At 36.2% G+C, this 144,179-nt stretch overlaps 1 protein-coding gene across 1 annotated transcript; it reads right to left on the minus strand.

Annotated features, from left to right (window-relative positions):
• Window positions 1-16,127: 16,127 nt before the first annotated feature.
• On the minus strand, window positions 16,128-104,039 carry LOC127801680 (uncharacterized). Its single transcript, XM_052337016.1, has 14 exons — window positions 103,781-104,039; window positions 101,170-101,886; window positions 99,818-100,024; window positions 99,390-99,701; window positions 67,133-67,251; window positions 65,736-66,923; window positions 52,376-52,517; window positions 52,106-52,271; window positions 51,821-51,984; window positions 43,442-43,527; window positions 31,397-31,496; window positions 26,701-26,762; window positions 18,205-18,361; window positions 16,128-16,696 (listed from the first exon to the last, which is right to left on the minus strand). The coding sequence occupies exons 1-14, from the start codon at window positions 103,943-103,945 to the stop codon at window positions 16,523-16,525; spliced, it is 3,759 nt and encodes a 1,252-aa protein (XP_052192976.1). The 5' UTR covers window positions 103,946-104,039; the 3' UTR covers window positions 16,128-16,522.
• Between the last annotated feature and the right edge of the window lie 40,140 nt (window positions 104,040-144,179).

Below are 144,179 nucleotides of genomic sequence, written 5' to 3' on the forward strand. Positions count from 1 at the left end.
GCATAAAGCATATTGGGCAATTCATAAGATCAACAAGAGTCTAACTGAAGCAGGCTTATCCAGGAAGCTCCAATTGAATGAACTTGAGGAAATTCGGAATGAAGCATTTGAAAATGCACGATTGGCCAAGGTTCGCATGAAAGAGTTACATGATCGGCACATCATTCGAAAAAGCTTTCAGGTAGGGTAACTGGTACTCTTGTATGATTCTCGATTGCATCTATTCCCAGGAAAATTGAAGTCTCGATGGGTCAGCCCCTTTGTAATCAAGTCCATCTCAGGATATGGGGCATTTGAGATAGAAAATCCGGAGTCAGGACAGCTTCTAACAGTCAATGGTCATAGGTTGAAACCATACCAGGGTAGTGTTAAGGAGAATGAAGGAGTTGTGGATTTGGATGATCCATCATCATCTGATGAGTATGGAAAGTTTCCTATCGTCTGGGAATCTGACGTTAAAAGACCACCTTTCCATTTAGGTTAAATGGATGTTTATAGATCTGAAAAAAAAAAAATAAAAAAAAAATAAAAAAATTAAAAAAAAAAAGGAAAAAAAAAAATAAAAATAAAATAAAATAATAAAGAATTATATATATAAGTTGTTCATTTTCTGCATTACTTAATTAACTTTGATTCAAATAGTGTTTCTCTGTGTACAGTCTAAATAAAAATTTTTTTGCATACGAGTTCATGCATTGAAGACCACCAGGTATGCCTATCTTCTATCATTTTATTGTCGATTGAGGACAATGTAAGGTGTACTTGATTTTATTGGTGTTTGAAACTAATCCATTGTGCAAATAATTTTGTTAGACTCGATAATATTGTCTTGTGTGGTATGTATGATTTTATTGGGCCCCTAAAACAAAACATTTATTAAAAAAAAAAAATCAAAAAAAAAATAATTAATAATAATAAGAATAAGAATACAAAAATAAAAAAAAATAAAAAAATAATAATATAAAAAAAATTTGAATTGAGAGAGACAGAATTGACGCTGGTGGTAGCTATCTTTTCTTGGGCAGTGCAATCACACTGCCCTATAAAGGATAAGGCACACTGCCAAATGTTGAAAAATGAGGCACCAAGCGTTGAAAAAGAGACGCCAAGCCTGACCCTGTAATTATGGCATGCCTCGAGCCGAGTGTAAAATAGTGATGGTCATTGCTCTATAAGAGACTCTATATCTGTATAAGGCAAGCCACCTTTCTTGAGCTCAGTCTTCTCTCCTTTGTGTTATTCTCCGATCAGGTACTCTCATCCCTTTTGTAAAGTTTATAGTTCTTTACTTTCTTCTTAGTATAGTTAAAAAAAAAAAAAATGGATCTTTATCTCTCAAAAATTCATAAGTACTATCCATCTCTCCCGCAGAATGATTTGAAAAAAATTTATGTTGCTAGGTGTGAAAGACTTAGGATGTTGATGCTTAATAACATCCCTGAAGATATTCGTTGGCTGATCGAAGCAAAAGTTCGATTAGCTGGTGAAACTTCACCTAGTTTTAAGCATTTTCCAGGCTTAGGGAAGAGTAGTTTTGCGAAGAAAAGAAGAGCGAAAAGAGTGAATGGTTGTTACAAATGTGCTCGATGGACCTGTAACACACGATGCAAATCTGTGGGGTTTACGTCCATAAATCGAGAAGATAAAATTAGTTTCATAAAGGATGGACTGAGTAAGGAGTCTCTGGATGATATCCGATTGACTCTTGAGACGCATCCATGTGGAATAGTGCAAAGAGAACTTCTTGCTTTATGGACCCAGTTCAGAAGTGACCACCAACGCTATAGTCTTGGGAATCTGACTAAAAACGACCCTGTTTGCCAATCTATAAGAAAATTGGATGGGAAGCTTATCCCCGCTTCATAGAAAGTGTTTAAGCCATTTCTGGACGTAAAACCAGAGGAAGATGTGAGCCACAATCACAACTACTTATACATACGCATGATTTTTGTTTGTATTTATTTCTTGTTGAATTGTTGTATAGCTACTTTTGATCGCCAAACTTCTTTTCAGGACATACAAAAGGAACAAACATGGAAGGCCAGTTAGTTCGTCGAATCAATACCATATGTGTACTTTGTGGCTCTCAACTTGGGAGCGATATTTGTTACGCACTTGCAGCGAGCGAACTTGGTAAAAAATTAGGAGAGAAAAAAATTAATTTGGTATATGGAGGGGGAAGTCGTGGATTGAATGGTTATGTTTCACAAGCTGTACATCTTGGAAATTCATCTGTGGTAGGTATAATGCCAATCCCTTTAGCTGAACCACATATTTCCGGGATTACACGCGGTCAACTTATAGAAACGACTTCTATGTCTGAGCGCATGGCTTGTAAGATTTATCAGTCAGATGCCTTCATTACTTTACCAGGAGGTTTTGGAACACTTGAAGAAATCTTTTGTATAATCTCCTGGGCCAAGAGTAATCTCCATACCAAACCTATTGGACTTTTAAATGTTAACCATTTTTTCGATGGGTTACTCTCTTTTCTTGATCAGGCTGTGGACCAACAGTTCATTTCTCGTTCAGCAAGAAAGATTCTCATTTCTGCATCCACCATTGATAAGCTGCTAGAGAAATTACATGCTTATGTTCCACAGTACGATCCTCATGAGCCTCGGATAGACTGGTCTAAGGCAATTAGTAACAAGCGCCAAAGGGGTCCGATTAATTTAGATTTATCACTGTGAGAAATGCTCTTTATTAAGATGGCTGAGTAAGGAGTACTTTTTGTACTCTTGAGACGCATCTAGTTATTGTACAACTTGCAGAATTTTTCTTGGTTGTGTTTTTTAAAAAAAAAAAAAAACAAAACAAAACAAAACTGTGGAATGTTGTTAGCAAAGTCTTTGATAAGATGGCTGAGTAAGGAGTACTTTTTGTACTCTTGAGACGCATTTTGCTTATCTTATGACTTGCATGAAATTTTTATTTTGGTGTGAAAATATAAATATATATATATATATGGTGTGCTCATTTGTTGTTTAAGTTTTAGCAGTTCACAGCAAATCTATGGACTTGTGGAGTTACAGGTATTCCTAACAACCCTGATTTATTACTGCAATTCAAGTTGGGGGGTGTAAGGTCTAGTCATGAATCATCTGATTTATATTTAACTGTGAGTTTGTAATTACTAGTTTGTAGTCTTGTGGGAATTGATTATCTTTATCTGCTCTTATAAAAAAAAAAAATTATTATGTGTTTTAAATAATGCTATTCCTAAAGCTTTAAAGTTATGCACTGATAGCCGGTTAAGTTTGCAATACAAAACATGAATGCATTGATTTCTCATTTGAAAACGTTTATGCATGAGAATAAGTAATTTACATTAATCAGGGATTCAAAATTTAGAAATTGGTTATCGGTCATAAAGTCAAAGGTAACAGTAATTAGCTGATTAGTACACTGTATGATCCCTCAACAGAAGTGGAGACTATTACCCAAGTGAGTGTTTGAGCCTAATAACCGTTAATTCTGAGTGAAATAACACTTACTCTAAATATGCTCTCTTGTTTATCTTATCTTTTCAATGGCTTCAAAATATCAATTCGCTTTGAATGTCTAGTATGATAGCGGATGAATTTGACTGGTTTCAAACTATGAATTAGATGACTGAGAAGCATGATAGGGGGATCAATTTCTTTCATTTTGAGCCTATTTTTTTCTTTAAATCAACATCTTGTTAGCCCATTTGAGCCATTTGTAGTACAACTTCTTTCGTTACCCTTGTTTAACCCATAACCATATGAATTTTATCCAACCTGGTGTGATTTTGGGAATTAGTCTGTTTATCTATTGTCATATTTAAAAAGAAAAAGAAAAAAAAAGAAAAAAAAAGAGAAAAAAAAAAGAAGAAAAAAAAAAGTGAAAAAAAAGGGGGCAAATTCTCTTAGTTATTCAGCATAACTGTTTCAAAATAAATGCTAAAAAAAAAAAAAAATCCCGACACACCCTTTGCACACTCTACCTTTTCTTTGACAATCCGTATTAACCTTATAGCCCCATTACAACCCAGTCTGGTCCTTTTTTATGCTATAAATCAAGTGATCTCAGAATTCGAGTTTGGAGTAGGGAATCATGTTTAAATTCAGAAGTTACTCATCTAGAGCATTATTCCAATCATGAAGCTATGTCAATTTCCTTGTTCTTTCATGAAAATACGTTCCTTGTATTTGGGATGGCACCGAGTTTTGAACTTGTTCTGTATTTACTCTTATAACGGTGCACCCTCTTGTGTGTACACCTGAGGAATCCTTTTTATTGAAGAGAAAATCCATAGTAAGATTTGAAGTCAAAACTTCGAGGGAGTAAGTCTGTGTGTTGGTTATCCTAATTTCCATTCCTGAGATTGTATGACCTTTAACCAAAAATCTGATTTAGAATGCTAAATTATTTATTTAATTTTATGCATTTCGGTTTCGAATTTGAAATTTTTACATTCATACAGTTATTGTGAATAAAGTTTGGCAGGTGTATAATCTGATTGCTAAGGGACTAGCAATGTTTAAGTTGGGGGGTATGTTTAGTGGTTAATTTTATAAAAATTTTGTTATAATTATACCCTTCTTTTGATCTTAAAAATAGTTTAAATTAGATATTAATATATATTTTATGGTTATATGCAAGTTTAAATTGAAAAATGAATGAAATGAAATTTTAAAGTAAAATTTAATAATAATAATAATAATATATAAAATTATATATAATACATATACATCATTATATACATTCATGTAATATATATATAATATAATATAATATAATATATATATGTGCCATGTGTAATACATATATATAATATATAATTTATTAATAACATTAAATTATTTTTATTTTTTTTTTATCCATGAAGAATTCAAGCCCATGGAGAAATCAAGCCCATGAAGAATTCAAGTCCATGAAGAAATCAAGCCCATGAAAAATTAAAGTCCATGAAGAATTCAAGCCCATGAAGAATTAAGACCCAATTTGAGCAACCCATGGAAGATATTATTTGGAGAAGGCCCAAGGATTATTTTTAATCCTAATGAAGATTAAAAACCAATTTATAGAAATCTATTTTTATTTTTTTCATGTGAGAGCTTTATTAGGTGTGTTTTTTAGCTAAAATCCATTTAACTATTAGGTGGATATTATAGCTAAAATCCATTTAACTTTATGAATGCTTTATTAGGTATGTATTTTAGCTAAAATCCATTTAATATTAGGTGTGTATTATAGCTAAAATCCATTTAACTTTAAGTGTGTGAGTGCCCATTAGATATAATTATGTCTAGTTGAATAATTGAAATTGTGTGGTTTGTATTGCATCTTGTGGCCTATAAATAGATCACTTGATTGTATTTGTAAGTGTGATTATTATTCTTGAATCAAAGTTTAGTTGTTTCCTTATAATTATCTCTTTGAGAATTGTTCTTGTTCTTTCCCCTTTTCTTTAGTATTCTCTCTTGTGATCTTACTTCATTCCTTTCTTCTTTTAAATTCTTATGTCATTTATTATTACTTTATTATTCACCGCCTAAATGGCCGGTTAATTTGTGCATTTAAATTTCTGCAATTTTAATTCTTGTTATTTAATTATTCACCGCCTAAATGGACTGTTAGTTTATGCCTTTAAATTACTGTAATTTTAATTCTTGTTATTTAATTATCCACCGCCTAAATGGCCGGTTAGTTTATGCCTTTAAAATTTCTTGTCATTCTGTTATTTAAATTACGTCGTTTAAATTCATGTCAATTAATTTTTAAATGGAAATGAGTAGCTAAATCTAATCTTGGGTTAAGGCAAGGACAGTGTCCAACGCCAATGATTCCCAAAGAAAGCTGCGCTTTAAATAAGTAACATTAATTTAAATTTCAGTATGAGTGTATCTTAATTATTGAGAAATCACTAGGTTTGGATTAGAGCGTAAGCCTAACTTAGAGCTTTCAGGCCATGTATGAGAGTTACTAGAACTGGAAACGCTATCATACCCAAACCCGGATGATTAATTTAGTTATTTTGTGTATTAATTGCAATTGAATTTATGGTGGTTGCTTAAATTAGAATCCCGCATATCATGTATGGGGATTGCTTAACCTAGAACTATCATCATCTCTAATTGCATTTAATAACAAACCCTCATATCTGAAATTAAATCAATGTTGCTAATCTTTTATGCTAAAATTTGGGAATCAACGGGTTGGCACTGAAATTGTCTTAACTCAAGTACTATCCAATTTTATATTCTCACTTAAAGTATTTATTTCAATTACTGCCTTAATTTATTTCCTAGTATCTGTTGTTTAAAAAAACCATAAAAAACCTTGTTGCCAATTTATCCAAATGCGTGTGTGCTTGTGTGACATTTTTTTTATTTTGCCATAAATAAATCTCTCAGTGGACGACCTGGACTCATTCAGAAAATATAAATTTAAATTTGGACTACAACTGCACTCGTACACTGACGAGTATAAACCTCTCACCTAAACAAAGAAAAAAATATAAAATTTTTATTGTGTTTTGTTTTGTGTTTTAATTGCAGGGTGGGAGTGCAGTCAGTAGGCGTGGTCACGGTAAGACCTTGGGGTGAGACCCATGGCGGCGTGATCCACAATGTGGCCACGGTAAGACCTTGGGGTGAGACCTACGGCGGTGTGGTTCACGATAAGACCTTGGGGTGAGACCCACGGTAACATAAAGACCTTGGGGTGAGACCCACGGCAACAAATTATGATGTGAGTGACAGGAATGAGCATGTAAAGGAAATGGTATGGGAGTAGCTTATAAAAGGCTGCCAACAGGTATGTATGTTGGACTTGGGTGCCAGTATGTGTTTTATGTAGGCCCAAGGATCATTTATGTGAGATTTATTAGATGTTTGTGCATCTAGAAATAAGGAAGGTATTGGGCATGGCATGATATGACGTTGCATTGGCATGATTTGCATGGGGTGTCATGGGAAGAGTCATATCCTAAACCTATAGCCTTTATTTCATGAGCTTGTTGAGTCTTCGACTCATGTTTGCTTTTCATTATTCCAGGTTAGGGATTCACCTGAGATAGCAGGTACGTTCAACGGGGTTTGGGTCCAGGCCATCGTGTCACGGTAGCAGGTACAGAGCTCTCCCGAAACTAGATCCTTGGTGTCTTTGTGCCTATGTTAAGGTTAATGTTTACTTTTTTGAGATTGATGTATGTTATGTAAGCGCAGGTGAGCCCAAGTGATGAATGGTTTTTGTAAAGATGATTATAAGATGTTATAATAAAAAAAAAAGATTATGATTTAAATAAGGATTGTGTTATTGTTTAGTATCATATTAGTAATGACCCTATCACGGATCCTCTTTGTGCACGAGGAGGCTCCGGGAGGTGGGCCGTTACAAAAAACAACTCTAGTCAATTAATAATTGACTAGCACTTTACATTTACATTGTCATCAAAAAAAGATATCTATCAATTTACAATCACATTGTCATAAAAAAAACACATCTAGCACTTTAGATAAAAAAAAAAAAACATCAAACAATTAAGTCTAGTTAATTGTTATTTCTAATCCTTCATGCCTTAACATCTTCCATAAAATCTTCAAAAATTGATTACCTTTCTTTGACTTGGTCCAATTCTGTCGACAACGCTTCATTTTCTCTTTCAAAAGTTGCATTTCATTTTTCAAACCATTATTATGTTGTCGCATTTGTTATAGTTCTGTAACAAGCTCATGACAAGATGGAATCTTTCCAAGGACAGAAGAATGAGTTGGTCCGAATCCATACCCACGAACATGTCCATGTCTTTCTCTTCCCATTACTTTAGAAAAAATTTCATTTTCATCAATAGTTTGAGAAGATTCTTCCTTAGCTCTTTGGGTTACTAAAGATTGAATTTTTTCCTAAAATTTGATAATAAATAAAATAGATATGTTATAACATAATACTAAAATATATATCACAATAACAACATAAACTGTTTATATTTTGAAATAAAAAAATAAAAAAAATATCTTTTTCTGTTTTTGTAAATTTTAGATATTTTTTAAACTTTTGTTTATATTTTAAAGAAAAAGAAAAATAAATAAAATACCTTTTTATTTTTTTGTAAATTTTTTAGTAGTAAAAAATATACTTTTTAAAAATATTGAAAGAAGAATGAAATAAAAATATACTTTGTTTTTAATTATTAATTATATTTTATATTTTTAGAATATAAAAAAATACTTTTTCAGAATAAGTATATTATTAATAATTAATTATAAAAATATATTAAAATAAAAATATACTTTTTAAGAATATCAAAAGAAAAATGTTATTAAAAAATTAAAACATAATAGAAGAATGTTATTAAAAATGAAAATATTTTTTTATTAATTATATTTTATATTATTATAATTTTTTATATTAATAATTTACTTTTAGTAACTATCAAGCTAAGTATATTATGCCAAAAGTTTTTAGTGGCCACCATGTTTGGTTGTCATAAATAATTCACTTTTAGTAGCTATCACATTATGCCGTCACAAATAGTCATCTTTTAGTGGCCACAAGTCTTGTCCCTCACAAATAAGCATAATGACTTAAACCCTTTATGAAACTTTTAGTGACGGCCACTTTTAGTCATCACAAATAATATATTTTTAGTGACCGCCAACTCTGACTGTCACAAATAATGAACCTTTAATGGCGGCCTTCATCGGCCGTCACAAATAAGCTTGTCAGAGTGTGGTCACCATCCCCAAACTTTTAGTGGCCTCCATGTTAGGCTGTCGCAAATACTCCACTTTTAGTGGCCCCCATTCGTGGTGATCACTAATAATGTACTGACCCTCATAAATAATCTTATTTTTTGTTAGAAATAATCCACTTTTAGTGGCCACCACACATGGCCGTCACAAATAATCCACTTTTAGTGGCCGCCACACATGACCCTCACAAATAATCTTATTTTTTGTTAGAAATAATCCACTTTTAGTGGCCGCCACACATGTCCATCACAAATAATCCACTTTTAGTGGCCGTCACAAATAATCTTCTTTTAGCGATTGTAAATTCCACCCCTCACAATTGACTGTCACAATAATGCACTTTTAGTGACCATAAGTCGTGGCTGTCACAAATAATGAGCTCTTTAGTGACCAATTTTTTTGGTCGCCACTAAACATGCTTTTTTACTGACAAACAGTTTATGATCGCCACTAATAGTTTTATTTATGACAAATATCTTTTGGCCGTCACTAAAAGTGGTCATTAAAAACTAATTTTCTTATGGTGAATCAAACTTCTTATAGTTTGGGTCATTTGCATGGATACTTCATATGGTTTAAAAATAGTTTTGAAGGTCTTTCCGGTGTAAATGTTTTGCATGAAAATCCATTCTATTATAAGCGACCTCAATTAAACACTAATTAAATTAGATTTATTTAATTAAAAATAAATTAAATTAAATTAAGCTAAGCTAACTAAACTAAAATTAACTAATAATAAAATTAAAAAAAAAAAACTTGTTTGGCTGTCGAAAGGAACCCATAGGCTGGTGGGGTACTTCCAACTGTCGAAAATTTTCTTGAAGAAGAAAATTTAACAAGAGTAAAAGAATATTCCAACAAAATGTCACTTCACACTTAAATTTGACACTTGAGAGATGATATTTTGTATGAATGTATTGTATATCTGCATTCATATGACATACAATACAATATATTTATTATTGATAAAATATAATAATAAATTTATTTTACATGAAATGTCATCGTCTATCTGCTTGAGTCTGCAAGAAAAGAAATAGTTAGAGAGCGCAGAGAGGTCTCGCGCAAACACTTTGATGCTTAAGTCAAACACTATAAGTGTCGAATGAGTGTTTGTTTTTTTATAGAGGAATTTGGAGTAATCAGAATTGGTTTAAGATTAGGATTATTAATCCTGCTAGGATTAGGATTTTTACAAATAACGTATTTATTAACTTTTTCTAATCCTAATAGGATGAAGATTCTTTCGAATAATGCTATTTTTTATAGATGATGTTTATCTTTTCAGAAATTTTTTTGAATGTCAGAGTTATTTAAGTTTGTTCGTTGCGTAGGACTCCTGTTGCGTATGAGAAAAATTTACACCTTTTAGCCAAAAAAATTATTTTGTGCTTTTAGACTTTTTTTAATGGGGTTTTACCACAATAATATTAATACACGAATGTCACCTTAAATATTAAAATTAAGTGTACAAATAACATTTCTCATAATCTAATAAAATAGAGTCCAATGTAGATAATCCTAGAAGATTTGGTAACAAATAATCTTGCAATATATTAAACAAAATCTTAGAATATATAGTGAAGATATTTTAAATAATTACTTCCCTTCTTCACTATTAAATAACATGCAGTGACTATTAAAGTTGGAGTCTACCCACTCCCTCTTATAACAAATGTGGAAATATATTTGTGTTTTATTTTGTTATTTTTAAATATTTAAAAATAAAACACAAACAAACAATCTATCACTATCCTATCTTTTCTTTTTATTACCAAAATAATAAAAGTCAATGAAATGAGCATATAAGGCCAAGCATTTTTGTCAAATCTTTCAAATTGTGCAAGCAATGAAGTCATATTGAAAGCAATCATCAAATGAACCCTCTACCCTTTAGGTCACAAAAATTAGGATGTTATTCATAGAAGATTTGATTATCGAATCGATCAAATTGTTTAACTCATAAATAAAATATTTTTTAAAAAGTTGAACTGAAATGATCGAATAGTTGCTCAAATAAAAAAAATTAAAAAAACAAAAAAAATATTGAAAAAATAAAAAATAACAAAGTGCAAGCATATAAAAGTAATTTAAAAAATAAATATTACTGGAGTAATAATAAGTATTACTCAAGTAAAAAAAATATTACTCGATTAATAATAACTTTTACTTGATTAACTTTTAAGAACATATTTTCGTTCAGAAATATTACTCAATTAAAAAATTGAATACTTGAGTAAAAATAAGTGTTATTAGAGTAAAAAAAAATATTATTCGATTAAAAATAACTTTTATTCTATTAAACTTTGTGAACATATTTTAGTTTAAAAATATTGTTCAATTAAGAAGATTTATTACTTCAGTAAAAATAAGTGTTACTCGAGTAAAAAGAATAAATTACTCGATTAACTTTTGTGAACAGATTTTGATTGATTCGATTTTTTTCAATAAATAAATCGAATTGAATGGAAATAACTGAAAGACTCAAATTTAAAAACCAAACTAAATCGATCTACAAAATGAACGAATTGAACTGTCAATTTCGACCAATTCAATTCGGTTATTTCAATTTAACCAAAATTTTGTTTATCCCTAATTATTTTGCCTATATTCATGTAATATGGGAAGTTCAAAAGCCTTTCTCCTATATTGATTTGATTTTATTGACAATGGAATATGCGTATAATTAAGTATTTCACTAAAATAGTGAAATTTTAGTTTTGGTTTCAATATTAAAATAAAGTTTTGACAAAATATTCAAAGTCTTTTTATATTTTGATTACTTATTTCTTTTGTTATTAAAACACTGAAAAGTAGGTCAAATGTTCAACCAATAGAGTTTTAGAGATATTATTTAAACATATTTTTCATACAAAAATTCTATTTAAAAATTGTGGCATTAATATAATACATACATTCATAATGAAAATCTTATTAAAATAAATTATAATGAAATAATATAACTATTTGATTATTTTTGAAATTTTATATCTAAAGCTATATAAAATAATATTTTTAAATAAAAAGACAAAAATATAAATGCTATCTTAGTACTCTTTGTCAAAATAGAACAATGGTGTCGAATATATAATGAATAATAAGAACACTTCTATGATAACCAAAGGATACCGATATTTTGAGGGTTATTTAACTATTGGATTAGTTTTAGGGTGCCTTTGATAGGAGTAGAAAATGAAGATGAAATTCATTTTTATCCAAATTCTAAGAAATTACATCAAACAACTTTTTTTTTCTATGGAATTTGAATTCCATCTTAGTTCAAAAGTGAGAATTTTTCTTGAAATTAAGAAATTAGAATTCCTAGAGGGTAGGGTGAGAATTGAAATTCCATGAAATTGAAATTTCACCCCATTTTCCACCTTCCAATCAAACACCCTTAATGAATCTTGGTCTTTAAATTATATAAGAGGTTCGACTGGTCAAAATTATAAATTTTAAAAAACTTGATAAAAGTTAAGTAAATCACAATATATAATTATCCTTAAAGTTTGATTTAATTGCAAGAAGTAGTCTCCATATTTTAGAATAACAAAGATTACTCTTGTTGTTAATAACCAATGCAAATTGACAATTACACATATAATTCTCTCCCTCTCTCTCTAATTCTTACATTCGACGAAATCTTACCTTTTTGCTCTTTTCTTTTCGTATTTGTTCTTGTGCGAGTTGTATGTTTTCTCATTCTTTTTGAAGTTCTATCAGTTTTCTTGACCTTTTTATTTTTTTTTCAGTTACGTGACTCTTTATCCATTTATAATATTTTTAAGAATAATTCATAAGAGCAAAGTACATTTCCACTTTCGTCGATGAAGACTTCAATAATTTATTGATTATTAATACTTAATTTCACGCTTTTCGCTTTATCTATAGGTAAGTAATATTTGTTACTCTTTTTATTTGTTTTTTAAATGGATTTGCATTCAACTTCTCTCTTATTTATAATTTAGCAATCGGACACACGATGCATATGCAAATCATGTATCAACGTATGTAATTATTGTTTAGCAAAATTTAATTGTAGTTACCTTATTATTAATCTTTTACTATTCACCACAATTAAATATTGAATATTTGTTCTCTTTACAACTTTTCAATCAATAATGGAAGGTATTACATATATAGTTCTCATTTACATGTAAAATGGAAGATGCCAATTTTTAATTTCTTTCATTTTTTTTAATTCTATTTTATTTTTATTCTAATACTTTAAATGTTAATCAAAATTGATGCGCCCAAAAAGTGAACCCAATCCCAAGACGAATAGAAGAGGAAGAAGCTCAAAGAGGGAGGCTAGGAAGACTTTCTTAACAAAGCAATTCCTAGGAGATCCTCTTGGAAGCCTTTCTTGGGTACTCCCGGGAGCCTTTTCCAAATCTCAAAGATACAGTTTTTAGGGGATCTTCCAGATTATGTCCCATTAAGAATGCGTCAATTCATCTTCTAGATCTTTACTTAGAAATTAAGAATAAACAATTTTGGAAGACGCAAATGCTCCTTTACTTGTAAATTTTAACTTCTATAAATAGGAATTCATCATTCTAATTAAAGTATGCAAGAATTTCTACACAAGTTACCTGAATATTTTTTTTTTCGAGATACGCAAGAATTTCTACACGAGTTACTTGAATATTTTTTTTTTTACTGACTAAAACTAATTTAAGCATTAGAGGATCAGCATGAAAAACACTCTATGCCTTTAACTGTCTTTTATTTTACAGGTCTTTCGTACACTAAAGGTCCAAGACAACCACTCTTTCATAATCATAAATTTATTATTATATTTTGATAAAAACAAATTTTTTTAATAATACTTCTTCTCTATTTATGCAAAGTGGAAGATCAATCTATTTTACCTATACATAAAGTATGTTTTACCATTTTTTATATTTACAAATTTCAAGTGCATATAGTTTTCCAGTTATTTTGTGTACTACATCCCTTCTATTTTTTGAATTTATTTATTAATCTCTTATTCTCAACTTATTTAACTATTAAATTATATTTCTTGTTCTTTCAACAAATAATTAAATGGGTGATTGGTATGAAATTTTTATAAAATTTATTGTCTTGTCCAAAAAAAAAAAAAAAAAAATTAGATAGAGGAACAAGATAAGAAAAAGTTAAATATAAATATATATTCAAAAATATTTATTACACACCATTCCACGTGCTTGATTGTTAGTAGAAATATTTTTAAGAGCCAGAAGGGCTTATTGAGAGACTTATCGAATGGAAACAAAAAGACTAAAATTCCTTCGTCCACCTTGCAAATTTGCAAAGTGGGCCTCCGTCTTGTTCTCTCCTCTCTCTTTTCATGGCCGTTGTCTTCGCCTCGCCGACTATTGTTGCATCTTCAAGATGTAGCAACGGTCGGCGAGGCAAGGCAATAGCAAAGAGGTGAAAGCAACAACCACGGGAAAAGAGAGGAGAGAGCAGGGCAGTGGCTCACTTTGCAAATTTGGAAAATGAATGAGGGCATTTTGATATTTTTATCCCCATTTGATAAGCCTCTCTGTTACTCTATCTGGTCCTACCAAAGAACTCTTGTTAGTATATATAACTTTTATTATTTTTCTGAAATGACATGCAAACATTTGAAACAGTATAGACATATGAGAGAGAGAGAGAGAATCCTTTGCAACTTGGTGTGAGCAATCAATGACAAAATTGTCAATATAATCTGACTCAGCATTACCTTAAAAGCCAAAGACTCCATCATCCATCTCTTATAATTGAAACCAATCCAATGATGCATCAAAACAATGATCAATGATCCCTCTTTTTTAAGTGACAAAACGTCCAAAGACTCTTTCCACTATTATTTTGTCTTCCTCCATGCATGTAGACGTAAGATAGGAAGTTCAAAATTTATGGTCAATGGAAGCTAGCCAGCCAGCTAGCTACCTACTCACTAACCATCTCTCTCTCCATGGCTCTGTTGTTTGTGAGAGACCAATGAAATTATATTAAATGAAAAATCATAACAGTAATATGTTTTTTAAAGATAGATGAAGTTAAAAACTTTGATGATGATCGAGATAAAAACATACTATTTGAACTTGAGACTGACTCTGAGTATTAACTCTAGAAAATTAATATTATGAACCAATCTTATTCTATATATATATATATATATTCCTTGAATATTTAATAACAATAATACTAATTTGTGTTCTTCCCAACATAAATAAATGTAATTAAATTTCAACTAAATTGTTATGTTTAGTGTTACATATTGTGGGTGGGTGACGTGGTCTGTCCTGACTTGAGAAAGTTTGGACATACAACAAGGAAGGGAAGAGAGTTGATGGAATGTCAATATCAACATATAAAAAGCAAAACTAGTCCCTCGGGGGCACAGCTGCGTTGGCAAAGGCTGGGGGGGGGGGGGGGGGGGGCGCGAATCTTGCCAGGCTGATGGCTATCTTCTGGGTTGAGTCTTGGTAAGCGTAAGTGCGTGCAACACTTTAGACTCTGATTGGTTCGGATATATTCCGTAATTTATCTCTACAGTGTTGTTTCAAGAGCGAGGTGGCTGCGGACGCATGCGATGGTGCAAAAACCAATAAAAAGCAAAACTATAATACATATAATAAATTGCACTTGTTTATTGGTATGATGATGTTACCATCCATCAGTACTGCTGCAAACTGAAGGGTTCAAATCAACAAAAACATATAATCATTTCTTGTTTGTCTGCTTGCTAAGGAAAACGATTCGATTCGGGTGGAATGGCCATAATAAATTGTACTTGACAATGACAATAATAATAAAATAAAATAAAAATACTTTTCATCTATTCCCCTTTAATTTTCTTATTTTTTTTTGACATCCCAATCGAAAGAGATAACGGGAACAGGAACGAGGACAAAAATTTATACAATTCAATTTTTTTTTTAGCACACCGACAACTTCCGAGTGGGAGTTAACATAACATAGAGGTAAAATAATTATTTTGCTTATTTTTTCACCAATTTAATCCAATAACTAGAATTAAAAAACATTATCTCACCTTATAAACCAAGCTAATATATATATGTGTGACCATGAAATATAAATTAAAAAATAAAAAAAAACTAAATCTAAGGTTATAAATGAACAAGTCACTCATGAATAATTCAATATTCAATTTGTGTTATAAACAAGTAAAAATTGACCTTTAATTTGAAACTCAACTCATAAACTAGTCATGTTTGAACAAAGACAAATCTTAACTATTCAATTGACAAACAAAACTTGTGTTATTATTATTTAATATTTTATTATTTATCCTTATATTTATTTGAACAATATTACTCATTGATTTTGATAATTTATGCTTATATTTGTTATATAAAAATAAATTTTAATGACTAATTAAAAAATAACTCTAATAAACTCGAATGCATTTAACATGATAAATAAATTTCCATTGAGCTGAACTCATTAAGGATTTCGAACATATTGTAAACTCGAGCTCACCAAAATCCTATAAACTAAGAAGTCAAAAGAAAAAAACATAGCTCGAATAAAAGAAAAGTGGTATAATCACGTTTTATACAAACTATATTCCAAATATTTCATTCAAAATACAGTACTTCCCTTGAGAGCTCCAAGGACCAGTCATCAACCTGCCTGCTGCATATATATGCTCAAAATTATATTACAATAAATACATAACAGACGTCCAACATAACTAACCTTTAGGGCTGCAGCCCACCCCTATCAGTTAACGATGAAATATAAATCTTATCTCAGACGCATGTCAATTAGCCACCATCACTCGAGTGGCACGCACATCATACCTTGAAAGCATAGTGGCTAATTCCATCACTAGCATCTGAATAGTACTCATTGTAATTGAGATAACGCCAGAAATGTGAAAGACCAAACTCAATGTGTTTTGGTGTCTTGAGATAACATGCATGCAGTTCTTTGACATTCTTATCGAAAGTTTGCTTTATCGCAAGCACCTGTAAGTCATGAACAATATAACGGTTAAAATTTGGTTTCTCTATTCAGGTTATACCCTGTAAGCCTAAAAAGAAAGCCAGAATAAATTGAAGCCATCCTAATCAAGTTGAAAATTTAATGATGAAGGCATTCAAAAGTTGTAGATACATAGATTGATCCATGGTCAATATATTTTGTCTTTGTTATTCATTCAGACCTATTCTTACCTATCATATTACACATGCAACACAATAAAAAGAAAAGATTCCTGCTCCTTCCAAAATATTGTATATTTTCTTAACAATAATATTCATGGAAAACAAGACATACAACTTATTGAAATAATCCAAGTGTTCATTAAAGCTCCTTACAAAGATATCAATATAACTACAAGATCCCACTCAAATTGCTAACGTCCCTAGTGAGTAGTGACCTTTTCACTATTAACTTACCAACATGTTTCATTCTCCTCTGAGAATTAGCCATCTTGAAGAATTTACCATTCCATTAAAAGATCATCCCCGATTTTTGTTTCTAGTACAGTTCTCCCTAAAGCAGGTCTCCAAGTTTGCTTCTCTTGCTAGCTCTATGCAACTTCTCATCAATAAAGGGACCTGCCCTTCTGTACCATCAAGGATCCTAATATCCTCCAACAGTTTGTAAATCATATTATCCAGACATTAATAAAGCTCCACATTCCACATCCTAATATCCTCCTTGAACAATTTAAGCTTCTTGGCTAAGAGAAGGAAACAAAAAAAAAAAAAAAAAAGAGCAGGAGAGCCAGAAATCTTATACCCCATCCAATAGTGTTCCTAACCAACTTTGTTTATTGGGGACTAGGTAATTGCTATTTAATTTGATAAACACTCTTACAAACCTCACACTCAAGAAGAACGGGAATATGATCAAACAAAAATCTGGGAAGGCAAGCCCAAAAGGCATCAGGAAAATTCATGCATCTTTAGATTCTAGTCCCAATAAGAACTTATTGAGTCCTTCTCAAATCCCTTGCATGAAATTCTAAGGAATCACCAAATCTTTTTCTTCCCTGACAAGAAAGAATAATTTACTACTTACTAAAAGAAATACATCTTTAAAGCCCAACCAAGTTAATGAATTACTTAAGTTCATCAAACATATCCAGTAAGGATTGGGGTCTGAAACTAGCTGAATACTAGCTTGGCCTGATTGTACTTGCATCAATTCTTCAGAAATTGGCAGCAAAGTATGCATGAAATAACACAGCAACAATGACAAATCAATACAAAAGCAATATAGTGGTGGCAAATACAATATAATTGGTAACAATAGAAAAAATATAAAATAATTTCCAGTAGTATATCCATGATCATCTCCCTAATTCTAATTCCTTTTTTGATTGTCAACCACTTGGAATAATTAGTTTCAAAACTCAAGATGTTTTAATAATAACAAACATGACCCTTGTGTCTATTGGCAAAAGCAAAGTCATATACTAAATGAAGTGAGGTAATTTCTAAGCGGACAATCAAGATGGGACAACCACCTGGGAAATGTTGATTTGAGAAAGCTTATCTGACAAACCTCCATCAAGTTCAGCTGCACAAGGGATTCCAACTAGACAAGACTTAAAGTCTAGCGCACACTGCAAAATGCTTTCAATAATGCTGGATATGGACTGCATTTCATCAGATAAGAAGCATCTGAAAAGAAAATATTAAGTGTCAACATATGAAAATAACAGCAATGAACAGTAAACATGCTAGCTTAGAGGGATAAAGAGACCAAGTTGTAGAAGAGGACATACTGCAAGTGCAATAATAAATATAAAAACACTTGTAAATTATATTGAAAATTAAATGTTACCAATATTAACATAAATTAAATGACACTTGATATAACAATGATGGTGATGCTACTGATGATGATAACAAGAAAAATAGTTATGCCAACAATAGCTATTTTAGTTGGGCAAGAAAATCGTATCTGCTGATCTAGTATTTCCCTCATCCTTGTTTTAATTTTCACATCCCCTCTTTATTTTATTCTTTTTATCTAAAGCAATGCCCTTTCATTGTTCAGCAATTAATGTTTCTGAAAAGCAACCAACAAGAACATGAGTTAACTATTTGTATGAGCATCAGCATGATTTCAGTAAATCAATACAAAGTCCATAGCCAGGCAGTTTGATTCATACCGAAAAGTATATAATATTTACCATCTATGATCAATTCAATATCAAACTGTCAGGAACCAGTCCTGACCTAGGGTTTGATTAAAAACAGAAATGAGAATGAGAGAGGAAAAGAGAAAGAAGAGGGAGAAAATCACAGAGAAATTAGGAAGAGAATTGAAGAGAGAGAAAGAATTCAGTTTCTTATTTCTCAACAGTCTCAATACAGTTCTCTGAGTAGCTTTATATAGCTATTCCTTGTGCAGTTTTTCAGTTATAACAAAAATAACTGCTACCCATTAATACTCCTAAGAACTAATCTGCTACAACCACTGCTCTCTTGTAAGTATACGCACACGGTCTTGACATTTCCCCCCTCAAGAATTTTCTTGTCCTCAAGGAATAAAAGGAATTGGGAAGCCCGAGGGAATTGGTTGAGTAGATCCGGCAAATACTCACAAGTGGTGTGATCTAGATGCAAATGAGACCATTGGACTAACACCTGTGTAAGAGGCAGATTATCTTTATAAAGCACCCTTTTGTCCAATAAAGCCAGTGGTTCAATCTTAACCTGAATATCATCTTCTATAGGAGGCAAAGCAGTGCTAGATAGATCCTGTTGACCAATTGTCTTCTGAAGTAAAGAAACATGGAAGATTGGATGTATCTTAGTGGTAGATGGCAGTTGCAATCTGTAAGCAACAGGTCCCACTTTGGCTACAATAGGAAAAGAACCATAATACTTAGGACCATAATACTCCCGTTCACTCCTCCTATCGGCACATTGCTTCATTCGATTTTGTGCAGCAGCCAAATCCCTCTTAATCTACCGCAGCATTTCTTGCCTCTGCTGCAAATATTGGTCCACCCTTGCAATTGATGTAGTAGTCCATAATAGAAGGTAGGATTGGGGGTTTAAAACCGAAAAGTGCCTCAAAAGGAGACATCTTTAAATAGCTGTGTGTCACAACCCCAAGGGTATAGTAGTAAATGAAATAGTAGTTGTAGCATAATGCATTTACTGTATTGTACCTTAAGCTACTGATTCATGTTGTACTTTTCAGTTAATTACTAACTGAAAGATAGAACATCCTATAAATAGGCTAGATTAGGTAGTGTAGAATGATAATATGAATTTCAGTCATCTTTCTACATTTCTCTCTTGATCTCCTCTGTTCTCTCTCTTTTTGTTCTGTTTCTCGCTCCATTTTTGTTCTCTCTCCCTCAGTTTCTTCCAAATTCCTTTCTAAGTCCTAAGTTAACCCTAGGTGCATGACATCGTGGTAGCTGGAATTGTACCACCACTGGGCAAGAGATAATCATTTATACCGGCTCTTTGGTTTTAGAAAACAAATACATCTCAAATAAGCTTCCACACATTGGTTTACTTTCTTAGTTTGTCTATCCGTTTCAGCATGATAAGCTGTAGACATATGCAAACCATCCCCCAAACTCTTGAAAAGTTCTTGCCAAAGATCACCGGTAAAAATCTTGTCTCTATCAAAAACAATAGACGGTGGCACTCCATGCAACTTAATCACTGAGTCCACAAATACTCTTGCCACTTCCCGAGTGAATGGATGAAGGAGGTGTCAATGTCCTAGGGTTATAATAGTAATTACAGCTTGTTGCAATTATTGTATTGTACTTTTTGTTTGCTGTTGTTACAATTTGTTTCTTTCAATTAACAGTTGTAACTACTGAAAGAAACTTGTATCTTTCTATTAACAGTTACAACTGAAAGCTAGAAGGCCTATAAATAGGCCACTACTTGGAGGATGGGAGATCATGACATGAAATAATAGATATCGCCCCCCCCCCCCTTCTCTCTCTCTCTCTATTCCTTCCTAAAAAACCTAAGAAATAGGTTAGGTCTAGGAACTTGACATTTGGTATCATACTAGTCGATCTTTGATTGCTGAATTCAGATCCAGGCAATTCTTGGAGGTTGTTTTGGAGGCAAAATTTTGAAGAATTAAATTGTGGAGATGGCAGAAGGCATTCGGATGAAACAATTGGAAGCATGGCTGGAAACTCTAGAGCTCAGTTTGTGCCAGACTTAGGAGGAGGTGAATCGAGGCAAGGCCGAGAATGCCACAACTCATGAGATTGTGCAAACGCTAGAGAGAGGAGTTAAGGAAGAATTCTCTAGTTTTGGCCAAAGGCTGGATGGATTCCTCAAAATGTTTTCAAAGATGACTCAGGCCAGCCTACCAAAGGATTTTCCTCCAAGATCCCCTGCAGAACAAATTCAAGCAGGAGCTAGAATCCTACTTGATACCTCTAGTTTTCAAGATGCTGATGAATTACCTATATTGGATCAGGCAATTTAGGATGCCAAGAAAGGAATGACAGTTGCCGGAAAAGTCAATGTGACACCATTGGAGGAGAAATCTGTTGAAGATGAACCTTTGGTGTACGCTAGCAACCAAGAAGCAAAAGATGTTTTTAAAGCATTGTCGGAGTCTATAAATGCTGAATCCAAATGGACCTTGGAGTAGAGGAGGATGTAGAAGGAACAATTGAAGCAGGCTGAACAGAAGAACAATGATGCGTTTCGGAAGATGATGGAAGATCATGTTGCTGCCGGAATACTTACTCACTAGTATGATTATTGCATGAAGGTCAAAGAGTCTGCACCCTATCAAGCTGATAGGCCTCCGGTGCATCGGACCTACTAGAGACACATCAAGCATCAAGGGTAGAATAGTGATTTGGCATGTGCTAGTGTAACAATCAGCATGTGCACGAGGGGTGGAATAGTAATATAGCTGGTTGGTGTAACAATCAGCATGTGCGCAACCAATTCTGTTATAGAGAGCAGGAGAGGGGTAGGAACAACATATAAATAGGAGGAGAAGGAGAGAGAAGGTAGGTAGAAATTGAGTGGAAATCAAGGAGAGTTCTAGGCCTCTTGAATGCCCTTTTCTTTATTTCGTTCAATTTCAATACATTAACAATTTGAATCCATACTCAATCAGTGTTTCATCTATATACAATCGGTGGTTCAAATTTCGATGGTCCTACCATTGTGGTATCAGAGCCCAACAATCCAAATGGTGAATTTAACAGATAGAGTCATGGATTTGGAGGCGAAGATGGAGGGTATGTAGAAAGGAGTCGAAGCCATGAGAGGGGAGGTGCAGATGATGGAAAAGAATGTTGCAATCATGCTGGACCAGTTTGCATACATGAGAAGTAGAAGAGAGGAACAAGAATGGGGAAGGAAGAACAAGGGGAAAGAGTTGAAGTGACCATTGAAATTCACCCAGAATTTCGAGGTATCACCGGGAATCGAAGTGAGCAAGGAGTTTGGGGGAGGCTTTGGAGGAAATTGGTGGACAGAGGTTCGTTGTAGAAGGCTAGAGATGTAGATCTTTGAGGGGGAGAACCCAAACGAATGGATTTTCAGCGCCAAATAGTAATTTACAGTAAATTAGCTAACAAAGGAGATGGTGGAGACGACTGCGCTGTGTTTCGAAGCCAATGCATTTGCATGGTTCCAATGGGAGACACAGAGGAAGGGGGTTAGGAGCTGCGAAGAACTCAAACAAGGGATCTGAAGCAAGTTTCGTTCCACCCAAGAAGGGACATTAGAGGAGCGTTTTTTGTCCCTCCATTAAGAAAGGTCCATCAGGAAGTACTGCTTTCTGTTTGAGACATTGGCCGTGCTGGTTGTCAATGTTTCCGACACATTTTTGGAAGACCTTTTCTTCAACAGAGTCGAGCCCGAGATACGGGTACTACAACCCAAAGGGTTGGAGCAAATCATGACAATGGCCCAACATATTAAAGATAAGAACACTACAAAACAACTATGTCTCTCTCGGGCTAACTAAGGGTAAGAACATCCCAACCCATTTTCTGCTCTCTTTGTGACGAGCCCAAATTTCCTCCCCAAAATTACGTCTTTGCCAAGTCCCAGGCCGCCAGAGGTGTAGGAAATCCACCTTTTAAGCGGCTTAGCGAAGCTGAATGGAGAGCCAAGCATGAGAAGGGCCTTTGCTTTCGCTGTGATGAGAAGTACTCTATAGGTCACAAGTGTAAAAACAAGGAGCTCCAGGTAATGATGATATATGATGAAAAGGTAAGAGAGGTGGGGGTTGAGGAGGAAGCATTGGAGGCTGAAGAGAGGGAGCTAGTGCGAGTGGGCGAGATCATTGAACTCTATGAATTTTGTAGTGGGTTTGACTTCGCCACAAACGATGAAGATTAAGGCGCAAATTAGGGGGCAGCCAATAGTGGTTCTTATTGATGGAGGGGCAACACACAATTTTATAACGTTCGAGTTTGTGCAATAGTTGGGCTTACCAAGGACTGAAACGGTAGGTTATGGAGTGATAATGGGGACGGGAATGATAGTGCAAGGGGCAGAAATTTGCAAAGAAGTGCAGTTGACCCTCAACAATCTGCAGGTAGTGGAAGATTTTCTTCCATTTGAATTGGGGAGTTTCGATGTGATTCTTGGAATAAGTGGCCAGCTTTTGTGGGGAAGATGAATGTGGATTGGAGAACATTGACTATGAAATTTTAGGTGGGCAGGAATGACAGTAACCTTGCACAGAAACCCCAGCTTGAGCAAGACTTTGGTCTCCTTGAAGGCGATGATGAAGGCCTTTAGGGAAAATGGAGAGGGAGTGCTGCTGGAATTAGGAATGTTGGCTGCCGAATTCAATGAATTCCAAGTAGAAACGCCATTCTTCCTTGAGGAGGTGTTGGCTGAATTTGAGGGGGTGTTTACAAATCCGGAAGGACAACCTCCTCCCAGGAATAAAGACCACTCCATCAACTTGTTGCCCGGCACTGCTTCGATCAGTGTTCGGCCCTATCGTTACCCTTACCTTCAAAAAAATGAAATTGAAAAGATGGTATGAGAAATGTTAGCAGCAGGGATCATACAATCGAGCTCCAACCCTTTCTCTAGCCCTATGCTGCTTGTTAATAAGAAGGATGGGGGGTGGTGTTTTTGTGTAGATTATAGGGCCTTGAACAAGGTGATGGTTCTCGACAAATTCCCAATTCTGATAATTGAGGAACTACTAGATGAATTACACGGGGCCACAGTTTTCTCCAAACTCGATCTCAAATCGGGTTATCATCAGATTCAGGTTAAAGCATAAGATGGCTTTCCAAACACATGAGAATCACTATGAATTTCTCGTCATGCCCTTCAGTTTGAGATCCAATATCGTCTTGGATTGAAAAATAAAGCAGCAGATAGCCTCTCCAGAATCAGTCATTCCACAGCCCTGTTAGCCTTAACAGTCCCTAAAGTAATTCAACTAGACCAACTAGCCTGCAAAGTAGAAAAAGACGACCGTCTACAAGGGGTTATCTGGGATCTCTAGCATGACCCTTCTTCTCGACTAGACTTCCAACTAGTGAACAACCAATTCATTTACAGAGGGTGGTTGTTTTTACCTAAAGGTTATTCTCTAATCTCTCTACTACTTCATGATGGGAATGTGGGAGGGCACTCTGGATTTTTGAAAACATATAAGAGGATTGTAACTAATGTCTATTGGCCCGAAATGAAACGTGACATTCATTAGCATGTGAGTAGTTGTGTTGTCTGTCAACAAAACAAGTATTTGGCCCTAACTCTGGGAGGACTTCTACAACCCCTTCCTATCCTAAATCAAATTTGAGACGACATTGCCATGGATTTTATTGAGAACTTACCAAGGTCAGGCCATATGGACTCAATCTTAGTTGTGGTGGACAGACTCAGTAAGTATGGACACTTTATCAGCCTCAAACATCCTTTCACAGCAGGAGGAGTGGCAAGAGTTTTTATCAAAGAGGTTGTAAGGCTTCACAGCATGCCTCGCTCCATTGTCCCTGATAGGGATAAAGTTTTCATGAGCAAATTTTGGAGAAAATGTTTTGCCTCCAAGGCACGAAACTCAATTGCAGCACGGCATACCACCCGCAGACAGATGGCCAAACGGAGACGGATGGCCAAACGAAGGTCCTTAATAGAACCCTAGAAACCTACCTACGCTGTTTTGCTTCATCCAAACCTAAGTCGTGGTATATGTGGCTACCTTGGTCTGAATTGTGGTACAACACTTCATACCACACAACTTCGAGGCTAACTCCATTTCAAGCAGTATATGGGCAAGAACCACCAACTTTATTGAGGTTTGAAAAGGGATCTACTCTCGTTTTTGCAGTTGAACAACAATTGGTTGAAAGGGATCAAATTCTAGAAGAACTAAAAACACAATTGTTAAGGGCACAAGCTGTTATGAAGAAAGGGGTAGATAGGAAAAGACGAGATGTGAAGTTTGAGGTTGGTGACTTAGTCTATTTGAAGCTAAGGCCTTATCGCCGAAAGACATTGGCTACTTGCCCAAACGAGAAACTGGCTCCTAGGTTCTATGGACCATTCGCAATTGAGCAGAAGATCAAACTAGTGGTCTACAAATTAACAATGTTGTCACACTGCAATATCCACCCCATTTTCCATGTGTCACAGCTACGTGAGGCAAAAGAAGCGTTGAAAGTCAATATGGAAATTCCTAGTCATCTTAGTGCAGACTTGGAGGTGATAGTTGAACTAGAGGTGGTGCTAGGAGTTCGGCCAAGAACATGTAATATCCTGCATGGTTTAGATGTTTTAATCCAATGGAGAGGTTTACCCTCGTTGGAAGCAAATTGGGAGCCCTACAGCATGGTTCAACAACAATTTCCCACTTTTCACCTTGAGGACAAGGTGAAAGTTCGGGAGGGGAGTGATGATAGGCCTCCAGTGCATCGGACCTACCAGATACGCATCAAGCATCAAGCATCAAGGGTAGAATAGTGATTTGGCATGTGCTAGTGTAACAATCAGCATGTGTGCGAGGGGTGGAATAGTAATATAGCTGGTTGGTGTAACAATCAGCATGTGCGCAACCAATTCTGTTATAGAGAGCAGGAGAGGGGTAGGAACAACATATAATTAGGAGGAGAAGGAGAGAGAAGGTATGCAGAAATTGAGTGGCAAGGAGAGTTCTGGGCCTCTCGAATGCCCTGTTGTTTTCTTTATTTCGTTCAATTTCAATACATTAGTAGTTTGAATCCATACTCAATTAGTGTTTCATCTATATACAATCGGTGGTTCAGTCAAATTTCGGTGGTCCTACCACAAGCTGCTGCATTGAATATATCTGGTTCTACACCAAAAGATTTATTTGAAGATGTTGCTGAAGAGTTAGAGAAATAGTATCATGATGACAAAACTCAAATAAATTACGATCACATAAACTTTGGATTTTGAAGATTTTAAGTCTGCTATTCTTGAGGGAATAGGTACCCCTCCAATACCTGATGTCAATGCAAAGCTAGTATTTGAGGATCCACTTGAGAGAACCAGAGAGGAGGAGGAAAAAGATGAATTAACATGGGAGATTATGATGTGAAATAACAGAATTCATTCTCTCCAAAACTTCTCTCTCTCTCTCTCTCGCTCGCTCGCTCTCTCTCGATTCCTTCCTAAGAAACCTAAGAAACCCTAGGTTAGGTTTCGGAACCTGACAGGAAGCTCAAAAAATGAGCAAACTTGGTGAGTCCGTCCATCACCGCTAGAATAACATTCTTTCCTTCAGATTTATGCAACTATTCAATGAAATCCATGGAAATACCTACCCAAGCCTGTTCAGGAATGTCCAGTGGCTGCAGCAGTCCAGGATAATATGCTCAGAACCATTCAATATGGAATGACCATATAGTTTTTAAGCAGCTGATGCCAATTAATAGAAACAAAATTGAGCAAACAATTTAATGCCTAAATCACTTTTAATGGAAGATATATTGCAGAAGGAGGGCCAAAAATCATGCTATAAAGTAACTGAAGCCTTAAGAAAGATCAAAATATGAACTTACATGCGCAGGGAATCAGTTAGATATACCATGTGAACGGACTCAAAATCCATCATATCTTTGACCTTCAAAAGCCAAAGGTCAAAAGGGAGAATAAGATTACATGTACAGAGAATCCATATAACAAATGCTGAACTTGACAATGATAATAGCATATCAATATGAAAAGAATTCAGATTAGCACATAAATTGTAGCATGTCAGTTTATGTCATCAAGTTCAATGCATATTTTTAAAGGATCAATCCACCAAGATTCCTAAATTTATTGGTGAGCTCCAGGAAAAGTCAGGGGTCTTCTTAAGACGGAGAATTGGGTGAGGATTTTAAATTTTATAGCTTCAACGTTTCCAATGGGAGAAACTCTCAAAATAAAGGGAAATCCCCATTAATGTAGCTAAACAGTAGCAGAATAGGTCTTACAAATGACAAGGATGGACACAGGGATCAAATGATGGATCAAAAAGTGGTTGGGCATTGCCTAGCAGCCAGGATGTTAGCAATAGCTATTGTTCAGCGATCTAATGTAGGAGGATGATTGCATCCTGACGGAATTAAGCTTAGATCTTTCGTCATTCTCTAGGAGCAGTTACTCACAGGACCTACCACTAGAGCAGAGTTTTAAGCACAAAATGCATGAGAAAAGCAATTATCATGCTCGTACAAGGGTGGTCATAAAAGTCCAAATATAACTGTCAATATAATAAAGGTAATGCAAATCATGATCTGATGTAAGTGCCACACATACAGTAAGGTTCCATTAAAGCAAAAAGGAAAATATTATAAGACAGTTATAAGACCAATTTTGTTGTATGGCACAAAATGTTAGCCAGTAAAGCACCAACATGTGTAAAATATGAGCATGGTGAAGATGATGATATTAAGATTGGATGTGCATCCATAAAAAAACTAATAAATTAGAAATTAGGTTATTCATAATAAGGTTGGAGTTGCTCCTATTGAAGATAAGATGTGTGAGATACAATTAAGATGGCTTGGTCACATGAGAAGCAGACCATTAGGGGCTCTTGTGAGAGACTGAATGGAATGAAATGGAACAAATATCTAGCAAAAGAGATAAAGAAAGACCAAGAAAAACTTGGTAGGAGACACTTAGGTATAATGAGTTAAATGGGCATTACAAAAGACTAGGCCATAAATAGAAATAATTTGTGACCGTCTTAGCACTGTTTTCTATTGTCTAAATATAGTTACAAATGGGCTTGCCTAGCTACATTAGCGTTTGGATGCATTAAATTTCTAAAGGTTGACAAATATGAATAAATAAGTTAATATAGGCTAAAAGCTCAAGATTATATCATAGGACATTGGAACCCAGAAGAAATCTATGGGGGTGGTAAATATGATGATTAGGAGAAGAATAAATATTATTTGCCTCCAAGAGACAGAATGGGTCATAAGATGGATAAAATGTTGGATTGGTCAGGATATCAACTTTGGCATGCAAAGCATGAAATGGGGATTATTATGGATAAGACTTCAAAGAATTAGTAGTAAAAGTAAACAGGTTGGGACTTGGGAGACAATTTTTGCTGTTGTTCTAGGAGAAGAGAGGATATTCTCACTGCATATGCATCACAAGTTAGACCAAAAGGAGATAAAAGAAAAATTTTGGACGGATTTAAAGAGGTTGTTGCAAAGAATACCTAGACTAGAGAAATAGATATAGAAAGTGACTTGAATAGTCATCTAGGTAGAGTGAATGGGTATATAGAGATATACATGGATGTAATGACTTTGGGGAAAGAAATAATGAGAAAAAAGCTATTTTGGATTTTGCTATGGTATGATCTCATATAACAAGAACTATTTTCAAAAAAAGGGATCAGCATTTGACCACATATGCAAGTGGTTTAACAACAATTCCAATATCCTTATTTCTTATGAGGTAAAAGGATTGCTTGCCTTGTAAGAATTGAAAAATTATATTGGAACACTGCCTAACTACTCAACATAGACTTATTATCCTCGAGTTCTATATCAAAAAGGGAAGGACAAAAGATGATAAAAAACAAATCCCAAGAATCAAATGGTGGGATTTAAAAGGTGGAAATAAGTTATTTTCAAGAAAAAAAAGTGCAGCAAAAGAGAATTGATTGTGAAATGTACTAGTATGATTCAAAACAGAACAAAATCATTCAAGGAGAATCAAAAAGAAAAGCTCCAAATTGAAAGAAGCCAGTGGTGGAGTGAAAAGGTACAAGAAAAAATGAAGACTAAGAGAACTAGCTACAAGACTTTTGCATACATGCCTTGTAACAACAACAATCACATGCATTAATCTCCCTATGGAGAGTCTATTACACATATGCCTTAACGATAAAATTTTGAAAATATATATTTTTGCTAAAACAGAAGCAAAGGTGTTCATAAAAATCAAGGAAGTTTAAAGACATAAAAAATTGTACAACATACTTGACACAAAAGATGGAGAAAAACATTGCAAGTGAAGTGCATAAAAGAAGACCAAGAGATACTGGTAATGAGGGTCCAATCAAGGAGAGATGAAAAGAGTATTTATCAACACAATTCAATGAATGTGGAGAAAAAAATATTACATAGGAAAATCTTATTAATAAAAGAAATTATATTCTATAGGCATATTTGTTCGAAAGAAGTGAAGCAAGCAATGTATAAGATTGGGAATGATAAAGCGATTGGACAGGATACCATTGATAAAGTATTACAATATGACTAGACAAGATAATATCCTGATAGAAACATGAAAAATGCATGGGAGAAGAAGGTATTTTATGATTAATGAAGCTCTTCAATGTGATCTTAAATGGAAGAGGATATATGATGAATGAATAAAGAGCACTCTAGTGCCTATTACAAGAACAACAAAAGAGATGGTTCAAAGTTATGAAAATTAAAGAGGGATCAAGCCAACGAGCCATATATAAAACTTTAGAAACAGGTGATTCAGAAAAGTTGAAAAGAGAAATCAAGCTGCTTGAAAGTCAATTTGATTTCATACCAGATAGGTCAATGATAGGAGCAATATTCTTGATGAGGTGCCTGATAAAGTTCTAGAGATAAACAAAAGAGATTTAGATAATATTGATAGTTTCTTAGGAAAAAATATGAAAAATTCACGGAGAAATCTTATGGAAAGTTTTAAAGAAGAAGGAAATCCAAGTTGTTTATATACAGGTCAACAAAGACATGCATCGTGGAACAGAAACATGTGCTTTAACTTGTGGAGAAGATGCTAAAGTTTTTTCAATTACAGTTGGATAACTCTCAAGCACTGGCACTGAGCTCTTATCTTGTTGGCCTAGTGAGTGATAATACTAAGCTCAAGGTGGGGGCACCTTAAATTCAAAAGCTTCAAGTTGAATAGATCAAAAATTGAAAATACAGAATGTAAGTCTAGTAAAAATAGAAGTGTGAATGATATAATGGTGACACTTCAAGATCAAGTCAATCTAAGAAAGAATCAATTCAAATATCTTGAATCAATTATTCAAGAAGATAAAGAAATTATTAAGGATGCTACAAAATTATAGCAGGATGGCAAAGATGAAAAAATGCTTTGAACGTTTTATGTAATTGTAAGATCCTTTTAGAGATTTAAAAGAAAAAAAAGAAAAAAAAGAAAGACTTATTTTATTGGGTAACTGTATGACCAACCCTATTGTATGACACAGGATGTCAGATAATGAAGTACCAGAATGTGCAACATATGAGCATAGCTGAAACAAGAATGTTATATTGAATGTGCAGCAGTACAAATAAGGACAGGATAAAAAATAAGATTATCTGTAATAAAATTGGAGTGGCACCTATTGGGGATAAACCTGTGAGATGTGATTAAGATGTTTTGATCATTGAGAAGAAAATCAGTAGTTGCTCCAGTGAGGAGCATGGATAGGATGGATGAAATTTATAGCAAAAGTAGTAGAGGAAGCCCAAAAAAGTTGGTACAGAGCTATTATGTAAGGCATGATTACAATAATCATACAAAAGACATGGTCACAAACAAAAATGATTGATAAGCTAGAATTCATATAACTGATTCCAATTACTAAGATTAAGACTACTATGTTGTTGTAAAACCTAAAACTCCTTAAACACTTGGAGGACACACGTCCAGTGTGGGGGCAAACATGTCCACTGCTTAATACAACATCAAAAGCATTGATATTTTGGAGAAGGTACCTTACAATTTAATAGCAGAATAAGAACATAGAAATTAACGTCCATTAATTCCCTTGCTTTGAACTTCTAAAATTTGATAATTCTAAAACTGATACATTCAAATTTTTTTATGGACAGAAGTCTTTGAACAAGATATGGAGATTTATATGTTCACACTTTTTTCAAGTAGATGAAATGAAGAAAAAAAAAAGAGAGATTATCTTGTTATTTTTATATAAAAAGTAAAGAAATTGCTAGTTTTTCATATATCTATATTTAAAGAAATATATTTATATTTCCTAACATGTCCTAAATTTGTAAAAGCACTTTATCAGCGTGCTTTGTCTGTCACACGCTTATAAATGCATCTCAGATTGTCATCTAGACATACACATCCTCCAAATTTGCATGGAAAGCAATTGGAAGAATTCCAAAATCCACATTTCAAAACACAGAACTTAAAATCAATGCTGGTTTTTATATGCATGAAGCTAGGAAGGAAAATCAGAGACAAATTATAAGGAATGTTTGCCCAAACCTTATGCTTAAGACAGTCTAGAAACCTGCACCAGGATACATGGGATAACTGCGACTGGACATACTGCTGCAACGTAGACACAAAATGATTAACCTGGTGCCTGCAAATTAAACGGAGCAATAATATGTTACTTTGAAGCATACATTTCAGAGCTGTTATCAAATAAAATATCAAAGCTTCAACTTGAAATCTCTTTCCCTCACCTAGCTAAAAAATAAATAAATAAATAAATAAATCCAAAAAAAAAACTGAGCAAAAGAAATCTCCCTGCTTCCCTCCCTCTCTCCTCATGTAATAACAGTACTAAGAACAACCTTATGACAATGTACTTAGTTATTCCTCCTACAGGCCCATTAAATAGATCTCTAAATTAAGACATCAGATGAACCATCCTCTGCAGTATCTCTAGTGACAAACTCCAAAGGCACCATCTAAAAACCCAATGGGAGCCATGGCCAGTCAAGAAGCCACCTGAAAACCTATGTGTGTAACAGAAATTTCTGTTGATTGCTTGGAGCAATACTCCTAGCTGTCCATCCAACAGATAACTTCTTGGGTTGTCAGATGAACCATCTATTACCCAATTTCAAATGACAAAACTCAAAGCCACCATTTCAAAATCCAATAGGAATTGTAACAGAACAAAAGATACTCAGGACCCATAAATCCTCTCCCCATGCTTATTATCAACAAAGACAGATCCAATATTTATTATCAACCAAGTAACACAAATCAACACAACCATGCAGCAAAGCAAATAATATTGGCTTTCTTTGTGAAATCCCCGAAGTAATGTCCAAGACAAATAATAACACTAGAGGTACACCCCATTCATTTTGTAGCTGGACACCAAAAAGCATAAGGAGCAGTCATGTACTGTACATGCTTAAGGACATAAGGTCCTCAAGTCTGCAAATCTCCTTCGTGTGGACATTGTTTTTGGGTGGGTGGGGAAGGGGATGGAAGCACTAAGTTGAAGCCTTGAACTATGAAGGAAAATGAGAGAACAACTATCTTTCCTTGAGGAGAAGAAGAGGATATAAAAAGTTGATGAAACATTGGTATGCAAGGATGACTTTTTTCATAAGGAGAATAAGGCAAAGGGAAACACCATGATGAACAATCACTACTGGGAGCAAGATTTCTGAAGCACAAGTAGCGACTCTGCAAAGTTCCAGGAACCACATTGAGGAAATTGGAATCAACCCCACTCCATTCTCATGAATGCAACTTACAGGAGAAGGATTTGAAAAATCAGCAGAACTTTTCAGACATAAAATTAGTTCCCTAGAGAGCATAATTTTGACGATTTTGATTTACTAGTAACTTTCTTGTTCTTAGTAGAACCGCCACAGCCCCTTATATAAATATGCATTTTTAACAATACTAAATAGTATCTCCACTCTACCTAGACCTCAATTATTTAGGGCATGTTCTCCTTTCTGTTTTCAGACTATTTTGAGTTTTCAGTTTTTCAAAACATTAAAAATGTGTTTACTTTTATATTTTCAAAAACAAGGAAAAAATTTGTAAAGAAAACTTAAAGCAATAAAAAGTTGTTTCGAGTATTTTCAGCCAAAACACTCCTAAAATCTAAAAACGCAGAAAACAACACTCCCCTCCAACCCGAGCGTCCATCTCGCAACCTCTCCATGGCAGCTATGAGAAAATAATTATGACAAAAAACCTAAGAGACTAGCCTTTCTTAGCTTGTTATTTATAATAAGCATAATGGGCCTTAAACCTATGGGCTTAATCAAATTACAAATAAAACACACACATATAATAATTATAATATATACTAATAATTCTAACACTCCCCCTCAAGCTGGAGCATAGATATCATATGCACTAAACTTGTTACAAATATATTCCACTCGAGCACCCTTTAGAGACTTGGTGAAGACATCTATAAGTTGATCATTGGAGTTAACAAACTTTGTAACAATAACACCTTCAACCAGCTTTTCTTTAACAAAGTGATAGTCGATTTCAATATGTTTAATCCGCTCATGGAACACTAGATTGGAAGCAATGTGTAAGGCAGCCTGATTATCACAAATAAGATTCATAGGAGACACTTCACAGAACTTGAGTTCCTGCAGAAGTTGTTTAAGCTAGATGAGTTCACAAGTTGCATTAGCCATAGCCTGATACTCTGCCTCTGCACTAGATCTGCTACTACATTTTGTTTTTTACTTTTCCAAGAAACCAAATTTCCTCCCACAAGAACACAATACCCAAAAGTTGACTGACGATCAGAAGTAGATCTTGCCCAATATGTATCTGCATAACAACAAATATCTGTGTGTCCCTTATCCTCATAGCGTAACCATTTACCTAGCGCTTTTTTGATATATCTCAGAATCCGGATAACAGCATCCCAATGAGAATCACATGGAGAACTAAAAAACTGGCTAACTACACTCACGGCAAAAGCAATGTTAGGACGAGTGACTGTGAGATAGTTTAACTTGCCTAAGTCTCCTATACCTTCTAGGGTCTAAATAAAGCTCCCCCTGTCCCGGAAAGAGTCGGACGTTCGGATCCATTGGGGTGTCAACTGGTTTGCAATTCACCATACCAGTTTCTTCTAAGATATCAAGTGCATACTTCCTCTGAGAAATTGAGATATCATCTCCTGATTGAGCAACTTCAATACCCAAGAAATACCGAAGTCAGCCTAGGTCTTTGGTCTGAAAGTGCTGATGTAGATGTTCCTTCAGCTTTTGTATTCTATCCTGATCACTTTCTGTGATAACAATGTCATCTACATAAACAACAAGATAGATACATAAGGAAGTAGAATGGCAATAGAAAACCGAATGATTAGCCTTACTTCGAGTGAGACCAAAGGCTTGAACCATAGTGCTAAACCTGCCAAACCACGCCCGTAGAGATTGTTTCAAACCATAGAAAGACTTCTTTAGTTTGCAAACTACATTGGACTCCTCCTGAGCAACAAAACCAAGTGGTTGCTCCATATATACCTCTTCTTGCAAATCACCATGAAGAAAGGCATTTTTAATATCAAGCTGATAGAGTGGCCAATGACCCGTAGCAGCCAGAGAGAGAAAGAGGCGAACAGAGGCCATTTTCGCAATAGGAGAGAAAGTATCGTTGTAATCCAGCCCATAGATCTGTGTAAAGCCTTTGGCAACCAAGCGGGCCTTAAGACGTTCCACCTAGCCATCAGGACCCACTTTGGGAGTGAATACCCAACTGCAACCAGTGGGAGTCTTTCCTGGTGGTAAAGACACCAAATCCCAAGTACCATTTGAATGTAAGACATCAATCTCATCTAACATAGCCTGGCGCCAACCAAGATGAGACAGAGCTTCACCTGTGGTTTTAGGAATAGAAACAGAGGAAATACTCGAAACAAAGGCACTATAAGAATGAGACAAACGGTCATAGCATTAAAAGTTATAAATAGGATGGGGATTACGAGTAGACCGTGTACCTTTGCGAAGAGTAACAGAGAGATTGTCGAGCTCAGGATCTGGGGCAGAAGGGACCACAGGCGAAGAGAGCGAGTCAGGAGAGTCCTAGGCAGGACGAATGCTAGTGCCGATAGCAGGATGAGGACGACCATGATATGTAAGAAGTGGAGGAGACGTGAAAGGTGGACCGGAAAATAGTAGGGTAGGCGCCACAAAGGAGACAGATGGACCCGAGGAGGACAGCGGAAGAAAATAAAAAGGAACAGGCAAAACTTGGTGAAGACACTGTGAATAAGCCTGAGCAACCAAAAAAAAAGACTAATGTTCAAAGAATGTGACATCAGTAGACAAAAAATAGCGATGTAGCTCATGAGAGTAACACTTATAGCCTTTTTGCAACCGGGAATAGCCGAGGAAGATACACTTGAAAGATATGGTAGCAAGCTTATCCTATCCAGGTGAAAAAGAATGCACAAAACAGATGCATCCAAAAACAAAGTGGTTGTGTAAGGAACAAAAGGGAATAAGGAATTTGCTCCTGTAACACTAAAAATGGCATGCGATTGATTAGATAACATGCAGTAAGAATAGCATCACCCAAAAATTTGGTGGGAAGATTGGCATGTAAAAGGAGTGTCTGTGCAGTCTCAATAAGATGGCGATTCTTAAGCTCAGCAACACCATTTTGTTGAGGTGTGTAAGGACAAGATGATTGATGCAGGATGCCATTAGGAGTCATAAAGGTAGTAAATGGAGAAGAAAAATACTCAAGGGCATTATCACTACGTAAGGTACGTATAGAAATTCCAAACTGTGTTTTTATTTCAGTAGTAAATGTCTGAAAAATAGAAAACAACTCGGATCGACTCTTCATAAGAAACAACCAAGTGCAACAAGAAAAATCATCAATGAAAGTAACAAAATATGAAAAACCAAGAGTAGAATTGATGCGACTGGGCTCCCATACATCAAAGTGCACAAGGGAAAAGGGAGCCTCAGCCCTATTATTGACCCGACGAGAAAAAGAATGATGAGCGTGTTTACCACACTGACACGACTCACAATTAAACAAGGACAATGATGACAAACTAGGAATTAATTTCTTCAGTTTGGAGAGGCTGGGATGACCGAGACGATAATGGAGATGATCTGGGGAAGCGGCACTAGTGCAAGCTACCGGCAAACTAGGCACAACAAGATAATAGTGATCCTGTGACTCATGCCCGACGCCAATCGTCCGCCCTGTACCTTGGTCCTTAACACATACAGAGGTAGGAGTAAAGATAACAGAATAGTTAAGGGTTTTGGTAAGTTGGCTACCTGAAATCAAATTAAAAGGACTATCAGGAATATATAAAACAAAATTTAATGACAAAGACGAGGTGGGTGTGATTTGGCCAATTCTTTTAATTGCAATTTTGGTACCATCAGCTTGGGTAACAGTAGGAAAGGTATCAGAATAGGTAAGTAAGGAGAAAAGAAGTTCATTACCACACATATGGTTAGTGGCACCAGAATCTATAATCCAAGGACTAACAGATGAGACTTGAGCAACACAAGCAATGGAATTACCAGGATGAGATGACTGGGTGGCCTGGAACTTCAGGAAGGCATCATACTTAGCTGCAAAGATAGGTACCAATTGCGAATCTGGTGGAGATTGAGCAGGAGTAGGATCGCTCTGAAATACATGAGTTGCACTGGTAGATGATATAGGTGGAGCAGCTGGCCGACCATGTTTCTTCCAGCATTTGTCCTCAAGATGACCCAATTTCTTACAAAAGGTATACTGTGGACGTGAGCGATGATTATTGTGTCCTCAATTTCCTCCAACGGTGGAAGCCTAAGACACAAAAGCTGAAGATTCGGTTGGAGGAACATCAGAAGAAGAGGACATACCATGTGCACCTGTCATATTCAACAACCTTTTGAAAGAGTCCTTCATGGTAGGGCTAGCGGAGCTGGACAAGATCTGATGCTTGATGGCGTCAAACTCCGGTTTCAGACCGGAGAAAGCAATAACCATAAAAAACTTCTCTCGTTGAGCAATCTGTTTAGTGTGGGTCGTAGTGAGAGGAAGAAGAGCATCAAATTCTTGCATGAGAGCCCGAACCTGCCCCAGATAAGATTCCGTGGACGACTCTTGCCTGAGATTCATGATATTAGAAACCACAGTATACAAACGTTGGATATCGTTTGTATAACACTCTTCAGCTTCCTTCCACACATCAACACAAGTTTCAAAGGGGCAAAAGAGCTACATGATAGAAGGATCAATAGACTGCCATAGGAGATTACATAACTGGGCATCAACTTGTTCCCATTTAGTCCGATTCGCTTCTGACACAGTTTTAGCCTTTGTGGTAAGATGATCTGCTTGGCCTTGCCCTTTGAACCACATTTTGACAGAGGCTGCCCATGAGAGATAATTGGCCGACCCTATCAACTTCATAGTGGTAATATTGGCTATCCCAAGATTGGAGACAGTAAAGGATTGGACGGCAACAAGTGGCGGTAGCGAGTCTTCGGCGATCGGCCGATCTAGGGGAGGCGAACCCGATGATGGTGGCAGTGTTATCTGATGGTGGCTAGACAATAGGGTTCTGGTATTGGGCAGTGATGGTTAGGGTTTGACGGCTAGGGTTTCAGTCGCTGGAAAAAAATACACAGCGATAGTTAGGGTTTTTTTTTTTCACTGGTGGCTTTGATACCATGTGAGAAAATAATTATGAGAAAAAAACCTAAGAGACTAGCCTCTCTTAACTTGTTATTTATAATAAGCATAATAAGCCTTAAACCTATAGGCTTAATCTAATTACAAATAAAACACACACATATAATAATTATAATATATACTCATAATTCTAACAGCAACAACCCACTTTTCTCTTCCTTCCCCTTCATTCTCACACCAAGCCATTGATCAAAGCCCTGATTCCCTCTAAACCTACTTTTCTTTGCCGAAGACTGCCTCCAAGAAGAAGAAGATGAAGCAGAAACAAAGGAGGAAGAAGACAAAGAAGATGTAGTAGCAGAAGACGAAAAAGTCGAAGTAAAAACATAGGAAAAAGAAGATGAAGAAGACAAAGCAGAAGAGCGGAATTAGATCTGGTATCCGAGAGTCCCAAAGACAAGTCTGAACCGAATGAGGGCAAGGGGAATAGAGTATGAGAAGGGAAAGCTCTAGGAAATTGTTGCATAGAGGAGAGATGAAGCTTGGAGTTTGCAGAGAGGGGGAGAAAGCTTGGAGCCCTAGGGCTCTCTTTGTGTCACATGGACATGGCTCATCAAGGGCCTCTAAAGAGTAACCAAAATTGGGCCTTACAGAAATACTCACGAACTGCATGAATCGTTTCCACAAGTTCAGTAGCAAGAGGTTGAAGTACAAAATGCATACTCATTTATATATATGTAAGATAGGGGACTGATTTCTTGTAACAGAAAAAAATATTGCAAGATTTATCAACTTTCAAATGTATATATTTTTTAATAATATATTAGCATTAAATAGTTCTAATTTACTGAATAATCAAATTCATTGAATAGAATAACATAAAAAAATTATTCTCAAAATTTCAAACATAACTCATTTTTTAATTTTTTGTTTTGAGAAATAGTTTTTCAGAATGACAAACTAAACACGTTTTCAATTTTCTGAAAATAGACTACCAATATAGAAAATTGAAAATGAATTCAAAACTCAAAACTGAAAATTGAAATGCAAAGAGAACGGGCCCTTACATTTTCAAGTCATCCAAAGAAATGATCAATCTAGATAAGTCAGATAGATTGTTTAAAAAGAATGTAAGATTATAGAGGATGCTACTCGAAGAATCATCCAAGATAGTTATAGTAGAAAATTGCATCTGGCATTTTTTGCAACCTTAAAATCTAGCAAAAGTTAAAAGCAAAGTTTTATAAGATAACTATAACACCATCTTTGCTATATCGCTCAACATGTTGGCAATTAAACTCCAACATATGAAGACTATAAATATTAACTGAGGTGAGAATGTTACAATGGATGTGCAACCATACAAAAGATTATACAAAAGGGAAAAATGCACTATGCATGCCTGAGGTTTGCCCTAAATGCTGGTGGCACCCCTAAGGTTCTCAAGATGGCAATTACCTCCCTTAACTTTACAAAACTTATCACGCTAAAAACCCCTTACCATTACTCAACCCCAGCTAAATTTTCAAAAATTCCCAAACTATCCTCATTCTTCCTTTCTCTCCCCTTCTTCCTTCTTGACAATGGCAGCAACAACAAGTTCCCTCCCTCCCTCCTTCTGCATTTTCCAACAAAAAAACACCACAAAACTAGAAAGAGGATCGGGCACATGGAAACCTATACCAAATCACCATTGTTGAAGTCATTAGCTAATCTTGGAAAATGGACAAAGAAATAACTGTCACATTCCCAAGGGCTTATTAGTAATAGTAGATTACATGTATTTGCTATTTGCTAGGTGTTGTACTTTTCAGCTAGACAACCTATAAATAGGCTAGAGTATGTAGAGAATGGTATTATTGTGAAATGATATATTGAATTCAAACTTCCCTCCTCTCTCTCTCTCTCTCTCTCTCTCTCGTATTCTTCTCGACTATTAATTTCTGATGATACTTAGCAGTTGCTTCCCAACGCTTCTCAGCGAGTAATTTCCAGTTGAGAATCTCTCTCTCATATTCTTCTTGACTATTAATTTCTGAGGTACTTAGTAGTTGCTTCCCAACGCTTCTCAGCGAGTAATTTCCAATCGATCCTCGACTGTGAGTCAAGCGATCTATAAGCAACCTTCAGGCTTGGGATAAATTTAGGTGGGGGCAAATTACTATCAAGAAGAATGAGCCGCAATCAAAAAAGGACTCGAGGAAGAATGCGTTGCAACAAGAAAAGAATTCCTAGAAGGATGCAATCAACTCATTGACCTCAAACGCAAGCTACATGACTTACTAATTCTGTTTTCACAGAAGTTCCAAGTTAGTATTCTAGCTGAATGTTTTTTACAGGGAACATTCTGATTCCTTAAAAAGAAAAGTTTCGAAAGGTAGTTTGTCTATTCAGAATTTTTCTATTGTAGCTAAGGAAAGACCTGAATTGGAGCAGACAATTCAAGATGACAAAGAAGGAATGGCAACTATTAGAGACGTTATTGAGGCTCCATTGGGGAAGAAATTTGTTGAAATGAATTTGGTTACAATTGTTAATAAACTAGAGAAAGAGCTAATAAATCAAGATGTGCCAATTGAGAGGTTACAGGAGAAAAATGAGGAATTATTCGATGAATAGACAAAGGAAGCAAAGCCCAATGCAGTACCCTGGGTGCCTAGTCCAATATCTGAAGAATTGGCTAATATTTAGGAATGGAACCTTGGGAGGCTTGGTCCTGCAAATGAAGGTTCTAGGCATGCTGCTCCCTTGCTCTTGGCTTCGAAAAGGGCTAATGAGTCCATGACTTTGGTTAAATCAGGCATCAAGATGACGACGACAATTCCAATAGGAAAATATCTCATTGTTGTTATGAATATGTTTTATCCCGAGCATACTGATAGTCTTGCGGTCATTTCAGTTAGAGTAGACCAATTTTTGGTCTTGGTCCTAACAAAGGAAGAGCAAGAGAACAAGAACGTAAAAGAAAAGAGGAAAAAGCCTAGAAGGAGAAAGAAAGAAAGAAGAATAAAACAGATAGAGAAAGTTGGGATTGAATGAATAATAGTGGTCAATCAAATAGGATTGGCATTGTACTTTGCTGCTTTACCGCTGTACCTTTCATCTAGCCAGTCAAGAAATAGGCTAGAGTATGTAGAGAATGGGATTATTGTGAAATGATATATTGAATTCAGACTTCCCTCTTTACGTTTCTCTTTTTTGTAATAAGTAAGCGCAGATATGTTATTAATGTCCTTACATCTCTCTCTCTCTCCACCTTTATTCTCCCCACTCTCTCTCGTTTTCTTCTCAATTTCCTTTCTAAGCCCTAGCCCAACCCTAGGGTGTGACAATAACTCTGAATTAATCACCAAAATATTGTATCGTCTTTACAACATCTTGACATAAGCCACCTTCTTCACCCAATTTACACTTGATTATTTACATTTGTGTTGCAATAGCAGGCAATTAGGCTAATTTGAAAGGGTAGAAAAAGACACCCCACCTCTTGGCAATCCTCTAATTTATAACATTGGTATTTACAGATTATGAGTCTAGAGAAGGAAACTATATACAAGGAAATAATCTTCTAATTACAGCCTATATACAAGATATAACTTCCAATCAAAATTGTTGTCTTCCTTGATTTCCTCCATAGAATCAGTCTTCCACAATCCTGTACCAGTTGTAAGCAAAATTGTTCACTTACAGTTGTAACAATTGTATGTAGTAATATGAGACTTCCAACACTGCCCCTGAAGGTGGTGTATCAATGTCCTTCATGCCCATCTTGTAGATTATGGAAAGGAAGTCCTTGCCATGTAATGCTTTAGTGAAAGTGTCCACCAATGGATGCTTAAACTGAACAAATGGGATGCATAACTGGCCATTAGTGACCTTCTCCTTTATAAAATGTTGATCAATCCCTATATTTTGGTTCTATCATGTTGAACAGGGTTACCAGCAATGTTTATTGCAACTTTACTCTCACTGTACAATAATAGTTGCCTTTTTCTATAAAAATCCAGTTCTTCCATGACTTTATTCACCCATAATAGCTCACATATATCTAGGGCCATTGCCCTATACTTAACTTCAGCACTAGATCTAGCTGATTGTTTTTTACTTCTCTTTGTAACTAAGTTACCTCCAACAAAGGTGCAGAAGCCTGAGGTTGACCTTCTATCATCTAGGGAACCAACCCAATCTGCATCTGTATACCCCTCAATGTTCAAATGGCTTTGATTAGAAAACAATAGACCTTTCCAAGGAGCTATTTTTAGATATCTTAAGATTCTGTTTATAGCTTCCATGTGAACAAATTCAGGATTCTGCATAAATTGACTCACAACTCCAACAGCATAAGCAATATTATGTCCAGTATGAGACAAGTATATTAGTTTCCCCCAACTAATATTTGATACTTGCCTTTATCCACAATTTCACCTTCATCATCCTTGAGCCAGTGGTTGACTTCAATAGGAGAACCAACTAGCCTACACCCTAACATACCAGTTTCTTCCAGTAGATCTAGGGCATACTTTCTTTGGGAAATAAACATGCCTTGTTTGATCTAGCAACTTCAATTCCCCAAAAATATCTCAGCTTACCAAGATCTTTGATTTCAAATTCTTCTCCCAAATATTTTTTCAATTGTTGTATCCCATCAGTCATTTCCTGTCACCACTGTGTCATCAACATACACAATGAGAACAGTTATCTTGTTTCCTTCCCTCTTAAAGAACATAGTATGATCGGCATTGCTTTGCTGATATCCGAATCTGATCACAGCCTTACTAAATCTCTCAAACCAGGCTTTACGAGACTGTTTTAGACATTACAATGCCTTCTCTAATCTGCAGACCTTCCCAAGTTTTTCTGGATTGTTGAAAGCTAGTGGAACCTCCATACACACTTCCTCTTCCAATTATCCATATAAAAAGGCATTTTTGACATCAAGTTGGTGTAAATCCCAGACCAATATGGCTGCACAGGACAGTAGGATTCGCATTGTGTTCATCTTTGCCACCAGTGCAAAGGTCTACACATAGTCCACTCCGTAGGTTTGAGTGAACCCTTTAGCCACCAATCTTGTCTTATATCTTTCTACTGTCACATCAGCTTTATATTTAACTGTAAGTATCCACTTACAGCCTATTAGCTTTTTTACCAACTAGCAGTACAGTGAGTTCCCACGTTTTATTTTTCACCAAGGCTCTCATTTCCTCCACCATAGCATCTCCCCATTGTGGCTCGTTTATAGCTTGTTTCCAGATAACAGGAATCTTGTAACCTTTCTTTCTTACCATCTGAATCTGAATCATAATCATCAACTACACCTTATCCCAACTAAGTTCACATCCATAATGTCAATTGACTTCTAAAAGTCACATTGACTACTATCTGAATCTGGATGCTTGGACTTTTTCAATTATGGCATCCCAGACTCCTGAAGGTAGCCCAAAAATACACATGTGGCTTGCAACAATTCCACATCCTAAAGACAAAGTAGGCATCCACCAGCCATTTTGATTGTTCAAAGACTAAGCATATAGGTATTAAATTGAATCACAAAAGGATATAGAAAAGGCACGCAAAGTCCTCAAGAGTACAATAAAACAACAAAGAAATATATGCAACAATTCTTTAACAATTGGCAATTAGGGATGCCTTCTCCTGTTCCTAGAAGTCTTGGCAAATATCCAATAACTGCTGGCTGAGAACAAAAATAACTGTCTTATACAGATTCAACAAGGATCAAAAATGCATGTGTGCCATCAGCGTGAACCACACAACCAAGATATATGACAACTGTAGCACCTTGAGAGTTGATTCATCAACTAAAATCAAGTGCAATTAAAAGGAAAGAATTATGCTACAGGCTTAAAAATGTCATCATGGATGCACGGCATAAGATAAAACATTCTCAGAGCAAATTATGCAGCATACCTCAATCTTACTAAGATGTTGAAATGACGCATTTCAGGTTTGCGTACTTCAGAATGGCGATTTTGATTTGTCAAATGCAGTAGATCCTGTTAATCAACATTTGCAGCATATTCAAAATCATGTACAACTATTCAATGTGACAAAACTTCCATGAGATAGTTTACCTAAATTTTGAAGTTTAGAGATAAAACTTCAGGAAAAGAATGACAAGAAGAATTATCATATGATAAAAGCACAAATGCACTTCTGTACTCAGAGCACATGCAGAGGGCATGATGGAATAGTTAATTGGCAATGTTCCATTATTTGACTAGGCTAGTGAATACAACAAACTATATCCAGTTATGCCTTCCAAGGTAGTTGAAATTATTTGAAGTTTATTAAATTTAAGCAAAAGTACAAGGTACTTCGAAATACATTAGCACCTGAGCTCTTAATTTCAAAATAGCGAGCTTCATTTTGCCATATGAAGATGGTGTTGAAACTTCATTTCATCATTACTCCGCCAGGGAATGTTATCCACTGCCGGTCCCAATCTCGGATAAAGGAGGAGAGTTGCGTTAGGTAGCCGACAGCCAGCGTAAAACTTAGTCGGATCCAAATATGAATTCTAGACAAACTATCTGTTGGGGTGTAACCCACATAGAAGTCTAGAATTCATGTAGCCGACCCCACATAGTGGGATAAAGGCTGGATATGTTGTTGTTGTTGTTGAATGGAAGAAAAAACAGGCAAGAAGAAAGATTGTGGGGTGCTAGCTAATAAATTCACATCTAGAACTTGGCACACTATGAAAGAAAAGGACAATAGCTAGGTTAAAATGCACTCAATTTTTTACTAGAAAATTGTAAAAGAATCAAACTAGTAGTCAATCTGATATAGCAACAAAACAAGCCTTGATTCCACTAAGTGTGATTGGGTTCATTAATTCTAAATCTCCAAACATTTTTATCCATAGCCATATCCTTTGTAGGACCATTATATCCCATGTTATTTTTAAAGGCTTGCCATCAAATTTTCTTGGGTCTACCTCTCCCTCTCCCTCTTGTTCTATAAACTTCTTCCATTTCATCCACTTGCCTTACAAGAATGTCTATTGGTATTTTTCTCACATATCCAAACTATTTTAACCATGCCTCCTACATCTTGTCTCTAATAGATGCCACTAAAAGCTTATAAAGTATGATTTAATTACTCATTTTGTCGTTTTTTATATAGTTGCATGTCTTTTGTAACGCTCCCATCTCAATTACACTCATATTTTGTACACGTTGGCACTTAACTACCAACATTCTAAGCCATAAAAAAAGATGGTCTTATAGTCTTTCAATAAAACTCCTCTTTTAGCTTTAAAGGGATTTTACGATCACATAAAATATAGGGTAGACTTTGTAATGCCCCATATAAAACTTCCCTTTTAGCTTTAAAGGGATTTTATGATTGTATAAAATATAGGGCAGACTTTGTAAGATCTGATATCTGAATGATGTGAGTTTTTAGGATAAAGAGGTCAATTGTTGGCTTGATATGTTGATTTGATCCTGCTGTGAGGATGTAAAATCAAAACTGTTGAGTGAGAAGCTTATGCTGTCAAAAGATAGCAAATTGTCGATAGGAAAAGGAGGCATTTGAAAGATTTAAAGAACTGTCAACATACAAGAAAGAGACATTGAAAGAAGCTTTTAAATGTGGACAGTTTTGGTCAACCAGTCAAAAGTTAGATGAGGATTTCGATAAGTTGTTGAGTTGTGATGACTTTACTTGTTGAATGCTGTATTTATTGTAGCTGATTAGCTGATTTAAAGGCTGATATATAGCTGATTTGATAGACTGATTTATAGGTTGATTTGACAGGCTGTATTCAGGCATAATTCCTTGCCTAATTTTCTTCTTTAAATATGTTCCACATTATTATAAATATAAGAATAAAACTCAGACTCTTGCTCTCAGGCATTCAACCAATTCTCTCCTCACATGGTATCAGAGCAAGTGTGAGAAAATTCTTTCCCGCTGTGTTATCCCTCCAACGGTGCCTTTCTTCTCTTTCCCACTGTGCTATCCCTCTTGCGGTGCCTTTCTTCTCTTTCCCACTGTGCTATCCCTCTTGCGGTGCCTTTCTTCTCTTTCCTGTTGTGCTCCACCAACCGTGCTTCCCTCTTGAGAATCTTAATTCCAGTGTGCATCCAGAGAACTTCACATGCACTCCACGTGCCATCACATCCTTCACTGGACAACACCAAACCTTCCAGTCTGATCTCTCATTATGACATCCACAACAGTTACTTCTGACATGGCAACAAATTCCCCCACTTTTACCTCTGTTTGTATTACCCCTATCATTACTTCTGAAAAATTATTGGGTGCTGCTAATTATCTATCATGGGCTGCTACTGTTGAGTTGTGGTTCATAGGCCAGCGACATGAAGATCACTTGACTAGCACGCTGAAAATATACCTGCTGATGCAGTGTCCAAAAGGGAAGAAGAATGAAGCTTAATTATGTGGAGCTCTCTCGCATTCTATTAACCACTCACTTGCAGTCCAATACCGGGTGTAAAAAACCTGTTCTTATGTTTGGGAGAAAGCCTAAAAATTATATACCAATGATGTCTCTTGTTTCTATACAATTGTCTCCAACATGATTACCTTGAAGAAGCAGGACATGGATAAGCAAACCTATAGGTAATCTTGAAACTTTTATGCAGGAATTCAATGAAATGATGCTTGTCTCTCCACCAGTGCAGAGGGAAAATTAGCACAAAGGGGGAAGCTATTTATGGTTCTAGCACTCTTTGGTTTACCCAGAGCTTAAGCCTGGTTGAAATCAAATTTTAGCTAGTTCCCTCATTCAGACCTTTGATGATGTATCCTCACAGCTACTCTATCTGCACATGTTGTCCCTCTAACTAAGACCACTTCTGTCAACTCCTCTGTTCTAGCATCTCCAACAAATGATAGACGAGGTTGTGGGGGTGGTTGTGGCAGAAAGTGCAATCGTGGCCCTCATCCTCAATGTACTTATTGCAACAAAATTGGTCAAACTAAAGAACGGTGTTATTCCTTACATGAGAGACCTCCACGTACTACAAGTGTCGCTCACACTGAGGGATATGGTTCTGAATCATCAAGAAGTCATACCCCTAATACAATGTCCATATCAGCAGCTGATTATAATGCATTTCCACAATTTCTCCCTCCAATTCTGCTCTCTCTTCCCTAAATTCTTCTCAATTTCCTTTCTAAACCCTAGCTCAACCCTAGGGTGTGACACATGGGTACTTGACTCTAGTGCCTTTGACCACATCCATGGTAATAAAAACCTTTTCTCTTCTATTCTCTCTTCCTTCATTATCCTTAAACTTCGTACTCTTTGTTCCTAATAGTGTTATTAAAGATACACTTAGGTACAAGGCGCACGTTTGGTGCCTGGAAAGCTACTAGGCAGCGTAGACCAACCAAGTGCACCTAGGCCCTCAGGAGAAGCCTTGAGCTTAGGCGCGCCTGGCTTTTTTTTAACTATTTTTACTGTTTAAGTGTTTATTGCAATAATTGTAGTAGTCGTTAGTTGTTAACTAGCTAGGGGGTTAAGAGGTTAGGGAGTTAACTAACTATGCAGCAGCTTTTGTTTTGTTGTTATGTTAGCTAGTTGTGCTGTTACAATGTTATACTTGTTATGGTTGCAAGTGGATCTATAAGAATCCTACGACAATAAGAGGAAGTCATCATTGATAATAATAACAAGCTCCTTACTTTCAATCCTCTCTCTGATCTTCCTCTCATTCTTTCTCCCTTCCCTCATTCTATCTGTTTCTTCCTAAAATCATATCTTCGTTATCGGAATTCAACTCGAATTCCCTCAATTGCCTAGCCCTCAATCTAAGTGCTTGACATAACTAAATACTAATTGGAATTGGTATTTAGTTATTGGAATCGGCACTTTCTTTATTGTTTTAATTTTTAATAGAATCCTAATAGAAAAGGAAACTTTTCAGATTCCAATTTCAATTATAACTAAATACTAATTGGAATTGGTATTTTGTTTATTGCTGTAATTTTAGATGAAACTTTTTAGATTTCAATTCCAATTATAACTAAATACTAATCGGAATTGGTATTTTGTTTAATGTTGTGATTTTTAATAGAATCCTGTGTTGAAGACACTAAGGCAGCCGATCAATTGTAGTTGTCTTTATATTGTTTATCATTCTGTATGTTGTGTTTGTAATTGGTTGAGTGTATTATTAGGTTGTGGCTTCGGTTGTAGAGGATTGCCATTTATATTTGTAGTTGCGGTAGTTAAGGCTATATATATAACGTAGCCTTTCTATTGTAATTGTATTGAGAATTATTCTGATATTCTCAATCAAAGTTTGGACGAGGTTCTATTTCTCTCTCTTGAGTTCTCTCTCGAACTTTCATTTACGTTCTATTACATAGTATCAGAGCCAACGCGACTAGCATCCATGGCCTCTCGTGATTCAACCTCGTCTACTTCCTCCTTGTCCTCTACTGCTTTGTCAGATTTTGCTTCTGTCACTAAAGCCTTTAGTTTCATCCCTACGAAACTTGTTTCGAATAATTACCTATATTGGAAGGCATAGGTCCTAGCCACAGTTAGGGCTTTTGATATGCTACCATTCATAAACGAGATAGATCTTCCACTGAAATGCATTCAATTGGAAGAGAATGAGCCAATTGTCAATCCTGATTTTCTAAATTGGATGTGATCAGATCAACTTCTGCTAGGGTGGCTATTTTCGACTATAAACAAGGACGTAATTGGTTAAGTTATACATTGTGAGTCTGCAATAGAGGTATGGTCTACACTTGACAGTTTGTTTTCTCGTCAAACAGTTGCTTGTTCATTTTAGTTAAAACAACAACTTTGATCTATTAAGAAATGTGATATGACTGTGAATGATTATGTTTTACAAGTCAAAACTATTAATCATGTGAGTCTTATCAACTTGGAAAACAGTCTCGCACTTCTTTTCCAAAGCGTGTCAATAATCGAGTTGTGTCCCCGTTTGCTTTAGTTCATTCTGATGTCTGAGGTCCTAGTCGTGTCGTGTCTGTTTTGGGTTTTCAATATTTTGTAACGTTTATCGACGATTATTCTAGTTGCACATAGTTATATTTAATGAAAAATCGTTCTAAGTTATTCTCAATTTTTGAATCCTTTTGTGCTGAAATCAAAACGCAATTTCATACCTCTGTCCAAGTATTGCGCAGTGACAATGCCCCTGAATCTTTTTCTATTCCCTTTACTACTTTTATGTCTTCTCAGGGGATCTTGCATCAGTCATCTTGTGCATATACACTATAGCAGAATGGAGTTGCTGAGCGTAAAAACAGACATTTGCCCTCATCGGTTCTTCAGCACCAGATTCCTCACTCTCTATTGTTTCCTGATCAACCATTATATATTCTTCCTCCACGTGTCTTTGGTTGCATCTGTTTTGTCCATAATCTGTCTCCCAGTCATGATAAATTGTCTGCCCGGTCCATCAAGTGCATTTTTCTTGGTTACTCTCGCCTTCAAAAGGGTTATCGGTGTTATTCTCCTGACACTCGCCACTATTTTCTTTCGGCAGATGTTACCTTTTTTGAGTCGTCTCCTTTCTACTCTTCGCCTCATTCCGAGTGTCAACCCATTTCTGAGGCCATCCCTCTTCTCGCGAGTCCTCTTGCTCCTATTCTCTCTGTTCCTTCTTCTACCCCATTGCAGGTTTATCATCGGCGTCATCAACCTCGGTCTCCTCCCAGTGGAGATGTTGCTCTTGCACCTTCTCCCGCATCTCCTACTACTTCAGCGACTCCTACTGCCTCACATCCTGCTCCAGTCTCTCCACCTGTCGCGGTCTTGCCTTCTGAGGATTTGCTTCCTATTGCCCTTCGGAAAGGTACCTGTTCTTATCGCAATCCTCACCCCATTTATAATTTTCTTAGCTATCACTGTCTTTCGTCTCCTTTTTGTGCTTTTGTGTCTTCCTTATCCTCTATTTCAGTACCTAAGACTGTTAGTGAGGCACTTTCTAATCCGGGGTGACGACAAGCAATGGTGGATGAGATGACTGCTTTGCATTCCAATGGTACTTGGGATTTGGTTCCTTTACCCCCAGGGAAATCTCTTGTCGACTGTCGGTGGATCTATACTGTCAAGGTGGGTCCTGATGGGCAAGTTGATCGCCTCAAGGCTTGTTTGGTTGCCAAAGGGTATACTCAGGTTTATGGCCTTGACTATGGTGACACTTTTTCCCCTGTTGCTAAGATGTCATCTGTGAGTTTGTTTCTCTCTATAACAGCTATGCGTCACTGGCCGTTGTATCAACTGGACATTAAGAATGCCTTCTTACATGGTGAGCATCAGGAGGAGATTTATATAGAGCAACCTCCTGGGTTTGTTGCTCAAGGGGAGTCTGGGCAGGTTTGTAAAATCCGTTGCTCACTATATGGGTTGAAGCAGTCTCCTCAAGTCTGGTTTGGTCGTTTCAATGCTGTCATTCAAGACTTTGGTATGACTCGTAGGTAGTCTGATCATTCAGTTTTTTATAAACACACATCACAAGGGAGGTGTATATATTTGGTTGTCTATGTGGATGATATTGTTATTACCGGTGATGATCAGGATGGTATTATTCAGTTGAAGAAACATCTTTTCCATCATTTTCAGACTAAGGACTTGGGGTTACTTAAATACTTTCTTGGCATAAAAGTTGCTCAGTCCAATTGTGGTATTGTTATCTCTCAACGGAAGTATGTGTTAGATATTCTGGAAGAAACTGGGATGCTTGATTGTAAACCTATAAATTCTCCTATGGACCCTAATGTAAAGCTCTTACCAGGACAGAGGGAGCCTCTTGCTGATCCTGGAAGATACCACAGGCTAGTCAGAAAACTTAATTATCTCACTATCACTCGCCCAGTTATTTCTTTCTCAGTCAGTGTTATCAGTCAGTTTTTACGGTCTCCTTGTGATAGCCACTGGGATGCGGTAGTCCGGATTCTCAGGTATATTAAGGGAGCTCCAAGTAGAGGACTATTGTATAAGGACAGAGACCATACTCGAGTAGTTGGATATTCTGATGTTGATTGGGCAGGTTCTCTTTCTGACAGACGGTCTACTTTAGGATATTGTGTTCTGGTTGGAGGAAACCTAGTATCTTGGAAAAGTAAGAAGCAAGAGGTTGTTGCTAGGTCGAGTGCCGAAGCAGAATATCGTGCTATGGCCTTGGCAATGTGTGAATTTATCTAGTTAAAACAATTGCTTTAGGAGCTCAAGTTTGGGGAGATACCACAAATGAGATTAATTTGCGACAATCAAGCTGCATTACATATTACTTCCAATCCAGTCTTTTATGAGAGAACCAAACATATCGAGATAGATTGTTACTTCATTCGAGAGAAGATTTTATCTGGCTGTATTACCACAGATTTTGTCAATTCCAATGACCAATTAGCAGATGTCTTCACTAAGTCTCTCAGGGGTCCTCGAATTGAGTATATTTGTAGCAAACTTGGCGCATATGATATATATGGTCCAACTTGAGAGGGAGTGTTGAGTTATATGGTTATAGTCTAGGGTTAATCCTATGATAGAGCCCATGGCCCATGGCCCATTGTATTTGTATATATATATATAGGTGTATAGTCTATGGATTGAATAAAGTGGTTATATACATATTAAAAGCTAGGTTTATTTCCTAAGCTTCACAATAATGACAGGTTTTACTGCCAGCAAGAGCTCATAGAAGTACCGACTATTGGCAAAAACTCATTGGAAGTAAAAGGAAAAAAAAAAAGAAAAGAGGGCACCAGTCAGTTGCTCAAAAGCATTTAGTGCATAAACCACAAACTATTATTATCAGAAAACTTCAATCAATAATCTAACTACAGAACACAGCAATGAAAATAATAAATATAGTTCTGATTCCAGTAAGAGCTCATAGAAGCATCTGTCATTGGCAAAAAACTTTCATTTGTGCATTCAATTATTTTATTTCCCATTTGCGCAAAAGTGGACTCCCTTTGTCATTTTTTGGTTCAGCATTTTGTGTTGGCTTAATCCAACCAATTGTCCTTGATGTGGTAAACTTGGGGAGGACACGAGATATTTACAGCAGAAGCGGTCCCCATACTTAAACTCAAAGACTGCACTTTGTATCTTTTATATAGTAGGTCTACATGTATAGCCCATAGCCCTCTTTTTCTTTTTCTTTTTTTACTTTTTGTGTTTTCTAGATCTTTCCCGAGTAATTGCTCTAAAAGGGCAGCATCCCTTTTGTGTCCTTATTTTACCCTTGCTTATGAAATAAAAAATATCGTATGCCCATGACAAGTGTTGAGATAATATAATAGCATGCCGATAGGAATCAATACCTTAAATGAGCACCATATGTCACTTAATGAGAAAGCAGCAAGCTTGACTCGAATTAGAAAATTAAATATCTGTGCATATATTTCCAATGCACCAGGGGTTAAAATGATGCTGACTGGCCAATCCACTCTGTAACCCAGACCTAAAAGATCAAATGAATTGACTCCTGCCATACATGCAACAAATTGGATGAAGAAACACCAAGCCAAACCCACAAAGAAAGAAAATAAATAAAGGAGGAAACCAAACAAACAAACAGAGCTTGTTGCAACTACAACAGGAGTTACCTATTCTACATGTTGACAAAGGCATCATTCTGTTTCCCTGTCTCTTCATGTAAACAAACAATCGATCCTTAAAAGGATCTCTTTCACATGAAGACCTCTGAACCGATAGCTCAAGTAACCCCTGAATTTCTGATACTTTCATATCTGCCTCTGTTAGATACAATTTCTGGTTTCAAGATGCAAAAAAGAAAAATCAAAATGGAATATGGTTTCATCAAACCAAATAAAACAAAGGGAGAATATATTAAAATGACTAGTCAAACAAAATACACGATGCCAAAGAGACATGATAAACAAATCTGCCCAGTCCGCTAATTCCATGAAATGATACCGCCGCAATGCCAGCAAATGTTCTTGCAAAGCAAATCCTTCTTCAAGTAATTTAATTGTCAACTTGCTCACATACCAATACCTAGTGTTATTAAGGAAGAGAAAAACTAGTACAAACTGTGTCAACTACAATAATTTGATCATCAAAACAACAATGTTTTAACTGCAAATAAATATATTTACAGAAAATAAGGCAAACAAGCAAGAACCATTTTTAATGTGAAGAAAAAGGACACAAAAAAGCAGAGAGATAAGTGGGCTTCAGTGGTCTGGAAGTCCAACCTTATCCCCAAGCATGCCTTCATTTTGTGGCTGTGTGCCAAGGTGAAAATCCTCACGAAGGATAAGCTTTTGTTCCTTGATATTGATCGCCTATGCCCTATGTGTGGTGACGCTGATGAGTCCATGGGTCATCTTTTCCTTCAGTGTCGGATCAGCACAGTCATATGGAGCTCAATTAGGACTTGGCTAGGCCTTGCTCATGCTATGTATTTGCTGCCGAGGGCGCTTAAGTGTATCCAGCATCAAGCTAGAGGTTCTTGGCTGAGCCAGGTTAAAAGGATGGCTTTGGCAGCCACGGTCTACCACATTTGGGTCACTAGAAATCATGTTGTTTTTGAGAATGTTAAACCTTGTTGCGAGAGCATTTCTTATAGGATTAAAAACCTTTGTATACAAAGCTATGTTTTCTTTGTATCCCCATGTTTTAATCCAGTACGAATCTCTTGCTCAAGGGCTTTAGTTTTTTATTGGTTCTCTTTGTCCTGGGTATGCTCAGTGTATACTGTACATTTTGATCTTTATACATATTTACATTTTGATCAAAAAACAAAGGACGCACAAAAATTACAAGGGTACAAGGTTGGGAAGTGCTTAAAGTAACATTAGAGGGCTAACCAACAGCATGACCAATATAGATGTACCAAACAGCAACTCCGGTCACTGAACAAATAAACGCTCATTTAAAACATGAGAACTGCCATCAGCCTCTATATGAAAATATCTATCAGCAATCTCATCATGAGAAGGAGAGATAGTTATCTTTTCTTTATTATTCTATGGTAACATTGGGTGTTCAAACCTTTGGCCTGACTAGTTCTCACAGGGCCATGCAAACCTCCCTGTCCACATGCATTGGTTAAGACTCCATCCTAAGCAGGCATGTCCCCAAAGGAAAGAAACTAGTAGTTCTCAAAACAATTCAACCTTGTGTTCTTGCTACTTCCTTACCAGTTGTGCTAACGCTTGGGGTTGAAGGAGAAATAGTTATCATCCTTTTAGTGAGTGAGCGAGTGAGTCAGTGTGTGTGTGTGAACGAACCTGTGCGCGTGTTTGTTTTGACCTCTACAAAGTGCTTAAGAAGGCCCCCAATCTGAGAGAGCTGTACAGGCTTTTTTGTATTTTTTTTTCTATTTGATAAGTGAAGGTAACTTTAAGAAAGGCACCCAAAAAATCTGCAAAAGAATAAAGAATTTCATTCTTCAACCTACAAATAGCCCCTCTTCAAGTCAAACTCAAAAGTCTTCTTATCCTCATGCCAAACAGAACACATGAAGAAATGCAAAACTAAAAATCCAAGATCCCCCACTTTGTCTTACTATAGAGCCCCTCCTAGCTGCGAAGATCTGCAACATGTTCCTGGGAATACCCATGACAAATCAAAATGATTGAAGCATTAGTGACCACAATTCTCTTGCCACCTCATAATGAACTAGGAGATGATTAACCGAGTTCCAACCCAACTTAATGCACATCACAAATTGAGTTGTCACCTCTAGAACAAATTGTCATGCCAAGTATATTTACTTGCACAAAAAGAAATAAAGAATCTCACCCTTTAACCTAGCCAAAAGTCCTTTTATTCTCACGCCAAATTGACCACATGACAACATCAAATCACAAGCCTTTGTCCCACTAGTGGGGCCAGCTACATGAACTATAACACTCCATCCATCTCCATCCATAGCCATGTCTTTCGTATAGATGTTATATCCCATATCATATCTAAAGGTTTTTCGCCAAGTTTTCTTTGGTATTCCTAAACCTTTCTTGCTACAAACTTCTTCCATTCACTTGCCTCACAAGTCCATCTACTAGTCTTCTTTGAACATTTCCAAACCAACTTGTTGGAGAGAGTCATAGCCCATGAAGAAGTCACGGGAAGCAAGATAAAGAGGCTGATTCAGTAGATAAGCCACCAGCAGTTCAAAAGAAAGAAGATAAAGAAGCAGCTAGATAAGTTCCTAAAATTTAGGAAAAATAATAGGAGAAGATAGAAATATTCTTATCTTATTTTCTGTTATATATTAGCTCCTAATTTATAAGATTAGATAGCAATAGAATCTTGTATAAATAGGTTTCCTATCTATTGAATCAAAGTAAGCGAGTTCTTTGATCTAAACTTGACTTGAATTCGAGTTCCCTACTCTAGGGACCAAATCTGTTCATGGTATCAGAGCTCGGTCTTTATAGCTGAGCATCTCGATCAAGATGGCTAGCACTAATCCAACAGCCATTCCAGCGACTGAGGAGTCTTCCCTCGGATCAGCGTCTCGGCAGTCTAGCATGCAGCCCACCAGCACCTTCTCCATGGATAGCCAAACTCTGCAAATCACACAGCACAAGTTAAACGGCAGAAATTTTCGGGAATGGTCTCAGTCCGTGGCTTTGGTGATTAAGGGCAAAGGAAAATTCGGCTACCTTTCTGGAACCGTCCCAACACCTCAAGAAGAGTCCAAGGATTACCAGCGATGGGAAGTAGAAAACTCTATTTTCATGGCATGGCTAATCAACTCGATGGAAGCAAAGATAGGCCGAACCTATCTGTTTTATAAAACTGCAAAAGAAGTGTGGAGTGCAGTCCATGAGCTATATTCCGACCTTGAGAATACTGCTCAATGTTTCGAGATTAGAGCAGCCATTCGGACTACAAAACAAGGTGGACTCTCGGTTACTGAATATTACAACAATCTAGTAGAGTTGTGGCAAGAAATGGATTTGTACTATGACCCGAAGTGGGAATGCTCAAGTGACAGCCAGAAATATAACAAGATGCAGGAGAAGGAGTGAGTTTTCGACTTTCTTCAAGGCCTCAATTCAGACTTGGATGAGGTTCGAGGACGCCTCCTAGGCATCAAGCCTCTACCAACACTTAGAGAAGCATTCGCGGAAGTTAGACGTGAGGAGAGCAGAAGAAGAGTCATGCTTGTTTCAGCAAAACCCAACACTGGATCTGCCCTTGCTACAACAAGAAAAGAAGAAAATTTGAAGGCTAAACAGTGGTGTGAACACTGTAATAAGCCCTACCACACAAAAAACAACTGCTGGAAACTCCATGGAAAGCCACCAAATTGGCAACCAAGAAACAAGAAGGAGAAGGGGAGGGAAAGACCAGCCTATACAGCTACAAGTATGCCTGCAACTGCAAGTCCTCTCAACAACGAAAGAGGTATGGGATTGAATCTAACAGTAGATCAAGTAGATTTCTTGCAGAAATTACTGAATGGAGCACATGTTCAAAAGGAATTAGATGGACCAGCAGCAACAACTCCAGCACCATCCTTCACCCAAAGAGGTAACACAGTTTTTTCCTTAACTACTAGGAGGATAAGCAACAACAGTTGGGTTGTGGATACAAGAGCATCCGATCATATGACCGGTTCCATGGCAATGTTTGAAAATTTTCAGTTGGAAAATAGGGATCTAACTGTGTTAATGGCAGATGAAACAATATTTTCAGTTAAAGGAAAAGGGAAAGTATGTGTGGCTGGTTTAGTACTTGAATCTGTCTTATATGTGCCAAATTTGAAGTGTAGCTTGTTATCTGAGTAAACTCACTAATGACCTGAATTGCACCATGACATTCTCTTCCTCACATTGTATTTTTCAGGATCGATCCACGGGGAAGATGATTGGCAGTGTTGAGGAGAAGAATGGGCTTTATTGGGTATTGGACAACAAGACTTTTCTTAGTCAGTTGACTTGTAGTTTTTCTTTTTCGATTAGTGTGAATTCAGAAATTTTGTTATGGCATAAACGTCTTGGTCATCCTAGTTTTCAGTATTTGAAACATTTGTTTCCCGATTTATTCATCAATAAAGCTAATTTGGAGCTCAAATGTGACCATTGCATTCTTGCCAAACAAACTCACAGTTCATATTCTCAAAAGGCATATAATCCTTCCAAACCATTTCATTTGATCCATAGTGATATATGGGGTCCAGCTAGGGTTTCAAACTTGAATGGTACCAGATGGTTTGTGACATTCATTGATGATCACACAAGGGTATGTTGGGTATATCTAATGAAAGAAAAATCTGAGGCATGTGCAATTTTTCAGAATTTCCATAAGCTTGTTCTAAATGTCTTTCAGTCCTCTATTTGCATCCTTAGGACTGATAATGGCCGAGAATACTTCTCTTACCCATTTACCCAATATCTCACTACAAATGGAATATTTCATCAAAGCACATGCCCCTACACTCCCCAACAAAATGGGGTAGCTGAAAGAAAAAACCGCCATTTACTTGAAGTGGCTAGATCTTTGATGTTCACAAGTTCTACTCCTAATAGGTATTGGGGGGAGGCAATTCTAACAGCTGCTTACTTGATTAATAGGCTCCCAACCAAAGTTCTGAAATACCAAACACCCTTGAACAACCTGATGACTACATTTCCTTATGTTCGGATTCTCAATACTCTTACCCCAAAGGTGTTTGGATGTGTAGCCTATGTCTATCAAACCAGCCCAAATCGTCACAAACTAGAACCAAAGTCATTCAAGTGTATTTTCATTGGTTACTCTCCTACCCAAAAAGGATATAAATGTTATTGTCTCACATCAGAAAAATTCTTTGTTTCTTGTGATGCAATATTTAATGAAACAACCTTTTATCACACCGGTACTGCATCTCAAGTGGAAGAAAGTCATTGGGATCCTACAATTTCAATGCCGATTACACTACCTACGTCTCCCACTACTACTTGTGATGATCCTGCAGCTGTTTGTTCACAGCCTGCAATGATTGAACCTAGTAATATCCAACCATCAGCTGCTACAAACCCAAAATTTGATCACAGTCCAAATGAACTAGAGGAGACTGACCTAAGGGAAGAATTGAGTCCAGAAAAACAACTTAAAGTGTATTCAAGAAAGCAAAAAAACCCTGCTCCTCAAATCAGCCAGTTGTTGGAACCTAAGATCGATCCAGAAAATGAAAAAAACAGTGCAGCAGCTAAAGATGATTTGGATCTACCTATTGCAGTCAGAAAAGGAGTAAGGTCTTGTGTGAAATATCCCATATCAAATGATCTAAATTACTCTAAATTATCCCCACAGTTTAGGGCGTTCACTGTAACTATGGATGAAGCTTCCATTCCCAGCAATATACATGAAGCTTTGGGTGATACAAACTGGAAGAATGCTATGATGGAAGAAATGAAGGCTTTGGACAGCAACAATACATGGGAACTGGTGGACAGACCGAAGAACAAAAAGGTAGTAGGCTGCAAATGGGTTTTTACTGTTAAATATAAATCAGATGGAAGTATAGATCAGTATAAAGCCAGGTTGGTAGCCCAAGGATACTCTCAAACCTATGGTATAGATTATGAAGAGGCATTTGCTCCGGTTGCAAAGTTAAATTCCATTAGAGTACTTCTATCCATTGCTGTTAATTTAGATTGGGAGCTACTTCAGTTTGACATTAAGAATGCTTTTCTAAATGGAGAGCTGGAAGAAGAGGTATATATGAAGATTCCACCCGGATTTGAAAATGAAGAAAAAATTGGGAAGGTATGCAAACTACACAAATCTCTTTATGGTTTGAAACAATCCCCTAGAGCATGGTTTAAAAGGTTTAGCTCAACTTTAACAAAATTTGGTTACAAGCAAGGTGAGGCTGATCATACTCTATTTATTAAACACTCAAATGGAAAAAGGTGCATATTGATCGTGTACGTGGATGATATAATTGTTACAGGGGATGATGCCAATGAAATTATAGCTCTAAAACAAAGATTGAAAAAAGAGTTTGTGGTAAAAGACTTGGGAAATATTAAGTATTTTCTGGGAATGGAAGTAGCAAGAAGTAAAAAAGGTATTCTAATATCTCAACGAAAATATACTCTTGATCTTCTAAAAGAAACAGGAATGCTTGCGTGCAAACCAAAACAAACTCCACTTGAGAGGAATTGGAAGTATATGAAGAAGGATGATGATCCACCAATAGACAGAGAGAGGTATCAAAGGTTAGTTGGAAGATTGATTTATCTGTCTTTAACACGCCCAGACATAGCCTATTCGGTGAGCATCATAAGTCAATTTATGCATGCCCCAACTCAACAACATTTGATTGCCGTATATCACATTCTGGGATACTTAAAAGGCACACCAGGTAAGGGACTGTTGTTTAGAAAGACTGATGAAAGAGGGGTAGAAGGTTTTTCTGATGCAGATTAGGCAGGGTCAGTGATTGATAGTAGGTCTACATCAGGCTTTTGCACAAAGCTATGGGGTAACTTAGTCACCTGGAGAAGTAAAAAACAGTCTGTTGTAGCAAGAAGTAGTGCTGAAGCAGAATTTAGGGCAATTGCCCAAGGAGTTTGTGAACTAATTTGGGTAGCAAGATTGATGGAAGATTTACAAATGCCATTAACTAAACCAACATGGCTCTACAGTGATAGCAAGTCAGCTATAAGCATTGTTAACAACCCCGTACAGCATGATAGAATGAAACATGTCAGAATTGATCGACACTTCATCCAAAGAGAGATAGAAGATGGAGGTATAAAACTTACCTATGTTCCCACGGCAGATCAAGAGGCAGATATATTCACTAAATCCATGGCTAAACCAGGGTTTGAAACTCTCATCGACAAGCTAGGAATGAGAAATATCTATTCCTTAGCTTGAGGGGGGGTGTTGGAGAGAGTCATAGCCCATGAAGAAGTCACGGGAAGCAAGATAAAGAGGCTGATTCAGTAGATAAGCCACCAGCAGTTCAAAAGAAAGAAGATAAAGAAGCAGCTAGATAAGTTCCTAAAATTTAGGAAAAATAATAGGAGAAGATAGAAATATTCTTATCTTATTTTCTGTTGTATATTAGCTCCTAATTTATAGGATTAGATAGCAATAGAATCTTGTATAAATAGTTTTCCTATCTATTGAATCAAAGTAAGCGAGTTCTTTGATCTAAACTCGACTTGAATTCGAGTTCCCTACTCTAGGGACCAAATCTGTTCACAACTTAATCATTTATCTTCAGCAGGCATCACTCCAACTCAATTATGTATATTTTAATTGTGTCTATTTTTTGGCTGCCACACATCTATCATAACATTCTTATCGAAGCTAAGCTAATATTTTGCACATGTTATAACTTAATTTCTCAACATTTTGAGCCTATATTACAGTTTGTAGTTGTCTAATAAAACTTCCCTCTTAGCCAAAGGGATTTTTTTTTTTTTTATCCAAGGTAAATATGTATAGATAAAAAATGAACAAGATACCATTGGGCATTCGCAGGATGATACAATGATAAGACCCAACGCAAAAGGCCAATGGCCTGCGAGACACAATGAATTAGAACATACAATACAAAGAAACAATGACTTTGCAAATATGCTAAAATTCGCCAAACAGCAACCACCAAATCGAATTGGAGCAGGACCCACGAGAATGAAACAACCAGCAAAGGGATTTTGCAATCACGTAAAATACTAGACATACTTCTCCATTTTAACTATCTAGTATCTAAAATGATCTTTTCTAGGAACAACTTGATCTCAATGTTGCATCACAACATCAACACTTCTAGTTTTACCAAACTTATGCTCCATTTATTCAGCTTTCATCTTGTTCAATTTGAAAATTTTGGATTCTAAGTATTCCTTCACAATTTAAGTTTAATATTCACACCTTATGCGATCTCATTCATCAAGACAAACTCATCCACAAAAAAAAGGCAACTCTTCTTGGATGTGATTTGTGAGTTCATCAATCAAAAGGGCTAAGAGGGTAAGGATTTGATGTAATCTAGTTTTAATTGTAAAAACCTTAGTACTTAGTACTTAGTACCTTCCCAAAAGTCTTAATACACTTATGCATGATGATATCATGTCCTTAACATCTTATATAAAACCAACATGAACATCTTTCTTTTCTAAAATCCTCCAGCATACTCTATTTTCTCTTACTAATTTAGAAGCCTCTCCAAGTTGTCAAGAGCTCCAACTTGCTCCTAGGGAACACCAATGATAGATTGAAACAATCATGACACCAGTTCTCTTGCCACCTCACAATGAATCAGAAGATTATTAACCAAGTTCCAACCCTAGCTCTACAACAATAACTTAGGATAAGGCTGCCATTTTAGGACCTAGTTTCCAATGCTAGAAAGCTTTGCCCGTTCCATAATCCAAACAAAAGCATCAAATTATGAGGGGATCTATCCATCCACACCCTGATAAGTCTTTCAATCCAAAAAAAGCACCATAAAATGACTTTGCCTCAAAGTAAACTTCCTCATCTTTCAGCCACAAAAAAGGAAGCAAATTCAATAAGTTCCAATTCCACCAATTCCCAACATTCTCATGCCCACAGTCAATATTCCAAAAAAGATTTGAGCTATCAACCATAAAACTTTAAAAATATTTTTGCCCTTGCATCTCAGGCCACTTAAGTAGCATAGGAAAAGAATTCATCGACTCCAATTTGGAATTTATCACCCTTACCAACCAAAAACCAAAGTGAGACTGAGGTATAAACTGCTCCCACTTAAGTGAAATCCTCTTCCACAACCCTAGACCATAGGAAGTCAAAATAGGTGCACAAATCCGATCACCCTGTTGTCAGCCATATTTCCACAATGCCACCCTTCCTCCAATATATATCACATTTTTGTGTAATCTCAACTACCCAAAAGAGCATGATTGGAAAATCTGGAGAGTCCATTTCCTGCATGTTGCAATTGGAGTGCAAACTGCATAACAATCTATCAAACAATACTTAAAATTCATCACATACCCCACTCAAGAAGTCTCTTTACGGAGTCCTCAATCCCTTTGACCACTAACCCTAGAATGGTGAATAATGACATGTAATCAGCAGAAAGGCTGGGGGGGATACTCTCCCTCACAACTTGCACGTGGACAAGTGCACTAACACGCGCAAAGAGAACGTTCACAACAAACACATAAAACTTGAATCTAGGACCTCCACAATTCTTATAGCATGTTAAGTTACCACTAGCCCAACAACAACATATCAAGCATTTATCAAATTATGTGGGGTATGCTACTTGAATTCTATCTTTCCATTCATTTCTATCAACGGTCATATCTTTTATAAGGCCCAAATAATTAATATCAAATCTAAGTGTCTCCTACCAAAGTTTTTCTTCATCTTCCTCCATCTCGTTTGCTAAAAACTTGATCCATTATATCCACTCTCCACAGGTGAGTCTCTGTTCATCTTTTTCTCACATTAACAAACCACCTTAATTGTATCTTACACATATTATCTTCAATATAAGCCACTCTCACCAAATTATGAATAACCTTATTTCTAGATTTTATCTTTCCTTTAATAGCTGCACATCCATCCTAGCATCCCCATCTCAATTACACTCATATTTTGAACATGTTGATGCTTTATTGCCAAACATTTATCTCATACAACAAAATTGGTCTTATAACTATCTTACAAAATTTTCTTTTTAACTTTAATGGAATCTTAGCATCACATAAAATGCCAAATGCATTTTTCCATTTTAACCATCCTGCCTTAATTCTTTGGATAACATCCTTGTCAATCTCCCCATTTTTTTGGATGATTAATTCAAGATATTTGAACTGATCTTTTCTCAGTATGATTTGATTTTTCACAATGTTCTAAAATGCAATAGGCGCTAGTCAGGCACCAGCTTGGGGCCTAGTGCCTAGGCATGTCTGGGGTAACTGTAGAGAATGGCTTAGAATGCATAGGAGTATGCTACTTGTAGAGAATGGCTTAGAGAAGGGTTTACTGAAAATTTTATTTTATTTATTTTTTTATTTTTATTTTTTTCATTCTTTTCTTAATATTATTTTCTCTCTCTCTCTCTCAAACCCACCTCCGTCAATCGCACCGCCGCCCCCTGCCAACGCAGATCACACTGTTGTCTCCCCCGCCAAAGCTGCTTGGACTACTGTTGCCCCACCCAGTCAACTATAGAAACCCACTGCCGTGAGAGAGAAATCGAAGAGACGATTGGCGGCGGCAATGACAATGACAAGAGAGATAAATTGAGGCCAAGGGAAAATATCGAACACAAATCCAAACACACAAATCGAGGCCAAGAGAGAAATCGAGGCCAAGGGAAGTTTTTAAGTCTTCGAAAATTAGGTGCCCCAGTATGCTAGGCATCAATTGGGCCCGACACCCAAGGTGCCGATTTTCCTATATTCGCGGTGGCCTAACGCCTCAGCGACTGGCTTTTAGAACATTGATTTTTTAGCTTATTATAACATCACACATGGTGTTTCTATGTTGCACAGTTTGGTTTTAGAGTATCAACTACGAGATGGAACATGACCTTATCACTTATCTTCATTCACCACCACCTCATGAAACTTTTTCATATGAAGATGGTGTTGGAAATTTATCTCATCATCCCCTCACTAGAGGGTTGCATCAATAAGGGCATTCAAAGTAAAATTTTGCCTTATTGTTCTTTTGCAAAGATTTGTATTGTCAATGTGACTTTCAAAAGTCCATTGACATTATGAATGTCATCCCATCAATTCTAAAACGTAGTTAGGACAAGGTGCAGTTAATGGTGATGATGATGAGCATAACATCATCCACATTTATATTTTTAAAAAACTTACATTCCATATATTCAGTTTTCACTCTATTTAATTTAAAACCTTTAGATTCTAAAGTGTTTTCCATATTACGAGCTTAGTATTCATGCATTCTTTTGTCTTACCCATCAACACAATGTCATCTACAAATAACATACACCACAACGCCTTTGCCTAAACATGTTGATGGAGGATGCTAAAAGAAACCTCTAAAGACATATGAGAAAAAACTTAAAATTGGTTCTAAGGCCCAAGATTAATTTCAGAATGTTTTGGATGAAGAAAACCTCCAAGAAGCTTTGTTAGGCTTAATTTTGATATTTTATTCAAAGGTATTTTTGTCAGTTTACATTATGTTTCCTAAAGTCCTTTTGGTAACCCTACTTATGTGTTTAGGTTTTATTTATATTCTTTTCCTAGTCTTATTACTAATAGGTGTAGATTTCATTTAGTTTCCTCATAGGAAAAAGATTTCTAATCCTAGTAGGAATATAATAACTAGAACTCTACAAAGAAAGTATTGATGCTCCCTTTGAATAATATGATGCAATTCTAACCCTAGGTGTGACATCTAGATGATATTTCTCTCTTGCTCCCTAATATTTCAATTCCAAATTCTGATTTTCGTAACCCTAGTTTCAGACTAATTTTCAGCCCTGAAATCCATCTTTTCAGCCTCCTTTTTACCTCTAAATTTTCCCCCCAACTCGTTACATATCAAACCCTAGCCTTTTCAATAATTTTCCCTAGCATCCTAACCCTAAATAAGCCTCTAATTAGTCAGTATTATCAAAATACTAGATTTGTCCTACATCACACGTCTAGTGAGTTCATCCATTACTAGGGGCAAATAACTAAGGACTTAAAGCAGATCCTTGATTGAGTCCATTATAATTGGAAAAGCCTTAATATTTCCTCCATATGTTCTAGCACATGTTTCTACATCATGATACATGTCTAAAATAACTTGCATATAAGCAATTCTTACTAATTTCTTCTCTAAAACATTCCAAAAGACTTCTCTACGAACTTTGTCATAAACTTTTTCTAGATCTATAATTATATGCAAATCCTTTTGTTCATCTCTATACCTCTCCCTTAGGCACCTTTCAACAGATATATAGCTTTCGTTGTTGACTTACTAGGCATGAGACCAAGCCGGTTTTCTGACATCTTCGTTTCTCTTCTTAATTTTTGCTCAACCATTCTCTCACAAGGTTCCATAGTGTCACTCGCCAACTTAATTTCTCTATAGTTCCCACAATTTTGAACACCTCCCTTATTTTTTTGTAAATAGGCACTAAAAGGCTCTTCATGCACTCATTTGGCATCATTTTTGATTTAAGGATCACATTAAACAATTTTGTTAACCAAAACCATCTTCATCTAAGTTACCAATAGTCCCAAAACTTAAAACTTCCTACACACCAGGATAAACACATGCAACAATTTAATTATCAGGTTGATGGCAAGATTTGAACCCAAGACCTTTGCCTGCTCTAAAACCATCTCAATTTTTTTACCACCAAACTTATCCAAAAAGTTTTCAACTATTAGGAAGGGGCCCAACAACCCATATCAAGCTTTCCAACAGAGAGTAAGCCTTTTTCTTTGAACAAAATCTGCCTCCTTCAAGCTGAAAAGTTTTCATGGAAACCTTCCCACCAGTGCATTCCAAACCTGTATTGCTTTTAGAGGAAGAACACAAAGGAAGGCATGGGTACTTGAGACGCAAAGACTTAACCTTATAGTGCACAAGAATTGCAACTTGCAGCAATCAAAAAATACATTATGTTAATAATTGCAAAATGTTAATTCCCTATCTTATTTTTTCTCTTCCCACATGGGGAAAGAAAGGTATTTTAATTAAGAAATCATAACGGAATCTAAGGATAAAATACTTCAAATATACCAGTGTCTTTGTAGGTCATAAACTACTGAAGTTTAGGAAATATTACCAACGTTATAAAACATTCATTGACAAAGGTAACTGAAGTGGCCCCTAAAATCATTGGTAAGGCATCTTGGTCATGCTTCATGCTTATTTGTGTACAAACAACCCAAGAACTGAAAGAATCTTCCAACACTCAATCATACTTTCATTTTCTTATACATTTTATTGAAAAGTAAATACATTTTCTTGTAATTATAATTTAGTTTCAAAATGTTTCCCAGTCACATATTTTTAGGAACATGTCAGAAAAACCTGGTCAAGTTACCACTTCATGTCAGACAATCCAGCATAAACTGATGCCTGATTGACACCAAGGACAGACTATGAAGTTTGTTTCCCTCTTTTCTTAGAAAAGAGAAAAATTAAAAAAAAAATAGAGTTCGCAGAACAAAAGGAGAGGACAAGAAAGTTTAAAGAAAAAACTAAATATAAAAGTGAAAGAAAAAAAAAAAGGTTACAGTTAATAAGTCTACATTTTGCTCACACAAATTATAAGGATACTGAAGCAAGATTTCCTGCAAGAGGCATTTATCAATAATGTAATCAAGTGGCATCTCAAATACAGCTGCCAAATTCTTCATGCAATCTCCAGTGCTAAAATTGGCATTATTATCTGAACTGAGCATACTCTGCCAACCACTTCCACCTCGAACATTTGCCAGAGGCACTTCTTCTTTCTCATCATTCCTCAAGTCCAGAGTTTTAACATGAGAAGACTCATTTTTCTCAACCAAGATCTCTTGACTATCATTGCACTCTTTACTGTGATAATTACTTAGACCAATTGCAGCAGATGGATTAGGGTTACTGAGAATTGGAAGATCAGCTCCAAATTGATTCTTGGAACTGGCAGTTAAATTTTCCGCATATACCTTGCAAGGTTCCTTCACAGATGAAAAGTCGAAACAAGGAAAAGGTTCTGCAGTGTCTGCATGGCCTCTCTCTCCCTGCTTTCTCATCAGGTCATTTCTAGACAATACTGGGTTCATGCTGAGAAGATTGGAATCATATTTGACCTTCCCTTGTTGCCGAGTAAATAGCTTTGGTGAAGCCCAGCATCTGCTTGAAAGTTGATCGTTGTTATTAATTTCGTCTGTCATATAATTTTCAGTAAGAATCATATTGCTCAAATGGAGATTAACCTTTTCCAATACTCCAGTATTTCCAGTGAGCATCTTCAACCCACATTCAGAAGTGTGGGAAGTTACATCATGTCCAGACCTTGTGTCTGGATGACAATGACATCCACAACTACTCAGCCAGCCTTTGTCATACTGACTATCAAAGTCTTGAGTTTCAGAAAAGCGTGACCAGTTAGGCTGCCCTGAATCAGAGCACCAAAGATAGTCACTCAAATTTGGTTCTCTAGGATAAGGATGTTCCAAAAGGCTATCTAGATCTTTTCTGTCATAAATTTCACAATAATCCCCATCTATGAGATTTGATGGGTCACCTATGGAAGGTTTCCATGATGAATTATCGATGAAAATACCTGATAATAAGGTTAAATCAGATAAGCATGTCTGCTCAGATGTAACCAAATTATTAGGAAGATCCCACAACTTAAGAGACTCATTTTTCTCTTCAGAACCACTTTGAGATGAACATTCTGATGATGCTGACTGATCATCAGCAGTAAAAACATCATGTACCGTGCTAGATGCCAGAGACTCCATTTCATCAACATCACTGTAGGATAAGATGTTCCATGTGCAACCATAAAATATGTGAGAAGGTTAGAAAAGATCCTAAAGGCATGATGAAGAAATGGATCCAAGAAAAAAAAAAGCATAAGCGACAGTGAAATCCAAGTTATAGCATAAATGGATTTAGAAAAAGTTGGAGATGCAAGTCAAACAAACATATTATGTAAACAAAATGAGGGTGGGAGAGCTTACGTATTCAAATCTTTTTCATCTGTCAAAGGAGAAACAAAATAGGCATCCTTTAGCAATGAAACTGTGTTGCTTAGATTCCCTCCGTTTGTAAAGATTGTTTTATTGTCATATGAAACCACCTGAGAAAGCAAATATTTTCAAGGAGGATAGATATCAGATAAATGCCTGCAACAGATCGTGTGAAAAAATAGAAGGTACAAAGAATAATTGAATGAAAATAGCACAAAATTTTGCCCTCATTTTCAAGGGGGGGAACATATATATACCTAAAGTTAGCAGGTGAAAGAGTAATTGATTGAAAATAAAATAAAGTTTTGCTCATTGTCAGCGGAGAAAAAACCTATAAACACATATAAAAAGCATCCAACCTTCCAAGTTTCTTTTTTCTTGGACAAACAGCACCAACTAACTAGCACATGTTATATTCTTGTCAAATTATCAAGGGTGGCAATCATCTCATGGGCGCTGCTTACACCCACACAAACAAGAAATGGAAAAGGAAAACAGGGAATAAAAAAAAAGCAACTTACGAGAAAACACAAAATACCAGTCCCCTTTTCCAGAAAAATGGTTTCCAAACTCCCATAAAAGCACCATACACTTCACCATAGAAGTTCCTACAGCTTGGCCCTCTTAATGAATCCTTTCTTGTGCCTAGCACCTTAGAAGATGAACCAACATCAAGAGACCCAATCATTTGGAAAACAAGTGAAAACTGAATTAGGTTGTGAAATAAGTTACAACCTAGCTGGATTTAGGAAACTAAAAAAGCAAGGAGGAAAAAACTTGATCCTGGTCCAGTGGTAGATCTTTTATTCATATCCCTAGTTAAAGTTTCTTTTAGATCCTTTGACTAGGATAGTTAAGCCATTACAGAGCGCATAAAGTCCTGTTAATTAGTATTGAAATTGATATACACTTTGTTAGAGAGAAGGTGGAGAAGAATGAAGTAGAATTCAGATATGTACCTACTACTCATCAGGTGGCAGATATATTTACTAAAGGGTTACCAAGAAGCAGATTCAAGTATCTGTGTGACAAATTACACATGCGAAAGTCTCCTATTGTTGCTGATTCATGCAGCTTATCAAACAGGAAGATGTCCAAAGGGAAGTCTGATTTGAGGGGGAATGTGGAAGAACTTAACTGAGTTCATCTCAGTTTTTCATTATCTATTGTGTTGTTGTTAGTTAGCTATTGTGTCTTGATATATATATGCTGCATGTATTGATAGCTAATTAGTTTGGCAGTGATTAGCTTAGGCTCAGCAGTATCTCTCTCTTGTATTTTGAGTTTTCATTTTTCATTCTCTCAATTGAAAAGTTCTCGAAAGCATTTCTTCTTCCTCTCTCATTTCAGTATTTTGTGCCCTATTGCCCTAATTGCTTTTACAATTAGAAATTTTTATTTCAAGGAACTCCTAAGGCTTTTTTAGTTACCAAAAAAGAAAGAAGAAAAAATTTTCGGCTTTTCATCTCCAATTTTTCACTTCACCTCCAGTTATCCTTTCCCATACAAAATTTGAAAAACTTGTTCAAATTTTGAATACTGAAAATTAGCATATTATGTTGAAAGATAAAAAATGTATTGGAAATAGTTACAGAAATTGTGTTCACTAATAATATTATTGTCATATTAAATATTGATAATCATATTATTATTGTTGCAAATTTAATACTATCAATAAAGTATTCATGATTTTGCCAATATTGTAACTTTAGTGATAATAATTTGTTAGCGACATGATTACATTAAAATCATGAATAGTTTAAATTGAGAAGGTTATAAGATTAACAAAATCAGATTGATAAGGCTATAGGATTAATATTACCAATGCAGTATTCATTACACATGTGACATCCCATGAGTCAATATGACATAGAGAGAGAGAGAGAGACTCAGGAGTTCACTAAATAGTCAAATGTGGTGGTCTGCTACATGGTCGATGAGAACAGTAGGCTACTGGGGTCAGCTGTTGCAAGCAGGTTAGAACTAAAGTAAACAACTGACTTTTTATAGCTGATTTTGGGGGCTTAAATGAAAAAGATAACCAAGTGCATTTAAAATATGCTACGAAGCATGGTGAGAGGATTACAATGCTATAAAAAATTATTAATTTTTAGTTGAGATTTGTGAAAGTGGGACTAACAGCCTAACTAAGGAATTAAGTTAAGATTATGCAAACATCATTTGTGTGAAAACTTAAGCTAGGGCAGAACCAAACAAGATAGTTGAGAGAAAACAAAATGTATCGTGTATCTTCAATAGCAAGAATGAATACCACCGCACATAACAAATAAACAGTTGAGCTATTTATATCAATAGCTCAACATACACGGAAAGCAAACAACATAAAATAAAGTAAAGACAGAAACATACAGCTATAAACTAACAACTGAAACAACTTAAAACTGCCTCAATTATCTAACACTTCCACACTCCCCTTCAGTTTAGACTCCGAATCCTTCAACATTCTTGCACTGGTCTTTACTTCTAAGCAACCTGGTATTTCTGTGAGGCCTAACTTCTTGCACAGAAGTTCAAATCGATCTCTAGTCAGCCCCTTAGTAAACACATCAGCAACTTGCTCAGCAGTGGAAACATACCGGATTTCCACCTCACCATTTTCTACTTTTTCGAGAACAAAATGCACATCAACACCAATATGCTTCGTACGAGAGTGATACACTGGATTTTCTGCCATGCTTTTGGCAACTAAATTGTCACACCACACAACTTGAGTATTTACACAAGGATAACCCAACTCCAATAGTAACTGCTTAAGCGGTTAAGCCACAAAAGCTCAATCACTCCCAAGGCAATTGCGCGGTACTCAGCCTCCCCAACAGACCTAGCCACAATTGATTGCTTCTTAAATCCCTGCACAACCAAGTTTGGACCAATGTAGACTCAATAACTACTGGTAGATCGACGAGTAACCCGACAACCAGCATGGTTTGCATCAGTGTAGGACACTAAAGAAAGATCTTTTGGTGAGGAAGTAAACACTAACCCCAAACCAATCGTGCCCTTAATATATCTCAGCAACCTCTTACACACCTGCCAGTGTTGCAATTTAGGAGCTGCCATAAACTGACTCAATTTATTCACAGGGTAAGCAATATCAAGGCGAGTGTAGGTGAGATATTGTAGTACACCAATCAGTGTACGATACAAACTAGGCTGAGAAAACAATTCTCCATCATCAGTCAAAGAAGTGCCAGCAGCCATAGGAGAACTACAGGGCTTGCAATCCTGCATAGATGCTTTAAACAACCAATCACGAACGTATTTTGATTGATTAAGATAAAGACCGATGTGATCTCTATATGCTTCAAACCCCAAAAAATAATTCACTGCTCCTAGAGTCTTTAGTGCAAAAGCACGACCAAGATCTGCCATACAAGCATGCAAAGCGACTGAACTGGAGCCAGTAAGCAAAATGTCATCAACATAAACTAATACAAACAACACATACGTAGTAGTCCGTTTGATGAATAATGAGGCATCAGACACTGATCGAACAAATCCCTAACACTGAAGTGTTGCCTTCAGCTTGGTATACCAGGCTCGAGGAGCCTGCTTTAGACTATAAAGGGATTTCCTAAGCTGACAAAAATGTTGAGGAAATTTAGAACTCACAAACCCCTCCGACTGTACCATATACACTGTCTCACTCAAATCACCATTGAAAAACGCATTATTCACGACTACTTGTTGTATTTTCCAACCAAATTGAACAACCAATGAAAACAAAACACGAATAGTAAGAGCCTTAACCACAAGGCTGAAGGTATCACCATAATCAACTCCTGGATTTTGAAGAAACCCCTTTGCCACTAATCGAGCCTTATACTTAAGGATGAACCCGTCGAAATTATATTTAATCCAGAAAATCCACTTATTTCCAATCAGATTCATGTCACTTGAAAAAGGAACCAACTCCCAGGTGTGATTCCTCTCCAAGGCCTGATACTCATCCTCCATAGCCTTAACCCATCGTGAATCTAAAAGAGTTTCACTCACTGAACTAGGTTCCAAAGAACTCACTAAGGCTTGTGAAGGAGACAAGGCAAGAGACTTGGCTCGAAGCCTAGTGAGCATAGGATGAACAAAGGGTGCTGGGATAGGCTTAACAGGCTTGGGTTTAGAAGCAATAGGCTGAGCAATAGGCACAAGAACACCAGAGGTAGGAGATGTGGCTGATACAGATGTGCCAGAAGATGACACAAAAGGAGGATCAGGGAATCCTGAGGACACAGACTGAGCTGCTCTAGGACAAAACAAAGAAGATGATGAAGAAGAGACAATAGGATGAAGAAAAGAAGTGGAATGACCCCGTGAACTTGACTATGAGAATGAGGAAGAGGAAGCGGAAAACAACTGAAGAAAGGGGAATTCAGAAGGATTAAACTCAACATTACGAGAGACATAAACTTTGCTTGAAGGATGGAGACACCAATACCAAGCTTGGTTTTGACTGTAGCCAATAAAGACATATTTCGTAGAATGGAAATCAAATTTATGTTTGTTATATGGTCATAAAAGAGAGAAACAAGTACAGCCAAACGGTTGCAACAAGTTGTAGTTAGGTGTGCGATTATATAACCTTTCAAAAGGAATTTGAAACTGTATGGATGAAGAGGGAAGCAAATTGATAAGATACATAGCTGTCTGAAAAGACTCAACCCAGAACTTTAAGGGTAAACAAGCATGAGACAACATGGTAAGGCCCATGTCAGCAATATGTCGATGCTGTTGGGTTTTTGCATGTAAGATTATTGTCTAGAAGTTGAAGAGAAGAATCTGTTAGAATGAAGAATGAAGTCCGACTGGTTTTTTGTTCTAAGTTAGATTAAGTTAACTTAGTTATTTTATTATGAAGGGTATGTTAGTCTTTTGTATAGGCTAAGTTCTAAACCTTTGTAATTTCCGCCCCTATAGTTTATAAATAGGAGGCGAGAGGCTTGCAATCGGTCATAACTCATAAATCATTATGATTATTCTCTGAATACAAGTGATACTGCCGAGAGTGAGAGAGAGAGAGGCTTAGAGATAAAGTTAGTCCTTGTATTCTCTTGAGAGAGCAGTGAACTTGTGTGAGGGAGAGAAAGAAGGTTCTTGTATCTTGTTTCAAAGCGGTTTCTAGTGGATTTATCTCTTGGAGAGAAGGCTGGATGTAGGATTGCACTTTGCAGTCCGAACCAGGATAATTCTGTGCTTCTTGGATGGTTTGATTGTTCTTTTCTCTCATTTCTTTGCAGTTTTCATTATCTGTTATCTCTATTCTGTTATGGTTTGATTTCCAGGTGAGGAGTGCAGAGAGATTGGCAAAACCTAAAGTCTTGAATTGGTTTTAAGAGCTCCTAATCATAATAGATTGGTATCAGAGCCAAGAACCCTTTCAAGAATTGCCAAGAACCCTCGAAATCTTTAGTTTTAATCCCCGTTATGGCTTCTGCACCTTCTTCTGCTAGGTATGACATAGAGAAGTTTGATGGATCAAATGACTTCGGTCTATGGAAAATTAAAATGAGGGCACTGTTGGGAAACTTGGGATTAGAAGAAGCTTTAGAGGCAGATCAAAAACTGCCCAATAATGCTTCTGAAGAACAGAAAAAGGATTTCAGTGAGCGTAGGAAGGAAATCAACAAGAGGGCCTATAACACTCTAATTCTAAGTTTAGGAGATAAAGTTCTTACTGAGGCTTTATGGTCTAAATTAGAGAGTCTTTACATGACAAAAACCCTGTCAAATAGGCTGTATCTAAAGGCAAAGTTTTTCACATTCAAAATGCAAGAAGGGCAGAAACTGAATAATCACATAGATGAGTTCAATAAAATATGTCTTGATTAAGAGAACATAGATATTAACTATGATGAGGAAGATAAATCCCTTGTATTATTGCATTCTTTGCCAAAAACATATGAAACCTTTGTTGATATATTAAAACATGGTAGGGAAAAGTTATCCTTAGAAGATGTTTTTGGAGCATTAAACTCTAAGGAGTTGCAACAGAAAGTAGAAGGAAAATCTGCTGGAGATGTCCTTACTGCTAGAAGTAGGACTGAAAAGAGAGAGTTTAAATCAAAGGGGAAGTCAAGAAGCAAGTCTAAGAATGGCAAGAAACAGTTTAAATGTTTTCACTGCCATGAGGAGGGCCACATCAAGAGAAACTGCCCAAACAAGAAGAAAGAAACCCAGGAGAAATCTAGCCCCGAATGCTCAAGCACCATGTGTGGCTTTGGTTATGAGAGTGAGGATGTCCTATAGTTTCCCTAGGTATGCAAGTAAAGTATCATAGGTTCTAGGTTTAGGGTGTTATTCTCATAGGAAAAGGGTTTTTTACCCATAGAGTCATGGTGGAGGGGGGAATGGTTTGTCTAGGCAAGGTTAAGGGATTTGGAGATGGGAGAAATTAGGAAGCATGGTGGAGCTGTTCTAGAATATTAGAAGCTGTAAAATATGTCCCTGTTTTAATAGAAAGCCTAATGTCCTTAGGAATAATTAGATAGTGAGAATTGGAGTCCTAAGAAGTTGCAAGGATCTCTTAGAGAGATGGTAGCAACCCTCAAGAATGGAGGTTATGTGGTGCATGCTTGCATTTATATGTGGATAAGCTGTAGTCACTAAAGGATAGCCTATGATAAGATTAGGCTGTGTCATTTGTTGAGGATGGCTCACAATGGTGAGCAAGGGCTAGGAAAGGTATCTAAGGCTAGGGATATTAGGGGAAGGGAAAATTGCAGGTGTATAGGAATAGAAACCATGTAGTTTGGTAAGGTCACCAAAGTAGAAATCTCCAAATCAGACCTTGTATATGTTAAAAGCCCATTATAGATCAGTTCTAGGATCTAGGGTGACCTATGTAGGCTTTGTCTCATGGTGGAGCTAGGTGAAGTGTATCTAGTGAAGATGGTGTGTTCCTAAGGAATTCCCAACCGTATATGAGCTTGCTGGAATTTAGGAAGTTTGCTGGAAATTGCTTCTGGTGTGAAGGGTTAGGTGTGTGGAGTTGTGTAATAGGTATACCTAGGTCTCCTAAAGCTAGGGTTCTTACCTATGAGGGAAAACTCTACTAATAGGACATGGAATTAGTTGATTCCAAGGCCAAGGGATGGAATTTGGAATGCTGGCCAGCAAGGAGAATCCTTTGGGATGTCCTAAACTAACCTATGAACCAGGGTATAGCAATAGGGAAATCTGGAAAATGTTTTGATCAGATTCATTGTGTAAGCTTGGGTTGAATTGTGAGAGGGAGGAAGCTAGTGTTTAAGATAGCTTTGGCTCTTGCAGTAAGGGTCCTTGTGAACAGTGAGGGGAAAAGGGTGTGTGCAAGGGTTGTCTTGTATGGTGAAGCCCTTGGTTGATCAAAATCTGGTTTAAGCAATGAAAGGAAAGGAGAGTTTTCTTGTAGGTAATGAGCAAGGGAATAGAAGGTCTAGTGTTGCCTAGGATGGGTAAAAGATAGAACCTCAAGTAATCTACCAGTGAGGTATGGAATGTTGGGTTTGAAGGATACTTAGGCTCGGGTTTGAGTGCTAAGGAGCAGGCCGGAAAATAGAATCTCTTGTATAAGAAGAGGTAATGCACTCTTGTCCAAATAAATGGCATGGAGCCATGTAAATTTGGGGAGAATCTTGGACTTAAATGGTATATCCCTTAGGTTAAAGGGGTGGAGTGCTGTTGTAGTGTCTATTTGTAAATTAAGGAAGTGCTGGGAAATGGGAAAAGTCTAGGGAAATGGCTAGACATGGCCATTGGTTATAGCAGCACATGAAGGCTTAATTTGGGTCAAATAGGTGTCACTAATCAGCTAGTATCCATGGAAAATTAAGAGAGAAATTGGTCTTATAAGAGTAGCCTAAGGAATTAGAGGTTAGAGGGAAAGGTAAGCAAGGTTTATTGCTTAGAAGGTCTCTCTATGAGTTAAGTAATTCCTAAGCCAAAATATTATAAGAATTGGAGTCTCTTATGATGGTCCAAGGGGTTAAAATTGAGTGCATAAGAGTAGCTGTGTCAATTGCAATGGTATGCCTAGGAAGAGTGAGGCAGCTTCATTGATAATTATCCAATGGGAATCTCAAGGTGTAGCTGAGGTGTTAAGTCAGTGTTTGAGATTATTGGAAGGAGGAGAAGCTGGAATGATGAGGCATAGAGATTGGAATAGGGTTTTGGACAGCTTATGGCAGCCTAGGTTACCCTAGTCTTAAGCATATCTTGGTAGACTGGTAGGTAGATAGAGCAGTCCTTTGTCTGTTGAAGCAAACATAAGAAGGGAAGACAGTGATAAAGCCTAAAAGACCAGTTTTGGGAAGCTAGGTGTAAGTCTAGCAATGCTAAGGCCAATCCGGGTATGGTGCATTGTTGATGTGATGCTGTGTAAGAAGTTTGGACCCTTTGGGATTAAGAAATAACATCATGTATGGATTTGGTTTATGGTGGAGTGTGCCTAGCTGGAAATTATGCATTTAGGGTGTATATGTTGCATTTTGTATGCAGCAGGAACCCTAAAATATAGTCTAGGTAGGAGGAGTTGAAACAGCCAATGGGCAGTCCATTTGGCTTAGTCTTTAGTCCCTCCATGGAGTATATCAATCATATTGATGTTAGGAAAAGTTATTCATTAGGAAATTCCTCGAGGAGGATAATATCTAATGAGAGTTGCAGGTTTAGTTATTGCAGCTGGAATTTATCCAAAGGTGATCCATTGTTATGTTTTACAGCATTGATTTGTTTTCTTTGATGTGTTTGTTTTGAAGTGATCAGGTTGTAGCAGGTCCAAGAAGAGGTCAGATTTATGGAGCCGGATTCTAGAAGATAATCATGCAAAATGGTGGAGATTTGTTGGGTTTTTGCATGTAAGATTATTGTCTAGAAGTTGAAGAGAAGAATCTATTAGAATGAAGAATGAAGTCCGACTGGTTTTTTGTTCCAAGTTAGATTAACTTAACTTAGTTATTTCATTATGAAGGGTATGTTAGTCTTTTGTATAGGCTAAGTTCTAAACCTTTGTAATTTCCGCCCTTATAGTTTATAAATAGGAGGCGAGAGGCTTGCAATCGGTCATAACTCATAAATCACTATGATTATTCTCTGAATACAAGTGATACTACCGAGAGTGAAAGAGAGAAAGGCTTAGAGATAAAGTTAGTCCTTGTATTCTCTTGAGAGAGCAGTGAACTTGTGTGAGGGAGAGAAAGAAGGTTCTTGTATCTTGTTTCAAAGCGGTTTCTAGTGGATTTATCTCTTGGAGAGAAGGCTAGATGTAGGATTGCACTTTGCAGTCCGAACCAGGATAATTTTGTACTTCTTGGATGGTTTGATTGTTCTTTTCTCTCGTTTCTTTGCAGTTTTCATTATCTGTTATCTCTATTCTGTTGTGGTTTGATTTCCGGGTGAGGAGTGCAGAGAGATTGGCAAAACCTAAAGTCTTGAATTGGTTTTAAGAGCTCCTAATCATAACAGATGCTTCCTTTCCACCTCACCATTCTGTTGATGAGTGTGAGAACAAGTAAATCTAGAATGAATAACATGAGATTGAAGATAAGGAACAAAAGCCTTAAACTCCCCCCCATTATCTGTTTGAAACGCACAAAGTTTGGTTTTATACTAGATTTCAGCAAGTTTATGAAATGCCATGAATGCTGATAAAGTATCGGATTTTAGTCTAAGAGGATAGAACCATGTATAACGGGTATAGGCATCCACAAAGATAACATAGTATCGAAAACCCTCTATGGACAAAACAGGGGTAGGACCCCAAAGATCTGAATAGACTAGTTCAAGAGGTGCTTTAACTGTGATATCGCGCCTTGAAAATGGAAGTTGACTTAGTTTTCCAACTTTGCAAGCATCACAAAAAGACGACACATCATTAATAGAACAGGGTACTCCAATTTTATTCAGCACCAAACATAACACATGTAGAGAGGGATGACCTAATCAATCATGCCACTATTTACAAACAATTGTTCTGGGTTTGATCTGAGTTACATTGCCAGCTTAGAGAGCAGTGTCTATTACATTGTTGGCTAGTACAATTATTATCACTAGTACACAAAGAAAGGTAAGACACTAAAGGAATTGAAACGCATGCTAGAGAATGGGCAGACTTGCTATCAACAGCAGACTTAGAAGCTAGTTCCAGCCGATATAGCCCATCCCCTTAAGGTGTCCCTGGAGCAACACATGTCCGGTAATTTTGTCCTTGATAAAACAAACATTAGAGTGAAATTCAGTTATCACATTATGTTCTCGAGTAAGCTGAGACACACTAAGAAGATTTTTCTTCATACTTGGAACATGAAGAATATTTGGAACACATAAAACAGAATTTGAGTGAGGAAAGGTTTGTAAAGAACCTGTGCCGACATGTTTTATAGGTAATTGCTTACCATTGCCTATAGTAACTTTATCTCCACCATAATATGGAGAGTGAACTGACAGATTGTTCAGACTTGAGGTAATGTGATTCGTGGCACCAAAATCCATGAACCAGGACTGATCTAGAAGAACAGACGAAGAAGTAAATTGATCAGAAGGCTGCAAATTAGGTTTAGACTGGTTACCATAGTGAGAACCCTAGGTTGAACCATAGTCAGGCATGAAAACTCCGTTAGATTCACTAAAGGAGGCAACATAAGCACGAGCATCCAATTAAGGACCATAATCACAAGCATCCACTTGAGGAACACTCCTGTTACCTCCTTGTGATCTGCCATTATTACTATAACCAGTCACTCTTTGAAAATTCTTATCAAACCTGTAGTAAAACCGATCTGCAAAATGACCAGCCTTACCACACAACTGATAGTAAATACGTCTGTTAGAATTTCTGCCACGACCTCTACCACCTCTAAAACCATTACCACCGCCTCGATTAACAAATCCTCCTCTATTATTATTATTAGATCCTCCACTACTCTGAGCAATATAGTATGATGCCACATCTGCACTCAAAGGTGCAGAAACATCAAAATTAAGAGTTGTTAAAGGCTGATTCTTAGCAGACAATCGTTGTTCGTGCATCAAAAGTAGATATTGGACCTTTTCCAAGTCTATCTCGTCCATTTGATAGGTTACGAGACTTACAACAATCTCATAATCCTGATCTAAACCATTTAGAATGGCCAGCAATAATTCATTATCATTCACAGGTTCTCCTATGGCTGCAAGTGCATGGCCTATGGTTTTGATCTTCAAAACATAGTCATTAATAGACATACTATCCTTCTTAACAGACCTTAATAAATGTTTGAGTTGAAAGGATTTGGCTAGTGTCTACCTAGCATATAAATTCTCCAACAAAATCCATACCTCAGCCGATGACTCTAAATGTATCACCTGAGCGAGCACCTCTTCACTGATTGTAGAGAACAACCAGCCAAGCAAGAGTTGATCAGAACGGAGCCAATTCATGTACTCCGGATTCACCACAATCTCACCATCAGGAGCAGTCACATTCTTCGAAGGAGTTGTCTTGTTCAGAAACGAAACAAGATTGAAGGCGCAAATGTTGCGAGAATTTGCGTCTTCCAGAAAATGTAATTTCTAGTGTCTAATTTCAGAGGAATATAGCTAAAAGCCTTCGCAACAGAAGATAAATCAGATTGCGATGTAGCTGAAAGAGTCGAGTTAGATTGACGAGAAAGAGGAGAAGAAGAAGGGGTGCCAACAATTCGATTGGAAGCCATTAACGTGACTCTGATACCATGTGAAAAATTAAGCTAGGGCAGAACCAAACAAGATAGTTGAGAGAAAACAAAATGTATCGTGTATCTTCAATAACAAGAATGAATACCACCGCACATAACAAATAAACAGTTGAGCTTTTATATGAATAACTCACATACACGGAAAGCAAACAATATAAAACAAAGTAAAGACAGCAACATACAGCTATAAACTAACAACTGAAACAACTTAAAACTGCCTCAATTATCTAACACTTCCTCAAGCTGTAGGAGCATGCTGGAAAGTGCAAGGAGGGAGTAGAGGCTTCTAGAATAAGGGTGACTCACCTCTTTGAGCTGAAGCATGCGGGTGAGGTGTTGATTGTTGAATGCAAGTGAAAGGTGCATTTAGGCTAAGTAGCAAGCTTGGAGAATGGCAAGTGTCCAGCTATTTAAGCAGCTGGTCAGCTGCTTCTCCTCGCCCATACATAGGTCATTCTCCATTCATTTTCCTAGCACAAATATCTTAGAGTGAGAGGCCCTCCAAGAAAAAGAGTTTAGACTGAGAAGTCTTCGACAAAGAGAGTCAAAGGGTGGAGAAAGGCTTAAGGGAGGAGAAAATTCTGCTAATGTTGATATTTTAAGTGCATGGTTATGGCTCTGACATAATGGTATGATGCAAGTAATATTTCAATGGCAGCTAATGTGCAATGTGACATGTTGAACGCAATATATGTGTGCATAATGTGAGCATGTTGCTGCTAAAGATACTTTCCAACAATTAGTATAAATGTGAAAACTCAAAATATAACTTCCTATTTTATATTTGAAAATTTCTCAGTTGAATACAATTTTCTGTTATTTGTTTTCTGTGAAAATTTTTCCCAAAAATAGGACATGTTTTTCACCTCTGAGCGGGCACTCTGTGTCTTTACATTTTTCCTTTATATCCATATAATGGGAGTGAAACTCTTCCAAAGTTGGGGAAGATTTGAAACCATCTTGGAGTAGTTCTTACTTCTTCCATTTTGTGGTTGTATTGGCTAAAAGATTTGTACTTTAAATCTGCTTGCAGAACTTATAGTTAGGACCTGGGGCATGATTATAATAAAGGCTCGGGTAGTTAAATAACTAATGGGCAGGGAGTTGTAATTGGGGGGAAGGCACTAGGAGAGCTACACCTAATAAGTAGGCTGTTGTAGAAGAAGTAATCAGTTTTTGATTGAATAACAAACTCTCCTGCCTCTTTGTTTTCTCTCTCTCTCTCTCTCTCTCTCTCTCTCTCTCTCTCTCTCTCTCCTTCTCTTCTTATCTTTCTGTTCTAGATGGAATTTCCTTTCGGAATTTCAGCCATTGTCAAACCCTACTTCAAGGGCTTGACAATTTGGTATCAGAGCGGTGGGGTCCTTGGCGGCTCTCTGGTGAGGGAATTGTGGGTGGAAGTTCGACGTGCGGCATGGCGGAAGGCACTCATCTCAAACAAATGGAGGCACGTATGGAGGCCTTGGAGGCGAAAGTGACACCCGTACAGGAGGATGCGGAGGCATCGCGGCCATTCGAGACAACATCAAAGAGCTGGAACGAGGCCAAGAAAGGGCCGATTTTTACAACCAAAAGATCGACAGCATGTTTAGTATGCTATCGGTGTTACCACAGTTCAAATTAGCCAGAGAATTTCCTCCAAGATCGGGAACCGAGTCAATCTTGGAGAGGGATGGAATCTTGCTTAGGCCAGAGGGAATTAGAATGTCGAACGAGCAAGGAGATTATGAACATGAATCGCAAGGCAGGAACATGGGGTTGGCAAACCACAGCCACACGCTCGTGCCAAGATTGGATATTCCGATCTTCGAAGGGGAGAAGCCGAGGTGGTGGGTTCGCCGCTGTGAGCAGTTCTTTGAATTGTACCGTGTAGGGGAGGATCAAAAGGTGGTGATGGCGGCTGTAATACCCGAGAAATTTTAAATGACTCAAGGGTAATTTATCTTGGGCAAAAATGGAATTTAAGGATAAATGAAGGGTATAACGGTAATTTATTACCGTATAGATGACCGAATCAACTGTCGGGAATGCCCTGGAGCCAAAACGGCGTGGCATTAACGAGCACCCCGAGATAGGATTTATTGTGCCGAAAGAAATCGGATCGGGAACAATTTTCGGTACAGCTAAAATACAGCTACCAATTGTTGAAGATAATGTTGCTGTTTTAGTTGCTGTTTTAATTGTTGCTGTTTTCAGTTAGTTGTGTAGCAATTAATTGTTAGTTAGCTGTTAAGTGTTAGGCGCGGTTTATGTGCTGACAGTATATAAGTCAGCCTTTGCCTTTATTATTCAGTGTGTTCAGTTTTCTGATTAATTAAAAGAACACTCGAGGTATTCTTATCTCTGTTTTCTCATTCCTCCATTTAGAAGCTTTCACTTCATGGTATCAGAGCCAAAGACCTACGTCGATGGCGTCACACAATTCAGCCTCATCCAATCCTCCTCAGTCTGCATCAACCTTGTCTGTTGCTACTCAGTCGGATTTTACGACTGTAGCGAAGGCGTTCAGTTTCGTGCCAACGAAACTTGATTCCAGTAATTATCTTTACTGGAAGGCGCAGATCATGGCGACAATTCGTGCGTTTGATCTAATGCAGTTCATTGATAAAACTGCTCCACCGCCTAAGTATCAGTATTCCGATCAAGGAGAACAGGAATCGGTCAATCCAAGTTATCTTAGCTGGATCAGATCTGATCAGCTTTTGTTAGGCTGGCTATTTTCAACCATTGACAAGGAAGTCCTAGGTCAGGTCATACATTGTGAGAGCTCACCAGAGGTGTGGTCGTTTCTGGAGAATTTATATTCTCAACAAACGGTTGCTCGCTCGTTTCAGCTGAAGCAACAACTTAGATCAGTAAAGAAGAATGATCTCTCCGTGAATGACTACCTTCTGAAAATCAAGACTATAGGACATTCCTTAGCTGCTATCGGTGATCCGATTAGTGACAAGGATCTGTTGATGGCGATACTGAATGGATTAGATGATGACTATGACAATGTCATAGGTCTAATTACATATCAGATGGACGAGATCAACATAGATAAGGTGCAATATCTTTTGTTGATGCATGAGCAGCGGTTGTCAACCAAGAACATTCCTCCTCCGGTGTCAACTGGCAGTAATTTTGAGAATGCTACAATGTCAGTGAATTATGCATCTCAAACTTCCAGAGGAGGTAGAAATTCTACTGGATTTCGAGGAGGAGGAAATTATAGAGGAGGACATAATCGAGGTCGAGGCAGATCGACTGGTAAACGATTTTATTGTCAGTTGTGTGGCAAACCAGGACATTTCGCAGATCACTGCTATCATAGGTTCGATAGAAACTTTCAGCGAACTTTCAACTCGATTGGCAAAGATAGTAGCAGCATGTCTCAGTTCGACTCTCAGGCTTTCATAGCTTCTTCTAAGGAGTCTAATCGAGGTTACTTGAACGATTTAGAGTTTCCAAATGGGACCTCATATGGACAACCTTCCTTTGATTCTCGTTCTCCTTTTGACTCCAGTCATCAGTACTCTCAGCATTCTCAACACTATCCAAATTCAAATCAATTTGGTGATCAATCTTGGTGTGTAGACTCAGGAGCTACAAACCATATCACTTCCAGTTTGAACAACCTTTCTCTTCATTCTCCCTACAATGGAACAGACAAGGTAGCTGTTGGTAATGGTAAGACTCTTCCAATTTCAAATGTTGGTCTAACTCAAATGCTTACACATTCAACTCCTATTTCTGTTCTTTCCTTACCAAATGTCCTACATGTGCCTACCATGACTAAAAATCTCATTAGTGTGTCTCAACTTACTAATGAAAATAATGTCATTGCTGAATTTCATTCCACCTTTTGTTTGATCAAGGACAAGGAAACGAGTCGAGTGCTATTCCGCGGTGTTCTTAAAGATGGTCTGTACCAACTTGCTCCAGCACTTGCTCGTGCTCAGCATCACAGTGTTTCTTCTTCCACAATCAGCAATTGTCCTGCTGTTCCTCCTAAGCAGTCTCCTACCTCATTTGTATCTGAAGGTCCTGTTCATTGCTGTAATAGACAACGTTTGTCCTTGTCTAGCTTACAATCCTCTTGTAATAACAATAGAGTGTGCAAGCAGTGGCATGATAGGCTGGGTCATCCTTCTTTCAATGTATTGAAACACGTTCTTAATAAAATTCATGTTTCCTGCAATTCTACAAATCTGGATTTCTGTGATTCGTGCAAGTTGTGTAAATTATATCAACTTCCTTTTTCTTTTGGTCAAATTTCAGCTAAGCATCCTCTAGAAATTGTCTATTCAGATCTGTGGGGTCCATCCCCAGTTTTGTCCACTGAGGGGTATCGATATTACATAGTCTTTGTGGATGCTTTTACTCGTTATACTTGGCTGTATCCTATTCGACAAAAGTCTGACACGTTAAGTGTCTTCAAGACCTTTCATACATTTGCTGAGTTGCAGTATCGGTTTAAACTTCGTGCTCTTCATACAGATAATGGGGGAGAATTTAAAGCATTACTTCCCTATCTTGCCTCCTGTGGCATTCAACCTAGGTTTTCTTGTCCTTATACACACCAACAAAATGGTGTTGCTGAAAGAAAACATAGGCATATTGCTGAAGTCGGTCTCACTCTTTTATCTCATGCTCACATGCCTCTCAAATTCTGGGTTGAAGCATTTCAAACAGCAGTTTTTACTATCAACTTGTTACCTGTTGCTCCATTAAATTTTCAAAGTCCTTTTGAGAAGCTTTATCATAAACCTCCTAACTATCTTCAGCTGCAACCTTTTGGTTGCGCATGCTTTCCATATCTTCGTCCTTATAGTAAGCACAAATTTAATTTTCATTCCACTAAGTGTGTGCTTCTAGGCTACAGTCAGGTGCATGCTGGGTATAGATGCATGGATTCATCAGGTAGAGTGTATATCACACGTCATATTGTTTTTAATCCTGATGAGTTTCCATATCCTCAATTGTTTTCCAGAACAGCTTCCTCCAATTCTTCCTCTCAGCATGCTTCTTGTTCAGGTGTGTCTACTGATGTCCTTAATTTTCTCAAACATTCGTCTGTTTCTTCCTGTTCATCTTCTCAAGCAGCACCTATTCCTTCTTCTGTTTACCCTAATGATACTTCTCATCCACCTTTTCAGCCTTCTCATTTGTCTTCTAGTTCAACTTCCCATTCTTCATCCAGTCCTGCTCGTACTCGTCTTCAATCTGCACCTACACCAGCATTCTCTATTCATCCTATGATCACTCGTTCCAAAGCCAGACAGTTAAATCATTCTTCTCCTCAAGTCCTACTGAGTTCTCTAGAACCTAATACTGTTCAAGAGGCTCTTTTAGACTCCAATTGGGCTCAAGCTATGCAAGATGAATATACTGCTCTTCAACATAATAATACATGGGATCTTGTGCCTCCTTCCTCTGATATGAATCTGATTACTTGTAAGTGGATTTTCCGGGTTAAATACAAGCCTGATGGATCTATTCTTAAGTATAAAGCTCGACTCGTTGCAAGAGGTTTTCTTCAAACTCCTGGTATCGACTATGCTGAAACCTTTAGCCCTGTGGTTAAAGCTCCTACTATAAGAGTGTTATTTTCTTTGGCAGTCCAATTTGGTTGGGATGTTCAGCAAGTTGACATTAACAATGCTTTTCTCAATGGAGATCTGCAAGAAGCTGTTTTTATGATGCAGCCTGAAGGATTTGTCAGTGCAGAGTTTCCTTCACATGTGTGTAGGCTGAAGAAGTCTCTTTCTGGTCTCAAACAAGCTCCACGAGCTTGGTACACCAAATTACGTGCTGCTCTACAAGATTGGGGTTTTGTGCGTGCTGTCTCAGATGCCTCCTTGTTTATCAAAAGAGAGTCTACATATGTGTTGTTTGTTTTGGTGTACGTTGATGACATTCTCATCACCGGTTCTGATACAGCAGCTTTACAAGCTTGTATCAAAGATTTAGACACCTATTTTGCTCTCAAGACTCTTGGGTCTGTTAACTATTTTCTTGGTTTTGAAGCTTATCGAGATGCTACTGGTCTCTATTTGACTCAGTCCAAATATACATTGGACTTACTTCAGAAAGCTTCTATGACTGGCTGTAAACCTTGTACAACTCCTATGAGTTCTGGCTGTTCCTTCACTGCTGATGGTGCTGATTTCTCTAATCCAGACCTTTACCGAACCATTGTTGGCTCTCTTCAATATCTTACTTACACCCGTCCAGATGTTGCATTCACTGTTAATAAGCTGAGTCAGTTCTCAGCTGCTCCAAAGGTCCAACATTGGCTGGCATGTAAACGTTTACTTCGCTATCTAAAGGGCACAATTGGTTTTGGTTTGAAGTTCGCTCCTTCTTCTACTGGTTTGGTTCTTTCTGTATTTACTGATGCTGACCATGCTGGTTGTAAAGTAACCAGACGGTCCACCAGTGGTGTTTGTGTGTTTCTTGGCAATAATCTCTTGGTTTGGAGCTCTAAGAAGCAAACTGTGGTTGCTCGTTCGGTTGGTGAAGCAGAATATCGGGCTATGGCGCAAGGTGTTGCTGAAATCTTGTGGTTGAAGACATTACTAACTGAATTGGGTTATCCTTTTACTGCTACACCTATTCTATGGTGTGACAATCTTGCTGCTAAGTCTATTGCTGAGAACCCTGTGTTTCACTCTCGAACTAAGCACATTGAAGTTGATGTGCATTTTGTTCGTGAGAAGGTTGAATCTGGAGATGTGGAAATTCGGTATGTTCCTTCTCAGCATCAAGTTGCTGACATTTTTACCAAGGGCTTGCCTACGGATCGGTTCCTGTTTCTATGTAACAAACTTCGACTCCACATGACACCTACTGGTCATTGTTCAGCCGTGTCTTCTCTCAGCTGAGTATGGAGTCTCGTTTGAGGGGGCATGTTGAAGATAATGTTGTTGTTTTAGTTGCTGTTTTAATTGTTGTTGTTTTCAGTTAGTTATGTAGCAGTTAATTGTTAGTTAGCTGTTAAGTGTTAGGCGCGGTTTATGTGCTGACAGTATATAAGTCAGCCTTTGCCTTTATTATTCAGTGTGTTCAGTTTTCTGATTAATTAAAAGAACACTCGAGGTATTCTTATCTCTGTTTTCTCATTCCTCCATTTAGAAGCTTTCGTTTCACCAATTAGGCTGCAATACCGAATTGTTATAAACGACTTCCGGGAAGTCAACGGAAGCTTGAAGGGGCTTCGATTTTTCATAAGGAATAACCCTTCAGTGGTTTCAAGAAGAAACAAAGAGGTTTAGGGCCAAAACGAAAATTCGGGCCTAAGTGTAATTTTTGAAAATTGCTAGAGAGAGGCCGAAACGATATTTTTTCGGAATCCTCAGGGGTCAAATGGATGTCTTAGGACTTAAGGGTCCTAAAGGCAATTATGAAAAGTTGAGGGGTTAAGTGAAAAGGGCCAAGGTCAGATAGCCTAAAAGTTGAGGGGCCAAACTGCAATTTTTCAAACTTAGCCAAAGGCAAATCCGACCAGCTATTTTTCGATCGCCAAACGTCGCTTTCAAGCATGGGGATCACACGGGCAGTGGTCGGGAAAGGCCAAGGAATCATCATGAGTCGTCGTTGGGCGTCGGGGTGGCCGGATTTTCAAGAAATTCGACCAAGAAAAGCTGGCCGCGATGTCGGCCCTGCAACTTGGTTTTGTGGTCGGCTAAAGCTCGCCCGAGGTCAATCCAGGGGAGGTCGAGCCTCCTAAGGTGATGGGTAAGGTGGCCAAGGGCATTTGGTCGTTCGATTTCGCCTATAAATAGGCGTTAGCGAAGGCCGAAAATAAGGGAGAAAGAAGCTACAAATCGACCGTGTTTTTGAATAAATTGGGAGTTCAAAGCATGGGGCTTTTGTTGCCCATAGCTTGAAGATCATTTCTGGAGAAAATGGGCCATTTTGGTCAAGGTTTAATGGCCGTTCGAGGGCTCGCCGGAAAAAGAGGCGAACGGCCAAGCTGAAGCTTTGGCCATCCGGTTGAGGGTCTTCGGGTTGTTCTTTCAGGCCATGGGATATGCCAAAGGGATCGACTTGAAGAGGGCTTTCAACTGGTGGAGTCAACTCAGATCGCCGACACGGCCGTTACCGGAGAAGATGACCGGCGCGTGCCGGTCACGCGCGGTCTTTCACGCGCGCCCAATTGCCTTAGCGGGTGCATGCGCGTGCGGACGCGTGGGCAGTCCAAAAATTTTGCGAAAAATTGCTAAAAATCCAGAAAATTATTTTACGGGACTCTATGCAAAAAGTTTTGAAGTTGGGATTCCCGATGTCTTGATTTTAACACCAAAGAGCCTCGTTTTGCATGAAAACGCAACATCCGGGTAAGTCCAGTATTTTTCCCTTGAAGTTCATAGCCTATAATGAATTGTTGTGAAATTAGATTTGAGAAAATAGTCCAGAGGTATTTATTGGAATTTTTGAAAAGGAAAAATGAGAGAAAATGAAGGAAAAATGAAATAAATAGAATATTGAGGATATTTAGTGATTAAATATTATTTTTATGATTGAGGTGATCGAGATGATGTAATTGGTGCAACTTTTGAGAGTTGGCACGAGAATCGAGGTCAAGCACGCATATTGAGGCGATGCGCACTTTTTGAGGTGTCTTGATCTTTAAACAAAGGTGAGTTGTTCTATCCTATATGATATAACTATGCATAATATTTATGAAAGATATGATTGCTTATACATGTACGATAATTATAAAAGATATGATTCATTTAGTCATATTGCATGAAAAATTGTGATATTTACATGACATGATTGTCACATTGATATTTGTGCGTGGGAATGGGATGTCAACCCCAGATTATAGCCATAATTCCCCTAGGGCAATGATGGAATAACATTAGGCTTATCCTGCAGAGGTTCGGGATTTGCCTAGGATTCCGTGCAGGGCTAGTAGGCCTGGGAAGTTACATTAAGGGCAAATGTTATTCATATTATTGCATTATGCATTCGTATATATATGTTTTTGGACCCTCACTAGAAGTTTCATCTTCTAATGGGTTATGTCCCTGGAACATTCCACGTTCCAGTTTAGACTTGCAGCTCAAGCAAGGAGCAGGTTGAGATATGACAGCACGTGATGGCGTGGCTGATGGATTCGGCGAGCTGACTCGAATATGGTTTAGTTGATGCTTTATTGATGATTAGCCTTGTTAGAATATTATGAAATCTCCATGTATTTATGTATTTCAATATTGAGGATATGATGTTAAACATGGTACAGATTCTTATGTTATAAAGTAAACTGATTACGTACCATATCAGGTTTCGATTATTGCTTCCGCATCTTTAATGTTTTGCTGGGGGTTTTGTTTGGAATTCGATACTTAAGGTTAAGTTATGTACCGAGAAAGAAAGAAAAAAATGATTTATGTATATTTTGGGCCCCAGCATAGTGACATGCTCTATAAGAGAAAAGTGGGGTGTTACAACGGCGGCATACCTTAACGATGTTGCCGACGCCTGGAATCAAAATTGGAGGTAGTCAAAAGGGCCACAGGTGTAGTGGGGAACTTTTGCGGAGGAATTGTGTGGCCGGTTCAGAGAAAAGAATATGACCGACACGATAGAAGAATTCAATAAGCTGCGGCAACAAGGGTCGGTAGAGGAGTACTTGAGAAGGTTTAAGGAATTAAGGGCAGTGATCAGAATTGCCCATCACAGCTTGTCAGAGTGGCCTACTTCGTTTCAAGTTTTATCAGCGGCCTAAGGGATGACCTGCGATCAGTAGTGAAAATGTTGGCACCGACAATAGTTAAACAAGCGGCGGAGAAGGCCCGCTTGCAGGAACTAACCTGGGAAGAAGTGTTCAAGAAGAACAGGTTGTGGAATCATTAAGGAGCACAGCAGGGAAAGGGTACAAGCTTTCCTGCGGGGGAACATTCGAGGTCGGCAATGGGAGTGGTTGGCCAAGGAGGACCCAAGAATGGTATGAATGCAGGAAGTAATAAGAATGCAACAATGGAACAAAGGAGGCAACTGGGTTTATGCTTCAAGTGCGGTGAAAAATACGGCCCTAGACATCAGTGCCGAAGATTGATGTTGAAGATGGAAGGGTCGAGTGAGGACAATGAAGCAGAGGAGGAGCTGTTGAAAGAAGTCATGGAGAAGGAGCATATAGGAGAAGAAGGTCATGGAGATGAAGGCGGCCAGATCTCCTTTCATGCCTTAAAAGGTGGCTCCATTGGAAGGATTATCCAGGTGAAAGGCCAAGTGGGAAAGAAGAGATTGGCGGTGTTAATTGACAGCAGCAGCACTCATAGCTTCCTAAGTAAAGCTACTGCCGTAAGCCTCAATTGTAAGATGACAAAGACGATTCCCCTATCGGTGGCAGTAGCAAATGGTAATAAGATGTATAGCCACCACAAGTGTTGTAATTTTACTTGGGTCATGCAAGGAGTGGAGTTTGTGGCCGATCTTAGAGTGCTAGAGTTAGGGGGGTGTGACAGTCTTCGGGATCAATTGGATGAAAACTATCAGCCCGTTAACATTTGACTTTAATAAGTTGGACGTTACCGTGGAGGTTGAGGGAAGAAAGCTGACTTTGATAGGGAATTTGGAACAAGGAGAATGCAAGCTAATTTCAGGAAGGAGATTACAGAAATTGATACAAAAGGACAATGGGCAAATCACCCATCTATACTCTCTAAGAAGTGTGTAGGTGGAGGATCAAGCAGCCAATGTGGAGGCCGAATTGAACTTACTACTGAATATGGTAACCACTTGTTACAATTTGCACTTATTATTGACTGAATTTAAGGACTTATTCCTGGAACCTACATCCCTACCACCCCAAAGACCTTTTGACCATTCCATACACATTAAACACAATGTTGAACCTGTAAATGTCCAATCCTATCATTATGCACCAGTGCAGAAGACCGAAATTGAGAACCAAGCCACAGTCCCTATGCTTCACCCGTGCTCTTTGTTAAGAAAAAGGATGGCACTTGGCGTTTCTGTGTAGACCATAGACAATTAAATTCCATCACCATTAAAAACAAATTTCCTATTCCCATCATTGAGGATTTGCTTGATAAACTCAATGATGCAGTTATCTTTTTGAAATTAGACCTTTGAGCTGGGTATCATCAAATCAGGATGCACCCATCCGGCATACCTAAGATAGCATTTCGCATACATCAAGGCCTTTATGAATTCACTATTATGCCTTTCGGCGTCACTAACGCTCCCGCCACATTCCAATCCTTAATGAACCACATATTCAACCCTTATTTGAGAAAATTTATACTGGTTTTCTTTGACGATATACTTGTCTATAGCCCAAATTTGGACCAACACTTAGCCCACCTTCGAACAGCCTTTGAAATCCTTAGGTTTAATCAATTATATGTCAAGTTGTCTAAGTGTACATTTGCTAAGAAAGAGGTGGAATACTTGGGCCATATTATTTCTGAACAGGGAGTCAGCACTGACGTGAAGAAGATAGAAGCAATGGTGAGCTGGCAAAGACCTGTAACTGCTAAGGAGTTGAGGGGATTTCTAGAACTGCCTGGTTATTACAGATCCAAAATTATGGGATAATCAATCAACCTTTAACGGAGTTGTTGCGTAAAGATAATTTCCATTGGAATCCTAGAGCTGAGGTAGTTTTTGGAGCTCTTAAAAAAGCCATGACTCAATCTCCAATGTTGCCATTACTAGATTTCTCGAAGACCTTTGTGGTGGAAACTGATGCATCTGACAGTGGGGTGGGGGTCGTGCTGATGCAAGAGGGGCGGCCATTGGCTTACATTCGTCAAGGGCTGGCTCCTAAGCATTTGGGGTTGAGTATATATGATAAGAAGTTAATTGCAGTGTTGGTGGCAGTGGATAGGTGGAGACACTACTTGGAAAACAATCCTTTTATAATTCGCACCAACCATGAGAGTCTACAGTTCTTACTTCAACAAAGAATGCACACCCATTTGCAAAGGAAATAGGTCTTAAGCTCCTAGGATTGGACGATACAATTCAGTACATGAAAGGGAAGGAGAATATGGTGGCGGATGCCCTATCAAGAAGAGAAGAAAAGGGGTCTTGTAAGGCTGTCACAGCTATAACTCCGAAGTGGATTAAAGAGGTTGTGGACAGCTACGTTAATACAGCCTTGTTACAGGAGTTACTGCCTCAATTAGCTGTCCATCCCCATAATCAAAATGGTTATACACTAACCAATGGAGTAATTCACTACAAGGACAGAATTGTGATTGGAAATGATGAGCAGCTAAAATCAAGAATCATGCAAGCCATGCATGATTCAGCAGTAGGTGGGCATTCAGGAGTGCAGGCAACTTATCATTGGATTAGGGGGTTTTTCTATTGGTCGGGGTTGAAAAGGGAGGTGGTAAGGTATTGTCACAACTATGGAATGTGACGATAATTAACCTTCTAGTTCGATGGGTATTGGATGAGGAAGCTAGAGAATTGAGGGAGGAAGGGAAGAGATTGAAAGAGAACGAGAGAAAGAGAGAGTGAGAGAAATTGAGAGAGAATAAGGACTGTATTCTTCTATTGATAATCGATAGTGTCATATAGGGAAAGATTGAGATTATATAGCTGTCCTAGGGTCCTGCCACAGTGGATTACAACCCTCATAACCAACTATTTTGTCTTATCCTAGCCATCCTTACAGCTGGATATTCTCTATAACTAACTAACAGCTGGGAAAAAGAGAATTACAATCGAACAATAAAGAGAAACAACGAAGTAAATAAATCCGCAACAAAATTAGCCCTGGCCGGCCTTGGTTCTGTGATAATACCCCTCTCTTCAGCAATTTCTTGTCCTCGAGAAATGTTTAAAAGGCTGGCGATTCAGGGAAATTGTTGTAGTAGTTGGGGAAGGTACTCCCAGGTGTCCTCTCTCATGGATCCTCCATGCCATCTGACCAACACCTGAATAAGAGGGCCCCTTGGTGGTAGATGACTCTTTTGTCCATTATAGCCTCTAGCTCCTTCGTGACTGCCTTCTCCCTGGGCAAAACGGGTAATCTTGGGTTCACTCGTTCCTGTCCCATTGACTTCTTTAGTAGGGAAACATGGAAGACCAGATGGATGTTGGATCCTTCGGGAAGTTGCAAACGGTAAGCCACCTTGCCTACCCTAGCTGTTATGGGGAAGGGCCCGAAGTATTTAGGGCTGAGTTTAGAGACTGGTCCTTGAGAGATGGACTTAAGATGGGGGTACCTCAGTCATAGATAAACATTCTCCCCTACTTCAAATTCTCAGTCAGTCCTCCTCCTATCAGCCTGATGCTTCATTTGGTTTTAGGCTAATGCCAACTCCTGCTTGAGTTGTTGTATCACCCCTCTCCTTTGCTGGAAATACTCCTCAACTGCGGCAGCTGAGGTGCACTCTTCAGTGGCTGGTAGAATTGGAGGTTTAAACCCGACTACAGCTTCAAAGGGCGACATCTTTATAGATGCATGGTGGTTGGAATTGCACCACCATTGTGCTAGAGCTAACCACCTATGCCAACTCTTAGGTTGCAGCAAACACACGCAGCGAAGGTAGGTTTCGAGGCTTTGGTTCACCCTTTCTGTCTGCCCATCAGATTGAGGGTGATAGGCAGTTGATAGGTTGAGTTTCGTACCCATGTTTTTCATTAACTCCCTCCAAAAGTGGCTAGTAAAGATCTTATCCCGATCTGATATGATTGCCTTAGGTACCCCATGCATTACTACTACCCAGTCCGTGAACACCCTAGCCACTTCTTGGGCTGTGTAAGGGTGTGCTAGCCCCACAAAGTGTGCAAACTTGGGCAGCCTGTCGACAATCACCATTACACAATCCTTGCCCTCGGATCGTGGCAGTCCTTCGATGAAATCCATGGACACACTTGTCTATGACTGTTCTGGAATGGGCAGTGGCTGCAGAAGTCCTAGATACGCCACATTCTCATGTTTGCACCTCTTACATGTATCACACCCCAAAACAAAGTCCTTAACCGTCACCCTAAGCCCCGGCCAGTGGAATAGCTATCGCAACCTCAAGTAGGTGTTTTGGATGCCCGAATGTCCCCCTAAAGGAGACTCATGAAGTGACTGCAAAATTTTCCTCTTAAGCTCCTCCTTGTGGCCTATTACTATCCTGCCTTTATATCTCAACAATCCATCTACCATCATATATCCTTCTGCCTCCCTACTTCCCAGAGCCAATTTTTCCAGCAAGCCTTTAATATGGGCATCTCCCTCATAGCTGTGGCCTTACACCATTCGGGAATTACCAGAGTCAAGGCGGCTGCATTTGCTTCCTCTTGGCACCTGGATAATGCATCTGCTGCTAGGTTCTCCTTCCCTTTCTTATATTGAATAGAGTAGTCCAACCCCATTAGTTTGGCCATCCCCTTCTTTTGAAGTTGAGTTTGAAGCTTTTGTTAGTGCAAGAACTTCAAAGACTCGTGATCCATCTTGATTATAAACCTTCCCGCCTCCAAATAATGGCGCCATTTTTCCACAGCCAAGAACTCATTCTCATAAACGCTCAGTCCAAGGTGTTTAGGACTGAGGGCTTGGCTTAGAAAAGCCAATGGCCTTCCATCTTGCATCAGAACTGCGCCTATCCCAACTCCACAAGCATCCGTCTCAAGCACAAAAGGCTTCTTGAAGTCCGGCAATCCTAGTGTGGGTACCCTGCTCATTGCCACCTTCAGCTCTTTGAAAGCAGAATCTGCCTCCGATCCCCACCGGAAGTTTCCCTTCTTTAACAAGTTTGTAAGTGGTTTGCTCATGACCCCATACCCTTTAACAAACCTGCGGTAGTAACCAGTAAGCCCTAAAAATCCCCTCAAAGCTCTTATTGTAGTGGGTTTTGGCCAACTGAGCATAGCCTCCACCTTTCTTGGATCGGTGCTGATTCCCTCCTCTAAAATTAAGTGTCCCAAGTATTCCACTTGGTTCTAGCAAAATGCACATTTAGATCTTTTGATGAATAGCTGGTTTCTTCTAAGGACCTCAAGAGTGGTTCTTAGGTGGATGAGGCGTTGGTCTAAGGTGGGGCTATATACAAGGATGTCATCAAAGAACACAAGGATGAACTTTCTTAGATAGGGTTCAAATATCCGGTTCATTAGAGATTGGAAAGTGGCTGGGGCGTTGGTGAGCCCAAAGGGCATCACCAAGAACTCAAAATGACCATGGTGTGTTCGGAAGGCCGTTTTGTGGATGTCCTTGGGCTTCATCCTTATTTAGTGATAGCCCGAATGCAAATCCAGCTTGGAAAAGAACTTGGCTTGGTGTAGCTCATCCATAAGGTCTTCAACAAGGGGTATGGGGAACTTATCTTTGATGGTTAGAGAGTTAAGTTGGCGATAATCTACACAAAAGCACCAAGTGCCATCTTTTTTCTTTACCAATAGGACGGGGGAAGCAAAGGGGCTTTGGCTTAGTCTAATGAAGAATTGGCTCATCATCTCTTTTACCATCCTTTCGATTTCAGTTTTTTGAACGGGGGCATAATGGTATGACCTAACATTGACTGGCTCTACATTCAGTTTTAGGTTAATGGCATGGTCCAAAGTTCGGTTAGGAGGAAGGGTCTTTGGTTCCACAAAGAGGTCCTTAAAGTCTACCAACAATTCATCAATAAAGGGTAGTGTGCATACCTGGTCAGCACCCTCTTGCTAGTGGCTGACAGTGAGTTGTAGCTCCCCCAACCCTTCCCTATTAGGATTCTCCTCCACTTCCACAATGGAAAACAACTGTGTGAACTGACTCCATTTGCTCTTGAGGACCCTTTGCAGCCTCTTACCTGTAATCATCTTGCAAGTAGCAACCTCTTGCCCACTTGTAAGCATCATCCTTCTCCCTTATTTTTCAAAGGAGACTTCCATTTGGTTGAAATCAAAGCTTATGGGACTCACCCCCTTCATCCAATCCACTCCTAACACCACATCGCACTCTCCTAGTTGCAACAATCGAAGGTCTGCCTCAAATTTTTCTTCCTACATTTCCCATATGAAACCCAGGCAGGCAGAATCACTCAACACCCGATTTCCATTAGCAACGACCACACTCAAGGGCAGTGTCCCAGTGAGTTGGCACTTTAGCTTCCTAGCGGTGCTATCGTCAAGGAAATTATGTGTGCTCCCACTGTCAATCAAAATTGACAAGCTACCTTCCTTCACCTTCCCTTCAACCTTAATTATCTTGTTGTTGGTGATCCCCTTGAGGGCATGGAGGGATATTTCTCCATCATTCTCCCCTCTAGGTTCCCTGAAGTCTTCTTCTTCTGCTACTTCTTTCGCCTCTAGTTCACCATCCCTATCTCCTTCCAGCAGTAACAGTTGGCGTTTGCATTGGTACCCGGGATAGTACCTATCACCACACCTGTAACATGTGTCGGGTTGCCTCTTAGGCTCCTCCAACCGTCCCCTTTGATACGGACCACTAACATTTCTTCCCCCTGTAGTTCCTTTCATCGGGTCTCTATAAGTCCCTTGCTGCCAATTTCCCCCGGACGTCACTTTATGTTGTTGTCTCTGCTTTTTCATAAGGGCTTCAACCACCAGCTCCTGCAACTTGGCACTCTCCGCAGCTTGTTCCACTGTCCAAGGCCTTATCATTTTTACCATTGGCCGCAAATCCTCATTGAGGCCGCTAAGGAAGCTAGAAACAAAGTAAGCTTTCGACAGATGGGGGTCATTGTTACTCATTAAGGACCTCAACTCCTCAAAACATCTCAAGTAAGACCCCACATTCCCCACTTGTCTTAACTTATTGAATTCCTCTATAGTGTCCGACATGGTCCTCTCCCCGAACCTTTCACATAGCTTTTTTGAAAATTCCCTCCAAGTATAATTCTCCCTCGTTTAGGTCCACCCAAGGAACCATGCATCCACCATATCGTCAAAGTAAGAAGCAGCCAAGGCCACCCTTCTTTCTGCAGGCACATTATACCATTTGAACATCCGCTCACACTTCCTAATCCACCACCTAGGATTAGTTCCCTCAAATACCGGGATCTCCATTCGAGGCATGGGGAATCTTGGTTGAGGTGGAGCAAGCCTGTCCTCCATTCCTCTCCTTGTTTCAATTTCGATCTCATCGTCCTTCTCAACCTCAACCTCTGAAGCACCATTTCCTTGGTTCATCCTTTCATTATGTAAAATAGGTTTTGTTTTAGTTCTAAGAGGGAAGTCAGGGGCTATTCTTACCTAGTTTTGCTGGGTGAACATCAGCATGAATCGCTGAAGTTGATTCCCCATCTCTTCTCTCATCTGGTTGATATCTTCCCTCATCTGATTCAAACCACCTTTGAGCCTACGCTCCAGTCCTCCGATAGCCTCGTAATTCTTCTCAGATCCTAGTTCCAAACAATCCACGCAATGTTGGAACTCCCCCATGGTCGAAGTGACTTGCTAGAGTTGTGACTCCATATTCTTCATGCAAGTTCCTTTGGCCATTTCTCTCGTGAGGTTACTCCGCTGCCAAAATCGATGCTCTGATACCAAATGTCACAGCTATGAAATGTGACGATAATTAACCTTCTAGTTTGATGGGTATTGGATGAGGAAGCTAGAGAATTGAGGGAGGAAGGGAAGAGATTGAAAGAGAACAAGAGAAAGAAAGAGTGAGAGAAGTTGAGAGAGAATAAGAACTGTATTCTTCTTTTGATAATCGATAGTGTCATACAGGGAAAGATTGAGCTTATATAGCTATCCTAGGGTGCTGCCACAGCGGATCACAGCCCTCATAACCAACTATTTTGTCTTATCCTAGCCATCCTTACAACTGGGTATTCTCTATAACTAACTAACAGCTGGGAAAAAAAGAATTACAATCGAACAATAAAGAGAAACAACAAAGTAAATAAATCCGCAACAAAATTGGCCTTGGTCGGCCTTGGTTCTGTGACAGGTAGGTATTGTAGTGTGAATTTGCCAGTGTTGTAAACATGAAACAGTGGTCGTGCCAAGGTTGTTACAGCCACTTCCCATACTGGAGCAAGCGTGGGAAGATATTTCGATGGATTTCATCGAAGGGTTGCCTAAATCTAAGGGTAAGGATACAATTTTGGTGATTATCGATAGGTTAACTAAATTTGCCCATTTCATTAGCCTCACACACCCTTTTTCAGCTTCAAAGGTGGCCAGGGTGTTCTTGGATTCAGTAGGGAAGTTCCATGGAATTCCCAAGAGGGTGGTGTCGGATAGGGATAAAATATTTACAAGCTCCTTTTGGCAAGAATTGTTCAGGAGTATGGGCGTGGGGCTGCACTTCTCAATTGCCTATCACCTAGAGACAGATGAGCAAACGAAATGTGTGAATCAATATTTGGAAGGTTATCTTCAATGCATGTGTTTTGTGAGGCCTAGGAGCTGGCATAAGTGGTTGTCTCTAGCCCAGTGGTGGTATAATTCCACCTATCATACAGCTATTAAGCACTGCCCTTTTGAATCTTTATTTGGGTATTGTCCACCCCTACTACCAACTACTACAAGGACCTCAGCTACTTTGGCTAATGTGCAGCACTACTTTCAGGACCAGAGAAAGGTTTTGGCTGAATTAAAGAGAGAGCTCTTAACAGCTCGAAATCGTATGGAACATTCTGCTAATAAAAGGAGAAGTACTCGAACTTTTGCAGTAGGAGATCAGGTGTTCCTTAAGGTGAAGCATTTTTTACAAACTGTTTTCACCAAGAGTTATGTGTCTGACTTTGGCCCAAAGTATTTTGGACCCTATACTATACTGCCTAAGGTTGGTGAGGTGGCATATAGGCTGCAATTACCTGCAAAAGTTAAGATCCACCCCATATTCCATGTGTCATTATTGAAGAAGGCAGTCAGACCTCATGTGCCAGTCAGTTCCTCGTTACCTAATTTGGAGGATGAATCTGAAGTAGAAGTCAGTCAGGTATTACCAACTATCAAAGAGGAAGAAGTGGCAGTTGAAACCCAGGCTGTTGCGGACAGAAGGGTGACATATCAAGGTACAGCCCTTATTACGCAAGTATTGATTCGGTGGTCTCACCTACCTCCAAACCAGCCTACTTGGGAGTACTTACTAGATGTATTGAAGCAGTTTCCCGCGTTATCAGTATTCTTTGACATTCTTGAAGACAATAATTATTTCATTGGGGGTGGGGGGGGGGGGGGAGTTTGTTAGGACATGGGGCATAATTGTAATAAAGGCTCAGGTAGTTAAATAACTAATGGGCAGGGAGTTGTAATTGGAGGGAAGGCACTAGGAGAGCTACGCCTAATAAGTAGGCTGTTGTAGAAGAAGTAATCAGTTTTTGACTGAAAAACAAACTCTCCCGCCTCTTCGTTCTCTCTCTCTCTCTCTCTCTCTCTCTCTCTCTCTCTCTCTCTCTTCCTCTTTCTCTATCTCTCCATCTCTTCTTATCTTTCTGTTCTAGACGGAAATTCCTTTCAGAATTTCAGCCATTGTCAAACCCTGCTTCAAGGGCTTGACACTTATCTCCAGACTATGAACCGAAGGCTGACAAATATAGTTTTGCAGATCTAATCTCCAATGTTTCAGTTCCCAGAGCCACTATTTATCCTCAAAAGTACAACCTGAGAAGACAAAATTATTAGCTCTCCCACATCAATAAAAAGCTCAAGAGACCACCAACTCCACCTCACAAATGTGTAAATTCCACTAAGCAATATATCCCAAAAAAGAAAAAGTAGGGGCCGTTTAGTTGTGGAAAACAGCCCCACCAGAAAATTACTCCACAAAAAAAGAAAATTTTGAAAACTTGTTCTAATACAAAATTTCCACAGATAAAATGGAGAATCAGGAAAGGCAATTCTCCAAAATTGTACTAAATTTCGAAAACTCTTAAAATGTGTTTTCCAAATTTTCTTTACTAATTTGGAGATTTGGGAAACACTGTTCTCTACAAAATTTTCCCCAAATCATCTTCATCTCCTTCTCTAACACAAGTTTCCCAAATCTCATCTTTTTTGAACATGTGTTCCAATTTTGCAGATTGGATATTAGCATTCTGTACTTCTAACATTTGAACATGTTTCTCAAGTTTTCTAAGGAAAACGGAAACTAGAGATTTTATACAAAATTGGAGGTAGAAAACTGGAAATCATTTTCAACAACTAAACAGATCCCTAATGATACACTATCAGCAAATATCACACCAAGAAACCTCATCCTCCAAACTATGAACAATTGCATGTAGTACTACTTTGGAAACATCTTCCCAGAATATCCCACAACACAGTCCCCAAATTTTAGTCCCCTCAATACAGCCCAAACCTAGCCAATACCTAAAATCATCAACCATAAGATACTGAACTATGCATTTCAATTAAAATGCATGGGAGAAGGAAGCAAATAATGTATCTCATAAGTTCAGAATTCCATTTTCAGGAAACAGCACACTTTCCAGTGCCATAAATCCAGTCCAAAAAAATTGCTGATTTAACTTTGTCAAGAACATTTCAACTTAAAAACTAGTATGAAAAAAACTGCTTTAAAAAACTAATCACATATTTTACTGCTACTTAAAATATTAACCACCAAGTTCATTAAGCATTAAAAATGGTATTCATTGTGATAAAAATACCTGTTGGTATCTGATTTCTGGCTTTGTCAAAATGACGTCAAGTTTTTCTAGCATCTTCTTGTAATAATTGTTCCTCGCAAGTACTAAAGCTTCTATGGTTCCTCTGTTAAAAGTTAATGGAGATGCAAAAGATTGATAATCACTTGAGAAATCATTCCAATGGGTAAGGATACCCTCATAAGTATGGTTTCCACTATCAGCATAACTACATAATTCAATCAATTTTGTTAGCACTTGAAGCTGCTGGCCAGCTCTGAAAAGAGGAACCAAAAAATCTTTCAGGAAACAAGGAACGACAACTCCATCTCGTTCCTGAAACAGAAAAATTACATATTGCAAGAGCACGTGAGGAAGACACAAAAAGTAAACGGTGAAAGAACAGCCTCTAGACTGAAATGTGAAACTAATAAGTCATATCATCTCATTACCCTAATAGTTGCCGACAGAACATCACTAGAACTTCCAGCTTCACTGGGTAAATAAGATGGTGAATTTTCAACATAGTCGACTACAAATTCGTTGTACGGATCACTAATTTTGGCTTCATAAATCCACGATCTAATAAATTCACAGTATGGTTCACATGAATGAAGAAAGAGAAACTTGAGGAGAGCACTATGGACAGGATCAGCAACCTACAGAGAAAAATTCCAAAAACACAGATAAGAAGAAACATAGAAAACTATAGAAAATTAAGGAGCATTAAAAGAATGAAAAAAAATAAAGTCTTAAGCAATCAATGTAAAATTTTTACAACATATATTTCAATCACCAAGGAAAATTAGTAGCAATCCCTATGTGAAGAGTATTAAACTGCACAATCATACATTAACAGGTTTCAATCATACTTGTCTTTTCATTAATGATGCTGAAAAGGTAAAGGATAGCTGTTTGGCTTTCAGACATTCTTGTCTTCTAAGAGAAACCACAGTACATATCTGTGGACATTGTTCACTTGCTGTACTCTATCACCCATATATTTCAGCTACCTAGAAAAAAGGTAAAAAAGTTTAGAAAATGTCCACCTTACTCAAGGGTGACCTACCTCACATAATAGATAATGAGGTGAAACGTTTGCTAACATAAACTATGGTCAATAACCCTTCCCATACCAGGCAGCAAGTCCAAGATATTCCATTCTGTTCAGAGAATGGCACTTATGGACAAGTCGAAATTATCAATTGTTAATTCAAGTACTACCAGAAAGGGATTCAAATGAGAGGCAGATGTTAATGAGGGTTGAAAATAGCATGTTCCAAACTTCTAGTTATTGAAAATCAGGAAAGAATGATCCCACCTATTCCCTCAGTTTAACAGTTGTCATTTCTCAAACTCCACTTTCTTCCACCCTTTATTTATATCCATATCACAAATTTATTGACCCAAATAGATACACATACTATTACAAATAAAGACTTTAAAATATAAATTGTGTACATGTACATACACATTTATGTAGAACATAAACTAATGTAATACATGCATAGTATTTTTTAACAGTGTGTTTTGAAAATTATAAGATGACGGAAAATCTTAAAAAAGCAATGCCAAACCCACTGGTACTAGTAGACATAACATATTAACAACAAAAACAATATGTTATCAAGTATGTGATATCAAAAGCTACGACTAGAAAACCAACATGGAACCAACAATAATCAGTTGACAAGCACACAGTAATATATATATATATATATATATATTAGTTGAAGAATGATTGTATGATCAATAAGTCAAGAAACGAACAAATAAAAAAATTGAACAATGCTCAGTTTCTGACCCTTAGTTGTGAATACAAATAAGTAAGCAGATCTCCACCTCTTGGGAAGTTAAGAAACTCTAAGTTCGCTTTATCAATTAGCCCTTCAAAAGATGATTCTGTAAAGCAAAGAGCTACATCACATATATTACAGATATTTCCAGTCGCTTCAATTCTAGTTCTCAACTCCTCAGTGTGCAGGTAAACCTCCAATAGGGTAATTTCAGAATGCACTGAGCTCATGAAACAGCCTACTTCAAAAGAACTGCATGAAGAAGCCTTATCAACAGCCTTCAATGATCGTCTAAAACCCACAGATGCAGGTAGTGTATCCAATGCACATAAATAACCTTCCAAAATCTTTCTTACAGCAACAGCAAATGCATGATTAACAAGACTGTATGGTTGGCATTCTCCTTGATCTTGGCAACCATTATGATTTTCCTCTGCTTCTAAATGCTTAAGCTTATTGCAACTTGAAGTTTCATCCACACTACAGTCAGAAAAATGATCCACAAATTTACGGAGAAGAAACACTACACAACCATATTGACCTATGGATTTCAATATTTGTCCCAATGCAAGAGTGCTTGATGAACGATTCCACAAACTGGAAATTCTATGGAAGGTTCTGTCAGCTGGATAAGAATAGAATGTTGCGAAGATCTTTTCAATGGCTACAAGAGCTGATTCTATACCTTGCAGGGCATTCATTACCAACCTTACCAAACTTGCCTCCTGCAGTAAAAATAACACAAAAGGTTTATATTTATAACTTTAACAAGAATGTAAACAATTCTAACTGCAGCAGGACCAAAGTGCCCAAAAAGCTAGAGTAAGACATGATTGGGACAGAATATCGCAACATCTGCATGTGTGAATGGAAAGGGTGCTGCACCTGCATCCTAAGGCGATAACAAATGCTGTCTGAACATGCACTACTATTGCATAAATTTGGGTCATGGGCTTCACAAGAAAGAATGAAGATAGGTATCTACTACATTAACAGTTCTCCTAGGCAGAAACTGCACTAGGGACACATGTGTTGGACACCACTTTTATACATACAGAATATATATGAATGCTTGTTTTTTGATAAGTAATATACTGCATGAAATGTGCCATAAATTGTACAATAGAACGAGTTAAGAGGCTATATAGAAAGATAAATCATCTAAAAATGAAGAAAAGCTCTAGTGCACCCACAAAAACAGGGATGAGAATGGTTCCCTTTAAGACAAAAAATCAACCACTCTAAACTGTTGAAACACTTTGTTGTTCTTCTTGTGCAGAGATGTGCCACATAACACAGAAAGGATTAAACCTTCTAACACGATGCTATATTAGATACAAGCAAGTTCTTCCCTAATAGAAAAAAAGCTGCATTAACTTACCCATTATACACCAAAAATAAGGATAAACATACTCAGAATATGACAAGACACCAAATACTAGAGAAGTAGGGGATTCACCAACTCCCCTCCCCCTTCCCTGCCCCTCCCCCACCTCAACACACATTCAGGTCACACCCCAAGGTCACAACCTGACCTCACTTAGGTTATCACAAGTCAAAATGGAGTAAAATAAGACTGCCTAAACAAAAATTCTCTTTCAACAGAACTCACTCCGCAAGATATTCAAAGAAAAATCCATTTTACATTTAGCCTCATAGAATGATCAAGCTAAAAAAGCTCTTTTTGACGGACATCATTCTCATTTGACCTCCTACCCATTTCTTGAGCGAGCCTGGAGGATGTCAGGGGGGGGGGGGGAGATAAAAAAAAGGAAGCTATATTAGCATAGGAACTTGGACCTACTGGACTTAACGCAATAACTTTTAGTTGTTCCATTTTTGCAATTCATCCTGGTTTAGAATAATCCCATCTAGAAAATAGTCAAATAAAAGTGTTTGGCATGCAAAGTGAATCAACTAATGTCCAAAAGTTTCACTTCCTTCATGAAAAGTTAAATTTGGTTGTTTAAAATTCACATAATATTAGCCGATTCATAACCATGGATCATGTAGCTTAATACCATGCCAAAATGAATATGAAGTAAACAAACAATAGGCAGTTCATAAAAGAAAACCCCCACAAATACAAGCTCAAAATAAACGTTACATTTTTCAGAAGCATGTCGTCCATGCTAATGAACAAAAGGAGCTGAAGAATTTGATGTTCCCAATTTTTGAAGCCGTGCCACTTTTCATGCTTGCTTTAACTTCAAATAATGTAATTGCTGTGTGATTAATCTTTTTTTGACAAATACTGAACTAAATTCATTTCAAACCCGTCTTCGTCACACTTATTACAACAACTCCTTCAGCACTTCTATGGAGAGAAGAAGTAGAGGGAGTAGAATAGAATGGTAACTAAGTGAGTCCAACCATCTAATGTGCGTACCCCCATTACCAATATTGCATAGTTCAGAAGTTGTTAGTAGGCTATATAGCTCACTTTTTCAACAGAGGTGATGAATTGCTCACAAACATAGAATTCCCAGAAAAAATAGGACGACGACCAAACAAACAACCAATAGGAGTGTGAATAAATTGCGTAGATTGTCATGTGAAATGGACGGAATTGTTAACGATTCAGAGGGAGAAAAAAAAAAGCAAGTGATTTGGACTTACGGAGACAATGGGAGTGTGGTACAAAGGAGGCCGAGGGTTTTGAGTGTCGGAGGAGTGAGGAGGGCCGCTCTCGGAAGGGATCGACTCCCAAGGCCTCGGCGGCAGACATGGATCTTCCACTTTCAACTTCTCGAACAGCGACACAAAGTTCGCGTCGACTGCCATTGCAGGATCAGTACAAGGTTTTCGGATTCAATGGTATCTCTTTGTATGGAGGCCTTCGGCAGCGCTTTGGAGAAATGCTCTGTGCTGCAAGGAGGTTGAGAACGAATAAATTTGAAATTTATAATTCATTTGCGAATGAGAATTTATTTAAAGGTGTCAATTATATTTTAGTCTATAAATTTTATATTTTATGATACATTAATTTTTATATTTAATTTTGTTGTAATTTAATCCATTTTTAAAAATTTATCAAAAATTATAATGTGATAAATATATAAAATAAAAAATACAAAAACAACCATTGTTTGTTGCTATTTCAATAATTATTATTATAGATCTAAGAATAGAATAATTTATCGTTAGAGTTATAAATAAATTATTTGACCCGACAATCCAAATCAAAATCAACAGAAAATTAGTGGGCTTAGATCGTTATTAGGTCGACCCAATAAAAACTTATTAGGTTCAAATTGATAACGGGTCAACCTGAAAAAAACTCAAAATCAACTCTATAAGAAAGCGTCTACATAGATCGACACAAAATCAAAAATCAAAATTGACTCGGTATGATTTATTAACAAAATATATTTTAATTTTCAAAATACCCTTTAATCCTTCACATCTTCTTAAATTTTTGACTTCTCATTTTTTCACTTTTTATTTCTATTGAGTTGTAAACCAAACTAAGCAAGCGGGACTAGTGACCATCTCTGATTCTCCCCAACAACAACTCAACCTCAACTCTAAAACTCAAAGTCTCAAACTAGACCACGCAGTAGACGACCAATGAGTAGAGCAGTGAGTCAACGAGCATCTCCATTGGCTTGGCTCAACCTTAACTCTCAATTCTCAAACCCTAATCGTTGCAAAAGAAATCGTTAGTTTAAGAGGGGGTGACTTAAGCTCACCCAAAGATACAATTTAAATTCATTGAAAATAAAAGAATTTAAAGAATACATAACACAATGTTTATAGTGATTCTACACCATTGCTTACGTCTACTATCTCAACTTCTCATTAAAGATTTTTCAACTAACTTAATATATAACTTTTAAAAAGCTAATCCAAAACCTTTTTTACACCGCTTTTATCATGATTAGCTAAAACCTTTATAAGTGCTTTTTCATGGCTCAAACACAAACCACAAATAGCTCACAACAAACTAGGTTTGAAACACTCAAAGAAGCTTACAATAAAGCACACAATAATAAAAAGACTTCTCACAAATACAAAGATTTAAAAGCCGTGAAAATAAGGTATACTCTCTCTTGTTATACTGTAAGCAAAGAATGTATGCAATGGAAGCTCTTTTGGTTCGAGAATGTCTTGGAGAGAATTCAGATCGATTTGAAATAAATGTCTCTCATGGTGTCTAACCTTATTCTCGTCCATCCCTTAAGTATCTATAGCTTGGTATGTTTAATGAGCCCTGACCAATGAATAAAAGCATAAACCTTGTCTGTCATCTGCAAAAAACATTCCTTCTACATGCATTCCAACAATTAGTAATTGAGAATTCAATTTAAATTTCATTCCATGTGCATGAGAAAAACATCATATTGCATTTAATGAATTGTATTTGTCTGAAAAAGCTTATTGTGCATGCATTAAATGCTTTATAATAGCTATATTTTAAATTTTCAACATATAATTACTCGAGTATATTTCGATATTATTTGAGTAAAGTTAGCAAATAGTCAAGTATGCTTAAATGATAGTCAATTAAGCCCATACATTACTCAACTATAAGATTTACTTAGTGAATTAACATTTCAAATACAAAGAGCAACTTTATGTCCAATAAATTTTACTCGACTAAGTTACTTTGTTACTCGATTATATAATGACATTGCTCAAGTATAGAATATTTCACAGTCAATTTAACATTTTGGCTTCTAATTAAATACTTGATTAAGCACATTTGGTAGTCAATTACACAGTGATAGTACTCAAGTATAAAATATATCATATGCGATTAACATTTTAACTTTATATATGTTGCTTAATTAAACATTATCGATACTCAATTGTAACACGTCATTACTCAAGTACAAGATACCTCTTAATCGATTAATAAAGCAAATACAGAGACTTATTCTCTATTCTTTATATTGTACTCGACTAAGACACATTGTTATTTGAGTAAGATAATAGTTACTCGATTAAACATAACCTCTTAGTTAATTAATGTCCAAGCACAGAGACTTGATATTTTTCATCTAAATTATCACTCAAGTAAAATTTGATTACTCGACTAAAAAGATGAGTTACTCGATTACTATTCTCTTTTAAACGATTAATGACACAAGTTTAGAAACTGGGTAATTCATACCAAACGTCACAAAATTTTGGTGTTTTTTGCAATTTGATCACTAAACTTCAATTAATTGTAAAGTGATCACAAAACTTTCAAATATTTTGTAATGCGATCACATTTAAGACTTTTCAGCATGCTCTCACCAACATATCAACGCCATATTAGCGCCACATCAGCAACTCCAACCAAAACATGCTAAAAAGTCTTAAATGTGATCACATTACAAAATATTTGAAAGTTTCGTGATCACTTTACAATCAATTGAAATTTTGTAATCAAATTGCAAAAGACACCAAAATTTTGTGACATTTAATATAAATTACCCTTAGAAACTTATCATTTTAGTCTTAATTCTTACTTAATTACTAAATACGATTACTCGACTAATATCACAGTTAGTCAAATATCATTTAGATCTCTCGATTAAACTTTTTTAACTCAATACTCGAATATATCAATCATATACTCGATTCATCCTTAAGAGTATTTAAGTATTACTCGATTAAATTGACAAATTAGTCAAGTGTGAACACTTGTTACTCAACTAATCATTTCCTTACTTGATTGTTTTTTAAGCCCATACCTTGTCTTACTCGATTAATAGTATTGATTACTCGAACTATTATTTTGAAAGTTAGTTAAAATTAACTTTCACAAACACTTATACTTGATTAACAGAGGCATTTACTAGAGTAAGTAAGGTGTTACTCAATTAACACTAAGCTTTACTCGATTAACAACTTAATATTAAATTCATTAAAGTTTTGATTAGATTTCATCATCAAAACTTAACTCAATAGGGTGAAATTGGATTCAACATCAATGATTCGTCGATTCCTAAAGGGTCGAAGACGTCGCACGCCCCAATTTTAAGATCAACTACATGTTCAAGCTTTAAGGCAGTGTTGATTGGCAATTCCACCATTGCCCATTGGGAAAAGTCATAAATTCTTGCTCAGTTTACTCGAAATCAGAAGCACTCCCTCCTTGAAGCACACCGGCAGCATCGCACACTACCTCACTCCGTTATTGTCTTCACCCCGTCATCGTCTTCACTTTGCAAGACAGATATCTCAGGTGACCTATTTTCTCCTCTTTTCCTTTTCTTTTCTCAATGCTTTTATAGCTCATGCAATACATACTAAAATGATGTTGATTTTAATCTTGTTAAGGTGTGATACCCAACAAGTCCAAGGTGATGATGTTATTATCAGGTAAGTTATCTATTATAGGATTCGGCCAAGGATTGATAGTTTTTTATAGAGAGGTCAAATCCCACAAATAGGTGGCCCAACAAGAAAATGACCCAAGTACATTTACCTTGTGTTTGAGGTAAGTTGGGCTTGGCCTAGCTACTCAAACCAAGGACTAAGCTCATTGGTTTAAGCCCACAATGCCTTATCCAAAAGCCCACCATACATATACCTTAGTTTGACCTAGCTTATTCATTTCTGTTGAAGATAGCCACGTCTGTTCTCTAGTCGATTCCAACGCAGGTTTGTTTCTCCCCCTATCTTATCTCAACCTATCAGATAACCCTATGGTTATCCTCATCTTTGGAGATCTCTATCTGGTTCTTAGGAGGTTATCTTTATATCGTGAAGATATGGGAGGGTGCCGAAGAGGCAGCGAATGCGAGAAGAGATAGAGAGAGAGCCAAGAGTGAGAAGAAAGCTTAGTGGCCTTTGGGTGTTCTCTTTGATGGGATTTCTTCATCCTTGCATAGGTGTGCCATTTTAGGTTCAGGTTTTATGATTGAGGCAGTTTTGGGTGTCAATTGAATGTAGTTCTTGGGTTGGGCTTGGAACCGATTCTGGGTTACCTTTTGTGGACGTCGGACCAATCAACACTAAGCCTTGCAAATCCATTTTTTTCTTCTCCATTGCCAAGCATCAATAAGGAGTTTGTTGTTCTTGTTATTCAGTTTGTCATTCTTTGATTTTTACTTACTAATTTTGTGATTTCTTTGCCCTAACGTTTGGATCTTGTGGTTGTTTTGCGAGGTATAATCCTTACAAACTAGTATCAAAGCCTTAGCGGGTTTGTGGGTGGAAGAAATCAAAAATTTCTTGACTGATTTTAGATCTGGGACGTTTTGCGAAAACGTAACCCAGATTTGAATATCAGCCTAGATCTCCCTACTCCGTTCATATCTCAACGCGTGAGACCCTCTGTAGGTTTCCAGAAGTTAACGAGCACCAGTGGGTGCAACGCGTATCACTCAACAGCACTGGCAGCAGCTGCGCGTGGTGACTCCGGCGAAGGCGCATAGGCTCCAGCGACTGCAACTCTGAATAGCATGCTCAAACCGACAAGCACGTCACTCTTGTGTGGTCGGTTTTTTTAGAATATCTTTTTCATTTACGGACTGATTTCTCAGTCCGCTAGGTGAGAAATTTCTAGCAACTAGCAAGCTATCGGGTGGGGGTGGCCATTAGGTTGGGGGTTACCCTGTGGTGCTAACCAATACATGTTGCTAGAACTAGGGTTATATATGTGATTACTTGTCTTCATTAACTGTGATTTAATCCTTTGTGTGGTTGTTTTTGTTGATTTCCTGTTTGTTTAGATACTATTAAAATTGCACATTGAAATCATACCTGCATTGGTCCTCTTCCTTAGCCTAAGAATTAGCTTATGCTGGCATCTAAAGGGTCTAGAAGCAATGTGTATTTGTAGTCTTGAATCTATTTCGCGTGTGCTTTGTGCATCTAATGTCTACACACCACTTTAAGTTAGGTGTGTTTAATGGAAAAGGTGATTTTGCAATTTGGCAACATAAAATGAAAGGAATTTTGGTTCAGCAAAAGGTCTCAAAAGCTATTGACAATTCTTTTGATAAATCTATCACTAAAGAAGAAAAATAAGAAAGTGATGAATTAGTATATACTTATGTTATCTTGCATTTGTCTTACTCGATTTTATGCAAAATTGGTAAACATGATACTACTCAAGAACTTTGGAAAAAAACAAGACAAACTATATTTAACCCAGTCCACTCCTAACAAACTCTTCTTAATTGAAAGTTTTTTTAGCTGTAAAATTGACCCCTTGAAAGATATAGATGATTATCTTGAAATTTTCAATAAATTTGTTCAAGATATCACTAATTGTGGTGAAAAAATTATCGAAGAATATAAAGCTATCATTCTTTTAAATGATATTCTAAACATATATAAGGAGGTCAAGAATGCTATTAAATACGGGAGGGGAGACCCTTACCCCAGATATTATAGTTGAATCTCTTAAGTGTAAGGAGAGAGAAATTAAAGCTGAAAGAAGAGCTAGAGAAATACATCTTGTAAGGGAAATGCCTCAAACTAGGGTTGATGAGGGACAAAATAAGACTGGTAAGAAAAAAGGTAAAAGTAGGTCTAAGTCACAAAGAAAGGCGAAAAGTAGAAAATGTTATGGTTGTGGAAAACTAGGGTATTTTATAAAAGACTGCAATGTAGAGAAAAATAAACAAAAAGAGAAAGAAAAGAGTGAGGCCAATGTTATATCTTCTCAATGTGATACTCAGGAGGTATATATGTTAATGAACCGTGAACCCTCTGAAATTAACCTATCTATGAACTCCCAAATGCATGAGTGGATTCTACACTTTGGTGCATCTTTTCATGTCGCATCTCATAAACACTGGTTTGAAAACTTGCATGAGGCTGATCATGGGTGGCTGCACTCTCACCCTGCAATTAAAACATAATAAGAACAAATCATAATAAAACTTTTATATTTGTTTTATTTTAGTGAGAGGTTATACTCGCTAGTGTACGAGTGCAGTTGTAGTCCAAATTTAAATTTATATTTTCTGGATGAATCCAGGTCGTCCACTGAGAGATTTATTTATGGCAAAAGAAAAAGAATGTCACACACACGCACACGCATTTGGATGGATTGATAACATGATTTTTTTATGATTTTTTTAGATAACAAATACTAGAAAATAAAGCAAGACAGAAGTTGAAATAAATACTAAACGTGAGAATATGAAATTGGAAAGTACTTGAGTTAAGACAATTTCAGTGCCAACCCGTTGATTCCCAAATTTTAGCATAAAAAATTAGCAACATTAATTTAATTTCAGATATGAGGGTTTGTTATTAAATGCAATTAGAGATGATGATAGTTCTAGATTAAGCAATCCCCATACATGATATGCGAGATTCTAATTTAAGCAACCACCATAAATCCAATTGCAATTAATACACAAACAACTAAATTAATCATCCGGGTTTGGGTATGATAGCGTTTCCAGTTCTAGTAACTCTCATACATGGCATGAAAGCTCTAAGTTAGGCTTACGCTCCAATCCAAACCTAGTGATTTTTTAATAATTAATACACACTCATACTGAAATTTAAATTAATGTTACTTATTTAAAGCGCAGCTTTCTTTGGGAATCATTGGCATTGGACACTGTCCTTGCCTTAACCCAAGATTAGATTTAACTACTCATTTTTATTTGAAAGTTAATTGACAGAAATTTAAATGACGTAATTTAAATAACAGAATTTAAATGACAAGAAATTTAAAAGCATAAACTAACCGGCCATTTAGGCGGTGGATAATTAAATGACAAGAATTAAAATTGCAGAAATTTAAAGGCATAAACTAACCGGCCATTTAGGCGGTGAATAATTAAATGACAAGAATTAAAATTACAGAAATTTAAAGGCACAAATTAACCGGCCATTTAGGCGGTGAATAATAAAGTAATAATAAATGACATAAGAATTTAAAAGAAGAAAGAAAAAAAAGTAAGATTATAAGAGAAAGTACTAAAGAAAATGAGAAAGAACAAGAATAATTCTCAAAGAGAGAATTATAAGGAAACAACTAAACTTTTATTCAAGAATAATAATCACACTTACAAATGCAATCAAGTGAGCTATTTATAGGCCACAAGATGCAATACAAACCACACAATTTCAATTATTCAATTAGACATAATTATATCTAATGGGCACTCACACACTTAAAGTTAAATGGATTTTAGCTATAATACACACCTAATATTAAATGGATTTTAGCTAAAATACATACCTAATAAAGCACTCATAAAGTTAAATGAATTTTAGCTATAATATCCACCTAATAGTTAAATGGATTTTAGCTAAAAAACACACCTAATAAAGCTCTCACATAAAAAATAAAAATAGATTTCTATAAATTGGTTTTTAATCTTCATTAGGATTAAAAATAATCCTTGGGCCTTCTCCAAATAATATTTTCCATGGGTTGCTCAAATTGGGCCTTAATTCTTCATGGGCTTGAATTCTTCATGGACTTTAATTTTTCATGGGTTTGATTTCTTCATGGACTTGATTTCTCCATGGCTTTGATTTCTTCATGGACTTGAATTCTTCATGGACTTTAAGTCTTCATGGGCTTGAATTCTTCATGCCTAAAAAAAAATAAAAATAATTTAATGTTATTATATATTATATATATGTATTACACATGGCACATATATATATTAGATTATATTATATATATATTACATGCATGCATATAATGATATATATGTATTATATATAATTTTATATATTATTATTATTTACTTTAGAACTTCATTTCATTCATCTTTCAATTTAAATTTACATATAACCATAAAATATATATTAATATCTAATTTAAACCATATTTAAGATCGAAAGAAGGGTATAATTATAACAAAATTTTTACAAAATTAACCACTAATCAATGGGCATGTTGTTACGTGTGATAATGTTGCTTATAAAGTTGTTGGTGTTGGTGACATAACTGTTAAATTTGAAAATGGCTTTATGCATATACTAAATGGAGTTAGGTACATTCCGCAAATGGGTGGAAATCTAATTTTTATAGGGGAATTAGAAAAGATAGGTTTCATGGGTAGGATTGGTAGTAGCATGATTAAAATCTTTAAAGGGGCACTTAGAGCCTTTTAGACGGTTAGGAAAAATGGCATATATATCACCTATGTTGAAGTAATTAGCGGCACTACTCCACTATTGCATCAGTTGACACTGATTACACACAAAAGTGGCATAATAGGTTAGCCCACGTAAGTGTTAAAGGACTTAAATTTCTTAACGACAAGGGTGTGTTTGGTAAGGATCAAGTGTCAGATTTGTCATTTTGTGACCACTGCGTGCTTGGAAAACACCATAGGTTTTCTTTTTCATCTAGCAGTCATAAGATGTCTATAGTCTAGGGTTGGCAAAGGTTCGGTTTGGTTTCAGTTTTTGCTAAAACCATAACTAAACCAAACTTAAAATACTAAAACCAAAACCAAACCATTACCCTATTGGTTTTAAAAATTAAAAACCATAACCAAACCATTCGGTTTCGGTTTTAACCATGGTTTTTTTAATTTGATCCATACTAACAAACAAAAACAAACTCTTGCAAATAACATTCATAAAAAATTTTGATAACTCCATAACAAACAAAAACAAACTCTAATAAAGTTACAATGGATATAGATCATAGACATTAAAGTACCCAAAATATAACATTCATTCCACATGTTCAATACACTTACAAGAGATCAAACAATGAGGTAATACAAAAAAAAAAAAAGTCAAACCATAGAAATTGATAGCTTGAAATATTGCCGATACTTAATGTCAACGATGATTGCCGAACATGACTGGTCCAAGCTCATCTACTTTGTCTCAGAGTGGCCATTAGCTACTGCTAGTATCGGTGGGGTAAGGTAGAGAAATAACCTCTGGGAAACTAGGAAGCAAGGCATTTTCGAGGATGATGGGATATTCAGAACTCCCGATTAGGTTTGGATCATCCACGAGTGATGATCCATGTGTAATGGGTCAAAAAATATTGGCAAAGCTTGGATCAAGTTTTGGAATAAGATATAGATTAGGTTGTGGGTGGAACCAATTTGGAATAGGTTGAGGATATGCATAATAGTTTGTAAATTCCTGCAAAATAAGCTAAATAAGTTTGCAGATCACTAACCTGTTGTTGCTGGGTAAGAATATGGGACATAGCCGTAAACAGGATTTTGAAGCTGAGCTAAAGCTTCAATAATGAGTGTAACGGCTGCCTTGAATCAGTCTCTTACCGAAAACAAAGCTAAGAGGATGAAGGCATTTCTAACATAAAAAACGCAATGGATGGCAGCAAAATGAGTGGATCCTTCCTCATGGCTGAAGTAAGGGGCAAAGAAGCATCATGGGGGACATTGTGCATTCAAGGCTATGCAGGCACCGCATCGAGATCAGGGTCTTGACATGATGGATCGGGGTACTAAATAGATCTAATCGGGTCGGGTTGGATTGGATCTAGGTTGGGAGAGCTACATCAGCAGGAGCAGGAGCAGCATTAGCAGCAGTAACGTCGGTGGCCATGGCAGCTTGTTTTGCTCTCTGGTGAATAATGAAAAACGAGCAATTGTGCTCTCTGGTGAACAGTGGCAGACAACCTAGAAGGTTGTTTCGGATAAAAAAATAAATAAAATTATACTTCATGACTTGCTTGTGAACTCACAGTATGTGCATATGCATATATATATATATATATACTGACTGTTAAACATCTGAAAACAAGAACGATCCAAGCCTACTATTAGAACCGCCAAGCTAAGGAGGTTAATATATCTAAAAATAGGCTAGATCTAATGACTGAATTGTTTAGGATCTGGTTTTTAATTTCCTGCCAGATTTAATAAGCACACTGTCAGTCGCCATCGGCCACCACAACCAGCATTTCCAAGTGATCCAAGGCCACTACTCAACTCCCTTACCCCCTTCGACCAACATACCCAAAAATCAACAAGATCCAAATGCCGAATCTCTGTAGATCTAAACTAAAGTTTTGACCAAACACATAGCATGTATATACGCGCTGCCAGTTGCCACTGACCATCGTGTCCAGTGGTTTTCGGTAATCAGAGGTAACCACTCGACATCCAATGGCCCATTGACCAATATATCCAAGAACAAATAAGATCCAACGACCAAAACTCTGTAGATTTAAGCTTAAAATTTTGATCAAATCGAATAATGCGTATATACGTATATATCATGGATGGGTGCAAGACCTACTTCCGTGTTGATCAAAGCAATAGAGATGAGCGACGAACGGGAGAGACAAAGAGAGGGTCGAAGTGAGCCCAAAAGACGCTGGAGATGAAGTCGCACAGGTGATAGATCAAGAGAGAGGCAACCAAAAGCGGAGGAAAATTAGAAAGGCTGAGGAAAATTAGAGGCAACCAAATCTATCATCTATGATGAAAATAAGGTTGATAAAATTAAAAGACTAACCTTTTTATAGATCAAATGGTTAGATTTGACAAAATTTATGATTCACAGAAATGCTTTGGAAGAGAACGAACGAGAAAGAGAGATGAAGAGAGAGAGAGAGGGGGATTTTAACAAAATTTGAATTCTGGGAAAGAAAATAAGAAGGGTGGGGAGAGTTGGGCTATTAGGGGGGGAGGATTGGGATGGGGGCCTTGAAATAATATATTAGATATTATGTGTATATATAATATATTAAATAAATAAATATATATTATATATATGTATATTCGGTTCAGTTTGGTTTGGTTACCCACACATTCGGTTTGGTTTCGATTCGACTTTTGGTTTGAATTTAGTGAAAACCATAACCAAATCATACCCATTGAAACAGTATTTGATTTTTGTCAAAACCAAATCATTACCCAGTTAAACGATTTTTAACCGCATTGACCGGTTCGGTTTCAATTCGGTTCCTCACAGTTTCGATTGCAATTGTCATCCCTACTAGAGTCTTAGAGTATATTCATACAGACTTGTGGGGTCTTGGGAGCAATCCCACATTTGGAGACAATTAGTATTTTTTATCCATTATTGATCACTTCTCTAAGCGTGTATGGGTTTATTTGTTAAAAGAAAAATTTGATACTTTTCAAAATTTTAAAAATTAAAAAATTTAATTTGAAAATCAAAATAGCAATAAAATAAAATTTTTGAGAACAAATAATGGTCTTAAGTTTTGTAATACTGATTTTGATAATATGTGCATTGAGAATGGCATCACTAGACATAAAATCTCTTATACTCCACATCAAAATGAAGTTGTTGAGAGGATGAATAGGACTATACTCGACAAAGTTAGGTGTATGATGTTGAGTTCTGGTGTGCCTAAGTCATTCTAGAGCGAGGCTATTAAGACTGCTTGTTATTTGACCAATTTGACTCGTTTTGTTATTTTGAATGATGATACTCCCTATGAATGTTGATATAGTAAATATGCTGACTATTCTGTGTTGAGAATCTTTGGTTGTGCCACTTTCTCTCATCAGAGTGAGGGAAAGCTACATCCTAGAACTAGAAAGTGTGTCTTCTTAGGTTATCTTGAAGGTGTTAATAGATACAGGTTATGGAATATAAGCCAAAAAGGTGTTAAAATCATTATTAATCAGGATGTCACATTTAATGAAGTAGATATGCCATGTCTTAAAGGATGAGTTTGATTTGGTGAGTGAGAAACAACAAGATAGTGAAGAGCCTGAGGTTGAAGTGGAGATAGTGAGTACCCATATTCCCGTTACCCCTAGTAAGGTGGAGAATGATACTCAAGATCAACCTATTACTAAGGAAAAGAGTAGTGAGGATGTGCTAGAAGAACATCCTATTGACCAAGACCCTTTAACCGATTACCAATTAACTAGAGATAGAGAAAGAAGATCACATAGGATTCCTCAAAGATTAGGAACCGACTATAGTCTTGTTTATGCCAATTATCAATAATTAGTTGACAAAGAGCCAAATACATATGATGAGACAATTAAAAGTGAAAACTCTAAGGAATGGGTCAAAGCAATGAAAGAAGAAATAAATTCTCTTTATAAAAATCAAACTTGGGAATTAGTGCCTAAGCCAAAAGACAAATCCTTAGTGGGTTGCAAATGGATTTATAAAGTTAAAGAGAGTACCAGTAGGGATGAACCAATAAAATTTAAAACTAAGTTGGTAGCTAAGGGATTCACACAAAAAGGAGGGGGTATACTATAATGAAATCTTTTCTCCCGTTGTCAAATATACCACTATACGAGTAATGCTTGCCTTGGTTGCACATTTTAATTGGGAACTTGAACAACTACACGCAAAAACTGCATTCTTATATGGGGACCTTGAAGAAAAGATTTATATGTCTCAATTTAGGGGTTTTGAAGATAAAGATAAACCTAATCATGTGTGTTACCTTAAGAAATCTTTATATGGTTTGAAACAGTCCCTTAGGCAATGATACAAATGCTTTGACTCTTTTGTGCATTCCATTGGGTTTAAAAGTAATGAATTTGATCACTACCTATACTTTCAACAACATGATAATAACTGTGTTCTTATTGTTATATGTTGATAACATGCTTTTAGTTAGCCCAAATTTGAAGATGATAAATGAAATAAAAATAACTCTAGATAAAGAATTTGACATGAAAGACCTAGGAGATGCTAGAAAAATCCTAGGCATGGAAATTGAGAGGGATATGTCAAATTTATGTTTATTTCTACACCAATCATCTTATGTTTTGAAAATATTGAAAAAATTTGGCATGCATGATTGTAAACCTGTTTCCTTACCTTTAACTAGCCATTTCATATTGTCTAAAGAACAGTCACCTACTAATGAAGAAGAAAAATAATACATGAGTAAAATACCGTACTCTAATTTCATTGGATCTATAATGTATCTAATGGTGTGTACTAAACCTAACTTAGCTCACGTAGTTAGTACACTTAGCAGATTTATATCTAATCCTGGTGCTAAACATTGGGAAGCATTGAAATGGTTGTTAAGATATCTGAAAGGTTCCTGTGACATTAGCTTGTGTTTAAACATAAAACTAAAGAAGTGAAACTAAAAAGATTTACAAATTCTGACTATGTTGGTGATAGGGATAATAGAAAGTTCTATGCCATCCTATGTGTTTACTTTATGTGATGCTTGCATTAGTTGGAAGTCACAACTTCAACACATAGTTTCACTTTCTACCACTAAATTTGAATATATAGCTGCCATTGAAGCAATTAAAGAAGCATTGTAGTTTAAGGGTTTACTTAAAGAACTAAGTGTTTTAAGTAATGACGTGATTGTATATTCAAATAGTCAATTTGCTATTCATTTGTGCAAAAATCCTGTGTTTCACAAATGCCCTAAGCACATAGATGTCAGACTTCATTTTATACATGACATTGTGTCTTAAGATATTGTTAGGCTTGAGAAAATATTGTCTGAGTATAATCCTTCAAATATGGGAACTAAGGTTCTCACGTCGACCAAGTTTAGAAGTTGTCTTACACTTCTAAACATTGGTAAAGGTAAGTGAACATTCCAATTTATTTGGTACTTTTCTCAACTAATAAATTTATTTGCTTATGTACAAGCCTTGTTAGGTATCAAGGTGGAGATTTGTTGAGGAGTGATACCCAACAAGTCCAAGGAGATAATGTTATTATCGGGTAAGTTATCTATAATAGGCTTCGACCCATGATTGATAATTTTTTATAGAAAGGTCCAATCCCACAAATAGGTGGCCCGATAAGAAGATGGCCCAAGTACATTTACCTTGTGTTTAAGGTAAGCTAGGCTTGGCCTTGCTGCTCAAACCAAGGACCAAGACCATTAGTATAAGCCCATAATGCCTTATTCGAAAGCCCACCATACATAAACCTTAGTTTGACCCAGCTTCTTCATTTATGTTAAAGATAGCCGCATCTGTTCTCTAGTCGATTCCAACGTAGGTTTGTTTCTCCCCCTATCTTATCTTAACCTATCGGATAACCTTATGGTTATCCTCATCTTTGGAGACCTCTATCTAGTTCTTAGGAGGTTAATTATCTTTATATCATGAAGATAGGGGGTGCCAAAGAGACAATGAATGAGAGAAGAGAGAGAGAGAGAGAGAGCAGAGAGTGATAAGAAAGCTTAACGACATTTGGCTGTTCTCCTTGGTGGGGTTTTTTCATCATTGTGTGGGTGCGTCATTCTCGGTTGGGGGTTTTATGATTGAAGCAATTTTGGGTGTCGATTGAATAAGGTTCTTGGGTTGTGCTTGGAACCGATTACGGGTTACCTTTTGTGGATGTCAGACCGATCAACACCGACCCTTGCAAATTCACCTTTTTCTTCTCCATTGCCAAGCATTAACAAGGAGTTTGATGTTCTTGTTGTTTAGTTTGTTGTTCTTTGATTTTTACTTACTGATTTTGTGATTTCTTTTCCCTAATGTTTGGATCTTGTGGTTGTTTTGCTAGGTATAATCCCTACAAATCTATTCTATCCATTTCTATGTTGGTAGAGATGTTGATGTAGTTTTTTGTTTGAGAAATGTAGATGGATAATGTTGTTTTTCGTTTGATGTTGAAAAAATTTATATATTTGGCATTTGAAAATGAATTATATTTTATGGATATATATACTATCAATGTTCACAAAATCTTTTATATTTATTTTGAAATCAATTTTTGGTATTTATTCTAATATCAAATGTGTTAAGAGTGTTAAAATATTTTTCATTTCATGAACACTCTTTTTGAAGCCAAAACTATCGACCATATTAATATATATGTCAACCGTTTTATGCTTTTGATTTTTGGGCTATCAAACAAGGTAAAACTGCCAATCGATTTTCTCAAACTATTGATTGTTTTAAACCTAAGAGCCAAAACAGTCCTCAGTCTTTAAAAACTATCAACAAATATTTTTCATGCTCTTGATTATTTTATTCAAAATTCAAAAATAGTCAACAGTGACTCTATAGTGTCGGTTATCTCCTAAAACAATCGACTTGTTGTTTCAAACTGTCGATGTTTGTCAAAGAAATTAACCTCTTTCATAATAGAGTTGACCATTGGCACAAAACCATTGTGTGCTTCAAAATTTTCAAAGTAACCTATTGACTGATTTGGTGAAACTATTGACCATTTCCTTCACTAACATATGTTAACAGATAGTTTTTGTAGACTATTTATTTCTGCAATGGCTCTATAACGACTAGTATCTTTAATGCACGGGAGAAGCCTATAAATACCAACTTAAAGATGCACTAGAGAGACTAATGAATGGGAATAAAGTGATTATAGCTTAAAATTATATTCATTGTTCACATTAGTGATTATGCTTTATTTTTTCTCTCAAAAACAGCTACATATATCATTTGTAAAATGTTGTTTAAGTCTTTATGTATTTAATTGAGAGAAGTTGTAACTGAGAGTGTCAACTCTTAGATCTTTTCTTTATATTTGTTGTTGTAATTCTTAGTGGTTGTGCTATAAGTCCTACTTGGTAAATTAAGAAGATTTAGTGAATTGTGAAATCTCTACTGGGAGTTAGAGCAATGGAGTAAGTTGGATATCCTTAGCTTGTGGCAAGTTAATCAATTTCAATATCCCGAACTCACTATTATGGCTCGAGATAGTTTGTCCATTCCTACCTCTATGGTTGTATCATAATTCATTTTTAGTGTTGGTAGTAGGATACTGTTGGAATGGGAGGTGCTATGGCACACACCAAGAGGGGGGTGAATTGGTATAATTAAAAATCTTGATAGAACTTGAAAATTTTTTGACTCAATTTAGGTTTTAGTGATTTAAAACATAGAACATATGAAATGACAAATGTAAAGCAAGCAGAATAAATGACACAAAGAATTTATAGTGGTTCGGCTTAAACCAAGCCTAATCCACTACCTTAGCTTTCACTAAGGATTTTGAACCAATTCACTAAAATCTCCTACTTACACAAGTAGGCCCTCTAGCTACACAAGCTAGGAAATACAACCTCCTACTTAAAACAAGTAGGCTCTCTAGCTACACAAGCTAGGAAAACAGCCTCTTGCTTCAACGAGCAAGTCCTCTAACACAAAGCTAGGAAAATAAGAATGATACAAATGTAAAGAGAGAAGCTAAGAGTTAACACTCTTAGTTACAAGTTCTCTCATAATGAAAACAAGGCTTAATAATAAATTTACAATGATAGAACAACGAAGCCTTGGAGAAAAAATGCAACAGTGAAAAAGCAAATATTATAAGCTCGAGTAAAAATGATTTGAACTCTTTAGATCAACTCGTTCCCATCCATTAGCCTTCTCTTGATCATCCACGACTTGTATTTATAAGCTTCCCAAGAGATTGAAGAGAAATGTAGCCGTTTGTGACCGTTGGAGTTAAGAAACTAGCCGTTGGAAGCTTTCTGTAAAAGATATAGTCGATAGAAGAAAATGCATAGTTGACTATTTTTACAAATAAAACAAAACATAGTCGACAGATAAAAACGAATAGTCGACTATCTTATAACACAAAAATCCCATAGTCGACAGATACATATGCACAGTCGACTATTACAAAAATGTGAAGAAAATTTTGAATTTTATGAACAAAAATAGTCGACAGATGAAAAGCCATAATTGACTATCCTTATATGACAGTCGACAGATTCAAAAATAGTCGACAGATACTTTCAATAGTCGACAGATTAAATCAGCATAGTCGACTATTCTTATGCATAGTCGATTATTCTTATAACATAGTCGACTATTTTTAGGCATAGTCAACAGCATTAAACCACATAGTCGACTATCCTTTTGAAAACATTGAAAACTTAATAAATCCTCATTTTGATCTTTTGAAAGCAAGTTGAGATTATCAAAAGTATATTTTGAAATAAAACCTCACTCAACCATACTCAATATTTCTTCCATAGGATTTCATACCTTGCTTCAAAATTCATATATTACAAATTTGTTTTCTCATTCATATAATCCATAGAGATTGATTTTATATTACAAATTTATTTTCTCATTCATATAATCCATAGAGATTGATTTTCATATAGTCATTATCAAAATCACTATTTTATTATCCAAGAGTAAAATATCAATCTCCCCCTTTTTGATGATGACAAAACCAAATATGAAAATCAATTCATTTATTTTATCTTCCCATTTTTGTCAAAATCAAAAAGACTAATACTCCCCTTTTTTTTGGAACATAATGAGAGCAAAAAAAAAAAGAGGCTCCCCCTTAAACCAAAATCTTTTCAATAGAAATGAATTTGGAGATAAACATAACTAATTATAGATAGTTTTAAAAAACTAGAGATAGCTCCCCCTTAAGATGACATTATTAATATCAACATTTGAGCACATGCCATATACATAAACCTTTCTCATGAGATGCCAAAACAAATTTCATACATATTGCATACTCATGATCATATCAAAGCCAATCTATATCTTTCAAAATAATCACTCATATTTAAACAATCAAAGCATTAGATCAAATGTATAGCCATTCATCATATAAGAGGCATATACATTAAATGATCAATATAAGAGTGAAATATATCATTTCAAGCAAATAGAAAGACTCTCATTGAAACCCCCCCCCCTTAAACTCACACGGGAGGTCTTAGCCATAGAAACATTTTTCAAAAAAAAAAAATATAGTAATTGACTCAATTCAATGATTTTCACAAAAATATCAATGGCCATAAATTTGAGGAATGAACCACATGAACTTACTTTCCATATATTCAAAAAATAAGTGGTCATCCAAAAATATAAATCTAAACAAGTTATGTTTAAGGCCATTTACCACAAACACATTTTTCAGCACATATCAACAAATGTTATTCTCCCCCTTAATCAATGCATATATCAAAACACTATAACTCTCCCTTAATTTTAGAAACCAATATGATTGAAATTTTGGATACAATTTCTTAAGTAAAATCATAAAGGCAATACATGGTTCAAAATCATTATAAACATCATAATCATGGAGAGATTTAGAGAATATACCACCAAGGATGAAATTCAAATATCTCTTACTCTTGGTTGGTAAAGTGAGAATCTATTGGAGTTGATTTTCTCTTCATGCTTGATACATCCATACAAATTTTATTTTGGGTCCCATTTGGATGTCAAGCAACCTGTAAAAATAAATCACCCACAAGCTTTTGGTGCCCAAACCACTTTGGGTTCACCATTGTTAGCATCAACATGCTCACAAGATTTGTCAGAGAGATATAATGAATCAACAGTACTCAATATCTCTTTAGCACTAGAGCACTTAGAAACTTTACCATAAATATCATCACTTAGGGCATGCTGTAAAATATGCATAGCTCTAATATTTAAAGAAAAATTCATTTTATCACGATCATCTCATTCCATCTTTGGTTTTAAAACAAAATCCTTTTCCACAATATACCACAAATAACAATCGATGGATGTCATGAAAATACAAATTCTTTTCCTTCAAAAATCATAATAAGAGCCATCAAAATAAGGTGCCACATTAATAGGATAACCTTCCTTAAGAGCCATGGATCTCTCCTCAGGTTGTTAGACCTTGAAACAAGGAGTTAGGCTCTGATACCAATTGTTGGAACGGGAGGTGCTATGGCACACACTAAGAGGGGTGAATTGGTATAATTAAAAATCTTGATAGAACTTGAAATTTTTTTGACTCAATTGAGGTTTTAGTGATTTAAAACATAGAACATATGAAATGACAAATGTAAAGCAGGTAGAATAAATGACACAAAGGATTTATAGTGGTTCGGCTTAAACCAAGCCTAATCCACTACCTTAGCTCCTACTAAGGATTTTGAACCAATTCACTAAAATCTCCTACTTACACAAGTAGGCCCTCTAGCTACACAAGTTAGGAAATATAACCTCCTACTTAAACCAAGTAGGCCCTCTAGCTACACAAGCTAGGAAAACAGCCTCTTGCTTTAACGAGCAAGTCCTCTAGCACAAAGCTAGGAAAATAAGAATGATACAAATGTAAAGAGAGAAGCTAAGAGTTAACACTCTTAGTTACAAGTTATCTCACAATGAAAACAAGGCTTAATAATAAATTTACACTGATAGAACAACGAAGACTTGGAGAAAAAATGCAACAGTGAAAAAGCAAATATTATAAGCTCGAGTAAAAATGATTTGAACTCTTTAGATCAACTCGTTCCCATCCATTAGCCTTCTCTTGATCATCCACGACTTGTATTTATAAGCTTCCCAAGAGATTGAAGAGAAATGTAGCCGTTTGTGACCGTTGGAGTTAAAAAACTAGCCGTTGGAAGCTTTCTGTGAAAGATATAGTCGACAGAAGAAAATGCATAGTTGACTATTTTTACAAATAAAACAAAATATAGTCGACAGATAAAAACGCATAGTCAACTATCTTATAACACAAAAATCCCATGGTCGACAAATACATATGCAGAGTCGACTATTGCAAAAATGTGAAGAAAATTTTGAATTTTATGAACAAAAATAGTCGACAGATGAAAAGCCATAGTCGACTATCCTTATATGATAGTCGACAGATTCAAAAATAGTCGACAGATGCCTTAAATGGTCGACAGATTAAATCAGCATAGTCAACTATCCTTATGCATAGTCGACTATTCTTATAACATAGTCGACTATTTTTAGGCATAGTCAACAACATTAAACCACATAGTCGACTATCCTTTTGAAAACATTGAAAACTTAATAAATCCTCATTTTGATCTTTTGAAAGCAAGTTGAGATTATCAAAAGTATATTTTGAAACAAAACCTCACTCAACCATACTCAATATTTCTTCCATAAGATTTCATACCTTGCTTCAAAATTCATATATTACAAATTTGTTTTCTCATTCATATAATCCATAGAGATTGATTTTATATTACAAATTTATTTTCTCATTCATATAATCCATAGAGATTGATTTCATATAGTCATTATCAAAACCACTATTTTATTATCCAAGAGTAAAATATCAGATACTTGATCAATTCCGAACTTTACTGAGACCAAACACAGTAAAAGCACTTATTTGTACTATAGATTAGGCATATGGAGAGCTAAGTCAAATTTGATATCTTTCTTTTTCAACTCATATATTAACTAGGGAATGCCGGTGCCTAAACGCACGGTGTAAATAATATAAGAGTAAATAATATTAAGATTAAATACTAGATAAAAATTAAAATTAAAGCTATTGTATACTTATTAACGTTGTATAATAAAAAATAAAAAAGTTAAAAAAATGCTTTACAATATGAATAAATTAAATTAAAAGTTAAATATTAAACAATACATACCAGTTAGTACTATTGCTGCCAATCAAATATATAAAAAAATTAAATATTAAATACTACTGCTACTTCTACAAATAGAAATTAAAATTAAAATTAAAATGCACACTAATTAGTGCTACTGCTACCAATCAAGTTATAACTATATAAGAAAAATAAACATTATATTATCATACACCAAAAGAGTGGGTCAAAATTTTACAAAAAGTGGGTTAAAACTTTACAAAATATGTATGATTTACAAAAAATGTATCAATAACATGTCTTCAAACATGTGTTTGCCCGAACTTCCTCCTCATTACTTTCCAAAAAGTTTTCGTATCAACTTGTATGTATCCCCAATGAGAAACATGCACAACAATCTGATAATTTGTGAAACAAAAAACATATAGATTAGTACATTTGTTGGAAATATACATATCAAAATATTATTTGAGATTGAAATTAGCTGATTACATCCCCATCGAAGCAAGGTAGTTGTATTTCTCCTTTTAAACTCCATATATTTCTCGATCCAATTCTACAGAAATCCATATTTCAAATTATTATTAAATTTAAATTTTGAAAAAAATTATATAATCAATAAAAATAAATCTACATGGTTACCTTCTGAACACTACAACAATAACTCAGGATAAACAATATTTGTAGGAGAATTCAAACAATTTTTAGGGAGCAGAATACTTATACGATCAAATGATGTATATCTGGACAATGCCACGCATAATTACCCATGGCTAAACACTGGTATGTGCAAATCAACCCCAACAAATTTCACAAATTGTCCTTGAAATTTATTAATCGACAAGACATATGCAAATCAGACTGAAAATTGACGTCTTATCATTTGGAAAGGCATTTTTAAAGAAGATGGTGCCAAAGATATCCTTGGTATGAATGCCAATTTGCCAAACTTTTCTCCAATTAAAATTTGAGCTTCAATTATTTGATTGTCACACCTAATAACCATCAATCTTGTACCATTACACAGTCTATTTTTCGGTGCAATATTTCTGAACAATATTATAGGACAACCCACCTTCAACTCTAACTTAAAAATTGGCAACCCAAGAGGATCCAATGAATTTAAATATTCATTAGATTATCTATTTGTAATGATAGGATCGATTTCATTATCTTTAGACATTTTATCTGCTATAAGATAAGTATATAATCTCCCTAGAAAGATATTCAATGCAGTAGTATTGATGTCATTGGCATCATCGTTGCGCGCAAACAAAATTGTGCGTTCAGTTAAAAATGTTGGGGTCGACGACTCTATCATGTTCAACCATGGGTAAACTGTAGAGAGTAATTCATTCAAATCTTGACATTTCTTTATTGTTGATGGAAGGTTAACAATTTCTTGAGTATTGGTCCCAATCTAAAAAAAGTGAAATCAATAAAAAAAAAATAAGAATGAAAAAACAATTTATTAATTTAAAATAATCTATATAATATGACACAAAGGTTAAAGTAGTGTTACCTCTATTAAGAAATTAGCATTTTCATGGCCTTCATGATTCAAGCGCATATTCAAATCCAAAGTTAAGATATGTATATGCTTCCATAGAATAGAGTATCTTAATGATACATTCGCAATTTGCTCACAAACTCCTTTGGGTATAAGTGGTAAGATTTGTCAAAAGTCTTCACCAAGAACAATAGTAATAACCCCAAATGGCTTTTCACTATCACAAATATCCCTCAATGTACGATCAACCGCCTCAACACAATGCCTATGTTGCATCGGAACTTTATCCCAAATTATGAGCTTTGTTTCTCTAAATAACTTAGCTTGTAATGATTGTTTGCTAAGCCCATAATTTGAATTTTCCAAACACATCAAACGGGATAAAAAATTTTGAATGTGCAGTGCAACCTCCGACAAGTAACAATGATGCAATTCCAGATAAAGCCACAGTAATAACGATATTCCCAAGGTTGCGATATTTTAATGTCATCGTATTGTACAAAAATGTTTTCCCTGTTCTAGCACCCCCATTCAGAAAGAAAACAACTCCTTTATTTTGAAAAACTAAAGAATTGATTGTGTTATAAGCATTACGTTGTCCATTGTTGAGACAATCAATAGAAATTTATGGATCTGCCTGTTGTGCCTCACTCTGCAGTTGCCGATGTTCGAATATCAATCGATTACCAACTACTGTACTCCAATTTGCAGTAGGTTGTGACATGGGTGGAAAGTCAATTAAAATTTTGCCTGATTCATAAAGCATTTGATTCAAAAGATGGAGACCATAATCTTTAATTTGAGCCTCGATTGGGTTAGAAATGACAAATAATGTACGAATCTTATGTGCAAGATCATCACATATATGTGTTGATAATTGATTCCATAATACACATGGATTTAGTGTAGAGCACTGGGTGAGAATAATACTAAACAATCTCCTCAATTGATATTCAGTTTTCATAATTGTAGTATCTTTCAAGCATTGTATCCATTCTTCATCATCTTCTAAAGGTCCCCTTGCAACACATACTAATTTAAATGTATCATGCACAACATTATCGACCGTGCATAAAGACCGAAACGACTTTGTTCATTTGACAACGGTTAGTAACAAACGCAGATAAAATCTTTCACCCCAATTAAGGCTAGCAAAATATATTTTACCAATTGCATATCCCCTTTCTCTTGATTTTCGTCTCTTTTTCGACTTGAGCCAAGCATAATATTGTGAAAATTCTTGATAAGTAAATGGACATTCATCTTCACTGCCGGCACAATATGCAAAGAAGCCAGTAAGAGTTGACATTTGTTGACCAACTCTAGATTGAATCATTTCTAATGACTCTTCTGGGTTAAAAGCAACACAATGCATTCCAGGTAAATGAAGTGTCAATCGTACAACTGTTGGCATCTCTGCATGCAAAGGATGACCAAATATTCGCCAAGCAGCTTCTGGAGGTCCAATATATCTTGCATCGAGATATTGTTTAATTTCATTTATCATTCATAACATCATCATTTTACGATCATAACCCTTATAAATGTACTTATGTATATACTTGACACATCTCATCCTGGCACAAACTTCCACATTTATATGACAGTTGAAAAGTTTAGAAAGATATGCATTGTATGGTACGACATCCATGTTATTAACTTCTTGCCCCCTCACAGTATGTACTTAACTATTATTGCGACGATGATAGATAAGGTATCCATCTTGATCCATAGTTGTTTCCGTGAAAACTCGAGGGTATCTCTTAGTGCATGTACCATTTTCCATACATGGTGCTTGCGGATTTCAAGCTCCATACGGTCCATGTACCATACAACATTTGATAGTTTCAAAAAGCATAGGATCATTTTTTGGGTCTGGAAATTCTGCACAGACTAATTTGTCTACTTGAGCACATATCTGAATTTTGTCTGAGCCCTTAAGAAATAAAAGTGCATGCATATGAGAGAGGCTTCGTTTTTGAAATTCAATTGTAAAAACATGTGCAACTTTATTTTCAAACACTTTATTTATTTCTATCACCTTCATCAAACATTCTCTTCAACTCAAAAACACGGGTAATTAAATCAAGACGATCAATAGGTTTTTGATGTGGTAATAATGCTAAAGTAATTTCTGGCCAATTAGGATTTGCAGTCATGGTAAGAAAAATATCTAGGTGTTGGTTGTATCGCACGATAGCCATTGAATCTTGAAAGATTTCAAATATATATCTAGAACTACCAGTAAATGAAGATGGCAAAACAAACCTTTGAGTAGGTCGCACATAATCTGGATCCATATCCGACAACTCTTGGTAAAGCTCAGCCCAAAGTTTCCCTTGATTAAACTTGTAGTATGGCAATCAATTTTGCTCAATTACAACCTAAGCATCTACTAGAAACTCTTGAAATAGTTTCCCACCTCTCAAAATTGTTGAATACTCTGTGGGTCGTTCAAACGAACGATAACTATAAAAATCCATTTGAGTAAGTCGATCAGGTTAAGGTCGATTATACTGAACATTCCACAATTTCAACTCAAGTTTCCGTCCAAGCTCACCATATGTAAATAATAGAACATAATGTAATGGCAAATATGCTGGGTGACATTCATTAATTTGCATCAACTCAATACTTTCTTGAAAATATAAGATAATATCTCTCATTCCACTTGCCTCTATTCCATTACCTGGTATTACAATCGCAATCTCATCTGCAGTTGATGTAAAATGGCATGAGCCTGGCGAAATTTATCTACAAATGCATTGACTTGCAACAAATTATCTTGAATAGTTTTGAGAACATCCCTTCTCAAGATAGGATTTCTATGATTATGAATTTCTAAAGCTGAATCAGGGTTATAGATATACAGTTGAGCATAACTCGCATCCTGCCCTGGTTGTGGTTGCAGTGATCATGTTCGATGTCGCAATTCCCTATGAATTATGAATGATGTAAGGCCCCTTCCACTGAGTACTCTAGGATCTAATGTAGCACCAAAACTCGTAAAAGCATTGGCTGTGTTGTACACTCGAGTATAACTTTGAATGGATTTTGATTGATCATTATTCTCATCATACAACGCCTGAAGTGGTGGAGGGGGTGTAATAAGTAAAGGTAGCCTGACCTTTCCTTTCAAACAACAAATTCCTAATAAGAGACGCTTCATAGATGATTTTGTCAAATTTTCATCCATCCAATATAAGGCTGAACAATAAGGACATAATACATCCATAATGTCAAGATAATGGCGGCAAAAATCTTTGTGTACCAAGGTGTCAATTGATGTACTTATAGGCATATCTTATAATTCATCATCAGTACATAGATCTTCATGAAGAAATTGATTTATAGGAGTAAACCTATGAATATTTATATATAAATAAAAATTTGTAAAACAAAATGGTATGAGTAAAAATATGTATTTCAAGATTATACACAATAGTTTACTGATTCCTTTGTGGAGCCAAAGATGTGATTGTCATAAAAAATGAATATGTAGAATGATGGGTAACCATTCTTCGTTTTTGTGCCGAATAAGAATCTTCAGTTATTGTTTCTCACTCCAGCGAGTGCGATGGCAACGAATTGGTGTTAAAAAAGATCGCAAGGAATTGGTGTTAACCATTCCTTTGATCTGTCTCATTCTCGTCGTAGACGTTGTCCCAATTGGTATACAGAACATGACTTTTGATTTTTTTCACGTTCTCGTCATGCACGTTGAGCCAATGTAGCTTTTGATAACACATTATCATTGTGTGCCTATAATGAGAATATTTTAGGAGTATACACTTGTTGGTTTAAAGACACTACCCATCTCTTTAGCGTGTGATGTTTTCTACTTTCCTTTTTACTCTTCTTGTTCTTTCCTTAAAAACTTCTTATAAGAAAAATTAAAAATTAAAAAAACTATATTATGTAGTTTCCTACTTTTTTTTATACTTTTCTATTATATATTTTCTTCTCTTTTTCATTTTCTTCTCTTTTAAATAGACAAACATATTAAAAATTCAGATTAATGCTTAGTTTAACATACTTTAGAAAAACATTTCACATTCAATAAATAGAATTTTGAATAAATATTTGAAAAAGAAACTTTTTAAAAGTGTACATAAAAAGGAGTATATAACACTATGTAATTCCTCAAAAAATCTATATGACAATATTCGAAAAATAAACTTTTAAAAATTGTTGAGAAAACCATATCACTTGATGTGCAGTTTCTTTCTTTTGTTAGAAGGGATAGCCTTTTCTTTTTCCTTCGCCTTTGCTTATAATAAAAAATAAATAAAATATATTTATAAATTATTTTTCAAATGATAAGAAAATGTATATCCTTACCTCACGAATGCGAATAATATTAAGGTCACGCTCATCGCGAATAACAATATTAATATTTCTTTCTTGAAAAAATCGAACCTATACATACAAACATGCTAGAGTGATAAATAAAACTTTATATATATAAATAAAAAAATTAGTAAACGGAATTGATATTACGGTTCGGTCTAAGTCTCTATCCACCTATAAAATATGAGGAAAAAAATATTTTATTAAAAGAAAATTAGATATGACAAGTTTTTTTTTTTTAAAAAAAAATTAGCCTTACATTATAAGAGAGTACTTAAATTTATATGAAGAAAATAAAAAACTTATTTGACCAAAAATAATGATATTGTCCATAATTGTTGTACTTAAACCTAAAAATATTTGGTTATATAATTTTAGACACAAAAAAACAAAAAATTAGCAATACTAAACATTTAACATGGATTTAATTGGCAATGTCATGTTATTTCCAAATCAGTTACCTATCAAATTAGATAATAAAATTTAATATTTTATTTAAATAAATAACTGTCATGGATAGAAAATACTTAATGAGTTACACTCAAGATATATTTTAACAATCACATTAAAATGATAAAATTAAAATTGGAGCACAACAATTGTCTAAATTTGAACTCTTATCTTCAATTTTATATAAATGAAATTAAATCAAAAACATAAATTTAGGCAAAAAAATATAAATTTAGGCAAAAACAAATAAATTTCAACAGATAACAAAATCATTTTATAAATAATAATGAATAATTATTTCACACACACATTTATATATATATATATATACAAACACACATGGTTGCGGCCATGGCAATCGCCCACTCGCTGCCAGCCGCCATGGTTGCGGCCATCAATGGAGAGAACTCTGATTCGGGGTCAAAGAACCTTGGGTTCGCAGCCAGGAACCCTTGTGTTCCCCGACCCCCATGGGTCAAGAACTCTTGGTCGAGGAACACAATTTCTTTATGTTATTTTAATTAAAAAGATTTTATTATAATAAAAAAATAGAATTAATAAAATAAAAATAAAAAATAATACAAATAAATGAATTCTTTTTGATTAACAAATTTCTATTTTTAATTTTAATTTAATAAAAATATTAAATTTTAAATTAAACTTTGATAATAAAAATCACCTTTGATCATCATCAAAGAAAGAAGTTTTTATTTCTTTTGGAATTAAATCATATATGATTTAAAAAATATATAATTCTAAATATCAAATTCTTAAATTATACATATTTAAAAAAATTAAAACTTACACTATTGGTTTTTTTATTTAAAAAATTTCAAATGTTGTAGTTCATAGTTTTTTTTAAAAAAATTAAAATTTACACTGTTTGTGTTTTTTTTATTTAAAAAATTTCAAAAGTTGTAGTCCATAATTTTTTTTTAAAAATAAGTATTAATATTTAGAATAATTAATTGATATTTAAAATTAAATATGAATTTTTTAAAAAAATTAAACATTTTAAAAATTTGAAAAGTCCCCGCCACTGTCCCGACCATCCCAAAATGTTCTCACACTCAATAACTCTTAATGATAAATTTTGTTTATTTTCTTTTAAGTAATTAACTAGCTACCATAAATATTAGATATTAAACTTAATCAATTTATGGTAGTAATTAACTAACTACCATAAATTGATTAGTTTAATAGATGGACAAAAATGTTGCTACAATCACTATATTCTAATACAAAGTTAATTTATTGAGAAATAATTCATTTATTTAAACTCGTCCACTTCCCGAGATTATAAGTTCATATTAAATTATTTGAGATGTGTCCATACAATATCTCTTAATCATATATATAGACTAGCGTATACTCATACCTGAAGACACGGTATAAATAATATTAAGATTAAAATGTAATTATAATTTATATGTATTATGTTGTAATAATTTTACTTGTATTAAACGTTCTACAAAATTCAAACATATAAGATTTATAATGTTCACTAATATTGAAAATCAAAATATAAGAGCAAGTAAAAAAAAAATTGTAAACATTGAACAAAAAACAAAAATTAAAATTATTATATACTTGTTAACGTTTTATAATTAAAAAAATTACTAAATCTATATAATAAAACATATCAAGTGTTCTACAATTTAAATAAATTAAATTAAAAATTAAATATCAAACAATACAAACTAGTCATCGCCGATAACGATGGTCGTGGCCATCAATAGGTGGGGGGAGGGACTCCGATTCGGGGTTGGAGAACCTTGGCTTCCGGACCGTGAGTGGTCAGGAACTCTTGTGTTCCCAAACCTTGGGTTCTCCGACCATGCGTGGTCAGGAACTCTTTGATTTTTATATTATTTTAATTTTAAAAAAATTAAAAATAGAATTAATAAAATAAAAATAGAATTAAAAAAATGAATTATTTTTGAATATTTGCATATTTAAGTAATTCAATAGGATAGATTAACCAATTTCACATTTCTTTAAATATCAAAAATTCAACACCTAAAGATAAAAATATTAAATTTTGTATTAAACTTCCTACTTTGAATAAAATTTTACACTAAAAATAGCATTTGATCATCAATGATTTTAAAAATATATTTTTATTTCTTTTAGATCATCCATTTCAAATTCTAAATGTCAAATTCTTATATATTAAAACTTACATTGTTGGTGTTTTTTTATTTAAAACTTGCATCATATTTCAAAACTTAGAGTGTTGATATTTAGAATACTTAAAAATTAAGTTTTAAATGTTTTTAAAATTAGAATATTTATAATGATACTCTTTAAGAAAAATTAAGAAAAAAATTCGTAGTCTATGATAATCTTTATTTTATAATGTTCGAGTAGACACAAATTATAATTATAATTTTATCTTATTAACGGCATGCGTAAATGGACACAAATTATAAGTGTAATATTTTAAATTTTAAATATCGATTAAGGTAATTTTATCTATTTTTTTTTACTTTCTATTAATATTTCTAACTTTAAATATTTTTCTAAACTATTTTATCTAAAAATATTTTCACAAAAAATAAAAATAAAAAAAACCGAAGTTGCTGACTCGCAAAACCCACCCATCAATAATTTTTAAATAATACCAACCAAAGTTTTAAATAATTCAAAAATAATTATTTTTACATCAATCAATCTGGAGAAGAAACCAACAAACGCTCATACTCGCATCACCTCTTTGGCTGTCTCCCTTGCACCAAAACACACCCATCAAAAATGTCATTTCCCCCAATTTTTTCTTTTTTTCATATTTTTTATTTTTTTTTCCTTTCTTTTCTTTTTTTAATTTATTTTTTCTTTTCCATCTTCTTCTTCCTCCTGTATCTCCTTCAACCATGGCCGAAACCTTTTTCTTTTTTTTTTTCCATATTTTATATTTTCTTTTCTTTTTTCCTTTTATTTCTTTCTTTATTTTCTGTTTTCTTTCCCATTTTCTTCTTCTTCCTTCTGCTTTTCCTTTCTTTTTTCTGTGTGTATATGCATATGTGTGTGTATATGCCTGTGTGTATATATATGTATGCGTATGTGTGTGTATATATATGTATGCGCGTATGTGTGTGTATATATATGCATGTGTTAGGAACTTAGCATTAATAAAACAGAGGATAAATTACATTTAATGCATATATCCCAGTTCTTCTTCTAATGGCAATTCATGATTTATATTTTAAGGCATATAAGCTCTCTTATAGTCATCACCCACCATTCCATGGTTTGTCCCAAACGTTTTTCAACTGCCAAGTGGATTGGTAAAGCATAGCCAGAAGGAATAGTTGTTGCACTGGGTTATCTATTTTTCTAAAACACATGTGTATATGTCTGTGTGTATATATGTATGCGCGTATGTGTGTGTATATATGTGTATATGAGTTTAGGGCGGGCAATGGCATGGGTGGGGGTCTGTAAGAGAGAGAAAGAGAGCGAGAGAGACAATGAGGGAGGGAGTGGGTGGATATGTGAGAGAGAGAGAGAGAGAGAGAAGGGGAGGATGGAATGGTTTTTTTTTTTTTGGGGGGGGGGGGGGATCTTAACCATTGATTAATATTCAAAATTCATCTCAACCATTAGACCAAAATATATGCTAGACATTTTCAAAAACTGTTTTGTTTTATTATATAGATATTAACATACGAAAGGAATTGGAGTTACACACACAAAGGCACATGCGTATACATACATACATAGAAAAAAAAAAAAAAAAGAACAACAGACATTAGATTGCTTCTGTGCATACATATAAAATGTAATTTCAAAATTTGTATACATATAATTCCAGCAAACATTAAAATTTAATTCCAAAGAATAGCATACATACATATAAAATTTGACTATTTCTTACACAATCTAATCGTGAGAAGCAAACACACAAAATATATGTATATGTATGTAAACAATGAAGACCATCGTTTCTGGCGTACATTACATACATACACAAAAATACATACACATATGTGGCGTTGGCAGGGATGGCGAGGTGAGCTGCGCTGTGGTCGGGTGGGGGCGATGACAGGTGTGAGCAGCTGCAAGGGCGACGGCGATGAGTTTCAGGGGTTTTTTGGGGGGCAACGGCGGTGGCCAGGTGAGGGCATTGGTAGGGGTGACATGGGCGGCGAGTGGGAGAGATGGTGTTCCGAGCGGCTGCAGGGGCGAGGGAGATAGAGAAAGAGAGAGAAGGAAAGAATGAGGGATGGAGGCAGAGCGGCCGACGATGGGTTTGGTGCTTTGAGAGAGAGAGAATGGGAGAGGGCTGGACAGAAGCTACAGAGTGTGTGCGTGTGAGGATGGGATGGTTTTTTTTTTTGGGGGGGGGGGAACATATTTTGATCTTAGCCATTGATGAAAAATCAAAACTCATCTCAACCATAAAAAAAAATCTATTTCTTACATTTGTCTCTCATTTTCAAAAACCATCCTCCCTTATTATATAGATATGTATATATGTTTTTTTTCTACAATAATTTTTCTTTCTTTCTTTAACAATATTATTTCATAAAGGTATTTTAGGAAGTAATAACAAATAAAAATTTTATTCATAATTCATTTCAAATATAATTTTATAGAATTTAATTTAATTTCATATTTTAAACTGTGTTATTACAAACATAAAGGGTAAATTACATAATTGATCTCTCAACTTTATGTAAAATTAGAATTAACTAATTATGTAACATCCCGCATCGAGCGATAGGAATGACCGGATTAATTTACTCTAATGGGCCTACACGAACTTCCCAGGGGTCATCCATCCTTTAACTACCATAATTTAAGCACGTTCAATCTAAAAGTTATTTATCTACATTCAGCCCAAAAGGTATTCAGCTAATGTTATTTCATTCCTTACTATTTTCGATATATATATTAGCTTCTCTAGAATCCCTTCTTGGACCTAACCCTGAGCTCCCGAGATATTACAAATTATATTATATTTAATAGTTTAAACAAAACTAAAAATAAATATTCGAAGAGGAATAATTTGATTCAAGATCAAATTAGATAAGCCGTAGGAAAGCTATAAAAGATTGAGCCTTAAGAATCTAAAGCATCACAAATCATAGAGCAAATCAAGTGATATATGGTAACGACGAAGAAAAGAAGCAATGTGAATGCACTTTGAAAATTTTCACCAATAGATGTAAGCATCACAAATCATATAGCAAATCAAGTGATATATGGTAACTAAAAAAAAAAAAAAGAAGCAATGTGAATGCAGTTTGAAAATGTAATACCCCAAGAGTTCAGAAAAGGGTAATATATATCGAGAATAAGTAAGGAAGGAAATAAAACCAGCTGAATACCTTTTAGGCTGAATGTAGACAAAGAACTCCCGAGTTAAGCGTGCTTAAATTGGAGAAGTTTAAGAATGAGTGACCCCTGAAAAGTTCGCATAGGTCTATCAAGGTAAGTTATTTTGATCTTTCTTGATCGCTTGATGCGAGATGTTATAAAAAAATTAGCACCAATAGATATAAGCATCACAAATCATAGAGCAAATCAGGTGATATATGGTAACAAAGAAGAAAAGAAGCAATGTGAATGTAGTTTGAAAATTTGCATCAATAGATGTGTATCTCTGAGCTCTAAACCTTAGTTATATATGCATTAACAATTCTCTTAATTATAATCTAATTTATTACAAGGGCAAGTTCATTTATATAATGTTGCAATTTTGTATGATCATTTGAATGTGCAATTGTTTACATGAGAATATGATTTCAGAATCTTGCATCAACCCTAAACCCTAAACTTGCATCAACTACTATTTCGAATTGTGAATAAACTTTTATTATCTTTCAAATATTGCATTTTGAATGTGACATAAGAATTTACATCTCCTCCTAATGGTTATGTCATGCTTTTATGACTTGCGGATCCCTTGAGATTCATACTATTGCTATTAACATTTTAAAATTTTAGCTCAATAATATCGTGTCTTTGATTTACCTATTCGACCTCATCAGTTTTGGATATATTCTTTCCCTAAACATGCTCCGTTCGAAACCACCGACACTTAAAGTCTAACCTCCAATCATTTTTTTTTTTAATCATTATATGAATTTTTTTTCCATAAAGATTGAATTTAATCTTAATTTTGTTATTCAAATTGGGCAAAGGTACGGATAATGAATATTGGATATTTGATTTTGGATGTAAGAGATTATTCCACATGTTATATCATGGTATTCACACTTAATATGATGAATAATTTTGTATAAATGGCTTATTGGTCAAAAGGTTAGGATTGCCCTAGCATTGGAATCAATCGATGCATCACCAACTTAATTTTAGGCTCGGGACATATTACCACTATTTGTGGGTTGAATTAAGATACTAGAGTAAACATTTATTCAAATTGTATAACTAATTGACTCTTTATTTCCCTCCTCAATTTAAAGAAACTCCTTTTTTTTATCTCCCTTTAAAAGTCTTAGGAAAATATTATTTGTTAAGATAGTGTTTGTTAACTAAGATATAAACTGAAAAAGTGAGATATGAAAAGTATTACAAATAAAAATATTTTATATTATATTTGTTAAATTTATCTGGTGACCATTGAAAAAGAAGTCACGTGACTTCTTATATTAAACTTTTAAGATAAATTTATCTCTTTCACTCTTTCAAATAAATTTATCTTAAACTTTATAAATAAGAAAAAAATGATGCATATGTCCTCTAGTGTATTCTAAAAAATTTAACAAACTATTTGATAAAAATCTTGAAATATTTTTCAGATTTATCTTAATCATTTCATATTTAGTTTGAAAAACATTTCAACCTTATATTGATACAATTATATCTTACTAAATATTATCTAAACAAATCCTTGAATCCCATCATATTACGGTTGTTAAATAGTCTTCATAGAGCCTCTTTATTTGTTTTCACCAATATTTTGCTTTCTTTCGAGGATAAACATGATTAATTTTACCATCGTAATAGTCTCCCTCAACTACCATGGTGTCAACAACCTCTCCCTCAATGAAGGTTAATGGCTCATTCCCGCATTGCTCAATGAAAGTCTCCTAAAATGTAAGCACCCCCGCCTGGATATCCCAACCACCCAGACTACCCGAACGGGAGCGCCTACGGAAGGGAAAGAATGAAACACATGACAGAAACCACCCTGGTATGCATACACAAAAATAAGAACAGCGAAAGCGAAGCTAAACACATACATGCACTACGGGTACCCCGCTAGCACAACGGTCATAAGATAAATGAATAAATTCAGACTCCTGTGCCGACATACATAAGACACGAGGAAAGACCTGGTATAGTAAAAATAATAGAGTAAATCCTACTGAACTATCAGAGTTGACCAGGACTGACGGGAGTGCCTGTACACCATACCGACTCTGTCGCTAGACGCTGGCTCCTATGCTCGGACCCACGCTGCCACTACCTGGAATAATGGAAAGCAAAGTGAGTCGAGAGACTCAGCAAGCATAAAGAAAAGAAGGCTAAAGGCTTAGCATATCCAATAAACTCACCACAGAACACTAACCCCCAAGTACACACAAGCCATGAGACGCACAACATAGTATAAAAGCATAAATAAAAGCACATACCAGTCCTTGGGGCTCACATAAGACACATGGCACCCAAGTCCCATACCAATCTGCTGCTGCCCTGAAAGGCAACATAAATCTCCACAAACCTGTGTGCGCCATCCCAGGTCGATGCTCCCGTCACCCATGTGTCCGTGTCGGTACTTCCGACACTCGAGCCATAGGCTCCCTCAGAACAATCCTCCCGTTCGAGAACTAATAACTACCAGTAACCATGCAATGCACATAGAAATGCAATGGCGTAGTGAGTATCAACTTGATACACTGGCGCTCATACATCCAGTCATCAGGCCATGCTCCACCCATATAGTAAACCACACGCGATGCATATGCCCGTGCTGGATGCAACCTAACCAAGCTAGAATGTCCGTGTCCAAGCACACTCAATAAATGAATAACCTAACATGCAACCCATACCCATGTGCATATCAAATCATGAACAGTAATATAATGAATCTAATCGTGCAGTAAATCACATACTGACAGAGCTAGTTAGCAGTGCCCGGCACCGGTCAACGGCCAGTGACTAGGAATGTCCACTCGACGGTCCATTTCAGATCCGTACAATAGTCTACCCCAACGTCACCAAACAACTGACCCCTGCCCTACTGCTCGATAGCTCTATTCGAACCATAAATAAATCCGAGAAAACCGTAAATAAACCCGCACATCTAGGAACCTAGTCCCCAAGTTGGGTTCAGCATCATTCCGAAAAGAATGGGGGCGGTACAAACCCCCCCCGGATTTAATTTAAATTAAACCCAATGAATAAAAACTCAATAAATAATATTAAGCGCCGAATCAAAGTAAGGGAGAGGATAAAGTACGAGAAACCACGGAATCTCTCACGAGAATTAAAGAACAGGAGGAGAGGCTTAGGAGATTGTCTTTACACGGCCGTTCCTTGCCTTTCTTGCACTCCCGCTGCGAAGTAAAACATTTTCCTGGCAATAAATAAATTCGTAAGTTTAATTAAATAAATCTACCGTGTCATATAAATAATTTAACCGTCTAAAATCCTATGTAGGCGCACCTCAAATAAAATCCCAATAAGTCTCATATTTATTTCAAATTAAATCATGCTAATAAAATACTCAATTTATATAATTAATACACGACACCGAAACGAATTAAGGGAAGGCGTAAAATTCACAAAATGGAAGGAGATCGTATGGGTAAATGGAGCTTGCCTCGTTTAAGCTGATTACAGCATTTCTACGCTTGAATACCACCAAAATAATATACACTGCAAAATAGAATAACTCCCAAAATTAGCAAAATATGACTCAAAATGAAATTTCAACCGTACAGAATGTTTAATACGCATTTCTTTACTTACCGGGCTAATTAAAACTCAATTAAATTGAGTTTAATCCTAACTTTCTCCCCAAAAAATAGCCCTCTGCGCGTTGTTTCTTCTCCATTTTCTTTCTTCCATTTCCTTTCTGATTTCTGCTCGCCAAATGGCTGAAATTGGCCTTAAAAATGAAGCTCAGCAGAGGGCCCAGCATGCGCCACGTGGCGCTCCAGCAGCTGCGCATGGCTGCCACCGCCTTGCCCAAAACGACGCCGTTTTGGGCAAGTTTTTGGCTGAAAATTCAGCCAAAAACTTCCAGCGCACGCATGCCCCAGGTCTCGATCTCGCGCCTACTCCCTGGCCCCCTCGCGCACGACCGCTCGCTTCGCACACATCCTTCAACCATATAGTCCCTTCAATTAAATTTAAAGTTACTTACAGTCACTTTTCAACTTTTACACCAACACCCACAACTTTCCATTAATTACACACGCACCCCCCTTAATAATTTTCCTTACACCCAAATTTCCTTAAATTGACACTTACACCCCAAAATTTCAGAAATTCCACTAATTTAATTTATTTTCCTATTTTCATAAATACTTCCAAATAAATAATTATTTTCTCAAAATAACATAAATAAACATTTTCTTAAATCTCCCAATTCCCAAATAATTTAATTAATTACCTAAATTTCCTTTAAACTCGCAAATATACAATAATCTCCACAAACCTAAGTTTCGGGAGCGGCCCAACCATTTTGCCTTATTTTTTTTATTTTATATTTTATTTTTTATACAGATAATTGAAAAAACTTAATTTCTTATTTAAATAGTGCTAATTAATATTTTTGTATACTTAATTTTTATTTTTTTATACAAATATGTGAAAAAACTTAATTTTTTAATTAAATATTGCTAATTAATATTTTTTTATACTTAATTTTTATTTTATTTTTTATACAAATATTTGAAAATCTTAATTTTTTAATTAAATAGTGCTAATTAATATTTTTTATACTTAATTATTTATTAAAACTTATTTTTTTTATTAAATAGTGCTAACTAATATTTTTTTATACTTAATTTTTTATTTAGGTATTGGAGTTGAAGAATTTAATTTTTAATACAAGCAAATATATATTTTTTTACTTAATTTTTTAAATCTAATAATGGATTTTCCCAACTAACATATTTTATATTTTATATAATTATTATATTAACATATTATTGGGTCTCGAACTCCAGAGTTCGAGAAACATTGATTTTCCCGAACTTCCCGAACTCCAGAGTTCGGGGAAGCTGGTGTTGCCCGAACTCTGGAGTTCGGGAAAGCTGGTGTTTCCCTAATTCTGGAGTTCACCAGTTTTCTCTAATTCTGGAGTTCAGGAAAGCTGGTGTTTCCCGAACTCTGGAGTTCGGGCAACACCAGCTTCCCTAAACTCTGGAGTTCAGGAAAATCCATGTTTTTGTTTAATAATTTTTGTTCAGGAAAACATGGATTTTCCGAACAAGTACAATATTTTTTGTTTAATAATTTTTTTATTGTAATGTTCTGTTTAATATTTTGTATTTTTGTATTATTTTGTAGTTACGATACCTGCTATTTTTTATTCTTGTGTTATTTTGTAGTTACTTGCTATTTTTTTATTATTTTGTAGATATGGTACGTGGTAGAAGAAGATGTGAAGCTTCTTTATCTCGCCAGACTTCTTCTTCTCGGGAGCGTCCTACTGCGTCAACTAGAAGAAGAAGGAGGATCGAGAGTTCTAGTGAACCGACTATTTTAAAGCCAGTAGCAGAATATGTGACACCAGTTGAGGAGCATCCCAACCCTAATGAAGAGGAAGCAACGGATCGACCATCTTCCTCTCAGCACGAGGATGATATTTCTGAACCACTACCTGGGGATCCTAGTGATAGATCTATTCTAAAAAGTTTTAAAAATCATGTTGCATTTGCAATATGGGCAGGAGAGGTAAGTTATATTAATTTTTTTAATATTTATCTTTATAATTTAAATAATTACCTATTGCAAGTTTTTATAATTTAAATAATTAGGTATTTGAATTTTTTAATAGAAAAGAGGCATATTAAAATGTAGAAATCATGGCCTTAAAATTCCTGAATGGCCATTGGATAATCAGCCTTGTGTTCGTGATATTGTTATGGGTTCTAGTTTGTCACCATTGCTAGCGTGTACTTATCGAAATATAAATCATGCTATAGTCTCAGCATTTACAGAGAGATGGCAGCCTGAAACTAATACATTTCATTTACCATTTGGGGAGATAAGTATAACATTATATGATATTGCTACTATTTTGAAGATTCCAGTAACAGGAAAATCTGTATCTGTGCCTCATCATTTGACACCTAGTGAAGCTAGTGATTTATTATGTAGGTTACTTGGGGTTTTATTAGATGTAGCAACACAACAAATTAGAGAGAATCGAGGAGCATTTGTAAAATTAGATTGGTTGAAAAAAATATTTATGCATCTACCAAATGAGGTTTCTAATGAAGAGATTGAACATATTAGTAGAGCATATCTGTTATTTTTATTAGGTTGTACGTTATTTGTAGACAAGAGTGGGACATTAGTTTCAGTAGCGTATTTGACATTATTAGATGATTTAAGTATGATCGGTAATTATGCATGGGGAGCTGCGTGTCTCGCATATTTGTATCGACAGCTCGGCATTGCTACTAGACGAGAGGTGAAGAGTATTGCTGGATATCTTACCTTACTTGAGGTAATTATTTTAATTTCATAATTTTATATCATATATTTATATATATTTAACATAATTATTTATATGGGTGTACGAGCATTTCCCTTTTACTAGAATTAGATGTAACTTGTTATATAGTGACAATCAGCCACAAGCTCTCCGTTGGATATCTGTTCGTGATACTGATTCTTTACAATCTGTTAGGGAGAAGCTTATTGATTTATCACCGGACGAGGTATTTATCATATATATGATTTGTAAGTTAATTAATATATTATAAAATTAAATTTTAAAGTAAATAATATTTACAGTTGATTTGGACGCCGTACCGGAGGGTTCAGGCACACCATCCATTTTCAGAAATTACATTTTTCTCAAGTTGTCTGAAATGTGGAAATATTATAGAACCATATCATCCTGAGAGAGTTTTACGACAATTTGGGCATGTGCAAACTATTCCTCCACCCCCATTATCACCTGTTGAAGCTAGGCAAGGTCAGGGTACGGCTTCATATCGGGTAATTTATACATTTGTTGATGATATGTGGAATCAATGGGATATGCATTTATTACCACCACATCGATGTGGTAAATATTCTAAATTTCCATGGCATTTTACACCTGAATATTTAACGTGGTATGGAGCTATTACACATCCAATTATACAAAATCCTATACATCGATCCAGTTTTGATAGAGGTGCAGAAGATATGCTCAGTCTTGCTGAATCAGTAAGTTTTTAAATTATATTTAAGTTATTATTGAATTTAGTTTATTTAAATTTAAAAAAATTGATATAATTGTTTTTATTTCAGCGTAATCGACTAGCATTATATGCTATCGACCAGACGATATCAAGTACTAAGCCTGTATCTGCTGATGCATGCAGGGAGACATGTCTTGGGGTGAATACCATTCTAGGCTCTCGGCATCCTGATATTGATAATATTGGAGCGTCCACATCTCGTACATCTCCGCCAAGATAATTTACTTCGTACTATAGCTTGCTTATAGTTGTTGTTTATAGCACCGAGTTACTTGTAGTTGTTGTTTATAATTGTAATTCGTAAATTATAATTTTGAATTATGTATAACTTGTAATAATATTTTATTTTAATATTTACTATTAAATTTTATTATGATTTATGTAATTTTAATACCATTTACACAAAAATTAACAGAATAAATTAATGAAAGAAAGAAATATAACTTTGTGCAATTTTGATAATTCTAACAAAATAAAGAAATATTACAAACATATAATATAAAACATACACATTCGTCATTCATAGTTAAATCAAAAATATATAATGTAAAACATACACATTGGTTATTCATCATTCATCAGTTAAATAAAAAACATCCTTTGTAATAACATTTTTGTTAATAAGAGACAGAAATGCTTGAATTCGAGTTATATATGGTGTTTCCCATTCACATGCAATATTATATCGATATTTATGCCAATTGCGTGCAACAGGAGGAATTGGTGAACCTAATTTAAGAAACACCTGAAAAAATATAAGACAATATTATTAGTAACAAATTTATATTAACATAATTATGCCAATATATAATGTTGTATAACTGAAGGAGCGGCTGATCTCAATGGAAGGTAGGTAAGACACTCCATTCGAGATAAATGAATCAATACAACATTATATTTTGAAGCAATCAAATGACCCATGTCAGGTAAAGTCATCCAATGTTGAGGAGGTGCAACACACTCAAAGCAAGAAAGTTCGTGCATTAACTCATCTACACGCATAGCAGATCCATATAACTCTATATATTCATCACGAAAAGTATGCAACTCTCCAATCAGATTCATACGAATATCCCTCCAGTTGTGCTCACTCATTCCAAGTAACGCAGCAATAGCACGAAATCTACAATGTCCATCCGACTCCACATT

The sequence above is a fragment of the Diospyros lotus genome, chromosome 1, assembly GCF_014633365.1.
Source record: "Diospyros lotus cultivar Yz01 chromosome 1, ASM1463336v1, whole genome shotgun sequence".
In the NCBI taxonomy this organism is placed as follows: Eukaryota; Viridiplantae; Streptophyta; class Magnoliopsida; order Ericales; family Ebenaceae; genus Diospyros; species Diospyros lotus.

Coding starts and splice junctions, on each gene's coding strand:
- LOC127801680 (XM_052337016.1), bottom strand. CDS start 103,945: ATGGCAGTCGACGCGAACTTTGTGTCGCTGTTCGAGAAGTTGAAAGTG. Junction 52,272..52,375: donor TCATGTCTCTTTGGCATCGT/GTATTTTGTTTG, acceptor TCTTGAAACCAG/AAATTGTATCTAACAGAGGC. Junction 43,528..51,820: donor ACATATGGTGCTCATTTAAG/GTATTGATTCCT, acceptor GTTGATTAACAG/GATCTACTGCATTTGACAAA.